The 144,179-nt window shown below is 35.6% G+C and overlaps 8 protein-coding genes and 1 long non-coding RNA gene across 21 annotated transcripts; 4 read left to right on the top strand and 5 right to left on the bottom strand.

Moving 5' to 3' along the window:
• The first annotated feature begins 7,858 nt into the window (after positions 1–7,858).
• LOC145057923 (ATP-dependent 6-phosphofructokinase 4, chloroplastic-like) lies at positions 7,859–10,872 on the top strand. Of its 6 annotated transcripts, XM_079005835.1 has the most exons (11): positions 7,859–8,080; positions 8,189–8,293; positions 8,388–8,540; positions 8,673–8,853; positions 8,956–9,048; positions 9,150–9,190; positions 9,300–9,573; positions 9,652–9,806; positions 9,897–10,249; positions 10,327–10,538; positions 10,618–10,872. In XM_079005835.1, exons 7-9 carry the CDS (start codon positions 9,549–9,551, stop codon positions 10,056–10,058), a joined length of 342 nt encoding a protein of 113 aa, XP_078861961.1. In that variant the 5' UTR covers positions 7,859–8,080; positions 8,189–8,293; positions 8,388–8,540; positions 8,673–8,853; positions 8,956–9,048; positions 9,150–9,190; positions 9,300–9,548; the 3' UTR covers positions 10,059–10,249; positions 10,327–10,538; positions 10,618–10,872. The 6 variants fall into 6 exon arrangements, with proteins under 6 accessions (XP_078861961.1, XP_078861963.1, XP_078861962.1 ...); XM_079005837.1 differs by having other exon boundaries at positions 8,388–8,853; positions 10,335–10,538; XM_079005836.1 differs by having other exon boundaries at positions 8,388–8,853; positions 10,327–10,532.
• A 249-nt stretch (positions 10,873–11,121) lies between these two features.
• Positions 11,122–13,372, top strand: LOC145057924 (uncharacterized). Of its 6 annotated transcripts, none has more exons than XR_013686209.1 (6): positions 11,122–12,142; positions 12,286–12,368; positions 12,431–12,546; positions 12,746–12,850; positions 12,937–12,957; positions 13,085–13,372. It is a non-coding gene; the product is annotated as an uncharacterized LOC145057924 (long non-coding RNA). The 6 variants fall into 6 exon arrangements; XR_013686208.1 differs by having other exon boundaries at positions 12,937–12,969; XR_013686206.1 differs by having other exon boundaries at positions 12,933–12,957.
• LOC145059670 (E3 ubiquitin-protein ligase UPL6-like) lies at positions 11,418–11,986 on the bottom strand. Its single transcript, XM_079007483.1, has 3 exons — positions 11,760–11,986; positions 11,524–11,703; positions 11,418–11,427 (listed from the first exon to the last, which is right to left on the bottom strand). The coding sequence occupies exons 1-3, from the start codon at positions 11,984–11,986 to the stop codon at positions 11,418–11,420; spliced, it is 417 nt and encodes a 138-aa protein (XP_078863609.1).
• A 45,955-nt stretch (positions 13,373–59,327) lies between the features above and the next one.
• LOC145057920 (calcium-dependent protein kinase 7-like) lies at positions 59,328–63,429 on the bottom strand. Its single transcript, XM_079005832.1, has 9 exons — positions 63,126–63,429; positions 62,488–63,052; positions 62,279–62,402; positions 61,861–62,004; positions 61,581–61,733; positions 61,370–61,485; positions 61,119–61,286; positions 60,744–60,971; positions 59,328–59,804 (listed from the first exon to the last, which is right to left on the bottom strand). Exons 2-9 carry the CDS (start codon positions 63,007–63,009, stop codon positions 59,649–59,651), a joined length of 1,611 nt encoding a protein of 536 aa, XP_078861958.1. The 5' UTR covers positions 63,010–63,052; positions 63,126–63,429; the 3' UTR covers positions 59,328–59,648.
• Positions 63,430–67,240: 3,811 nt separating this feature from the next.
• Positions 67,241–71,099, bottom strand: LOC145057918 (pre-mRNA cleavage complex 2 Pcf11-like protein). Of its 2 annotated transcripts, none has more exons than XM_079005830.1 (7): positions 70,283–71,099; positions 70,074–70,175; positions 69,706–69,984; positions 69,561–69,620; positions 69,047–69,466; positions 67,619–68,965; positions 67,241–67,540 (listed from the first exon to the last, which is right to left on the bottom strand). In XM_079005830.1, exons 1-7 carry the CDS (start codon positions 70,673–70,675, stop codon positions 67,526–67,528), a joined length of 2,616 nt encoding a protein of 871 aa, XP_078861956.1. In that variant the 5' UTR covers positions 70,676–71,099; the 3' UTR covers positions 67,241–67,525. The 2 variants fall into 2 exon arrangements, with proteins under 2 accessions (XP_078861956.1, XP_078861957.1); XM_079005831.1 differs by having other exon boundaries at positions 69,047–69,463.
• Positions 71,100–76,428: 5,329 nt separating this feature from the next.
• LOC145059669 (heat stress transcription factor A-3-like) lies at positions 76,429–88,522 on the top strand. The gene is made up of 7 exons (XM_079007482.1): positions 76,429–76,696; positions 77,177–77,439; positions 78,106–78,805; positions 78,910–79,006; positions 79,100–79,151; positions 87,507–87,743; positions 88,421–88,522. The coding sequence occupies exons 1-7, from the start codon at positions 76,618–76,620 to the stop codon at positions 88,520–88,522; spliced, it is 1,530 nt and encodes a 509-aa protein (XP_078863608.1). The 5' UTR covers positions 76,429–76,617.
• On the bottom strand, positions 88,513–95,575 carry LOC145057916 (DNA glycosylase/AP lyase ROS1-like). Its single transcript, XM_079005827.1, has 18 exons — positions 95,382–95,575; positions 93,563–95,133; positions 93,049–93,462; positions 92,890–92,980; positions 91,937–92,807; positions 91,755–91,834; positions 91,593–91,677; positions 91,202–91,293; positions 91,038–91,106; positions 90,821–90,940; positions 90,149–90,694; positions 90,023–90,059; positions 89,888–89,945; positions 89,652–89,791; positions 89,304–89,369; positions 89,068–89,182; positions 88,956–88,994; positions 88,513–88,847 (listed from the first exon to the last, which is right to left on the bottom strand). The coding sequence occupies exons 2-18, from the start codon at positions 94,965–94,967 to the stop codon at positions 88,723–88,725; spliced, it is 4,353 nt and encodes a 1,450-aa protein (XP_078861953.1). The 5' UTR covers positions 94,968–95,133; positions 95,382–95,575; the 3' UTR covers positions 88,513–88,722.
• A 4,376-nt stretch (positions 95,576–99,951) lies between these two features.
• On the bottom strand, positions 99,952–101,316 carry LOC145059668 (uncharacterized). Its single transcript, XM_079007481.1, has 3 exons — positions 101,110–101,316; positions 100,773–101,004; positions 99,952–100,388 (listed from the first exon to the last, which is right to left on the bottom strand). The coding sequence occupies exons 1-3, from the start codon at positions 101,314–101,316 to the stop codon at positions 99,952–99,954; spliced, it is 876 nt and encodes a 291-aa protein (XP_078863607.1).
• A 16,210-nt stretch (positions 101,317–117,526) lies between these two features.
• Positions 117,527–118,780, top strand: LOC145060062 (formyltetrahydrofolate deformylase 1, mitochondrial-like). 2 transcript variants are annotated; one of them, XM_079007790.1, is made up of 6 exons: positions 117,527–117,669; positions 117,750–117,823; positions 117,904–118,063; positions 118,138–118,236; positions 118,313–118,399; positions 118,493–118,780. In XM_079007790.1, exons 1-6 carry the CDS (start codon positions 117,559–117,561, stop codon positions 118,637–118,639), a joined length of 678 nt encoding a protein of 225 aa, XP_078863916.1. In that variant the 5' UTR covers positions 117,527–117,558; the 3' UTR covers positions 118,640–118,780. The 2 variants fall into 2 exon arrangements, with proteins under 2 accessions (XP_078863916.1, XP_078863917.1); XM_079007791.1 differs by having other exon boundaries at positions 118,474–118,526.
• The last annotated feature ends 25,399 nt before the right edge of the window (positions 118,781–144,179 follow it).

The raw sequence follows: 144,179 nt of genomic DNA, 5'->3' as shown, positions 1-144,179 counted from the left end.
TCATGCATTTTTGTTTTCTGTTTATTCTCACCTCTCTTGGATGCCATGGAACAATTTCATAGTTATTGTATCATTATTGGTCCAGGATCTTGTTGCTATCTCACCCATCGAACCGAGACCACTAGCTGCAGCTTGGGATTTCATACTTGGGATCAGATGCTGGTAGCTTAAAGGGGTAAGTGATCATGGCCAGGTAGTTTTCATGAAGAATTATACATACAATACTAATGACTGTAGGATATACTATAACACTGAATGTCTTACCCTTTCGGTCACTACCGCCGAGAGGATCACACTTGATCATGTTAGAACCGTTAGGATGAAGCACTGGTGCTTGTCCCCGAGTAGAATCCATATCCGGCCTCTTTACATCACCATTTCTTTTTGCGATTTCCTTAGGATTTTAGAGAGTCTTTTAGTCCATACTTGGACATTTTCATCATTTTTGTTTATTATATATATTAAAAAAATTAATTACAAGTTTATAAAGGAGCTCACATTACATCTTTATGCTCCACACATGGTCATTTTCACACTTAGACCATTCGGATTATATTACTACCCTTTCGGTTCCACTTACACACTTTTGGGAACCAAATTTTGAGTAAAAGGGTTTTCTTGATTTCGATTGTTAATACATTACCTTCAAGTATGGTGTATCTAGTTAAAAAAAAAACAGCTGCAACTATCTTAGACAGGTGGCCTGTTCAATGATTGAACAAATTTTCCAACATCTTGGTCATCCGGCGTTTAATATTCATTTATTTAGGATTGTATATTTGTATATAGATCGAGTTGTTTCTTTTCGCAAATTTGTGATATTAGAGAGGCTGTTGAGTCGGATACTATGGGAGGTTCGGGCCAACGCTAAGTGAGCTGATTCATACAACGGTGCCCGAGTGATTAAACCTAGCTACACATGAGAGGAGCTGGCAGATGCGAGATCAGAGTGTGCACTTAAAGAAGAGCTCCACCCGAGCCCATCCAGTCGCTTTCTCCCTACTACAAATGTTATTCATTGTATGCATGTTCCATTGAGGCTGTGACTGACCATCCCTCCTTGCTCACCTAGAGGAGTTGTCCTGGTTGTGGTTTATGATCCCATTGTCATCGGATGAAAAAGTTGTGAGATAGCAGCGAGATCAATTCTGACCATGTTGACTAATGATGAACATATTTCCATGGTTCTATCCATTCTTTTTATTTTTAGGGTAGTTCGTCCCAAATTCATTTTAGTCTTGTCTTACTTGGGGACAAGTAAGGTTCAAGCTTGGGGTGATTTGATAGTTTCGTTTTTATTACTTCTTTTCATAGTTTATTTTTAGTTCAAACCATCTCATTTTAGTCAATCTTCATGCATATTTTCTCTTTTTGTCATTTTTCTCCTTCACCGGGTGCTTTCTAGTCTTTTGAGCTTAATTGTAGGATTTACCAAAGACTATTTGTTATTGGAGGCTTAGAAGGATGCGGGACTCATGGAGGCATGTGATTTGCTTGCGGGCTTGAAGTGGTGCGATTGGACTAGGTGCTTGCGTAAAAGAAGAAATCAATTTGGATCTAATTTATGCGCAAAGATGATGATGAGACGGCGCGGAATCGAGCTACAAGAAAATTTGAGGAGTATTGGGTCAATCATTAGAAGGCTTTGGAATGGCAAATGGGTCTTAAAGAGTTATGATTATGGGCTAAAGTTGAAGAAATGAAGATTGGGCTTAAATGCATGTTAAGTGGCCCAAGTTTCACATTCAGCGTGACCCACGCGGTCCGCGTGGGTCCATACGCGGTCCGCGTGAATTGTGTCGAGTTGTTTCCGGGTTTTGACTTGTTGACTCTATTTGTGGAAGTTTGGTGGGTAGCTTTTGGTCTCTTTTTGAATCCAGAAATTGGCTCTCTTTAGCTGGAGATTGGAGGCTCATTTGAGAGAGGGGACTTAAAAAACATACTCCATATTCTCTCTAAGAAGCTTTGGAAGATTTGAAGAATATGTGGAAGATTAGTGTAATTTCCTTTCATCTTGCATCTAAGACAATGTTTGGTATCACTAAACTCTATTGTTTTTCTTTTACCTTGGCCATGCTTGGCTAAACTTTCATTTGGTTGATTAGGGTTTGACCCATGGATGATTATTTGCTTTGAAGACTTATTATTACATTGTGTTTGAAGTTTATGGGAATGTTTTCTAGTTAAACATCTAGTTGTGTTTATTTATCTTTGATCATGAGCTTGGATGAATGAATGCTTGTTTTTGTTGACTAATTTCTTGGTTAAGTAATGGATCTTCAAATTAGTAAGCAACAAATGGTTTATATGTTTGTTTTCATTTCATTTGAACCATGGAAATATTTCCTCCATAATGATAATGTAAGCATTTGATTATCTTTTGGACTTGGTAGTTCTTACAACTTAAAGCTAACTGATTTTCACAAGATTTTATGCTTCATTGATCTTGTGACTTTAGTTAAGGAAATGTGTTAAGAGCTCCTCTAACCATTTTCATTTCTAAGAAGAGTTGAGGCAATTCGTGCTTATGAATTGCTATAGCCAAGTTAAACTAATTCACAAGTGTTATTCCATTAAGTCTAATGATAAGTCAATTATATCATCCATGAGGTGCACCCCAAAATCAACCAATTCCACTTCTTTGAATTTAATCCAATCTTTTACTTGTTTACTTGTCATATTTTCAACCTAGCTAGTTTTTAATTTTTTTCAAGCACTCGAAAGAATTAAACACTCCCCCCATTTTACTTTTATTGTTATTTTACAAGTATTTTTACAAAGAGATTTTTCATAGAGTTATAAATTGAACCAATCTCTGTGGATTCAACCCCTTTACCACTATACACTATTTTAGTGTGTAATATTTAGGGTTATAAATTTTGTTGGCCTCGACAACCACCACCTGACTTCAGAACCCGAGCCCTCTCCAGCACCAGAACTGTCAACAGGTCTGCCCCGCAGAGTCACCATACAAAATAATAGACCATATAAACCATCAGAATAAGCATCATAATATATCGAGGGGTCACAAACTCTACAAGATTCCTGGTTTCATCGCAGCTTTCCTTGACTTGAGTACGGATCCTCTTCTTCTAGTAGTGCAAGCCCATACTACCTTCCACATCTATCCGTAGTTTCCTCAAGGATTGCCTCGAATCTGCCAAGTCACCTTTTATTCATCCAATTAACCCTCTTCAAGACAAGGTTCCGGCACTAGATCTCATCCTAGGTTTTCCTACGACAACCTTCACACCGCTCTTCGCTATTAGCTGCAGAAGGAACTGATGCTAACTTCCTCTAACTAGTTCACGAATACAATTACATATCACCAAAACCAGATAATGGACTCAAACAAGAGCTACAAAAAAGAGTTAAAACCTAACCTTCTAAAATTATTTAGTTCCCATAATATGTAATTTAGCATATTCGCTTACTAGTTAGCTGAAGATAGTGAGAACTCCTACAAAGCACAAAGCAAGCAACATTCAAGCATCAAGTAATCAGAACCAAGCATCACCTAATCAAGCCATCCTATAACTAACTGGTCAGTACTAGTATGTAAGTTTACAAGCTCATACAATAGGCATACAAAGGCATCTCTCATAGCATTCTATCATGCAAATATTGAGCATATCCTTAGCCCTAACTAGTATGTGATTCACAGATTCACAGATCAAATCATATCAGATAACATGTATGGGTATTTTGGGAAAACTTACTTGAGCTCGGTCGATTGCATGCACCACACCCTTTCTTGTCTTAGAAAACTCTTTTCTTAAAAATACATTTATTGTTGAAAAACTTTTCCAAATCCTCAATTTGAGTTCAGACACACCCGAGAGTATGTCCAAATCCCTCATACCAAGACTCTGATACCAACTTGAAACGTCCCAAAAATAAGACCCAAAAATTTTATTTTTGATTTAATAAAACATTAATCCAAACATTGGCATACAACCCCAAAAAGATCAAAGTATGTCAATACATCAAAACATGTCAGAGTAATTCCCAACTTGTGGAAAAAGGTGGTGTGTGCTCTGCAATCATCCCGGGTCTTCCCTTTCGATCATGAAGTACCTAAAACATAAACTAAAAACCATATGCACAAAGCTTAGTGAGTTACCCAAAATACCACATACCATATACAAATAAAAACATAATGTGCCCCGCCTAATGAGTGTAACGGGCCCCACCCACTAAGTATAACGGGCCCCGCCTAAACTCACATAACGGGCCCCGCCCAATGAGTATAACGGGCCCTGCCCAAACTCGCATAGCGGGCCCCGCCCACTTATAAATCTTATAAGCATAACAGATAAAATCATACAGAATAACCATCAAGCCCCGCCCAATAAGCCTACAAGCACACACACACATACAAGAGTCATATAGACATCTAGTATTCTAGCATAACAGATCTTGGGTCGGAATTGATGCCTTAGACCCGCTAAACATGGTGAGGAAACTCACCTCGCACTGCTAAATCACACAGAAAAATCTCTAGTTGTTGGCCCGCTAAAATCCCCATGTTATCAATAACAAAATAACATCCAATTAATAATTGGATCCCGACTCATAGTAAGAGTCCAAATTAGGGTAAAATACCTCTTTACCCTTTTCCTAACTTGGCCCAAGCCCAAGGCCCAATCCATTTGTCCAAAAGCCCAAATTCCAAAATAATCACCCAAAGCCCAAATATTGCCTAATTTTCCAAATTGAGCCCAAACCCCTTTCATGGACCTTCAACCAAAAGACTCCAGTAAAATATCAATAGCCCAACAAGAGAATTATGATGGCTCAACAAGGCCCAAGAAAACAAAAGTACAACATGGTCTAAAACCAAGAAGCCCACATATCTAAAGCCCACTGCTGAGTACGTGGGTCATACTCAGCTCGTACGCTTAGTGTACGCACTTAAGGGCTTTTACGCGCAGCGTACCTGCTTATACGCCCAACATACTCCACCCTTTTATCCGACTATCTCATTCAACTCTTAAACGATTAAGACCTCACTCCAACACTTAGATCTAACTTCCTAAAGGTGGTTTATCATGTAAAGTGGCGAACTTTACGTGCATGCATGGCTTAACGAGGCTTTTAGAGCTCAAAAGAGCTTAACAAATGAGTTAACACATGCATGGGCCACTAATACCATAAAGCTTGCATTTTTATGGACAAAGTGACCTAAAGAACCCTATATCTATCAACAATCACTTCTGGAGTGAATCAAGAGGCTCAACAACCAAACTATGGACTCAAAAAGCACCAAATTGCACCAAACTAGATCTAGCATCGTGGATGAGCAAGATGGAAGCTTTTTAGCTCACAAGGAAAGCAAATGAAGAATAAATCTCAGATCTTTAAGCTCCAAGCACCACTCCAAACCGTTCGCTTATTCTTCTCTTTCACAAAGCACCAACAATCACACTTTAAGGCTCAAACTCTCAAGATCTCACATAGGGTTCAATTTTATGGACAAGAGGGGATGGAGGTTGTCAAAAAATGACCTAGTGAGGCTATCATCAGGTTTTAATAGGGTGAAGCACCTTAAAATTAGAGTTTCATATCCGCTCACGTACGCCCAACATACTTCACGTACACCCAGCGTACGTGGATGAGCTTTGCGATTAAACCTCAGTTAGTATGCCAAGAGTACACTATGGTACGCCCCGCGTACTAACCAAAGCAATCAAGATGTCATGCTTTTAATATGAAGGGCTAAACATGAAACTTACAAATCCAAGTTTTATAGTTTCCCTCTTTCAGGCACAGTTACCAGAGATGTTTGGGTCTACTAAAATCGCCATGGTGGAGTGCTTTGACGAGTGTTATGTTGCACTATCTAAGGTTGTTGCTGTTGTAGCCACCGTAGCCGTTGCGGCTGCTGGGATGACCTTTCGGTATTGGGACTTCAACAATACGAAGCCCCTGCCATTTGATGGAGTTTAGGATCCGATCAAAGCCACGCGGTGGCTGTCTGACATTGAGGGATGTTTCTTCACTTAATCTTGCCCAGCTGACTAGAGGGTCAGGTGCGCTCTGAACCTTCTTAGGTTCAGAGTGAAGGATTAGTGGAAACTTGTTACCAGCTCGTATTCTCCTGAGCAGAGGACTGCAATGACTTGGGAGTAGTTCTCGGAGATGTTCCGCTCTAGATATGTTCTATTGGTGGAGCGTGAGAGGTTAGCCTACGAGTACTTGGATTTGAGACAGGGGACTGAGTCGGTGACAGAGATCCCCAAGATGTTCACGTAGAGGGCCATGTTTTGTCATGAGTTTGCTGCTTCTGAGCAAGCTTAGATGACCCGTTACTTTTGCATGCTCAAGATGGACATCAGGAATTTTGTATCCACTCAGCGTTATGGTTCATTATTGGAGTTGCAGTAGGCCGCCAGGAGGCGTGAGATTGAGAGGGAGCTTCAGATGAGGGAGCAGAGGCTTTGTGACCAGTATGTTTCTATTCATTATTTTTGATGTTATGCTTATGTTTATGCTCCTAATAGGTAAGTTCTCAGTGAACTCTTTTCCAGCCCTTGTATTATATGACTCAGGCGCGATTCGGTCCTTTGTATTTCGATCCTTCAGTAGGGAGCTTGATATGCCTATTGGGGAGTTAGAGTGTCCGTTTGGGGTTTCTGTCGTCACCGAACACGGGGTTTCAACATCTTCAATGTATCAGGATTGTACATTGGATATCTTTGGAGTGCCTTATCTGATTCATCTGATCCCTATCCATATGGGGGATGTGTGCGTGATAGTGGGTATGGACCAGCTGAGTAGGTTTGGTGTCATGTTTGATTGTGAGGACTAACGAGTGGTAGTTCGAACCCCAAGTGGGGAGAACTGGTTATCTATGGAGAGGGCACCTTGATTGGTTCATGGTTTTGCTCAACAGCTAGGCACGACCGTATATTTAGCATGGGTGTGCCGGTTATTTGGCTTATGTGGTTGATATTTAGGTTAGGGAGAAAACTTTAGTTTTAGAGGTATCATTTGTCAAGGAGTTTACTAATGTTTTCCCAGAGGAGTTACCCGATGTGCCTCCTGAGAGTCAGGTTGAGTTTAGTATTGATCTCGTTCCAGGTGTGGCTCTGATTGCCAAGGCGTCGTACCGCTTGGAACCGCCTGAGATGTAGGTGTTGTCATCTCAGCTTTAGGAGCTGTTACGCAAGCAGTTCATCATACCGAGCAGTTCTCCGTAGGGAGCGCTGATACTGTTTATCAAGAAGAAGGATGGTTCACACTGGATGTGCGTTGATTACTGGGAGTTGAACAAGTTAATGGTCCGTTATCCCCTTCCATGGATTTATGACCTCTTTGATTAGTTGCAGGGTGCATCTTGGTTCTCCCAGATAGATCTGAGGTCTGGGTATCATCGGGTGAGAGTGAGATAAGAGGACGTAGAGAAGACAAAATTTCGAATTCGTTATGGGCATTACGAGTTCGTGGTGATGCCATTTGGGCTCATCAATGCGCCTGCTGTGTTTTATGGATTTGATTAATTAGGTATGCAAGACGATGCTTGATTGATCTGTCATTATGTTTATTAATGATATCTTGGTGTATTCACTACTAGAAAACCAGCCTTTAATGACGCGCAAACCATGACACAGTGATCTACGATACGCAAAAGTGTGCGCCCTAAAAATAATGTTATCTCCTCTAAAATTTGAAGAATTTAGGTCATGCATTTTTGCATGCCATAAAATTAGTGTCGAAACGCAAAAAAAAAAAAAAAAAAAAAAAAAAACACGGAGGGCACTTTTTAAAAATAGTGTGTCGTGTGAGCATGTCGCTTTATAATTTTTAAAAAAACGCGTGTTTCCGGACTATTTCTCTTTATTACAAAATTGCAGGGACCATTATCTAGGGCTTTTTCAAGGAGTGCCTCTGTAACATTCGCTACCTCACCTCACCTGCTGTCGGCGACTCATCTCATCTCTTTCCATAGCCGACCTCGGCTCATATCTTTCCACCAACGACCTCGTCTCATCTCTTTTTAGCGGCGACCTCGGGCTCACTTTACCTCACCGAAGACTGCAATGACTGCTCAACGTTACAAGCCCTAGCTACGATTAAGGTATGTTTTGGTTTACAAACCCTACTTTATCTTTATCTCGACACTTCTCAACAACAGTCGTTGACTTGCTCATTGATTTCCTTCAATTCGATGTTTCTCTTAACCTAGGAAGCGTGAATCTGATGGTTTCGAGGTTAAAGATGCGTCGGTTCCTGAAAGTGCCGACGGCGGCGACTGCGAGGAAGTCAAAGTTGGCTGAAACAATTGTGCTAGGTTTTAGCAACAAATTTATGGACATCCATATACATATTGCGATTTCAAAGTCATCTTATGAAATCAACATTCCCTCAATTTCAATTTGATGCAGGTAATACACGACCAACTACAAGTCTTTCTCTCTCTCTCTACTGCTCGACAACCACCCAGGCACCCACCACCCTTCGTCTTCTCTCTGGTTCACCGCCGCCGTCAATAGAGCCCCATTATACATATTGGTCATGCTTTAACTGCTGCTATCCTGGTTAATTTTTTAATGAAATCTTACATTAGGAGATATGCAACAATTCTTGTGTACTTACTATTTTATGTTTCTCAACATCAACTCATGGATACGATGTTTGATGAATTTTCAAATCTCTGGATGAAAATGAAGATTCAAGTTAAAACCAAAGAAGAGCTTGATTCAAAACAGTACATATTTAGACCTCGTGCTTTTGACAATAAAGATGTCATTGAAATGGACGTATCTACCCTCGAAAGTTCGATTGCCAATGAAGCTTTTCTCAGAGTGGAAGGAGTTGGATTCAGAGGAAGTATCTGCTGAAAGTGAAAAGGTAAGCATTCCTCTTGCTAACATTTGTTAATGCAATTGTACTAATGGAAGAAGTTACTTCATTTGTTAATCAACAAATCTTTTGGGTTTGATACTGCTGTAGAGGAAGCTCAAAGAGCAATAAATGTTGCACATGTGGAAGTGGAAAGTGTTGAAAATGGAGTTGGAATAGTCAAACTTATGGGTCGATATAATGGCAAGTATCTATCTTCAATCTCCTCATGAAATAATAAATTGTTAAAAAGTTAATTTTTTTTTCTCTCATTTATTCTTCCAAACTTGTTTGACCTTTTTCAGGATTCATTGCCATGTTTGCCATGTTGGCAAGTCGAGATGTGGTAACTAAATAACAAATTTGTAATATTATTAGTTTTATTAATATGTAAATCAAGAATAAGATAGATATGTTAATAATAATTAATATGTGTTATTGTAATTGTAAAACAGGATTGCTGCTTGATTCCAGAGTCTCCATTCTATCTAGAAGGGCAAGGTGGTCTTTTTGAGTTCATTCAACATAGACTTAAAGAGAATGGGCATGTGGTGATTGTGTTGGCTGAAGGAGCAGGCCAAGAATATGTTTCTGAAAGTGTGAATGCAGTTGAAGAGAGAGATGCATCTGGAAATAAACTGCTTATTGATATTGGTCAATGGTTGATCTAGAAAATTAAAAACCATTTTGCAACAGTCAATAAAATGGCCATAAACATGAAATATATTGGTACACTTGAATATATAAATGACTAAATGAATGGGTAAAGTGGGTGAATGAGATGAAATGACGATTGTACCCCTGCAGATCCAACATACATGATACGGGCTGTTCCAAGCAATGCATATGATAACATCTATTGTACACTTATTGCTCAAAGTGAAATTCATGGGGCCATGGCAGGGTTTTCTGGTTTTACAGTTGGACCTGTCAATAACAGACATGTGTATATTCCAATACAGGTAATTAAGCACTCTTACTCTCTCATATTTACATTAATTATATTATTATTTTTGCCAATTAATATTTATTATTTATAATTATAATTGCAGCGTGTTACCGAGGCTACAAATGCTATTAAGTTGACAGATAGGATGTGGGCTAGACTGTTGGCTTCTACTAATCAACCTACAAATGTTGTTAAGCTGACTTTTCCACATGTACATTGCTTTTGTTCTTTTGTAGGCTTTGTCAGCCTTGCCGTTCTTACTTAACAGGGTCCGGAACCTTCAAGAAGGACCTCTGTAGGCATGCATCTTGGGTTGCAAGAGAATCAAGAAGCACTGGTTTCAAAGACAAAGCCAAGCATATGGGACTGGTGGAGTTTCTGGAGAGGGATTTTGATACTAAAATCAAGGCTCCAGAATCAACAAGTGCTAGTTTGAAAGAAAAAGGCAATCATAAGGTATTCATATTTATAGTGTTTGTATAAAAAAGCTATGATGAATCTTTTTCTTCATTCCTAACTTTGTTCTTGATTAGCACGTTAGGTGATGCAAGAGAAGGCGAATAAGCTGTTTAAAAATATTTCCATTGAGCATGAACAGAGCAAATTGCAGCTTGAGGAACATGAAAAGGAACTGGGAGCACGTGAAGCTCTAAACAAAACTGACAGCAACTTATTAGATCATTGGTGGGTGATGATGACCCAATCCCAGATGTGAGGAAGCCTGCCAAGCGACAGTCTGGTAAAGGTTGGTTTCTCTTCAATTTCTTGATTCTCTTACATATGACAAGGTTAAGGATTACCTTTTCTTTCTATATCATTTGCAGGTATTTTTATGAAGTATAGAAATTCAAGATTCTCATACACAAAAACTAGAAGAAAAACTACTAAATAAAAAAATTCCAAAAATACCCCTGTATCTTATTTTTTGAATTATCCTAACAGTTAATACAAACACTCATTATCTGCAAGGCCGTCTATATATATATATATATATATATATATATATATATATATATATATATATATATATATATATATATATATGCCTGAATATAATAATACAATGGACATGTTGATGAGGTTGCTTACTAGTACTAGAGAGGATTTTTTCTTTCAAAGAGCTGATGGAATAATTTTTAAGAACATGTAATTAAATTAAGCAACATAAATATTGGTACCATATTGTAAGAACATGAAGGGCGACTCAAAGCAACTCCAACTGATTCCAGTAAATTTCCAAGAAGACATGCATAACCAGGGAACTCAGCTGATTTGTCAACATGTAATATTTTTTCATAATTTTGACTACATGTTGCCATTTTATGAAGATAATACTGACATAGCCCCTGTGAAACATAAGTCTAGACATAGAAACAATGACGGATTTCAATATGTGGAAGCCAAATAAAATAGACAGATGAATTGATGAAATGTTTTTACAACTGAATTACCTCCTTTAGGTGAGGAAAAATCTGCCATAGAAAAGGAATTGTTAGAATTTGGGAGGAAAAACTCCATTGAAGGTCAATATCTGGACAAACACAATACCCTTGACCAATATGAGTAACAACTAGGTCAAGAACACGCTCCATTAAAGATACACTTCCAATTCGGCTTTCAGAGTTTAAACTTTCCTACAAAAATTTAAATAGGTAACAAGTAAAAGATAAGGTAAGACTAAAACAGGATGCAGATTTTAAAAAACTAAAGCATATTAACAATTAACATACCTTTCCTGTAATAACAATCTCCCGGAAAACTTATATATGTTTTGTTGCAAACGATAACTGGCTATCTTACAAGACCAAGGAAGCTTGGGATCAATCAAAAATGCAGCTGCTTTCAACAAGATACTTGTTGGTGTATTTGAGTCCAAAGATGTTGATAACAATTGATCCTTTAATTGATGTCTGTTTCAAAACAACATACAATTGGTCTTTAGCAAAGATTCAAATAAAAAAACAACATTCTAGGGCTATTTTGGGTGTTGAGCATGAGGAGGGCATTCACGTCTTTTGCATAGACGAGAGACTGAGAGCGAGTAGATGTCCCACCTTGTAAAAGACGAGAAATAACGCATGAGGCAAACCTATTATGATGTGTAGCCTGAATACAGACATAAGCAAGTTTCTTCACCCTGTAGTTCACCAAAGCATGATCAGAAGAATAGTGGGAGCCACCAAAAATGGACATGCAGATTAATTTTTATCATAGTATGATGGAGAAAGAGGGAATTGATAGTGGAAAAGAGGTGATGGAGGCATATAGAGCTGCACGCATGGAAAGTTAAGATTCAAGTACTGATGACAACTTGTAGCTGATGGGGTCTCTTCAGCCCTCATAAACAGGGTACGTAACTAAGAAGACATTTATTTATTAATTTCACCTCTCAACTCCACTTACTTAACTCATCAGTTATGCTGTTGCTGCGTTATTATTAATATTATTATTATTATTATTATTATTATTATTATTATTATTATTATTATTAGGTTGAAGCTATGCTCCAAAATCTTGAGAAAGAAATTGATGACGTAGATGCAAATATTGGTGATCGTTGGCGAGTGCTTGATAGGTATGCATGTTGTTTACATTTAATTTAGGGTGGACTTGTAACATGATTGGTTTATTACTTAGAGATTATGATGGAAAAGTTACTCATGAGGAAATGGCATCTGCAGCAATATACTTGAAAGATACTTTAGGCAAGGAAGGGGTTCAGGAGCTTATCACCAACCTTTCCAAAGATAAAGGTCACCCTCGTTACTTTACAACTTGTAACAATTTACTCCAAAACAGAATGCACTTGATTCCCAAAGATAAAGTTCCATCCATTTGGCAACCAAACAAAGCTCAAATTCCAATTCCTTCAAAATCCACACCACACCCCTAATAACTTTGTCTTTATACCCAGCAACTTGACTTCTTTTGGTATGTGTATGTGTATGACAGAGGGGAATATTCTTGTTGAAGACATAGTGAAAATGGGCAGTCGAGCAGATGATGCTGACTGATTGATCTCAATTCTCTCAACAACCACATATGAGATGAATAATGGTATTGTATTCATTTGTTTCATTTTAGATGTAACTAACTAGTATATGTATAACTTCCAATACCTTTTTTTTACTTTTTGTAGCCAGCTTGTGAGGCTAGCTTGCTAAGTGAGTGAAATGGTTTATTTTTTAACCCTGATCTATTGTTACTTAGGCCTTGTTTATTTTTTCTTATTCTTGTGGAACCAATGAGCAAATAAAGTATGTTTTTTATCAAGTTGTTGTATTTATTCAGACCCGGCTTAGAGCAATGGTTGCAAGAGATGAGTTCAGAAGAAGAAGAAACAAGGTTGCAACTATAGTTCAGGTACTATGGATGAATTATGTTTGTAAAGTATTTAAGAAAATGATTAGAAACACGGGTGAATTTGTACAAATTAGTTAGCTATTTGCAAGTTGATCTTGAAAAAGCAAAGGGGCAATGGATTGTATTTTTTGTATCTAATTTGTTTGTAAATTTTTGTTACAACTTGTATTGATTTGTTTCATCTTTCTATGGAACGATTATTTGTATGACATTAAATTTATGCAATGAATTCTATTTTTTGTATATGATATTTTATTTTCTATTATGAAACATTAAATACAAATTTAATTTGAAAATAAGTATATCTATAAATAATATTTTTTTAAACATTTAAAATTTTGATACGCAAAAATGTGTGTCATCTTCATTTGTGACATGACCTTTCTTGACAGGGGCTTTCTTGATACGCATTGCGTGTCATTAACACGCGCGTCGTAAGGTTACGACACACGAATGTGTGTCGTGTTCCTTTATTAAAGGGCCTTCCTTGATACGCATTGCGTGTAGTAAACGCACGTCGTAATTGTGCGTCGTAAATGAGTGTCGTAAGTGCGCGTCGTCTCTCTTTATGACAGGGCCTTCCTTGACGTGCATTTGCGCGTCGTCTGAGCCTTTGATGACGCGCAATGAGCGTTGTAAAAGGTTGTTTTTCTAGTAGTGATTCCAAGACTAGAGAGCAGCATGAGGAACACCTTCGAGAGCTTTTGGGGGTTTTGAGGCAAGAACGGCTTTATGCCAAGTTCTCGAAGTGTGAGTTTTGGTTACCAGAGGTTTAGTTCATTGGACACCTCATTAACCAGGATGGGATTTTGGTCGATCTGGCCAAGATCGAGGTTGTGCTACAATCGGAGGTTCCGAAATCTCCCTCAGAGAAAAGGAGTTTCTTAGGTTTGGCATGGTACTATTGTAGATTCATTCAGAGCTTCTCCAAGATTATGGTACCCCTCACTCGTCTGACGAAGAAAAGGGTGGATTTCCGATGGCGCCCTGAGCAACAGTCAACATTTGAGACTCTTCGTCAGAGGTCATGTGATGCCATGATATTGACCCTCCCAAAGGGGATCGAGGATTTTGTGGTATTTTGTGATGAATTCATCACTGGTTTAGGGGCGGTCCTTATGTAGAGAGGACGAGTGATTGCTTATGCTTCACGACAGCTAAAGCCGCATGAGACACGATATCCTACACACGACCTGGAGTTGGGGGCAATGGTGTTTGCCCTCAAGATTTAGAGACATTACCTATATGGGATCTGTTGTACTGTCTACATGGATCACAAGAGTTTGAGATATCTGATGGACCTGTCGAACCTGAGCATGAGGCAGCACAGGTGGCTGGACATGTTCAAGGTATATGACTGCGAGATCTTTTACCATCCGGGTAAAGCGAATGTGGTAGCGGATGCCTTGATCCGCGCAAGTCAGTTGGGTCTTCGGTCGGAAAGATGTGTATGAGGATATCTGTGGATTCTCCACTTTTTGGATTGATCAGAGAGGCCCATGTAGAAGGAGTTCAGAAGGAGAACTGGAAGCAGAAAAGGATCAGGGGTGATTGACAAATTTGTCATGGATAGTCGCGGGTTATTGACCCAGTGTGGTCGGGTTTGGTTTTTAGTTTCAGGCAGGATAAAAAAAATAGTGTTGGAGGAGGCTCATAAGTCTTGTTTTTCTATTCACCCAGGGGCCACCAAGATGTATCAGGATTTGAGATTGAGTTATAGGTTGTCGTGTATGGAGAGGGAGATAGCTTGGTATCTCGAGAGGTGCTTGACCTACAGGATGGTTAAGGCTGAGGATCAGAGGCCGCATGGCAAGTGCAACCTCTGGAGGTTCCCATGTGGAAATGGGAACAGGTCACCATGGATTTTATCATCAAGTTGCTAAGAAGGACAAGGGTTTTGATGCTATATGGGTCATCATCGATCGATTGACCAAGAGTGCCCACTTTTTGGTAATCCGGGAGAGCTCTTTGGCCGAAAAGTTGGTTGATGTGTATGTTTGGGAGATCATTGCTCATCATGGGTCCTGGTATCCATTGTTTCAGACCGTGATGTTCGGTTCAATTCCCATTCTGGCAGAAGTTCCACGAGGAACTGGGCATGAGGTTGCATTTTTGCATTGCATATCATCCACAGATTAATGGCCATAGTGAGAGGACTATACAAATCCTTGAGGATATGTTGTAGGCTTGTCTTATTGATTTTGGTGGGATTTGGGATTCCTACCTACCTCTTGCGGAGTTTTCCAATAACAATAGTTATCACTCCAGCATTGGTGCTCCGTCATTTGAGCTCTTGTGTGGTCGGATATGTCATACCCCGATTTGTTGGGGGTAAGGTTGGTCACAAAGTCATGGGAAGGACCGAAGTAGTCCTTCAAACCATGGAGCTTATTCAACAGATCAGGTAGAGACTGCAGACCACTTACAGTTGGCAGAAGAGCCATGCTGACCAACACCGATCAGAGTTGGAGTTACAGGTCGGTGGTATGGTACTAATGAAAGTATCACCTTGGAAAGGTGTGATACGCTTCAGGAAGAGGAGGAAATTAGGCCCATCGAATATTGGGCCTTTTCGGGTGATTGCCTATGTTGGCAAGGTAGCTTATAGGTTGGATCTACCTGAGGAGCTCATTCAAATTCACAACACTTTCCATGTCTGTCAGTTGTGGAAGTATATGTTGGATAGCAAGGTACTAGTTCTGTTGGATGATATTCAGGTCGATGAGCACCTGAACTATGTTGAGAGACTAGTAGACATTCTAGAAAGGAATATGAAGGTCCTACACAACAAGGAGATGCCTTTAGTAAAGGCACAGTGGATGCACCAGGGAGGCTCCGAGTGGACCCGGGAGCCAGAGGCTGAGATGCGGGAGCATTATCCTGAGTTATTCGCCACATCCGACCTTGAGGATGAAGTCTAGACCAATTGGGGTAGAGTTGTAACATCCCGATGATAAGATACTTCTAATTTTAACCCAATAATTAAATTATATTGCATTTTGGTCCCTAAGTATAAGGAAGTGTGCATTGGAAGCCCTTGTGGCATTTTTGTAATTTGGGTAGTTTGGGAGTATGCCATGCGTACGTGTGTACGCTTAGCGTACTAAGGCACACCATAGTACACAGGACGTACATAGGTACTCAGGGCGTACGTGCCAAGCATGAGAAACCTAATTGGTAGGGTTTGGCTTATATTTAAGCCCTATTATAGCCTCATTTTCCCCTCACCTCATCATCCTCCACCCTCTTGATACATTTTTTTCAACCATAATCCCCCTTGTGAAGAATTTCTAAGCTTGAGTGTGTGTGTTTTGTGATTTTGAAGAAAAATGAAGGAAAAAGAGACCACCTTGAAGGAGTGAAGCTCTCTAGATCCAGGATCACACCACCTTTTGGCACCATTTTGAGGTATCAAGTTCTGAACTTGGTGTAGTTTCTTGTAGATCTTCTTGTGGTCTTAGTTTTAGGTTCTTTTTGTCCCAAATGTGGTGTTTCATGAACAAATCATGTTCTTGACCCATTAAGTTGTCCTTTTAAACCCTTGGAAGGGTCTTGAGTCATAAAAAAGGGTTTCAAATGGTTGATTTTGTTCCATGCATCTTGTAGAATGTCTTAATGGATTAAGAAATTGAGTTAAGCACTTAATAGGCATGCAAATTCATAAATTTGGAAACTTTATGACTCTTGAGTATATTTTAGCCATGGACCTTCTGGGAGTACGCCCCGCGTACCTGGAGTACGCCCATCATACGAGGTCAACCACCCCGATGGTGGTCAACATGTGAGTTCGCCCAGTGTACCTTCGGAGTACACCCCATGTACTCACTATGAGTTGACTCCGTTGGGTTGACTCGGCTGGGTTGACTAAATTGATTTATGGATTTTGACAAGTTTGACCTTGACTTTGACCTAGTTTGACCTTAAGGGTAGTTTGGCTATTTTGGGATTTTAATGGAAATTGGTTATTTGGTTGGAATAGGTGTCGGTTAGAGAGTTGAGATTCAGAGTCGAGATCTGATCAGCTTTTGTCCAGTTTGTGAGGTGAATTTTCCTCGTTTTACTTGCGAGCGGTATCCTAGTATATAGGATGATGTTATGCTTAGTGATATGTAGATATGTCTGACTGTCTGTATACTGTTATTATATGTTATATGGTATATGTGTACATATTTGGTCAGTGGTTGAGGCTTTATTGCTTTGTGCGTAAGCCAACAAGCTAGGGGCATACCAACCCGATGGTTGATTGGGCCTAAGGGTAATCCATCCCGTGGATGACAGGACCTGTTGTAGACTGGCATTCAAACCCGATGGTCGATTAGACCTGGGGGTATTCTAACCCTATGGTTGATTGAACCCGGCATGTGTTGTTGTATATGTTATTTGTTTATATATTGGTAATTTGGGGGAACTCACTAAGCGTTGGTTTATAGTTTTGAGTTATGTTTCAGGTACTTCGGATGACCGTGGGAAGGAGAAGGTGTGACTGTACACATCCTCTTGTTTATGACTAATGATTTTGGGACATTCTGATGTTTGAAATGTTTTGAAAACAATGATTATAAACAAACTAATCTCATTAACAATTTGATTCCAAAGTTCATTTGTGCCATTATATCATTGAGGTAACCCCAATTTATTGAGTCAAAGGCCTTGTTGAAATCTGCTTTGAAAAGCAATATTTCTCTCCTATTAGCCTTGGCTCATGAACAAATCTCATTAACAATGAGAGGCCCCTCAAGAATGTTTCTACCTTCAATAAAAGCAGATTGTACCTCGTCGATAATACTCCCAATCACTTTTTTGACCCTTAAGGCAAGGATCTTTGCCACGATCTTGTAACATGAGCCAATCAAACTAATCGGGCGATAGTCAACAAGACTGATTGGATCATTAACCTTTGCTGCCAAGGTAATAAAAGAAGCATTATAGCCCCTTGAGAACCTGCCCCATTTTTTAAAATATCTTATAAACTCCAGAATATCGTTTTTTAGGATTTCCTAGAACTTTTTGAAGAGCTTGAAAGTGAACCCATCCGGTCCCGGAGCCTTCTCACTACCGCAGGACCAAATGGCATTCTTTATTTCAGCAAGTGAGATTGGGGCCTCCAAAAAATCTGCATCAGTTTGGGAAAGTTTTCTAAATAAATCACTGCAGAACCTTGGTCTTGACACCCATTTTTCATGAAATTTTTTGGAGAAAAATTTCACAGCCTCGTTCTTCATTTCGCCCGGGTTTGAAACCCAACTCCCATCCACCGAGAAACCATGGATCTGGCTCCTCCTTGCCCTACTATTAACATAACCATGAAAAAATCGAGAGTTCTCATCCCTATCGACTACCCACTTGACTCTCGCTTTTTGCCTGAGATCTAGAGAGATAATCCTTTCCAGTTCAGCAATCTTCCTAAAGCCCCAAGTACGCTCCTCAATTTCTAGATCAGAAAGTGGCCTTGATTCCGCAATTGAGTCGATCTCACCCACCCTTTTTTTCGAGTTTATGAGATCCTCATTTTCCTTGTGATATTCAATCGCCCTCCATTTTTTGATTTCCCCCTTCAGGTGTTTGAATTTGCAAATAAGGAAAGAGTCTGCTGCACCGAATTCTTTGAATTCATCCCATGCCTTACGGACAACCTGCTCAAAATCATCTCGCAACATCCATGAATTAAACAGTTTAAATGGTGGGGGTCCGAAATCTTTAGTCTCAGGTTTAAGTATGACAGGGGAGTGATCAAACAGATGCCTAGGAAGGGCAATACATGAGGCCAAGGGAAATTTGTCCATGAATTTTGAGTAGACCAGTATTCTATTGAGTTTACTTAGTTTTGCCCCAGATTGTTGAAAGAAAGTAAATCTGTTCCCTCCCATTTTTAGGTCGTGCAACTCAGCTCTGGACGCAATCGTTTCCACCATATTATAGAAGCTAGGGTCCCACAATGTGAGGAGCCCACCTGATCTTCCCATAGAATTCACACATTCAAATCCAAAGTTTTCGTTTCCCCAACATCTTGATAGGTTTAGCGAGTTCCGAAGGTCCCACAAATGCGTTTCTTGAATCGCCATGAGAGCTAGACTGTGATTCCTCCTTAATCTGTGCACCCAATCAACTTTATGAGTCTCTCCAATCCCACGAATATTTAAAATCATAAGATTCATTGGACAATTGGAATCTCGCCATTTTCCTCCATCACCTCCATAAGGATGGGATCGCCATTTTCAATTTCAGAACCAATAATCTGCCCAATCTCAACCGTTCTCTGGGCTTCATCCATTGCCGAGTGGATTTCGGGGTTTCCCTGTGGTTCCGACAGGTGTTCGGGGGTAGGACTTGAATTATCCAGTCGATTTAGATCAATCGTCCTTTGGTTTGGGGGTGCTTCATCGCTCGGAGACCTGTGGATTCTTCTTCTTTTATCAAACGTACCTCCAGTGTCGTATAATGGTTCCAGGCCATGGTCGTTTACTATCTCAGTTGCAATAGTTGGCCCAACAGGTGTGGTTGGATGACGCTCACAGGGGAATGGCCCAAAGCAGCCCAATGATGCCAAGTTAGCAATTGATCCAAAAGGCCCACCATCCACACTTGTTTTAATTGGACGATTCATCCCAGAAGGGGACATCGACACATTCTCGCGGGGAGCATCTACATTAATTATCTCCTTTTTTCTGCCCAATAGAATTAATAACTGGATGTTGACTTTCCCTATACGACTGTTGGACATCCTGCATACCGGCAGCGGACTCTCCCACCATAGGCGACGCCATAACGACCGTCGCCGGAATATCATTAGCACCTGCGTCCATAGCTATATCCTCCGAATCATTAGCCAGGATTGTCCCCGATATCCCATCAACATCATCGTTACAGGTGTCCTTGATTTCACCTTCTTCCAGCTCATTCTCGTCAAGGTTCAATGATGAGTCTTCATCCACGTAAGACTCACTGACTTTTAATTTATCAGACATACCAGAAGGGAATGGAGACCAGTCAAATTCACTCTCAATCACTCCAACTTTGAGGATGTTACGATCGTATTCCACTAAAACTTCATCATTGATTCTCCTTTTGCTTCCTGTTAAAATACATACGTTCCCTATGGAGAGATCCTGAATACTTGGAAGAATCTCTATTGGAGCTGCCACTTTCCCGAATTCACAGGCAATTTTGGAGAAATTTTCTTCATTCCAAAATTTCGCTGGGAGCCCAACAATTTTTATCCAAGCAATTCTATCAAAGGTCCCCTCCAATGCTTTCCCAAACCTGAACTCTTTGAACCATTCACCCCAGTAATTGTTCTTTGATAAGAAATCTTTAACATCAGGTGTGGATTGGAAGCGGATTCCCACCATTAAACCTCCAAGGTACTTCATCCCATAGGAGTGTTTGCTTCCCAATCTGATATCAAGAGGGACGTTTCTTAGTTTCTCCAGACTGTGTGCTTCACCGACTAAGGTTAAGGGACTGTGCAACCATTCTGCCATGGTTGTTCCGTCTGCAAGGGGCACCGGCTTTTTTGAGAGCCCAGGTGGGGGAGGGGGATTTTGGATCCTTCCAGTCGTCACTTCCACATAGGATCTGCCATCCCGGGCCGCCAGATCAATGTTTCCATGCGTATAGTTATGGATATGCATTGCTTCGATTTTCTGCTTGGAAGGTTCCTTCCTGTCAAACTTCGCTATGTTTACTGTAAGCAATGAACCCCGACATGTCACACCTTGCATCGCCGCTTCTAATTCCGATTCCCGACCGACCTTTTTGAATCTAACGAAAGCAAAATTCTTCCTATTGGCGTCCTTTTTGTTGCCATGTACACGTCTGTAAGTTCTCCGTATCCATCGAAGATTCTCCTTAATGCTGCTTTGCTCACCCCATCAGGAATGTTTGATACGAACATGGTGATGACACCACTATGATCCCATCTTCTGATTCCAGTTTTTCGTCGCCGGCGATACACCTCCGTCCATCCTATTTCTTGACGATTCATCTTCCACTCTGGTCCTTCAAAAATGTGAAATGTGGATATATTTAATACAATTTCAGTGGTTGCATTCCATGTAACCTCTAAAATGGTGGTTTTAGAGGGTTTCATTTTTGGTCTCTATATTTGATGTTAAAAATAAGTCAACAAAAAATAATGTGATTTTTGAAAGTTTATTGGAGTAAAAACGACTTCTAAAATGATGTTTTAAAGATCCATTAGAGTTAGCGTCAGGCCCGGGATACCCCTCAAATTTTTTTCGGTAGTGTAATTTTTGTTTACGTATCCCTCAAAAAAAAAATCGGTATAGTATATATATACGCATCCATCCACTTATAAACACAAAGAAATAGTTGGTCTCTTGGTTAAGACATTGACTTATTCAAGCAAAGGTCTTGAGTTCTATTCCTACTTCTTACATATTCTTTGTTTATTTTTGTTTTATTTTCCCAGTTATTCTATCCCACATCGCTAAACACATGTAAACTCAGTCATTTTTTTCTATTATATAAACTTGTTATGCTCATGCTTTATTTGATATCTACTTTGAGTCTCACATCGATTTAAGCATCAAAATATACTTCAACTTCATGTTTATATAACAAGACTTGAGGTTAGCTAAGGATTTGATTAAGATTTGGGTTTAAAACCGAAACCGAACCTGAGAAACCCAAGTACCCTAGGAAAAAAAATTAGGTTACCCTAAAAATAATTGGGATACCCCTTTACTTTGATCCTGGCTCCGTCACTGGTTAGCGTTGGTATAAAGGAGTAAAAAAATAATTGAAAGTGGTAAAATTGTCTTTTTAGTTTGATGATGGACAACAAGTGTAATTTCTCCAAACCGCATAGATAGTTTCTAATTTTTCAAAAGTTGAACAATATAATCAAACGAATATGAGAAAATTACATAGAATAAAAATGCAATTTACTCGGTTTAACATTAAGGTTTCTATTATATACGTAGGCATGGCATAATTATATGTTTTTATTTATCTGAATATATGTTTTAATTGATAAATGTTTTAAAAGTATTATATTCCATAAAATTATTAAATTACAACATTATATCATGTAAAGATACAAACCTTAAGAGAAAACAACATTAAAAAATATTCAAACAAATCGTAAAAAGAAAAAAAAAACAATATTAAATTACAAAATTGAATTAGACATAAAGTGTTATTTTTTAAACTTAGGATTCAAAATGGTTGTTTATTTTAGAACAAGTTGTTATATTTAATTGGTTTTAACTTATAAAAAATGTTGGTTATACTTGGAAGTTGGAACTAGAAAAAAATCATATAACCTGCTCCAAAGAGGTGTTGCCCTTCAAGCTTTGTTTTGCCCAACCTGCAACAGTTTTCCTGAGTCGGTGAACCATTTGTTCTTACAGTGTTCCACTGCCAAGGAGCTGATGGCGTCCCTTAGAAGAAGGTGGAATAAACTCTTGGTTTAAAATTTGTTCTGCTTTAAAAAAAAACGAAATCATAAAACGAAGTATAATAGAAACGGTAAGTATAAAAGTACTTGAAATCATAAAACGAAGTATATGTTTAAAATTGTTTTAGTTTATATCTTAAACTTTGATTTTAATTTATTATTAAGATGCATGTATTTTTGGTTATAACAATATGCATGCACCTCTGTATTATATATGGTGTACATGAAATCATAAAACGAAGTATACTAGTCAATGTTTGTTTATGTTATAACAATATGCATTCAGTTTCAAAATTATATATCTATCCTTTAGTTTCACGATTTCAATCTTTCTGATTTGACAGAACAAATTACCCATTTAGTATATTTCTCAGTTTCTTCCCACTAAATAGATGTCTATTTATTTGGTTTATTTTGTTTTACGGATTATTATGCTATTATCAGCTTGGAAATCATGTATTATTTCCAAATAATACATAACCTTCATGTTATCATGTACCACCAACATGGCCTTGTGGTGATGATTTAGAATCTAAGCAGATTAAAATGAAGTTGCTTTAGGTTTTAATCTTAAACTAGGTGGAATTAATTAGATGCGCCTTTGGCGCTGTATACGTTGGTTTTTTCTCGTTATTTGAAAGTCTAGCAGATAAGCAACCATATTATATATTTTCTTAAAGGATATTAGATATATGAAACGGATGTTCATATCAGTTATATAGCAAGGAGTACATCAGCAAAAAAAGATGGTTTCTAGGAAGATGAAGGCATTACACAACTACATTAGCAAAAAATGGTTTGTAAGAAAATGCGTTAAACGTAGGAACGCATTAGATGTAGGGATGGATGTAATCGGAGAGTTTCTTGATTTCATTTTCGAAATTTTCATCGTTAAGTGTTTTAAATAACCACTCCATAATTTAAAAAAAAAAAAAAAAAAAAAAAAAAAAAAGATCAGTTAAAGAAAATACAAAAGAAGTGGGAAGTTCACCAGATGAGAGAATGCAGTCACTATTAAAGCCCATGACGTATCATCATCCACAGAAATCGACAAATAATTAAGCATCTGAAATACATAAATAAATAAAAGTCAAGATTATTGTCCGGAAATAATTATATAAGATTGGAGTGTGGAAACTTAAAAACACTCACTCACATTGCATTTTTATTGATGCAAGGCGTCCCACCAACCTCGTATCCATAACAAAAAAAATGTAAAAATCATTTTTAATATATAAGTCTTTGATGAGAAGATAATCAAGATCACCGTGAGGCAGATGAGGGTTTGCTGAATCATTTTTGAAACCTATTTGTAAAAAAAAATTATTAATGAATATTTTGTATAAATATAAATTATGGAAATAAGTGAATAAGTAAATATATATATATATATATATATATATATATATATATATATATATATATATATTAGTACCAAACTGAATAAAAACCATCCCTGGTGCACCAATGAATTTTCTAAGGTGGACTACATCCTCTGATATAACTCCCTATCATTCCCAAAAAATGAAATATATATATATATATATGTTTCTTTTTATTTGCTATAAAAAATGGAAATAATTCCATACCAAGTCTTCTGATATGATGTTGATCTTCCCAAAAGTTCTACAAATTGCATCGAATAAAGATCTTCCACCTACTATCAACAAAAAAATCACTTATAGAGTTTGTTGTAGTAAAAAGGTAAAATAGTCATTTGATGTATACAAGAATGTATCCACACAGACATCATCACCTTCCATCTACCAAAAGTGGGATTTATTTTCTTCTGCAAAACAAAAATATTAGTCTATTATTATAAGATGGATCAAGTGAAGAATGGTTGTTTAATTTAACTTACAAAATGACATGGGGATTAAAAAAATTAACGAATGAATGAAGAAACATAAAGATAAGTATCAACCTATACATTGTCTATGACTTGCATAATATCCAACAGCTTGAAATATTACAAATCATGATTTGATAATAATTATGATGGAATTTGTCGATAAATTTTTAAGATTTTACTTATAATTTTAAGTTTTTATTTTTATCTATTCCAGCTTAAATATAAATGGGGGGTTTTTTAGTAGAAAAAGGAAGAATGGAATCAAATTTTCATCCATCAAAGAATAGAGTTCTGTCCAGAACTCTATCCATCTGCAACCAAACACACCATCATCATGGAATAATCCTATGAAAAGTTGAAGGCAAAAGAAAATTCATAACAGAAAAAAACAAAAGTGATATTAGATTATAGAAACTTATACCACACAGTTTCACAGGATGAATGTCCAGATCTAATCCCTACATTCAAGGAATGTTAACTGAAGTGGTAACAAGATGATTGGAAAGTAGTTAGGCAATCAAGATATGATTTTATTTCTTACCTATTGTGCCTTTAATCTTTCAACAGCATTACCAGCAAGAAAACCACACGTTTCCAACTTCTTTCTAATTTTTCCTGAGTCAATCAAAGAAAATGTTGCATCATTTTCAAAGGAAACAGAGAAATCAAAGACAATATTACCTTGTAAAACAAAAAATAAAATTAATCTAAAAATTAAAAAAAGACTTACAATATCTTGAAGATATTTATGTCAAGGTTGCACACGAGCAAGGACAGGACGAGGAGAAGGTTGCCTGATAATATTTTCAGAGAAAAAAATCATTGCTATGAAAATGTACATGTAGCTGCTGAGGTGGACGTCTCCAACTACCATCGTCCCATGAGAGCACAGATTCCATAGTTGAGGTTTCCATTCCTGAGTTGGCATCTTTAATGCCCTTAATGTTACTTTGCATAGACTGGATAAAGCTATAACCACAATGAAATATAGTATAAATATTGGTTAAACGATAAGATAAAATTTTAAAATATATATATGTTGGATAAAAATAAATACTAACCTTAAAATTTCCAATGGTGTATTCTATATTATGATTTACTTTTTCTTTTGTTTTTAACTTGTTTGATGAAGTTGAAAGCTTGATATGGAGTGTAATAAAAATGAACCCCCAGGCAACAAAAGTGGTCAAATAACTAAAATAACTAAGAACAGACCATGAAGTAGGAAGAAGTTGTCAAAGGCTAATGGATTATGGTCACAGTGACTGTGATCTAAGAAAAATTCGAGTAAATGAAAGGGAAATACGGTCATTTATTCCAGACAAACATTATTTATACACTAAGCAAAAAAAACAGAAATTAAAGAAAAGGTTCACATACCTAAGGTGAGTTGCTACATTTTCCCTAGTAATTTCATATAGCTTCTGCATAATTTAAACAAAAAACAAAAAGAAAAAAACAACTTCTAGTCAAATTTTATATAAACCCACCGTGTAAAATTACCAAAAAGGATTCACTCTCAATCCCAATTACTTAACAGCAACAACAAAATTTTAAACTATGAACATCATTTGAGCAAACAACACCAGGCTTCTTTGGGGGAATAAAAAGGTAATTAGAAATCTAATCATAAATTTATAAACATGATTGATTACAGACGCATAAAATAGTTGGTAGAAAAGAAGGTCAAGGAAATCAACTATTTGCAAGCAGTCATTGCTCGATATTTCTTTAATTATCAGATCTTTTTCAGTGGACTCTAATTTATTCTTTGCTCTAACGTCCTCATGACTCATGTGCTTCATTACTTTCGTGCCTCATTTCAATTGTTTGATCTCAAGTTCCAATCATTTGTTATCATCAACCTTCTTTTGAAGCTCAATAATCTTGTGCTGAAGTTTCTCTTTGCTCTCTATATAAAGGAATCAAAACACATTACTCGAAGATATGATTATCCTCTTTCATAAATTTTTAGAATAAGAAACTTTATTGTAAACCTTACGATCATCATCAAATTTCAACATTCACTCATTTGCTTTCTTCTGATCCAAAATCGCCAATTCATTCTGCAAAATGTGAACACGAGAGAGATAATGTAAAAGAAATAGAAAACTTAACATAAAAAAATACATTCTGGTATAAAAAATATTTACCTGATAAATGCAGTATGCAATTAAAAGAAAGACATAGACTATAAGAGCAAGGAACGCTACCAAGTTTCTTCCAGAAATCACATTAGTACCTGCAAAGTTTAAATTACTAATTTACACCTCAAGATTTGATTTAATTCTTCAATGTTTCTTGATATCACAGACATACCTCCTGAGTTGATCAGTTGTTCATATGAGATAAAATCTTCCAGTAGGATGAATTGTTCCCATGGGAAAAAATGTTTCAGTAACTGGAATTTTGGCTTCAGCAAACCCTTTTCTCGCTTCAGTTGCAGGTGCAGATAAACGATGGTGAAAGTAAAGTTGATTGAGAGGAATACGGGTAGTAAACATGTCAATAGACATTCCTAATCATCTATATGTTGATAAATATTCTCCACTGCAATAGAAACGAATCAATTTATGAGAAAGTTAACTGGAAGACGGGAGAACTTACATATCTGAAAACGAAAACATGCAATAATATCCTGTATCAGATCCCGTTAAACTAACGATCTTAAACACAATGAATCCTAATTAGAATCAGAATCAGAATCATATACTAAAAAACAAATCCTAAATTACGAATCAAAATCAATCAAAAATATTTAGATTACTATGATATATGAATTTACTTACCTTGAGAGCTACAAGTTAAGCCAATAAAAGTGTCGTACTATCGATGAGTTGGAGAAACTCTAAAACATTGTCGTTACTTCCACCATCGTCATCGAAGCTACTTTCAGGAACAATCTGTTAATACAAGGGCTTCATTTTCCTCTTGAAAGTTTCCTGTAAAGAAAAGATTAGTAGTAGAACGTGGTGGTTGAGGAAAACGAAGCCCTTGTATTAACAGAAAAGGAAACTTTTCATTAGCTATATATATTGTATATATAGCTAAATCTAAGTGGGTTTGTGTTGAGGAAAATGAATTTACTTTCCTGTAAACTCGATTCCCTTAAACAGATTCGCCGTCTGTTCCCAGGGTACAACAACCTTAATAGTGTGTACTGCCGGATATTTCACTTGCCTGAAAGAGTCGCCGGAAGCAAGTGTACAGAAAAGGAGGAAAACACAAACCCACTTAGATTTAGCTATATATATATATATATATATATATATATATATATATATATATATATATATGTGTGTGTGTGTGTGTGTGTGTGTGTATGTGTGTGTCCAAAGTTAGTGAAATATAAATATTCATACTAAATTTTCCAACAATCCCCCACATGAATGGATATCGATCTCTGCACATCCAATTTCCAAAAGAAATTTTCAACAGTTGAATCCTGCATATGATAGGTAGGTATTATCCTTTGAACCCTCCCTTAAGATGTTACACTTAATCTCCTAGCAGTTAGTAGATCTCGATGTCTTTGAACTAAGCTGCCATTTATGTAGACGACAATGTAAATCTCACAGGACTCTCCCTGACAACGCCATATCCTCATAGATGTGTTCGTTTTGGTCATGAACACTAACCTGGTTCTACAAGAGTTTTAGGAATTGTGCCCCTATAATTCCCTTTGAAGCGACCCCACTTCTCTCTCACAAAGGTGATTCCAAGAATCATTAAAAACCATATGTTTAGCTTAATTTTGTCACTGCATATAGGAATGGACTAGGAAGTAGTGTTAACTCCCCCCCCCCCCCCCCCCCCACACACACAGTGACCTGCCTCACTCATACAATTAGGTTATCCTTTTGAACCCAAATCTTGGGATCTCTAGTCTTCTGGGTAAGGTTTCCTTTGTATGAATTCATTCATCCATGGGCTTTAGTCCCATTCCTCTTGACGACTTATAAACTACATCTCTACTCAAGCCTTTTGTAAGCGGATCCGCAATCTTATCCTTTGACTTTACCCAATCAACCGTGATAACCCCTATAGATATTAGTTGTCGTATCGTTTTATGTCTACGTCTAATGTTCCTTGATTTTCCATTATACATTGTACATGGAGCTCTACCAATTTTTGATTGGTTATCACAATGTATACATATGGTCGTTACTGGCTTAGGCCATTCAGGAATGTCCTCTACAAATTGACGTAGCCATTCCGCCTCTTCAGCACAAATATCTAAGGTGATAAATTCAGATTCCATCGATAATCTAGATATAACTATTTGCTTGGATGATTTCCATGCTACAGCAGCACCTCCAAGTGTAAACACATATCCACTTGTAGATCTGGAATCTTTTATGTCAGATATCCAATTTGCATATGTGTATCCTTCGATAACCATTGGATGTCTGCCATAATGTAGTCCATATTCTCTTGTGTATCTCACATACCTTAGTAACCTAGTAATACACTTCCAGTGTTCAGAAATGGGTTTACTGGTGTATCTACTTAGTTTGCTCACAGCATATGCTAAGTCGGGTCTAGTACAACTCATTAGATACATCAGACTGCCAATAATTCTTAAATATTCCACTTGATTAACACTATCACCTCTATTTTTACATAGATGTTGACTAGTGTCAATTCGTGTTCTAGCTATGCTAGTATCTCCCTTAGCAAATTTTTCAAGAATCTTATCCACATAGTGTTTTTGCCTTAAAATCAAACCACTTTGGGTTCTTGTGATCTTGACTCCAAGAATCACATCCCGCTAAACCCATATCTTTCATGTCGAACCTGGATTTCAACATATCCTTCGTGGATCTTATTATCTTGTCATCACTACCAATGATAAGCATATCATCAACATATAAACACAAGATGACATAACCATGAGTGGTGTTTTCACATAGATACACTTATCACACTCATTGATTCTAAATCCACTTTCCATCATGACTTGATCAAACTTTTGATGCCATTGTTTTGGAGCTTGTTTTAATACATATAGACACTTAACAAGTTTACAAACCTTGTTCTCCTGTCCCGAGGCAATGAAGCCCTCAGGTTGCTCCATATAAATTTCTTCTTCTAACTCCCCATTTAGGAAAGCAATTTTCACATCCATTTGATGAACTTGCAGGTTTCTAATAGCTGCAATGGAAAGAACTAATCTAATGGATGTTATCCGCGTTATCGTAGAATACATATCAAAGTAATCTAGACCTTCCTTTTGTCTATAACCTTTGATTATTAGTCTTGCCTTGTATTTATCAATACTACTAGAAGGTTTCATCTTTCTCTTAAAAATCCAACGGTAACCTAGTGGTTTGCTACCTGGAGGTAGATCCACTAGTTCCCATGTTTGATTTTGTAAGATAGAATTTACCTCATTTTTTATGGCTTCTTTCCATTGAGGTCCCTCATAATAAGTAACTGCCTCTTGGTAGGTTTTAGGTTCACTTTCCACCACGTAAGTGTAAAAGTCATCACCAAATGATTTTTCAACTCTAGCCCTCTTACTTCTTCTGAGTTCTATCTATTATTCCTCGGATTGAGCTTGTTCTTCCTCTCGAACAACTTCGTTGTTTGGTAAAGATGGGATTTCAACCTCCTTGTTCAAACAAGGAAATACATCTTCAAAGAATAAAGCACTCCTTGATTCCATTATGGTATTCTTGTGTATTTCAGGATTCTTAGAATCATGCACAAGGAAACGATAAGCACTACTACTTTGTGCATACCCAATGAATACACAATCGACTGTTTTAGGACCTAATTTTTGTACCTTAGGCAGTGGTACAACAACTTTAGCTAAGCACCCCCACACTCGTAAGTACTTGTATGATGGATTTCTTCCCATCCAAAGTTCATACGGTGTTCCGTTCTTTTCTTTGTGGGGTATCTTATTTAGAAGATAGTTAGCCGACAAAATAACTTCCCCCCACATTGACTGGTTTACACCTGAACTAATTATCATGGCGTTAAACATTTCTTTCAAGGTACGGTTCTTTCTTTCAGCAATTCCATTGGATTGAGGTGTATAGGGTGATGTGAATTCATGACGAATTCTATTTTTCGCACAAAATTCAGCATATGGAGAAACATATTCCCCACCCCTATCACTTCTAACCACTTTAATTCTCTTCTTGAGTTGATTCTGAACTTCATTTTTGTACAAGATAAACTTGTCTATTGCTTCATCCATACTCTTAAGAAAATATATGTAACAATATTTCGTGTTATCATCGATGAATGTAATGAAGTATTTGTTCCCACCTTGAGTAGGAATTAACTTTAAATCACACATATCAGTGTGAATTAAATCAAGAGGTTCAGTGTTTCTTTTGATTGTTTGGAAAGATAATCTAGTTTGTTTGGCTTCAACACATGTGGGGCATTTGTGATTTGAGTCAATATTAATATTTTGGTATGTAGTCTAGTTTAATTAATCGCTTAATAGAGTTGTAATTTACATGTCCTAAGCGACCATTCCAAACATTTGAACACTCAAGCAAATAAGCAGAACTAGAACTTTCATTATTCATTTTGTTTGTCACCATTACATTCAATTTGAACATGCCATTCAAGGCATATTCTTTTCCCACAAACATACCATTTTTGGACAAAACAAACTTGTCTGACTCAAACACTAGCTTAAAACCAAATTGGTTCAACAAACCACCCGACACTAGATTCTTACGAAGTTCAGGAACATACAAAACATCCCTAAGCTTCACTTCTTTCCCCGAAGTCATTTTTAGAATGACATCACCAACACCTTTGATATCCATGGTAGCTGCATTTCCCATGTAGAGCTTTTCACCATCTTCAACATCCTTGTAAGTGTTGAAAACACTCTTATCATGACACACATGACGAGTAGCACCCGTGTCAATCCACCACTCCTTTGAATTTGTATTCATGACATTCACTTCAGAAACCATAGTCGTGAGATTAGTTATCATGGCCACCAACTCCATGTTATCATTCACCATGTTTGCTTGATGGTTTTCCTGCTTAGGTTGCGGGCACTCCGAAGCCTTGTGACCCAGTTGGCCACAGTTGTAACACTTGAACTTCTTATTGAAAGTTCCTGCCTTGGGGCCTAGGTTTTTGCCCTTTGTTTTCCCTCTGTGAGGTCCCTTGCTTTTTCTCTTGGAAGTTTGACCAGCTTCCACCATATAAACCTTAAAAGATTCAACTTCACTACTTTTCTTCAAGGCCATTCGATTGTCTTCTTCAATGCGAAGACGCACCATCAGTTCCTCCACAGACATCTCCTTTCGTTTATGCTTAAGGTAGTTTTTGAAGTCTATCCAACCGGTTGGAAGCTTTTCAAACATTGATGCAACTTGGAATGACTCATTAAGATTCATCCCTTATGCATTGTTATCATGTATGATGACCTGAAGATCTTGGACTTGACTCATGACAGATTTTGAGTCAACCATGATTCCAAGAACTTAGCAACAACATGCTTCCTTGTTCCAGCATCTTCTGTCTTATACTTCTTTTCCAAAGACTCCCATAGTTCCTTAGCAGTTGCAAATTTACAATAGACATTGTAAAGTGCATCAGTTAGGTCATTCAAAACATAGTTGTGGCATAGAAATTCTGAATGCTTACATGCATCCACTGCATTCACAGATTGAGCATCAGCCTGCCCCACAACAATTACAGGAGCAGTTTCTGTTAGGAACCAAGCCAGGTTCAAAGTGGTCAGGTAGAATAGCATCTTCTGTTTCCACCTCTTGAAGTTCAAACCATAAAATTTTCAGGTCTCTCAGCATGATTAGTCATGATGTTTGGAACTGGTGCATTTGGGTTCACAGCAGGGGTAGCACCAGCAGCAAGAGTTCCAGTGGCAACGAGAGTTCCAGTCATTCTGAAAGAGTCGTAACCACTGTTAAATAGATTATAGGAAAAATTCTATACAAAATCGATTTAGAATAAAAGAACAGAAAAACAAAAGGTTTAGAACAAAGAATAAATATGTTTTAAGACTGTTAATATAAGGGCTTCGTTTTCCTCTTGAAAGTTTCCTGTAAAGAAAAGATTAGTAGCAGAACGTGGTGGCTGAGGCTCGAGTTGGACTCAATTCCCTTAAACAGATTCTCCGTCTGTTCCCAGGGTACAACAATTACAGGAGCAGTTTCTGTTAGGAACCGAGTCAGGTTCAAAGTGGTTAGGTAGAATAGCATCTTTTGCTGCCACCTCTTGAAGTTCAAACCATAAAAATTTTCAAGTCTCTCAGCATGATTAGCCATGATGTTTGGAACCGGTGCATTTGGGTTCACAGCAGGGGTAGCACCAGCAGTAGGAGTTCCAGTGGCAACGAGAGTTCCAGTCATTCTGAAAGAGTCGTAACCACTGTTAAATAGATTACAGGAAAAATTTCATACAAAATCGATTTAGAATAAAAGAACAAAAAAAACAAAAGGTTTAGAACAAAGAATAAATATCTTTAAGACTGTTTTCATGTAAAGAAAATATTAGTAGCAGAACGTGGTGGTTGAGGCTCGAGTTAGACTCGATTCCCTTAAACAGATTCTCCGTCTGTTCCCAGGGTAGCGCGAGCCCAAGTTTTCGGAGTTGCATTCGTGTCCGCAGGTCGCGCCCATGCACAAGTTTGGTGTTTTTGGTCTACAAAATCCAAGATTTGCAACCCCCCCCCCCTGCGTGGGGGGAGGAATTGTAATAAAACCATAGACACAAGCTTGTAAGCCTTTCATGCATTCAAGCTTATAAACCTTGCTGAGTTTGGTCTTTCTACCAATGTGGGACTTATTCCCACATTCATCCATTTTTGCTAAATTTATTCTCAAATACCCTTTTTTGAGTATCGACATCTTATTCGCATATACACCATTTTGGACATATAATATATCGTTTCGAAGTCCTCGTGGAGGAGAACACAAAACCACTTAGAGTTAGTTATATATATAACATATGTATATATTTATATAAGTCCAAAGTTAGTGAAAATATAAATATTTATACTAAATTTTCCAACACAATCGATTCAACTACTTGTGGTCCGGTGGAGCGTTGGTGCTTTGACGCTGGGTCGAAATTGACATCGCGTAGAGACAGAACTCTAAAGCGGTATGGGTAGAGAAAGCTTTAATTAACACTCGAAAGGAATTTGCAGACATGAGATATAAGAAGAACCACACGACATACCTAGAAAAGGAATGGAAACAGCGACAGGGAAAACGTAAAAAGGAAACGGAGACAGCAAGGGAAAATAAGAACGCAATAGGTGAAAAGGAAGGAGGAGTAACGAAAAAAGATTAAAAGAAATTAAAAAACGACAACAAATACTATTCGTCAAAAAGGGTGGTAAGAAGCAAAAGATAAAGACAAGAAAACATAAGAAGTTGGCGTAGCAGAAAGGAAAGTAAAACTTCATTGTCGAAATAACGAAAACTAAAACTTCTATGGCCAAACATGAAAGAGAAAAAAGGTTACCGCAGACAAGCTTTTTAAGAATTTATAGTATATATAATGCTTCTGTATAATGCTTCTGGCCGGTGATCGGCCGGTCAAAAAAAAAACCTCCCGTGGACGCTTAAATTAAAATTGTGCAACAGTTTATTAATTACTTCTCAAACATTGCGGCCAAGATATTATTAGTTGAAGATTTAAGAAGACATTGTCAAGACAATCTTTAATTAATATAGGATGTGTCATTAAAGATATTTAGTGATGCCTACCTATCCTTATAATTAAGTTATACCCATATTAAATAGTAGTAGATTAAAATATTGTTAATTTTATTAAATGTAATACACATGTATGAGGATGAGTAGGAAGAAAAAAAATAAGAGAATAGCTAATAAAATTAATATCAAACATGAATTATAGAATGCGACAACAGTTTTATGCATCAACCAATTAAGTGGCTTAATAAAGTTTTTCAGCTTGATAGAATTGATACAATGATTATTCATACAAACCATAGTTATTAATGTAACTGAAAAGATAGGAACATGCATAATCTATACCCGTCTATGTGGAGTTATTTGCAAAAAGAGAGTCATTTTCAAAAGGGAGATTATAAATCCACGGCTTTTTTTTATGTAATCCACTTACTTTTAAAATTAGTTGACAAATATGCCCACATCTATATTTAGAATGCAATTTAATTTTCATTTTAAGCACAAGCTCGTTAGTATTTAATTTTTGCTTTTAATATTTTGTTTACACATCATTTTAATACTTCACTTTTACGATGTTTTAATTTTTTTTTCTCCACAAAAATTTTAACGATGCAAATATACTTAATTTTTTGTCATCCCTCATTATGATAATCGTATTTATTTATTTTTTATTTTTTATTTTTTTTCATGTGATAGAGAATAAGGTTTAGGATTTGTTGGATTACATGCATATGTTTAGTCATTGTTTTACATGTTCTCAGCAACATTTGTTAGCGACTCTATTTCAATGATATTGCAAGTATAACTCTATAAACATTATTTTATTTATGTTGTTGTATGTTGTTTTGTGCTTATAGTTTAATCATTCTTTTGTTATTATTTCTTACAAGTTGATTGCATGGAAGATGAGCCATAAACATTCTCAATTGACTAGTTGTTCATGTATTTGTTATTTAAATTTAACCGAAAACCAAACCAATTAAACCGAAAACGATCAAACCAAACTTTATTCGGATCGGTTTCGACTGATATTTTGGAAGTCAAAAAAACGAGAAATCCAAGCCGAACAGTTATGCCTTCATCATCTATAATAGGGTGTAATTTAATTTTTTATATTAGTCATATGTCTAATTATTAGTAAATCATTATCCCAAACACGCACGACACACGCGACTTCTTCCTCCTTCGGCGGCAACCATCTTCATTAAACATGTTTGGCGCTAGTGATCATCCATTCTTTTTCCTTGTGTATGTTTCCAGTTTTGCGTCTAATCTCTTCACAACATTTGATTCTTTGTATACGGTTCCCTATTAATTCTAAATATCAAACTTAACAGTGACAAGTATGATTATGTCAATTCCAAATACCAAAACAAATATAATAATTCCTTGATTTTGATTAGGGATGTTATCCATTCAGTTTAATTGGTTATCAGTTTGTTCGGTTCCGTTTGATTGGGTTTTTTTTACTTCCAAATTATTAACCAAAACCAGCTTGAATAAAGTTTGGTTCAATCGTTTTTGGTTTAATTGGTTTGGTTTTTAGTTAAATCTGAATAACAAACATATGAACAACTAGTCATTGAGAATGTTTATGGCTCATCCTTTGTCTCACAAACAAAAAACCTAAGTGTCATAATTAGGGAGGACAAAAATTAAGTACTAATGAATAATGAATAGATGATAAAATTCAGTGAAAAAAAAACTCAGTGAAAATGAAGTATCAAAAATGATTTGTGAACAAAAAAATTAAAAGCGAAAATTAAGTACTAATAATGAACAATGTGCCTAAAATAAAAACTAAATTGCATTCCAAGGGCATAATTGTCAACTAAGTTTAAAAATGGATTATCAAAAAGATGCATGGATTTATCATCTCTCTTTCCAAAAAGGTTTGTAAACGTAAATATATATTGAAATAAGGATCCCTCACAACTTACAACAATGGTCCTTTGTTTTTTATAATATGTTAAAATTTTATCTTTTTTTTTATTTTTTTCTAAATTTTTACTACATCTTATTATACTTATGTAAATATTAATTAAATATATAAAATCATCAATATAAAAATTTAACATTGACCCTTATTTTATGAAATATGTTACTACTACATCTTATTATATTTTTTATTTGTATTTTGTACATTTACTTAATTTAATAATATTTAGCGTAAATATATTATTTAATTTATAACTAAAGCTTATTAGTTTTCAATACCAAATATATCTCATTTATACATTTCCATTAATACAAATATTTAATATTGTAACAATAAGAAATAAGAAAACACATAACTAATATTACATTACTAAACTTCAAAAATCATAGTACAAAATCACACAAGAAATACAAGATCAACTAAACATGAAATTAGAACACAATAAAGCAAAAACATAGACTACTCATTGAATCTTGGTTGAGAATTTGAATAATTTCTTCTATTATGACCTGGCTGGTGGCATAGTGTACATCTATGAGGTTCATCAGGATGAAGAATATTCATCTCATTATGAATTCGATTTGCACGCCTTCGTCCTCAATGAACAGAAAGTTTTGAGTAATCTGCTTCAATCGTCTAGTTTGAATCCGACCAATAATCAGCATGTGGAAGTGGTACAAACCTAAAATTATATTGTTGTTTGTATGTCTTAGTAGTGTACAAATTATTCACAATGGAAAGAGGGTTGCCCCTCTAATTCCGACAAACTCCAAATGCATGTGAACATGGAAATCTCTCCATTTGCCATTTAATTACCACAAGTACACATATGTTGAAAATAATTAACAGTTTGTGTATTTCCTCTGGTTCCATTTATCTGTGACCTTGTGACAATTCTGTAAACACCTTCATTGTAGTGAAACTCAGATAAAACATGACTTTGTACATAAGTGTCACGTTTAAGAAAGAGACGTCGCATACATTTTGGTAGAGGTGTAATACTCTGTTCATTGCAATACCACTATGCTTTCTAAAAAGTTGCGCAACTCTATTGAATGTAAGGTCAATACACACCCTAATTGGCAATTGTCTCGCTCCTTGTAATGCATTGTTCATACGCTCAGAGATATTGGTCATTAAGAAACCCTATCGGTGATTTTCATCATTTAGAAATTATACATACCTTATGTTAAATATATGAAAGAACTAACATGTGAATATTATGGAGTCATGAAAGCACTGAGAATGTATAATTAAGTGGAAACAATTTTGTAAGAATGATGAAGAACCTTGGCTCGTAAGATCAAATTTATAGCATCAAAAAGTAGAATAAATTCAATTAAAGTTTTTAGATATGACAATTCATGCAGCTTTAGTTTTTAAGAGTTTTCAATAAATAAAGACATTTTATTTTGGACAGAGTGTTTGCTTTTACAAATTCAACTATTTGATTGAACAATTCATATATAAATATTAATATTTATTTTTTTATTTATATGATTCTAACAATATTTATATATTAATTGTATCTGTATAATTAAAATAGTATATAATATTCCAAAATTTTGGAATATGAATGAGATCCTTTGTATAGTAAGAACAATTAAATGTTATATATAAAATTTAATAATATATTTAAGCTACATAAATAAGGTAAATGTAGATAAAAAGATAAAATTTTAACATATTATAAAAAATAAAGGACCGTTGTAAGTTGTTGTAAGTTGTGACGGATCCTTTATTTCAATAAATATTTAGGTATTGATTTAGTGGGTCAAGAGCCTCATTTCTACAAACATATTTAAACCAGCTCTATTTCTACGAACCTTTTTGAAAACCGCCCCTTTTTACGAATAACTCAAAGAGATCGTATTCTTTTTCCTCAATCATGTTTTCCTCATAAAGCTATCAAATAATAGAAAGGTTTCGATATTATGTCATTAGCATCTCCAACTAGGGATGAAAGTGGGTCCAAACCCAGACTGGATGGACCCGGACCTGGAAAACCCGGAACCGGTTAACGGGATTTTGTAGAACCGGAAACCGGACCGGTATATAGGAACCGGTTCCGGTTCGGTTCTGGGTATGGTTCCGGGTAAAGTGGGTCTAGAACCGGAAAACCCGGAAACATCAAAGTGGGTAGGTTGGAACCAGATAAAGTGGGTTTAGAACCGGAAAACCTGAAAAAACCTGAATTTTTTGGTAATTACTTACTACTTAGTGGGTTGAACTTTGAAAATTTTCATATTAATATCCCGACTTTGGGGGATTGTAACTCATTGAATATGAAACCAAAATTAACAAAATTATAGTTTAAAATCATGTACAAACTCTAAAATAAACTCTGGAAATAACCGCATGTCAATCCGACTTTAAACGAATGTGATATGCATGTGTTAACATTTTCAGATAATACAAAGTACAAAAACAAATAGCTGAAAAGTTGAAAATTTTCAATTTTGATATCCCGACTTCGGAGGACTGTAAATCATTGAATGTTAAACCAAAAATGACAAAATTATAGTCTAAAATCATGTACAAACTATAAACTACAAGTTGGAAAAAACCATATGTCAATCCGACTTCAAAAAAATTAGATATGCATGTTTTAAAACTTTCAGCGAATACAAAAAAAACTGAAAAATTAAAAACTTCCAGCTTTAATATATCAACTATTGGGTGACTATAAGTCAATGAATATAAAACTGAAAATGGCAAATTTATAGTCTAAAACCATGTACAAACTCTAAACTACATGTTGGAAAAAACCGTATGTCAATCGGAGTTGAAACGAATGAGATATGCATCTTTTAAACGTTTCACAAAAAACGGTTCCGGGCCTAAAAGTGGTTCCGGTTCCAAAAACCGGTTCCGGTTTTTAGATCCGGTTTACCCGGACCCGATGGACCCAAACCCGGATTACCCAGAACCCGGATAAAGCCAATTTTTAAACCTAGAACCGGAACCAGTTCTATATATTCCGATCCGTTTTTCCGATTCTAAATCCCATCCCTATCTCCAACTCGCAGATCAATTGTGGTTCTGATAGTTATAGAGTTCGAACAGAAGGAAGAAAAATGTCGAAGCTACCAACTTTGTCAAAATCAGATAGGAGCCGACTTAAATATTAATTGAGGGTTGCAGCCCTCCCACGCAGCCTCCATGTTGAACCTGATGTTGGCCCATCTTATTTCCAGCCCACATGATATAGGTGCACACGACTTCACCTTCTACATTATGGCAAACCTCATTTGCTTAAGTTATACTTCACTTGTCTATTTAAATTTTAATCATCTTTTAACCACTTCTTTAAGATTATAAAAAATCATATTTATGTATTTACCACATGCATCCATTCAGATTTTACTCGTTTCATGGGATACTTATAGATTTTTATACCATTTTTTATTTCTATTAAATCAACACATATTGCTATAATATGAATTTAAGCAATATACCCGGCTAGTTGTCAAAATAGACCAATGTATCATCGCTTGAATTCTACTCATGGCCTTAATGCATTTGATATGGATATGTATTTTTGTAGGTATTACACATCCCCACCCTTCTCTAGTCGTTGTCGCGTTGACTTCATGTGATAAAGACCATTATTGCACTTACCTGAAGCTTAGTCGTGTTTGACATAAAAATCAGGGAAAAACATCACAACACAATTGATCTCTTCTTTCAGTTGACTAATAGATAAAAGATTGCATTTGAACGAGGATATGTAAAGAACTCCCTTTAGTTTTAATTAATCCTTTGCCAATATAGACATTCTAACACCCTCTATTGGTACATTCTCGCGATTAGTAATAGTAAAAGTTAAAATCGATTGTTTCCCTTGAATGATTTCATTGATATCAAACAATATATATACATGAGTACAATACATGTGGGCCGAGAATACAAAAAAGGGTCGAATACAACAATAAGGCTAAGCTAATACAACATTGTAAAGAATACATGACTAATATGCCCCCGCAGTTTCAGCAAGAGGTTCACGAATGTTTAAACTTGAGCGAAAATCGGAGAATATTGGAAAGGGAAGCCCTTTCATAAATATGTCGGCATACTGCTATCCGGATGGAACATGGAGAACTCGAACTTGACCTGTAGCAACTTTATCAGGAACGAAGTGAATGTCAATCTTTATGTGTTTGGTTCGCTGATGTTGAACCGGGTTTGCCGACATGTAAATCACACTCACATTAACACAATAGATGAGAGTGGCCGAACGGAGCGATAAGTGAAGCTCATGAAGCAAATTGGGTAGCCAAGCCGTTTCAGCAACTACATTGGCTACACTGCACAATTTGGCCTCGACATGCTGGATCAAGATGTCGTATGTTGGCGTTTGGATGACCATGATATAAGGTTATCTCCTAGGAAAATGAGGTAACAAGAGGTGGACCTGCGAGTGACTAGGCATCCCCCCCCCCCCCCCAGTCTGCATTAAAGAAGGCAGTGAGAGCCATAGATGAGGAGGTGTACAACTGGAGACCATGATAAATAGTACCTTTGATGTATCGCAGGATGCGTTTTAGAGCAATGAAATGTCGTTCTCAGGGGTGTGCATATAGAGACATATTTGTTAAACAACGAAGGAGATATATGGTCAAGTGAACGTGAGATGTTGTAATGCCCCCGCAAGGCTACGGTACAATGATTGGTCAGCTACAGGAGTGCCTCCATCTCCCAATTTGGTGGAGGAATCGACAGGAGTGCAGTTGAGGTTGGCATCAGTCGTATGAGCATGCGGAAGTAGCTCATATGCATATTTCTTCTGAGAAAGAAACATGCCAGTCTTGGACCTAGTTACAGAAATGCCCATAAAGTAGTTCAAGTGATGAGATCTGTCATGGCAAATTCTTTGCTAAGGGAGGAGATGAGTTGGCGTAAAAACATAGAACTTGAAGTTGTCAAGATAATGTCATCAACATATAGAAGTTAGTAAGCCAAGTCTTTGTCCTGCTATTAATCAAATAAAGAAGAATCTGACTTGATGTGCTTGAAACCAAGTCGCAAGGCCTGAGAGGCGAAGCGCTGAAACCAGGCTCGGGGAGCCTGCTTGAGGCCATATAAAGACTTTTGAAGTCGACAGACATGGCCCGATTTGGAAGGGTCAACAAAACTGAGGGGTTGGTGCATATAGACAGTCTCGGATAGAAGGCCATGGATAAACGCATTTTTGACATCGAGTTGGTGAATGGGCCATTTTCGGGAGACAGCAAGACTGAGAATCGTCTGTATGGTTGCCGGTTTAACAACTGGAGTAAAAGTTTCTTTGCAATCGATACACGGTTGTTGACTCTTACCATTAGCAACAATTCGTGTCTTGTACCTACTAAGAGAACCATCATCATTAAATTTTTGTTTAAATATCCACATTGAGCGAACAATATTAACCCCTTGAGGACATGGAACAAGTACCCAAGTCCCGTTTTTAATAAAAGCCCCATATTCGTCAAGCATAGAGGATTTCCAGTTTGGATCACGAAGAGCTTGAATGGGAGTTTTGGGTATCGGAGAAAGAGAGGATGTGTGAATATTTAAGCGAGTGATGGGTTTAACGATGCCACTACAAGATCGGGTGTGCATACGGTGGTGCAAAGAGGGTGTTGGGGTGTTGGTGTTTGAGGTGGAAGGATCAGATGTCGTAGTGGGATAGTGGTGGTGTTTTCGGCTGTTAAGGATGTTGTAGAGGTTGCAGCGGAAGAGGGGGAGGGAGGTTGGTTGACTTGCGACGGAGAGGGGGGGTAGGGGAAGGTGGTGATGAAGGTGGTGAGGAGGGGTGAGAAGTCGGAAAAGTGGACATGAGAAACTTGGAGGCAATGTAGTTAAGGGGCTCGTATGTGTTGAGAAAGTCATAAGATGGTAGTGAGTTGGGTGTCATTGAGGCAAAAGGAAAAACATGTTCATCAAAAATAACATGTCTTGAGATGATTAGCTTTTTGGAGTGAAGGTCAAGGCAACGAAATCTATGGTGATTGTCGGGATAACCAAGAAAAACGCAAGGGGTAGATCGAGGAGCGAGTTTGTGAGGTGGGTGCAAATTCAGGTAGCATAAGCATCTAAATATGCGAAGATGATCATATGTTGGTTGCTTTTGGTAAAGTTGGAAGTAAGGGGTATGATTTTGGATGGATTTAGATAGAAGGTAGTTGAGGAGGTGAGTGGCCACATGAAGAGCTTCAACCCAATACATAGGGGAAGGTGAGATTGGAAAAGAAGAGTGCAAATAAGGTTATTGATTGTTTGAAGCATTCGTTCGGATTTGCCATTTTGTTGGGATGTTTTTGGACACAAAAAACATAAGGATGTCGTTTGTGTCAAAAATGGTTCATAGGGCATTGTTATCAAATTCACCCCTGTGATCACATTGAAAAGCTTTAATGTCTTTGTTGAATTGATTTTTGATAAGTTTTTGAAAATGTAAGAATTTGAGATAGTGTCACTTTTATGTTTAAGGGGGTAGACCCATAAGAAATGGGAATAATGATCCAAGAAAATGACATAGTATTTAAGACCACTCAAGCTGGGTAAAGGAGATGTCCAAATGTCGGAATGAATCAAATCAAACGGGGAGTTCACGACTTTATTAGAGTTATAAAACGGAAGATTGACATGTTTGCCTAACTTTGTATTACAAATAACATCAAAAGCAATTTTATTACATGAAATGGAATTATTACAAAGAAAATGATGAAACACTTTGTTCCCGGGATGACCGAGCTGTTGGTGCCACATCGTAGGACTGAAAGAAGCAAACACTTATCGAAGAGACCGAAGGTCGTGAACTAGGTAAAGGTCCTCGGTGTTGTCACTGCGGAGAAGAATCTGGTGCGTCCGAAGGTCCTTAACAGTTAAACCAAACGAATCAAATTCAACATAACAATTGTTACCGGTAGTGAATTTACGAAACAGAAATTAAGTTTTTGATTATATTTGGAGTGACAAGAATATTATGAAGATGGAGTGGGCGATGGGGAATGGTAGTGACGGGTGTGGGCGAACCATCACCTACGAGAATTGATGAAAAAGACATTTTATTAAAAACGTTATGAAGGTTACCTGTCCCTGTGGAGAGGTGATTTGTTGCACCAAAGTCCATGAACCATCCTGAGTTAGTCGGGTTCTGAAGACTCATGGTCTGAAAGGCCTCGAAATAAAAGTCGCTTGATCAGAAGCATTTGTGGGTGTTGTGGCGTGTAAGGCAGCAGGCTGTTGGGCATGTTGTTATTGCTGTCGTGAAGAGCCTGCACCAGAAGAGGCCCAATGTACTAAATTCCTCTGATGTTGGGCCCAAGGAGCTTGCTGGTTGAAGTTGGGCCAGGTAGATGAACATTGGATCCATTGTGTTGGAGGAGCCCACGGAGGTGGAACAGCCCACACTTGCCATGGGGAAAAATTCACCATATGCGACTGACACCTATCATCTCCTCTACCTTGATGTTGTCGTAGATCATCACCCCCACCCTGTCGACGATCATCCTGTTGTCAGCGGTCATTGTGTTGTCGTTGATCCTGATTTTGGCAGTCACCCTGTTGTCGGCGGTCCTGATTTTGGCGTTCACCATGGGTCGAATTAAAGGGAGGACGAGAAGAGTCCCCGAAGCCAGTAAAAAGAATATTTAGGGCTGAAGCATTGTCCCGGTGAACTCCATGTTGTGGTTGAAGCCGGGAGAGACGGAACTCTTCACGAACAAGCATCGAGCGTGCTTTCAGAAACGACGAAAGTGGGTCTTGATGGCAGATGCTTCCAGCTAGTTGATCAAACTTTTCATCGAGACCATTGACCATGTAAGTAACAAGAGTTTTCTCTGGTACTGGTTTATCGATATTAGTGAGGAGATCGGTAATGACCTTGATTTGTTGACAGTAAGCATGGACTGTCATGTCACCGATTGTGATGGTACAGAGTTATTGGTCGAGTTCCATGGCTCGAGCATCTTTGTTATCGTTGAAGAGATCCTCAATGTTATTCCAGATGTCGTATGCAGTCATTCCTTTCTTGAAGATCATTTGAATCAAAGATTTGTGAACAGTACCATACAGCCAAATCTTGACAAGCGAGTCAAGTTTAGACCAATCGGCAAATGGTTCAGTGGGTGAGGGATCAGTGAGATGATGGTTGACACTGAAGGTGGTACAGCAGGCTTCAAAAAGATCCGCCATGAGTCATAGTTCAAATCTTCTAGATCAAGATTAATAGAAACATTGGATTGAATGTTGGTGTTTGCAAAGGGATTTTCCATTGCATCTTTGTTAGTGGTAGTGTTATTGTTCGTCATGATGATACAGGGGAAGATGCTAGGGCCGGCTAGAATGGGAAGAAGAAAGATAAGAAGGAAGGTAGAAGATTGAGAGAGATTTGAGGAGAAATTTGAGGGAAAATATTCTACCGCTCGAATACCATAAAAGTGATTGTTTCCCTTGAATGATTTCATTGATATCAAACTATATATATATATATATATATATATATATATATATATATATATATATATATATATATAGAGAGAGAGAGAGAGAGAGAGAGGTTCAAATGTTTCTCACATCTATTGTGTGCTAGAATGCACCAATAAGAATTGAGTAAACATTAAATGTATATTAAATGATATCCATATTTATAATTCTTTTTTATGGAAATTAATTTAATTCGTCATTAATGTCAATAATAATATTCTTTCAGAATGAATTTGTTGGGTTGAAGATTTGTATAAGTGTTGCGTCATTGGGCTCGGCTATTAGTCCAATTGTTTTGTGCTCCGGTTTGGGCCTGTCCAACCGTGAGCCTGTTAGGTTTACTATATAAGTATATGCTTGCATGCATATTAGGTTAACGATAGAAAACGATCTAGAATACATAGAGAGAATTACGATTGCTTTGCAGATTTCTTTATCGTTCTTGTAAACCTCTAACCCTCTACAGTTGATGTTCTTAATCGAGCTCTTTTGAGGGTTGTTTTATAATCATTCGACACGTTTGATTCATTCTTGAGTTGTTCTTTATTTTGCGTTCTTGCTGTTTAGTATTTATTTACCTGTTTAAGATCTAATCGATCTTCAAGATTAAGTTTTAATCTCATCAATTGGTATCAGAGCAGGAGGCTGTGTAATCGATACACTTCTTTTCTGTGAAAAGGTTTCAATTAGGGTTTTTCCGCAATTACTGATATTTATTGAGCCGTCATCTCATTATTGACGTATCTTGATATTTATTGTTTTGCCCTAATTTGATTTATTACAAGCCTGATCTTTGAACAGGTTATTCGATCATTATGGACGAGTCGCAATCGAATCCCATCAATATTTCAAACAGCATCGGATCAACAACGAAGATTCCCATCCTATACACCCACGATTATGAAGTCTGGGCGCATCACTTTGAAGACTATGTTATAGGATCTGAGGATAATGGATACCTCATCTGGGAAGCAATTATTAATGGACCATTTTCTCACTCTGCAACATCAAGGATTATTAAAACTCAAAAGGAGTATAATGATCTACTGAAGGACGTTAAAGATATTGCGCAAGATGAAAAGGATAAATTCCAGTGTAATATCAAGGCGTTAAGATTGATCAGATTCGCCCTTCAGTCCGACACTTTCAGGTTGGTAAGCTCATGCACGACGGCAAAGGAAGTTTGGGATAGGCTTCGTGAATTGTACTCTACAGACGAGGATCTTGAACACTCTATCCAAACCTTACTCTTATCTGAGTTTGGAGAATTCAGGCAAGGAGCCGAAGAAACTGTGACCCAAACGTTTGATTGCTTCAATCATCTTCTCAGCAAGATGATCAAACATGACATCGAAAGGAAGCTTATCGAGCAGAAGGTTGCGTTTTTGAATGGTCTAAGATCAGAGTGGAGAGTAGTGGTGTCTACAGTTAAAGCCCATGAGCAGTTTAAATCATATTCTTTGGCGAAACTGGTGGGTATTCTCAAGTCTCAGGAGAAAATTGTGCTGCAGGAAAAGAATGTTGTCTCAAGCCTAGGTTCGCCGGCCCTCCTGTCAAAAACTAAAGCTGTGATGGAGGACGAAGACCTCAACTTGGAGGAGTATGACCTCACATCTGAGGATTATGCTATGATGGTGTCTAACCCCAAGAGGTTCATTAAGAAGAGATTCCCCAGCAACAAAAACCGAAACTGGCAGGGGAGTTATAGTTCAGAAAAGGTTAACAATGAACCGAAGGTTGATGAGTCTAAGAAGGAACCAAAGGCGGAAGGTGATTCTGGAGTAAGTTGTTACTACTGTGGAGGGAAAAACCACTATGCTAAGGATTGTGTCCTCAAAAAGATGGCTGAAAAGGACGAGGAAAAGGATGAGGAAGCTTTGCTGCAGAAAAAGCTTGATGAGATGAGGAAGAAGAAATCTACCGCTAACCCTTCCATGAATGCTCTAATTGTGCAGGGTTTGGTTGCTGATGACGAGTTCGGTGGCGTGGAAGTTTGGTCAACCGACTCTGAAGACGATGAAGTGAGGAAGCCTTCTCATGGAAAGGTTTGTGTGGCAAAAGAGGAGAGCGGTGGAGGAAGGTGCTTGATGGTGTCCGAAGTATCTCAGATGAGGGGATACAACACTGATAGTGGAAGCAATGAACCGAAGGAGCAGCAGGATATGTGCTTTACGGCCAAACCGCTCAGCGTGTAGTTCAACGAGCTCGATGAACTGATCAAGAAGGTACAATCGGTTTTTGTTTCATTTAAAGTACCACAATGCTCATATGAAAAAGAACTAAAAAGCTTTAATACTCGAATCTCTCATCTAGATAGTAGTTTAACTCAAACTCGGGTCACCAATTCTAACCTAACTGATCAATTAAGCAGGGTGTCTTCGAAGAGTGAGGAACGGCGCATGTGGATCGAGTTGAAGGAGTCAGAATTAGTTAAAATAAAAGATGAAAACATATATTTACAAAGAGAAAATTTGAAGTTGTTAAAACAGCGAAATGTTTTTTGTTTAATTGCAAAACGTCTTTACACTAATATTACTCAGCTTCACTTGGATTGTGAAATAGGACAAAAGATTCATCGCATGATTTTGCCCTTCCTTGAGTTTAAGGAGGATGAAATTGATGCTGAAGCTTATAATTGTGAGAGTGTGATATCATCTGATGACGTCAATCCGACCTATATGTATGGACTGGACAAAATTGAATCTTTCATTAAATCCAAGGACCATAAGGACATGCTTAAAAACCTTTTGGATGAAAATGATAGACTTAAACTGAGAACCGAAACCATACAAAAATTTGACTCTTTAAACGCCAACTTGAGCTCAGAAAACAAAATTGATGTTGAAAATGCATCTGAGCTTAATGAGGATGACAACATGAGTGAAATTTCTGTAGAGGACACGGTTGACTGCTCAGAATTTGTGAAAAGCGAACCTGAAAACCACAAGAATCTAATTTCAGAAAATTCAGTGGAGTTCACTCGATTGTCCCAACAAAAGTCCCCGATCTTAGCAGAGAAAGTCGTTGTATATCAAAAGGTTAGGACCACTCCAAATCAAGTGTACAAGGTCACAGGAGTAACCGAACATCAGACTGCTGAACTCACAGCAATTGTAAACGAAGACAATGTTGATGGCTGTGATGAGTTCTTCTGGTCAGCTCCAATTGATAATGCAGATGAAACGGTAGGCTTATCTGAAAGGACCTCATGGATAAGTAAAGGTATATACATACCAGAACCCTTGAACAAGCCAGATAATTTCGATGTGCCAAGTACCAGTGGTACGAAAGACATTCCTCAAGAAAATGGAAGTTCGGCAAAAGAAGAAGTTCCCTCTAGTTCCTCAGTTCAAAGTGAAACTTCCACAGTTCAAAGTGAACCAGCCAAAGAGAAACCGAAAATGAAAGTCAATATCCAACATCAACCAAAGCAGATGAGGAATCAGAAACGTCAAAGGAACCAGAGATACAGGAAGAATCTCTCTGAAAGGAAACAATTTTGGCAATCCCAGAATGCATATTTCTCACATCAAGACAAGAATCTAAAGTTTGAGAATAATCCTGTTAAAAAGCACGAGAGCCACAACAACCGAAAGCCAAGGTTCGGTTCGGAAAAGAATACCAACTGAAAGCAAAGGTTCGGTTATGAGGATGACTCCAACCAAAAGCAAAGGTTCGGTACAGAGAACGACTCCAACCGAAAGCAAAGGTTCGGTACAGAGAACGACTCCAACCGAAAGCAAAGGTTCGGTTCTGAAATCAAAAGAGATCAAAACTCTAAGGTTAGTCCCACCAATGATCAAAAGCAAAAGGGTCACCTAGAGTCTCTAGCCAAGAAGTCATCTCAATCTAAGCCCTCTCAATCTCACTCATCTAATTCTTCTAATTCATCTCCATCTCACTCAAAAGTTCATTCTGTTCATTCTCAAAAATCTCATTCGTCAGCTGAACAAAAGGGCAAACAGAAGGTTTCTGCATCCAAACCAGAGTCTAAACCGAACGCACCTAATCCTAATAAAATCAAAGTTTTTACCATCAAAAAGAAAGATGAAACAACACTAATAAAACGAACATATCTTGTTGACATCTCTCTTACTATTCATGTTCCTGTGAAAGGCTCACGTGGACCCAAGAAACTTTGGGTTCCTAAATCTGCTTAATTTTTGCAGGTTATAAGTGACGAGCAGTTTGACGAAGAATGGTACATCGATAGTGGCTGCTCGCGTCACATGACAGGGAGGAAAGAAGAGCTCAGAGAATACATGTCTCTTTCAAATGGTGGCAACGTCAAGTTTGGAAATAACTCCTTCGGCACCATAAAGGGATACGTAATGATTACTAATGGTGATTTTACTATAAGGAAGGTGGCATATGTGGAAGGACTACAACACAACCTCATCAGAGTATCTCAGCTTGTTGGAGGTACATGTCTCAAAGTCTCATTCGACGATGAAGGTTCTGAAATTATTGAGAAGAAGACGAAGAAAGTAATTCTCAAATCAGAGCGTAAGGGTGAAATGTTTCCTCTAAACCTCAAACCCATCAAGGGAAACCCAGCTATATGCCTGTTATCAAAAGCACAATCTGACGAAAGTTGGTTGTGGCACCGAAGACTCTCTCATCTCAACTTTAAAGATATCAACAAACTTGTCACTGGAGGTCATGTTCGAGGTCTTCCATTGCTCAAGTTCGACAGAGATCATCTGTGTGCTGCATGCGAAATGGGGAAGCAGAGTCGCCAAAGTCATCCATCTATAATCAACACTAAAGTTGTTGAACCACTCGAATTACTTCATATTGATTTGTGTGGTCCATCATCTATCGAAAGCATCGGTGGTAGCAAGTATATTCTTGTTATTGTTGATGACTTTTCGCGATTTACATGGGTGTTCTTTCTAAAGCTCAAATCTGAAGCGACCCATAAGCTGAAAGTGTTCATCAAGCAGATTGAAGTACAGCTCAAGAAGGTCGTTCGCAACATCAGGAGCGACAATGGTCTGGAATTCAAAAACAGAGAATTTGAAGAATTTCTGGCAGAAAAGGGAATAAGTCACAACTTCTCAGCTCCCTACACACCTCAACAGAACGGAATTGTCGAAAGACGAAACTGATCTTTGTGTGAAGCTGCCCGAACAATGCTAAGTTTCGCTTCCTTACCTCTTTATTTTTGGGCTGATGCTATTTCTGCTGCTTGTTTTACACAGAACAGGTCATATCTCAACAAGCGATTCACGCTCACACCTTATGAGATTCTCAACAACAGGAAGCCCAATGTGAAATTTTTCCACGTGTTCGGCTCACGGTGTTTCATCTTTAACTCTAAAGAACACCGCAACAAGTTTGATGTCAAAGCCGACGAGGGAATCTTTCTGGGCTACTCTCTCACCTCCAAAGCATACAGAGTTCTAAACAAGCGTTCGAGAAAAATCGAAGAGACTTATTACGTGACTTTCGACGATAGCTATGTCAAAAAGCTACAGGCCAAAGAAGACACAGCTGGGGAAATCTTTCCTCAAACTGGCCAAGTCACAGTCTCGATCGCTAATTTATTCGAGAAGTTTATAGAGCTATTTGACGAACCATAGAAAGCTACTCTCTCAGAAGCAGGCGCAGCAGACAACAAGGTAGACCATATGAAGCAAATTGTCGAAGAAGCTGCCAGAAGAATGAACGAAGGAGGATCGAATTCTGACGAACCTCCATCAAACGATGCTTCAGTCGAGGGGGAGCCAAGTTCACAAGTGGAGGGGGAGCCAAGCTCTCCAACTGCTCCCGAAAGTACTTCTCCAACCGAAAGTACTTCTCCAACCGAAAGTGCTTCACCATCCGAAGGTGCATCAACGCCTGAATACCAAGCACCACAAGAAACCTCTGAACCTCAAGTTTCTCAAAGCATTCCAGAAAGCTCATCTATCGAGGGGGAGCAAGCTGATATGTCATTCGACTACGAAACCAATCCGAACCAGAAGAAATGATCAATGCTGAACTGGACCCAACCTTTGATCCAAACTACCCTCCTCTTACCAAATGGACCAGAGATCATCCTATCTCTCAAGTTGTTGGTGATGTTTCTGAAAAGGTTCTTACCCGATCACAACTCAAGGCAAAACAGACGTCCTTATTTTCCAAAGTTGAATTTTGCATGTTTAACTCATTCGTATCAAAAGTTGAACCGAAGACAGTTAACACTGCTCTCGATCACTCCGATTGGGTTCAAGCGATGCAAGACGAACTGAACGAATTTGAAAGGAACAAGGTCTGGCGCCTCATTCCAACTCCTCCAGATGCCTCGGTTGTTGGTCTCAAATGGGTCTTTAGGAATAAAATGGACAAGGAAGGGAACGTTATAAGGAACAAAGCTCGTCTGGTAGTAAAAGAATATTGTCAGGAGGAAGGGATTGATTATGAAGAGACTTTCGCTCCTGTAGCTAGGCTGGAATCTGTAAGAATATTTCTTGCTTATGCTGCCCACAAAAACTTTGAAGTTTTCCAAATGGACGTCAAGTGTGCCTTTCTTAATGGAGAACTCGAAGAAACAGTGTATGTGGAGCAACCTCCTGGGTTCGTGAACGAAAAATATCCAAATCATTGCTACATTCTGGATAAAGCTGTGTATGGACTCAAACAAGCTCCGAGAGCCTGGTATGAAACACTAACTAAATTCTTAAAGATGTCCAAATTCAAACAAGGTTCTGTTGACCCAACCTTCTTTCGCAAAAAGGAAGGTAACCACCTTATGATCGTTCAAATTTATGTCGATGATATCATCTTTGGCTCAACGAATCCCAGCCTAACAACTGAATTCAGAAAGTTGATGGAGACTAAATTTGAAATGAGCTCAATGGGTCCTATTAACTTTTTCCTTGGCTTAAATATTAGACAGGGACCCGAAGGCATCTTTATCAATCAGGAAGCTTACACGAAGACTCTTCTAGCAAAGTTTGGTATGATGGGAGATTCCAAAGTCAAAGTCCCAATGGCATTCAGCACCAAGCTAACTCCATCTCTAGACAAACCGGCTGTTGATATCACGCTCTATCGTCAAATGATAGGCTCACTGATGTATCTTACTGCTAGCAGGCCTGACATCATGTTTTCTGTGTGTTACTGTGCTAGATTTCAGGCAAACCCACGCGAACCTCACATGCTTGCAGTGAAGAACATTCTACGTTATCTCAAGCGAACTGCCTCCTTAGGTCTATGGTATCCTTCCAACTCAGGCTTCTTTGTTCAAGCCTACTCAGATGCAGACCTTGGAGGATGTGGACTCGACAGAAAAAGCACCACTGGCAGCTGTCAATTCCTTGACGGGAAGTTGGTTAGCTAGCAATCAAAGAAACAAACGTGCGTGTCGTTGTCTACTGCCGAAGCTGAATACATAGCCGCTGCATCCTGCACCTCCCAAGTGATTTGGATCCAAAGTCAACTTCGAGACTATGGACTCAATATGAAGAAGATCCCACTATATTGTGACTCTGAAAGTGCAATTAGGATCTGTCATAACCCAGTGCAACACTCTAAAACCAAACACATAGCACTGAGGTATCACTTTATCAAAGATCATGTGGAAGATGGAAAAGTTGAAGTACACTTTGTTCGAACCACTGATCAACTGGCTGACGTCTTTACCAAAGCTCTTCCTGAAGCATCATTCAACAGAATTTTACAAGGGCTAGGTATGATGGAATCAGAGTCAGTACCTCAAACTACCTCTCAACCTCCAACGTAAGAAGCGAAATTGACCGAACGTTCAGGTTCGGTTAAATCATCTGACTCGCTCATCACTACAAAGGTAGATTTCTTGGTTGTATATTTCATGTACAAAGTTGTTTCTCTTATTGTCAAAAGTATTTTCTTATTGCAAGCCTAAATTCCTTGGTTTTCTAAAATTTTCCAAAACTGAAACCTACCGAAGGTTCGGGTTCGGTTTCTCAAAATTTTCCAAAACCGAAACCTACCGAAGGTTCGGGTTCGGTTTTTCAAAATTTTCTTTAACCGAAACCAACCGAACACTCGGGTTCGGTTTCCAAAATTTTCTTAAACCGAAACCAACTGAACGCTCGGGTTCGGTTTTTCAAATTTTTCTCAACCGAAACCAACCGAACGTTCGGGTTCGGTTACCAAATTTTTCCAAAGTTTTTTTTCTCTTTATTAGTCTTATTTTTTTCTTGCTTAATTTTTTTTATTTTTTCTTTTTAATTTTTTTATATATATATCAAAACTCCAAAAATATTTTCTTATTTTTTTGTGTTCGTTCGTTTATGGGCATATAATTGTTGGATTACTTAAATGTCCCTAGAAGCATGCTGTTGTATGTGTCCCAAGCCTCATAAGATTCTGAATAATAACCTTACTGACTTGGTATAAACAAACCTTGTCTTCCCAATTAGGCTATCACATTTATTCTAATCGTGAGCTACCTCACTCTCTTCTCACATGAGATAAGAGTTTTCTGCTTGGTCCTTATTTTCGCAGCAGAGGTACTTTAATTTCTTACACCATCTCCATTACAATTCTCCATTGCATTCGTTTCATCAACGTAACCCTTGAGACTCTCAGAAATTACCACTGAGGTTTATGGTTACACAACAACTGTGTTTATGATCTCAGTATCGTGCCACTACGAGCTGAGTGAAACCCAAAATTCAACACCAAATCTGAATTGACGGTGAACAATAAAATTGCTCAAGTTTTCACCAAAGAATTGACGGATGTATCTTACTGAAATCTCAAATTTTTATTTTTGTGTGATTCCTATGAAATTGTTAAACACCATAACATTTCTTCCCTTAGGATCCAGTTTTTAATTTTTTTTTGAGATTTTATATTTTCCAAGCCAATTTAAAATTAATTCCTACCTACTTGTTCAACAGACTACACCGGTCTCACAAGTACTTTGTTCACTTTCTTTCTTATTTCAAGATTAGAATTGCTGAATCAAAGCGAAAGCCACCCTTAAGTAGCCTAATTAAAAGAAGCCTTTCAACATTTATTAATAAGTGTTTGATCATCATTCAACGGGAAACCACATTAACACTTTAAGGTCTCTCTTGATCTTGAAGGAAGAGATTCGTGCCCGGGATCATTTGTTTCGTGTCATTATTGACATCACATTTATTCCTAAAAAGAGTTGCTTTATATCTTTTCTTTTTTACACTCTTAGCACGAAAATCTGTGATTTTCCAAAATTCCGGTACTAATAATTACAGGCTGTATTATTGCTTTGGTGGTTAATTAGCGAGTTGTGGTCAAAAAATCATCCACGTGGGAAATTAATTCAAAAGATGTCATTTCAAAGATAAGATGAAGGGTTGCTGACTCAGGCGGGAGATCAAAGGATTAAAATTCAAACGACGGTTAAAAAGGGACGCGTGCGAATTTGAAACGCCCATTCTTTTACTGACATAATGGACGCGTGTGCGAATTTCAAGCGGTTCCTCTCTGGCACTTAAAGGCGCGTGTGGATTTGAAACGGTTTCTTCTGAAATGGCGCTTGTTGGGCGGCGTGTTCCTAGGAATCTGGCACTCTCTCTCCTACGTGATCATCGCATGCCTTAACTGTCACGCATCTGTCATTCTGGAAAACCTTTTCGTATTTCCATAGAAGATTTGAAACGATTTTTCTCTCTCCTTTCACCCACTATAAAAGGCAGTCTCCACTCCCATTTACCTCTTTACTGCATCCGGATTTCCAAGAGAGCAAAAATTCCCTAAAGCTTTACTGTTCATCTTCTTCTTCCTACCTTCAACAATGGCAGAATCATCTTCAGTCGATGCCACCTCTCACATCCTTCCCATTCGCCTTCACCAGTGTTTGGTGATTGACCTAAACCCTCTGGCGTATGATTCTTATATGTCGCCGATCATCGAGTGCCTGAAGTACTCACAAATCGCTCCTGCACTTTCTAGGGTTGAGTCTGTGCCCATGGAGCTCTTATCGCAGGTGTATGCGACTGCACATTACGATAAAGCAGTCGAGAGGGTGTTCTTCGAGGTTTCTGATCACAAGACCTCCATTTCTAAACAACGATTTGGCACACTGCTAGGGTTGGCTGCTGACCCTTCAAGAATTAATCCGGAGACGATTCCGATTGGGCATCTTTACAACATGTTTTATAATATGGGGTACACGGAGGCGCTCACCTCCGTCGCGAAGTTCAAAAAATCCTGCTTGCCGCCACAGTGGAACGGCATGTTTACAGTCCTCTTCAAGGGCTTATCTGAACGGAGCTCAGGATCCGATGGTTCTAGTCGACTGTTCTTGTCGATTATGTATGGCGTTTACAACGGAGTCAATCTTGACTATGGGTCTATTCTCTGGCAACAACTCATCCAGAGCCTCTCTTCCTCTTCACGACACTCTGAGGTCCCGGTTCTGGACTCTCATCACAAAATGGGCGATGGCTAAATTTGATGTCCCCACTGCTGCCGGTGCATCGATGTCTTTGATTGGTACTTTTCATACCACGAAGATCATCATCTCTGATGCATCCAAGTTTTCTTTCATTGGCTCCATTCCGGAGACAATGTACGGCGATGTTCCATCTGACAGCAGGATCATCCGGACCGTTAAGGAGTTCAAGGCGTCTGGACCTAGGCAACTAACACAGGAAATGCTCAAGTCTATCCATGATGCTGACAAGCCTGTTAATAGGGGCAAAAAGGCAGATAAAGGGAAGCAAGTGACCAAAGCTGCTAAAGGTCCTTCTCCCAGGAAGAGGAAACCAACCAAAGTCGCACAATCCCCGCAGCCGAAGAGAAGGAAGACTCAACCGAAGCGAAAGCTTGTCATCGCTTCCTCTTCGAGTGACTCAGAAGGCGAGAGTTCGGGTTCGGACGGCTCTCAAAGAGGCGAAACCCCTCCAAGAGGCAACACCCCACCCCGATCACCTACCCCAGACATGGAAATTCATGTCTCACCCGTTCCCTCTCCTACTCAAACCATCCCTACTTCCATTCCCACCATAAACCCCACTACCACCATTCCTAAAACCTCTTTCCCTATACCACCACCCATTTTCACAGATACAACTACAACAACTGCAAAGGTTACAACCAACGTATCTGATACGGGGGTTCATACCGATGCAACCGAAACACCACCTGTAACTGAACCACCTCAAACCGAAACCCAACAACCACCCGAACCTACCCATACTCAACCACCACCCGAAACTACCCCCACCAACACTCAACCTGAACCAACACAAACCACCACACCCCCAGCTTCCCCACCCCCAACATCTCCAGATCATGCCTCTGATGGAGATAATCATTTCCTTGGAGGGGAAAATATGACCTACGATTCGGTCTACTTTAGTCCGTTTCAGGTTCAAAGCGACGACGAGGACGATGCTCCAGTAACAAAGAAGCATCTTAAGGAGCTTAACGAGAAGGTTGACTTGCTTCTAGCTTCATCCTCCAACACTCAGTCCTCTCTCTCTGAAGCCGCTCTTCAGAAGATTGTTGATGCCTTCTCCAGGGCTCAGCATGATTCTGTCGCTTCAGCCACTGCCGCCATTGACGCCTCCACAAAAGCTTGTGAGGCGGCGACCGCAAAAGTCAATAAACTATTCACTGACGCCTCTTCCCTGTTGAAGTCCTTACAGGAGAGCGTTGATTCTACAAAGACAACATTGGAACCAATCGTTCAACAATTGATCACGTTCGTCTCAACGGAGCTACAGTCGTTCGCTACCCTTCGCCAATCCATCAGCAACGACAACTCGGCCCTTCGTGCCTCCATTGACGAGCGCCTCGCTAAACTTCACGAGGATCTCGCTGCCGAAAACTCGTTAATGGACGTTCTGGCAAGTAAAACCACCGCCCTCAAGGTCAAGAGCACTCAGCTTTCAAACTATCAGCAACAGATTGAAGCTCTTCGATCCGAACGGGAGGTTATAAAAACTTGTGTTTCAGATGTACACGCTGCCCTATCCAACATCCTGGAAGCACACGATCCGATTCTCAATCATTCGGTGAGGCGAACCCTTGCTGAAAAACTTTCTCCAGCCCTGGACCTTCTCAGCAAAATTGAAGGGCTACCTAGTTTCGTGTCCAATCCGAAACAAGGGGGAGAAGTGAAGTTCGGATCGAAACCACCTCCTTCCTCAAAAGCTGCTCACACAACCGAACCACCTCCGACTGGTCAAACTTCGGGTTCGGGTGTGAAGGATAAAGGAAAGAACATAGCTGAGGAAGAAGATGAAGATGATAAAGAAACCATTGCTGACTTGCTTAAACGCAAAAACAGTCGCAATGTGGAAAATGATAATGTTCGTGTGGCGCGAGAAGCTGAAGAAGCCGAACGCAAGAAGAAAGAAGCCCACGATCTCCTCGAGAGCAGGAAGACTCTTTTCCCTGCTTGGACTCGGGAGAGAATGATAAAGGAGGCCATAGATACTCCTAGCATCCTATGGCTCGAACCGGTGATCTCCTTCGACTGCAATAATTCTGTCGATTCGCAGTTCGATATGCCCTTGACTCGAAAGGCGTTTATCTTCCACGCCTTCTCCAACATTTTTGAAGTCCCCCATCCTAATCCTGAGGTCGATAGGGAGCTAATCGAATTCTATCTGAAGGCTGCTCAACCACAGTACCAAACATGGAGCGCTCAAAAGATCGTTAATGTTCGGGTCCTGAAGTCGTATACCGAAGGGAGATTCATCAATGTTCGGTTCAGGGTGATCAGAGGGTCTGCAAGAACCGAACATCTTATATCCTTAGCAGATCTATCGAACCTCAACCCTCATGATTGGATCGTTTTGCATAACATCCTTTTGACGAATGAAGCTGAATATGGTCCAATTATAGACCATCTCAAAAGGATGATAGTTTGTTACATCATGGAGGTCGCCTTGATGGATCAGGAGATAGCCACAGTCTTCAAGAAGAAACCGAAGATATCTCCTGTTGGATCGGCCAGTGATCTCAATCAAGTGAAGATGGGCAAGATCGACCCGAGGCGTAATTCGGTCATGTTCACTAGAGCAGAAGGACAGAAATGTCTCTTTGCTTTAGCGGATAAACATCTTTATACCAATGCTTGTCTTGAGCATGTGTTGTCGATCATCCGTCGGTGTAAAGAGAATGCAGCAGACGATGTCAAATACTTCAACGATATGATCCAATGGTACATCAGATTCAGACAGACGATACTTGCTCTTATCTCTCGTCTGTTTCAGACTGTAAAGAAGAAGGTACCTGCCGCTGCTGCCGGCCCAAGTAACAAGTGAAGATCTCGCTCCAATTGACGCAAAGGGGGAGATTGTTGGGTTGAAGATTTGTATAAGTGTTGCGTCATTGGGCTCGGCTATTAGTCCAATTGTTTTGTGCTCCGGTTTGGGCCTGTCCAACCGTGAGCCTATTAGGTTTACTATATAAGTATATGCTTGCATGCATATTAGGTTAACGACAGAAAACGATCTAGAATACATAGAGAGAATTACGATTGCTTTGCAGATTTCTTTATCGTTCTTGTAAACCTCTAACCCTCTACAGTTGATGTTCTTAATCGAGCTCTTCTAAGGGTTGTTTTATAATCATTCGACACGTTTGATTCATTCTTGAGTTGTTCTTTATTTTGCGTTCTTGCTGTTTAGTATTTATTTACCTGTTTAAGATCTAATCGATCTTCAAGATTAAGTTTTAATCTCATCAGAATTTATATATAAAATAATGAGAGTGTATTCTAGGAAAACGAGAGTATATTCTACTAGAATACACCCTCATTCTTCATATTCCATACAACTTTATTGTATTTTAAGTGAGTGAGTCCTGAAATAGTGTTATTGATGACATAAAAACCTAAATACGAATTCATTCTGAAAAAATATTATTGCTGACATTAATGATGAATTAATTAATTTCCATAAAGAGAATATTATAATTATGGATATCATTTAATATACATACAATTATGAAAACTATTTAATATCTATCATTATTTAATTAAATAATAATATAATTTTACTAAATTGCTATTGGTGCATTCTAGCACACAATAAATGCAAAAAACACTTTAACCTAGCGCTATATATATATATATATATATATATATATATATATATATATATATATATATATATATATATATATATATACAGAGAGAGAGAGAGAGAGAATGGAGTACAATACATGTGGGCCGAGAATACAAAAAAGGGTCGAGTACAACAATAGGGCTAAGCTAATACAACAATGTGAAGAATACATACATGACTAATAATAGTATCATGATAATGTTTCAACATTGCTGCAACATGTCACGATTGCTAGCTTTGTCTTTGGTTATCTTTGCATGTTTGACATTATTTCTGATTTCTTTCTCCATAGTTGTAGTGATCCATCCTTGGATCATGGCTTCACACCTCCTCCATAGCATCATGTTTGGTGTTCCCGTTTATACACAATCGTTTAGCCTTTGTAACTCTTCAATATCAAGAGATTAATATAGTATTCTTTCAAAGTGATTTTTTCCCAATTTGGGTTTTTCCGCTATAAATCTTGTGTTCACCACATTATTGTTTACGTACGTTTTGACTATAACGGTAATTAATGCACAAAACCTAGATTTTAATGTAATCTCAGAACTCTCAAAAGCTGCTCATTTTCTTCATGGAACTTGTTCTAGGTTTCTCTCAACACATACCTATTTTCTTAAATATTTCAACAATTTTAAACCTCAAAGCCACACTTATTCCAGTAAACTGATATCTTAACCAGAAGATTAACATGTCAAGTGAGATCATTTCATGACAAATCCATCATCCTAGACACAAATCAAGCAAACCCAAATCATGTGGTAAAGAAAGAGCAGAACAGTTGACTTGAAGAGTAGAACAAATATACAGATTTTCAACTTTCAACTGTTAGATACATGCCAACAATAGGAAACTCTCAAAAAGGCAGCTATTGACCTATATTGGGCCTAGCTAATTACACCATGTTTACAACTCCATCTCATACATTTGCTTTCGTATCCATCCTAATTCTACTCAAAAAGAAATCGAACAAAAGGATCTATGAAGATAGAGATGTTAACACTTAAAACAGTCTCACACCCCTCCCAGCTCTCTACCCTAATAATACACAAATGGAAAATTTCCCATTTTGGTTTTTGTTTTTTTTTTTTTTTTTTTTTTTTAATTTCAACGGCCCTCGCCCGATACCTTTAATGAACCATCCTTCATCAACTTCAAACTAAGACTGTTGAATCGTTCTCGGGAATATTGTCTTGATGCTTTTCTCCAATCTGTGCCAGCTGTCATCATTGCAACAAACTCCTCGTAACTTATGCACCCATCCTGACAAATAAATCCAGTCACAATTAATTAATTAATCAAGACACTAAGTACCTAATTAGATAAGTTATATATGGATGTTTATTTTTCAGCTTAATCGCAAAAAGGACAAAAATGGGAGGGTGTTATTGACTACATAAAATAACCACTGATTTGTCAAAATGGACTATACGAAATTACTTTTTCTTGCGAAATTATAACTATTTTTTTCAAAATAATGTCATTTCGTAACAAACAAAAAAATCGCTAGAAAATAATTTTTGTGAAAGTTATATGTATCAGGGACCATTAACAAAACAATTTCACAAATTGCAAAATCAATTTTACCAAAGAAAAAAGTAAGTTATTGTGCGAATAATGTGGTGAAAGGTGGTCATTTTATTAATAGCACCCTTCCATTTTGGTCATTTTTGCGATTAACCTTTTATATTTAAGGGAAAAGCTTAGAAAAAATCCAACGTGTTATCTCTCGATGCTTTTTCTTAAAAAAAAAACATTATTTTCAGCTATTAGAACCATTTATGTTATGGCCAAGGAGAATTAATTTAGGTTCAAATGTTTTCACTAACTATTTTGTGCATGTATGCTTGATTCTGGACCAATCATTTTAGTTATTTTAAGAAAGTAATTAATGCATATTAAATGTTGAAGATGTAATTAATATACATTATATCTTCAACATGTAATATGCATTAATTATTTTCTTAAAATAACAACATTTAATATGCATTAATTACTTTCTTAAAATAACTAAAATGATTGGTCCAGAATCAAGTATACATGCATACAATAAATAGTGAAAACAAAATAACCTAACCCACATAAAATAGTCTTAATCAAGGAAAATATACGTAATGTTTAGGGAGATGTTGAGTTTTTCTGGGTTACGTATTATTTTCTCAAAATATTTTTTAAATATCGTTTATACAGACAACATTGTACCTTATCAGTGTCAACATCATGCATAATCGCGTTTATTACATCATTGTTGACGTCACCTTCATCACTTAACGCGTGACGCAGCTCGTCAACCTCTATATAACCATCATTGTTTTTATCAAAGAAGTTAAAGGCTTTATGTAAATGCTCATCATTTGCCATTTTCTTTAAATGAACATTAGCAGCTATGAATTCCCCAAAGTTGAGAGTCCCATCTCTATCAACATCAGCCTACAAAATCATATGTCATATTATCATAAAAGTATATATTATTAGTTAATCAAAAAAATGAGAATGTCATATTCAACATTCGTAAAAAAAAAAAAAAAAAAGTAATATTTTGTTTTGAAATATGATTTTGAGATTGATTGGACTTACAGACTCCATTAATGTTTGAAGTTCTGCATCTGTAATTTGATGACCAAGTTTCTGTAAACCGATTTTTAGTTCTTCAATATTTATCTTGCCTTTGTTTCCTGTATCCATCATACGAAATTCCTCCTTTATTCCGGCCACCTCCTCCACTGATAAATGCTCCGCCACCACCTATACATGTAGTCGATTAAATCAGGGTTTTCTAAATTAGGGTTTCAGATCGATTCAAACCTCAATAAATAAACAATACGTACCCTCAAAGCTCTTTTCTTGAGTTTGTTCATCACTGAGAACTGTTTAAGCCTGGATTTAACAGCATCACCCAATGGAACATTCGGAGCTTTCTTTGTATTCAATAACCATGGGTGATCTGAAATTGAAATACGAAAGTAAATTAGGCAGCATGTAAGATAAGAAAAGGTATTTTCCAACAAATTAGTACTACCTATATTAACGTAACATTACCAAGAACTTGTTGAGCTGTAAGTCGGCGTTTTTGATCGGGGTCAAGCATTTTCTTCACAAGATCCTTTGCGTTATCGGAAACTTTAGGCCATGGATCTCGTTTGAAATTGATTACTGAGCGAATAATTGCTTGTGCTACTCCTTGTTCAGTTTCTATAAAAAGAAGATGGAAGTTTGAATAAAGTCGATTTTCATGGTGATGATTGAAATAAAGAAGAATATATATATATATATATATATATATATATATATATATATATATATATATATATATATATACCTGCCCAAAAAGGTGGAACGCCGCAAAGTAAAATGTACAAGATGACTCCGGAGCTCCAGACGTCAACTTCTGGGCCATAATTGCGTTTTAGAACTTCTGGAGCCATGTAATAAGGACTTCCCACTATCTCGTTGAAGACTTCCCCTGGATAATAGATAATCCATTGTTGAATTGTTTTTTTATGAACAAAAAATAAACATGTCGTATATTTTGGGTTTAGAAAATGAAAAGTTGGAGCTTTGTATAGCTTCAACTAGCATTCTAGATGATTAATGAGAAGACGTCGAGCTAGAAAGGGCATGTTAAATGGTTTTGGGTTTATAAAATGATTGAAATTTTAGGTTTTTGGATTGTTTTGTTCATCTCTAAATGTAGATAAAATCTACACAAATAATATGTTAAATTCAATATCACATACCTGGTTTAAAGAAAACCGAAAGCCCAAAATCAATGGCTTTTAAAGGAGCTGTTTCCTTCTTGTTTCCAAACAGAAAATTCTCTGGTTTAAGATCACGATGCATAACTCCATGACTATGACACATCTGTGATCAATTCAAACGATCCAATCATCAACAAACAATCAAACAACAAAACCCAAAAACAAAATCGATCAAATCAAATCCAAACCTGAACAATTTCCACGATCCTCCTCATAATCGAAGCAGCAGCTCGTTCAGTATAACGTCCTCTTGCCACAATCCGATCAAACAATTCGCCACCTTCACACAACTCCATGACAATATGAACTGCATCATTATCCTCATAAGTATCTCTCATGGTGACAATGTTCGGATGTTTAGGCAAATGCTTCATGATTTCAACTTCTCTCCTCACATCATCGATATCAACTGTTGTTCTAAGCTTCCTTTTTGATATCGATTTGCAGGCTAATCGTTCCCCAGTTCCCAGATCCGTACACAAATAGGTTACCCCAAATTCGCCTCTTCCAAGCTCTCGACCTAGATTGTAGCGCTGTGTAATGTCGTGACCTGTGGGATCTTTTAATACGAAGAAAATGGTTTCATTGTTTTGAGATGCAGATGGGTTGTGATAATCGACTGAGAAAGGATTCGGTTTGTGATTTCCCCTCCTCTTCTTCTTCCTCTCCTTTCGGCGAGCAGAATTACCAGTAACACAGCAATTTCCCATGATTCAAACTGATCTAATCTTTCCAATTACTTTCGGAAGAATTCTGATTCAAAAAACAATCAATCCATTGACTGGAATCAAAAATATACGAAATGAGAGAGATAATGTGAAGATACCTGTGCGAGAATTTGTGAAAAATAGTAAAATACCATTCGTTTTGGGAGATGAATGGGTGAAAATTAGAGGGGTGGTGTTGAAAAGTCAAGAGATTTGAATGAATGGTGATGAAAGAAAGGTTTGTTTTGTTGAATTGTTGGGGGTGTTGTGTTGTGTTATTCAATCGGCCATGGATGAAGCATGAGATGAGATGATGATATGAATGAGAGAGAAGGAGAGTCAAAAAGCTCTTTAACAGACTTTTCTTTCTCCCTCCAAATTCCCTCTCGATTTCTCTTGGTTTCTCCTGTCTCTCTCCCTGTCCTCTTGTTATCAAAAAATGCTCCTTTCAAATGATGGTATTTGCCTTTTATACCAAATATATCAACCAATTATTTATTTCAACAAATTAATTTTCAAAAGATAAAAAAGTATTCTTGGTGCAATTAAATCCTAACAAAGTTCGTTTATCATAGAACATTAACAAATTTTTTTGTTAGTTTAGTTAAACAAACAAAACATGAACAATGATGTTGTTTGTTTATTTAGTTTTATGAATATTCGTTTATACTAGATTATTGTATTACATTATATATATCTTCCTATCTAATCTAATAAAATAATAGTTTTATTCTCCTCTTGATATGTGTTATATTATTAAGCATCCTAATTAATGTATATTTTAATTTTCTTTTGTCATGTGTTATCATATTATATCTCCTAATTAATACATGACATTTGTAAACCTATTGATTCTCCATTTTAAATTTTAAATTATAAATTTCTCATTCTAATTATATTAAATTAATAACATTAGAATAAAAATTAAAATAAACTTAATACAAATTATAAAGTGATATAATTTCACATATTTATTTAAATTAATGATTAAAATTTATATAACTAAAAAAATCATTTAATTAATAATTTATTTAAAATAACTGATTAATAATTTTTAGTTTTTATTTTAAAAGTTTAATTAATTGTATAACCGTGGTTTCCACGGGTTATAAACTAGTAATATTATATAGTGAGGATGAAAATATAGCTTCTAAAAATGGTTCAAGTTTTTGAAGTTTTTAAATATGGTAAACATATTAAAAAGTAACACTAACCAAAATATTAAAAATGTTGAACATCTATTTTTAAAGATCTTGATGCGAATGATTACGCTCATTTTTATGTTTTGTGTATGTTTTGTTTATTATCTTAATGAATATAAATGAATAGGCAAAACAATAAAATATGTTTTTTTATCTGTTTTTGTTTGTTCGGTTGAACTTAAACGAACGAAAATGAGCAATTTTTTGTTTATATTAAGTTCAATTCGTTTAGAACCATATCCCATACTAAGGTGTATTTGATTTTTTTTTCTAAAGTTATCTTATTTCACTCTATTGTGCACATAATCCACTTTATATACAAGTAATCTTATAAAACAAATGTAAATAAGTTTAGATCAACTTTTATATGGTGTAAAATGTTTCATATATTGCAGTAGTTTTAATCGTGTGGCTCATGTTATAGCTTCTCATCTACTCTAATAAATGAAGTTTCATTTTGCCACATGTCAATATCTCGTAAGTTTTGACACTTGTCATTTTGTGGTATTTTTGAAAATTTAAAAATTAAAAAGTCATATAATACTTATAGATATATATGTAAAGTATTAATTGTAATAAATGTGATTGTAAATTGTAATAAACATGTTTTTTTTATTTTGAATATTTATTTTAAAAAATATTAAAGGTTTACATTTTAATTTTTTATATTTTAGAATCAACCCGTGTAATATATTGGTTTCACACCTAGTTTTAAATATTGTAACATTTATGACTACGATAAAATATATTGAACCCTCAATATGCCAGAGTACCTACATCAACATGTCTACTCCATTTTTCACAACCTGTTATTAGGCTACGAGGTATAGTCACACACAACCTACTCAAAAAGTGATGTTACATCAGCGCCACATCACCTCCACTACAAACTCACTACCAACCCACTAACCCTTGAAAATGATTATCACTCCACATTATTATTATTATTATTATTATTATTTTGACAATATTAGATTAAATTAAAAAAAGTAATTCAAATAAAACAAACATTAAAAACACTAAATTAAAACACATTGCATTAATTTTAAAACACACAAAATCAAATCCTAAAATATTTGAAAAACAACAAAAAAAATCCTAAATTACTTATTTTTCCTAAAATACTTTAAAAAAAAATCCTAAATTACTTATTTATCTTAAATTACTTAAAAAAAAAACACACATACAACATAACAACTAAAACGTAAATATTAGAACCTAATCTTCATACTTAGCACGGACACGTTGTTGGATTTTGAGAAATGTCGCGAGATTTTCGGGGTCGAGATCTGGTAGGGGCTTCGAGTTTATTATTTGAAGATCGGTAAGAGCGATTTTTTGGCGACGAGATTTCTCCGTGGATTTGTATTTTCTTTCTAGAAAACTTAAAGTTTTATCTATAGATTCCACAAGCCCATCGTCGCTAGTTGTGGTTGCTTTCCCGCTTGAAGACGCCGCCCGTTTTGCTTTGTCCATTCTCGGTGGTCGACAGAGTTAGACTTCGGATGGACCCTCTCTCTCGGCAACATCGATGTCATCATTGAGATCTAGCCTAAAACCCGCGGCAACATCGATGTCGTCATTGAGGTCTAGCCTAAAACCCGCGTCCAATTCAGAAGTTTTTGTTCTTTTGTTGGGGTCGGTGGTCGAGTCTGAATGTGATGTTTTTGGATTAAGGACTCATTTTGGACCTTGACAGCAAACTTCCCACGCTTTTTGGTGACCAAATGGTTTACCGTTGTTGGTGACTTTGAATTGGTAGCACACGGTTGATAAAATGTTGAAATCGTTCGAACCACTTTTATGCATATTTTTTAGATTTTCAAATATGTTATTAAACTTTGTGCAAATTGCGCGAAGATCACGCCATGTTCCGTTGACTGTGTCGTACGACCGATCCATTTTCCTTCCAAGAAGCGCATGAAAGTGATCTAAAACACGATTCCAAAAATATTCTCCAGATTGCGCGTTGCCTCTTCTCGAGTCACAGGATATGAAAATTCAAGTTTTTGCTAAAGCTTCTTCATCTTCTTCGTTCCAAGCCGTTGCTTTCTTTTTCCCTTTTCCTTTTGGTTGCCTTCTTCGAGATGATTATGGTGTTTCTTGGACAAATTCATTGTCGTTGTCGAGGTTCACTGTTTGGGATTGAGATAATGGAACTTGAGATGATTGTGTTTGGAATTGTGAAGAAGCTTGTTGTTGAAAACTTTAGAATTGGAGAATGAATTGTTGTTGTGGTCGTTGTTGTTTGAAGAATTGTGGGTTGTAGGGAATGTTAGTGAATAAAGGTTGTTGTTGGATTGGAGAATTCAACAATTACATATATGTTTGATAATCACTTGGAGTGTTTGGGATGTTTGGGCGTGTTTGGAGTGGGTGGAGTATTTTGATTGGGATCCTTTTTTTTTTGAAGAAAAGTGAAAGAAAGTAGGAGTATTTTTTTGGATTTAGAAATGTAAAATGAAGAGTGAAAGTGTAATATATATATATATATATATATATATATATATATATATATATATATATATATAAGGTGGTGTTATTAAATTTAAAACTTAATTTAATTTTTTTTTTTATATAAACTCCAAACGGTCAAAAACATAGTCGTTACACTCTCTCTCTCTCGTTTTAATTGGTCGTCTTCGTCCGTGATAAGTACCACGCCACAAGACACCTACGCGTGCCTGGGGCGATGCTCACGCGTAGGTGGCCTTGCAACATAAGCCCCACGCGTAGCCACCATAACTCGATACCGTATAGCCTTAGGTTTTACACCGTTTACTCAAATTAAGACAAATGCTCATTTGCTTAGAGACAAGTGATCATTTTGTTATTTTTTTATTTTATTATTTTCTTGTCTCGTAGCGTCTTCCAAAGAAAAAGAAAACATGATTAACTAACTACAACATCATACAACATGTGAAATATAATTCAAAAAAAAAACTTTGTTTAATGTTTGCTGTTTAATGCCGCTTTTGGCTTTTCAATCAAGAGTATTTTGTGTTTAATTCGGAACTCAAGAAAGTAAAAAATTTGCAAAGTATAAACTTCAGCCATTCATTCTACTATCATGGGTTTACTAATATTGTCCTTATGACCCAAAAAGTAAAATAATTTAATGTCACATAAACATATACAATGCAGGTTATACTTATAGCATTATACAAATCAACATCCAAAAAAAAAGTCAAAAACGGTATGTGACATCTAATAATTCTCTTCCATTCAAGAATCATCAGCCAGAAAACAACAGTAACTTTCAACAGAACAAGTAACCTTGATATAGAAAAATGAACCTGGTTTCCCTCTTTTACCCTTCATACACTCTTTTCCTGAAAAAAGTCAAAAGCAAGATAACTGAGTCAACTCAAGCATTCAGACAAATTGAACAAAGTCAAACAAACACTTACCACTTTCACATCATTGGCTAACCCCAAATCAGAAAGCGAATTCACTGATACACAATTTTCATGCACAATTACACCCCGGGTCCCACCATTGCCAATATTTAAATAAGCAGCTCTTTTAAACATCCATTTATTCCTTTCTTGATTATAAAAATCATCAAAAATTTCTCCACACAAAACACACACAATTTGGGTTTCATCTGCAGTAACCATCTGTTCACCATCAATCAAGAATGTTTCTTGTGTAGTTGACCCAGGGTCAAAGTCAAAATCAGACTCCCCGTTGACCCAATTTTCAGCTTTCAAAAACCATCTCCTTGATGATTTGGTATTTGGAGTGTTGGATTCTGAATTTTTTAACACATGCCACTCCATATGATTATCGAAAGGTTCTTGAACTTTGAATCTTAATCCACAAATCCCACATTGATGTGGAAGATCATCAATTAGCTCACTAATCACACAGGGATTAAACTCCCTAATCACATCAGGCTTAAACTCTAATCCTACAACACTCTTGTTATTAATAACAACACTCTTTGAGGAAACTTTTGGAGTAAGTTTTGGAGTTTGAGTAGCAATGACATCATCACTTTTGTTATTATTATTGTTGTTGTTATTAATATTGTTGTTTTTGTTGTTGTTGTCTTCTGATGCAGAGATTAAACCCTTTGAGAGCAATGTACTCAAAAGACTTGAGACATTTGATTCAGGATTTGGAAGAGTTGTACTCTGTGTTGATGGAGTAGTACCAAGAAGAGATGAAGAAAGTGATGTGCTTTCATGGGAGGATGGGATTTTGAGAGATGATGACATGGATTGAGTAGTAGTTTTTTTGCCAAAAATGCTGCTAACAGCAGCTAATAAACTACTTGTGGATGATAATCCTGGTATATCTGCAACTACAGGTTTTTGCTGACGTGGCACTGGTAAGGGTTTAGGGGGTTGTGGTTGTGGTTGAAACTGAACAGAAGGTTCTGATACGGGTTCTTGATGAGGTGGCGGAAATGGAGTGCGTTTCATTGGGTGTAAATTTTGAAGTTTTGATTTTTGAGAATCTTGACTTATTTGCCCCTGAGATCGAGCTGCTTTAAGAGATTGCAAAGAGATTCTGGATAAAGAATCAAGACTTGTTGACACTGACACCCCACTTGAAGAGGAAGGGAAAACTTTAGAACCATGTAATAAGTTTCTAGAAGCACCTACAAAGGAATTTTCGTCTGTCGAAAATGACCCTTTTGCCCTTAGTGAAGTAGAAGGTAAAGGTATCCGCTGTTCTGCAGATGGTAGATCAGGTGAAGATTCTTTCTCATGCATCCGTTGTGATTTCTGAAGACGATTATCAAAACCCTAGAAAGAAAAGAAAAAAAATACGTTTCAATGTATTTATGTAAGGAAAAGAATAAGGGTAATTCCGTCTTTTTGACTTACCGGTCTATCGGGGTCGAAATACAGTCTAGGATCTCTCTTTGAACTATTGGAAGATGTAAGAATAGGATTCACTGTTCTTGAGCTCACATCATCCCACAAATACTCTTCTTCCTCTGAATTCTTCCAACTCCTACTCACTTCACCACTTCCTTTTATAAGATTGTTGATGGGTTGTGATTTCACATCAGGAATTGAAGATTTATGGAGTGAATAATTTGATGATAATGTATGTCCATTTCTTTCAAGCCTGGATATTGTATCTGTAGTATTGCTCACAGATCCATACCATGTCTTTTCAAGTCCTTGTTCTCCTACTCTTCCATTGGATTTTCCAAAACTACCCTCAGAAGGGCTTGATATATCAGAACCAAATTCATAATTCTCGTTTGTAAGATCACTCTCTGGATCTCTTTGTGCCTGCTGACATGGCAAAGCATAGATAGAACATTTTTTGTCAAATTAACAAATTTATAAAGAATTTAAATGGTTAGTAATAGTATGATTAGTATCATACATGCAATTTTAGGCGAGGATCAGCACGAGTTGTGGATATGTCACTGGCTGCAACTTTTGGCTTCATGAAAGTTGAAAGTTAATTAGTGATGATGACAAAAATGATTTAGATGAGGTTAAAAATGTAAACTTTAATGTTTCTTTACCCTGTTTGACTGTTGGAGTTTTTGTCTTGCCTCCAAATACTTGGGATTTACATGAATACTGCGAGCAGGGCGTTGTGGTTGTGGCTCAGGTCTAGATGTGGTCAACCCTGAAGAGGAAACATTTCCATTCCCATTCCCATTCCCAACTGTTGAAAAACCAAGTTCTTTTTCTATTGATTGGAGTGATTGAGGTGGAAATACTCCTTTCCATGTCCCAAAAAGATGTCGCATTCCAGAATGTAATGCAGAATCAACCTGTCTATATGCCTTGCAAAATACCTAAAAGATTGAAGAAGTAAAGAAAGTGAATTGATTTATCAGAGGGGCATAGTTAAGAGCACATTGGAACTCAAGAATGAAGATCTAACCTCAGGGAGTTTGGTGGAAAAGTGTCTGATGTAATCTCGCCCAATATTCTTCACGATACTGTCTAGAAGATATAGCGATGGCAACTTTTGATCACTCGGAACCTAAAAAGGTGAAAAATCGTTTTTTGTTTTAGTGACAGTGGTTATAACTTATAACTTATAATTATAATCAGCTAGTTCTACACAAACATAGTAACAGGAATCATCACCTCGATAATGTTATTGCAGATAGTAGCAGCAATAGCTTTGGCAGCCTGGGCGTTTTCTCCGGCGATGATAGTCAAGTTCGTTATGATTGGTTTCGAATTGAAAGTCAGCTCCGCTAGAGCTGTCCTATACTGACTCACAAGCTCTTGATGCTGTTGCTGTTTTATCTGAGATAGCGATTGTGGCTGATACGACTCGGAGTCTCCATCTCTCTCCACCGCCGGCCGGAACCCCACTGACGGCCGTTGAACTATAGGTCTATTATTACCGTTGGGATTATTATTACTGCGAAGAATCGTTGGCTCTTCCGTTACCAATCGAGGTTTCTTCAGTGTAGCAGGGTTTCTTGATGATCTATCGAATGATCTGCCGCGAGAAGTGTTGTCCATCTCCATTTTTAACACCCCGCCAAATCAATTTTACAAAAATCAAAATTAATCTAATCTACAATTAGCATGTTGAAGAGGAAGTTTAACTTCCTGTAGAAATTTCATTCGATTCGTTACAACATACAATAAACATTAAAAAGGTAAGCAAATCGAAAACCCTAACCCTAGCTAGAGGCAATTACAAATGCGTAAATCGAGAAAAGGAAAAAGGAAAACAAAATCAAAAACGCGACACGAAGAACCGATTGCAGGGTGTTGGAATTTATATGTTCTGCGAGAAAGTGATGGATTTTGTTGGAGATTTAGATGAAGAGATTCGAAAGGCGTCACGTATTCAGATCAAGAGCTGTCGTTAGCACTCGCTCTATTTGTTCTATGTTCAGAATTTCACTGGAGTCTCTCTTTCATGTGCGTGTGTGTGTGGTGTGTGTAGAGTGTAGACCGTTGGTAAATGGTCAAAAACGAAAAGCCTGAATTGGGTGGGATTAAAGTCCATTTAAGCCTGATATCAGTGGGCTTAAAGTCCATTAATAATGGGCCATGCTTTTTTATTCCTATAAAATCTGATCCATTTAATCATTCGTTCTTCAATGAGCATTTTCACATAGAGAAAAAAAAAAGCTTTAAATTATGTAAAAATAGAGTGTTTTTTAAAATGTTTTTAAGAGTATTTCATCAATAAATATGCAAATAAGAAAAGATATCGCTGTATGGCATTTTGTTATAACATTAAAATAGTCATTCATGATGTTATGACATATTATGGTAGGTATGGTTAGGGTGTTATAATATTAAATAGTTTTAATGTAATAATTTATTTTTATTTTTTTCGAATTTCTTTTATTTATAATTATAAAAACAAATATAATTTTATTAAACTTAATATTTAAATAAAACATAATATTTAAATTTAAAAAAAAAAAAAAAAAAAAACATTACAAGATGGAAAAAAATACATTTTTTCCTAAATAAATTATTCTTCATCGTTGTTACCATTGTAGATGTAATCCGTCAAGTCTTCTCGAAATTCATGTGTTTTTGTGGGTCTTGGATATCAACTCTTCTATGTAAATATTAATGTGTATATGGTTAAAATTGCACGTGTCTAGATTGTTAGCATATAATTTGCAATATTTCGTCTTTTATCTTCAATTACCATGTCATGCATTATGATACATGCATACATAATATCTCATCGAGTTTCCATCTCATATGTCGTAGCTCATTGGTGTAATATTTGTACATTATATTGATAAACACATCATCATCTTCATCGTAGAAATGGTCAAACATATCCATAATTTTTTTTGAGGAAAATATTGAAATTGTATTAAATATAGAGAAAGAAAAGAATGATGTGAATAAAAGTGAGATAGATGGTATGTATTTATAGCATGGTTGTAGAAATTAGGATTAACCGGCAATTAATCGTGGATTAATCGTTTGGCGTTCTCCAACCGTCGATGACTAGGATATTAATCGAAAATTTAGGGTTAATCGGGTTTGGCGGGATTAATCGGTCTTGGCGGGAATAATCGGTCAACAAAAGTCAATAAAAGTAAAAAAAATCAAAAAAAGTCAAAATTTAAAAAAAAAAAAACAAAAACAAAAAAACAAAAAAATCAACCTTTTTTTTACTCCAAAAATTTTTAAATTTCAAATATTATACCAAAATGTTCATATTTTTCGTATTTTCAAATATTCAAATTACAAATTTTCTTATTTTCTAATTTTGAAGTACTTGTTTTTTTAAGTTATATTAATATTTTATTAATTTTAATATTTTATTAATAATCTATGGTCTCCGATTAATTCTCGCCAAAACCGATAAATCCCTTAACCCGATTTTTTTTAGGTCGGGTATATGATGTGAATAAAAGTGAGATAGTCGGTATGTATTTATAGCATGGTTGTAGAAATTAGGATTAATCGGCAATTAATCGTGGATTAATCGTTTGGCATTCTCCAACCGTCGATGACTAGGGTATTAATCGAAAATTTAGGGTTAATCGGGTTTGGCGGGATTAATCGGTCTTGGCGGGAATAATCGGTCAACAAAAGTCAATAAAAGTAAAAAAAAAAATCAAAAAAAGTCAAAATTTAAAAAAACAAAAAAACAAAAAAACAAAAAAATCAACCTTTTTTTTACTCCAAAAATTTTAAAATTTCAAATATTATACCAAAATGTTCATATTTTTCGTATTTTCAAATATTCAAATTACAAATTTTCTTATTTTCTAATTTTGAAGTACTTGTTTTTCTTAAGTTATATTAATATTTTATTAATTTTAATATTTTATTAATAATCTATAGTCTCCGATTAATTCCCGCCAAAACCGATAAATCCCTTAACATCAGTCGGTCGTTGAGCTACCGTCGAACGATTTTTACAATCTTGATTTATAGTTAAAAATAAGAATAATAATAATAATTTATTTCAAAATTGATCGTTAGTGGTCAAAGTAAGAGATGATTGGTTGATATGAGGCGTTGCACACCGTTGGCATTATGGTGTCATTTTAGGTTATGGTGTCATTTTAGGTGATCCACGTCGACATTAACGTCGTTGTTTAGTCTCATACTCGACACTCTAAGAAATATGTACCTTGTGTATTGAGACATTTTACGCTCAATTTCGCGACCTAATAAGACGTTTTTCCACAACTTAAAACGACTTATTTTTCAATCCACTTGTTAATTTCATAGATGTCATCGGGATCGGGAACAATATATCTTTTGGACGTTTTTAGCTATTTTTTTGCTGTTTTTTAAAAAGTAGTAATAAGGTTAATCTATTTTATCTTTTTCTCTAAACAATAATATAAATTTTTATTCATACAAAACTCATTAATAGAAACCATTAAGATAATGTGATTCAAAGATATAGTATTTATATTGAATCATAATAATTCAAATTTTATCTCGTAACTTGCATTAATAGATTATCACCACTACAAAATTTCAACTTCGAACATTCTAATAATAAATATCTAGTTTAATTCAAAATAACAACAATATTTTATAATAAAAGAACTATTGTTCATACTATTCAATTTTCAACATATTACAACTTAATAAATCATATAAGAGCCTATGAACCAAACAAGCATGTAACATTTTGAATAACATTAATCTTTTAATATTTTAATCATGTGATTTTATTCATGCGCAACGTGTGTATATTCATCTAGTATTCAAATAAACGAAGATGACATAAAGATTAGTTATTAAAAACTTTACATATCTCTAATCAACCGAATATTCATATCAATGTATAATGTACTATTTGTCTTTTTTTTTTAGGTCTAATTTGAAATCAAATTCAACGTTTCTATAACAAAAACAACCCTAATGTTTATGGCTTTCTCTATATCTTTCTTGTTAAAGATTTGCATCAATGGTTAATTCTTCATGATCATTTTAGGTGTTATTTATGTGTACAAATACTCTTCTAAACGTTAAGTTAGTAGCAAATGTGACTTTTTGTAAGAACAAGTGACGTGTTTTATAACTAAATCACTCTACAAATTCTTGTAAAACATCAAATTTATATAATTGAATAGTTTAGAATCTTGGGTAAATATACAAGATGTTCTTTCTTGCTGTATATAATTAAATAAAAAGATCGGATTTTTTAAATGATGGCATACAACAACTTTAAGCAAACAAGGTGCAAGTGAATTGATATGATACGCTTCTATAATCAAACAACATAAAGAGCTATTAAAATTAGCATCGATGTATCGATGTTAGAACATGATAATAGCCATGTCGAAAACACCCGATACCCGAATTATCCCCCCCCCCCCCCCCCCCCCCCCCCCCCGTTTTTTTCGGGTATCGAGTTAATTTTTTTGGTATTCGGGTAACCCGATTTTTTTTAGGTCGGGTATAGGGTACGTTTGTTGGGTTTCGGGTATACCCGAATTTAGGGGTGAGCGCGGTGCGGTTATTAGCCAAAACCTCACCACTAACCGCAAATACGGTTAATCTAATTTCAAAACCGCATGATGCGGTTTATTTTTGCGGTGCGGTTTTGTTTTTTTCTGTGTTGCGGTTATTAACCGCATGAATTTGATGCAGTTATTTTGTGTGGTCTTTAACCATAGTTTAAAGCTCAATCATTTTAAGAATTCAAACATATTACTTGTAATAAAATATATAAAAAAAAAAAAAAATCATAAGATATAAGGCAATTAACTATTTAACTTAAATCACAAACAACTAATATCTTAAAAACGTCAAATCAATAGTAATTAACAATAAATATCTTAAAATTGTCTAATTTCATCTTTTTTTCAAAGTGAAACATAAGAAAAAACCAACATTTTTGTCTTCTAGTAATGTATACGTCTTCAATTCATGAAACTTGTCTTATTTTTAATATTTAACAAATTAATAATTGATAAAAAAAATTGTATATAATATATGCGGTGCGGTGCGGTTTTTTTTTTGCGGTTTTTGGAAACTAATAACCGCACCGCACCACAAATTTGCGGTTTTTGAAAAACAAAAAACCTCACCATCGGTTTTTATTGCGGTTGTGGTTTTTCGGTTGCAGTTAATTTTAGTTGCGGTGCGGTTTTTGCTCACCCCTACCCGAATTATTTTAAAAATTCAATTTATTTTTCTTTCATAGAGCTTGTACTCTGTAGCATGTATTTGATCACGCTTAAACTAACTATCATTATTATAAAACATGAATCTCTTTTATTATGATAGTATCACACCAATAATATTAAAAGCAATTGTTTATATGTCATCATGTTCTTTAAAACTTAATTGTTTTTAGTACAAACAAACCCATTATTTTGACGAAACTTCAGAACATGGCAAAACTTATGGCTATAATTATCCTAAATATTTTAAACTTTTAAATTAAGATAAGTACTTTTTCATCTTATTATATCAGATTAAGCTGTTAAAAGATTACTTGATATCTCAAGTATTACCGACTAAAAAATCTCAATGTTCAAAGTTTGAGGAACTTCGTTTATGTCTCGTTTATTTATATAAACAAGACTAACAGAGCACGACATATTTATTTCATTAAATTTATTTTCAAGTGTCATTAAAAAATAATTATATATTTCAGGTAATACCTGAATTACCCAAACCGACCCACTACCCGAATTTAATTTGAGTCGGGTGATGGGTATTTTTTTTAACATGAAAAACCCGAATTACCCAAAACCCGAAAAAATTATTCAATGAACACCCTACATGATAACTATTTAAGTTGTTTTTCATATCATTTATCATTTAATTTAATTGCATTCAAGAGACAAACAAACAATTTTTTGGTTAACATTGTAACCAGAACTCAAAATATTGTCATATTAAATATAATTAGAAGATAACTAAATTGACAAAAAAACCTAATTACTATTTATAATTAGATAATATTAACCGCAAAATTTTAGCATAAGCCTGTTAATAATATAAACCTAGTAAAGATTAACTATTACTTAGTGTGATTTATTAAGAAAAAAACAATGCAAAAGTAAAAAAAAATTATTATTTATTATTTCATTGCAGAGAATCCTGTATTAAAAACGAAAATATATTTAAAAAAATAACGAATAAATAAATACACCGACCAAAGCCCATGGCCGGGCCCATCCAAGAGTACACCAGATTTCTCCCGACTCCCAAAATCCAATTGGCTAATTTAAAGCCTTAAATTCCAAGTAACAAAACGACGCCATATTAAAAACTGTCGTCAACCGTTAGAAAAAAATCCACCTGCAACAAAAAATATCTGCCGACCCTTCCTCTCCGAAACTTCTCCGGACGAACATGAACAGTATCATTCCTCCACCGCCTTTCTCAAGATATTTATCAAACACCTTGTCTGCACTACATGCCTATATATACATGGCTCAATTCTACTATCACTCCTCAGTCATCACCCACCATTTTCATCGTCGTCTTCTTCATTTCAACCGATGGATCATCGTCCCTATAAACGCTCACTTTCATCTCCTTCGTATCTTCGCCCACATGGGTCTCATCCGTTACGATTCGGTTCGTCTTATTTTTCATTAATTCTCTCTTTTTCTGGTTAAAAGTTTATTTCTGATTGCTTTTTAATTGAAATCGATAACAAAAGTTTTCTGTCAAAGGCTTTTGGTGAGTAGTAATGTTTCTTATTTTCATGAAGCTACTCGCTTTTCTTGCAATTTTCAATTTCTCACAAGCATTGTTTTACCTCTACTACTAGCTAATGCTTCAATTTGACCAATTATGCATTTTTTTACCTCTGCTATTTGCTAATGGTTAAACCGATGATGATTCTACTTTGCATAAATTAGTATAGAAACTGTAATTTCTTTGAGTGATTGGTCCTTTTTCTTATGTTCGTTGAATGCTGAAAAAGTTCTCAATGAAACTACTCTGTTTTCTGGTATTTTTATATACAGAGTTCGAAAAATTCCATCTCATATTTTGATTTGTTCTGATTGATATATTGCTGTCTAATCACTTTTTGTTGACAATTGACCACAGAAAATGCTGTCGTAGAGATTGACGAAGGGGATGTTCATCATCTCCCCCAACCTCTCGATTGTTTAATCGGGACACCAATTCCGCCATTTTTGTCAAAGACCTATGATTTGGTGGATGACCCGAGATTAAACCAGGTCATCTCATGGAGCGATAATGGTGCAAGCTTCATTGTGTGGGACCCAGTGGAGTTCGCAAGGGTAATCTTGCCAAGAAATTTCAAGCACAACAATCTTTCAAGCTTTGTGAGACAACTTAACACATATGTGGGTATATATTTGCTTTAAACACTAAACCCCTAATTATGGGGTTCACTATGTTAGTCCGTATGTACATTCTGAGCTTTTTCTACTTCATATCTTTCACCTTTTTTTTTTCCTTCAGATTTTCATGTTTTTCTTTTGTTTTAGACATCTCTAGCATAGTTCTTTTTTGTATATCATCTTTTGTCTTTTCACCCCTGTAAATTTCTCATTGTAATCTGATACTTGACATAAATAATGAAGGTGTTTTGTTTCTTGATATCGATTCTCACTTATAGTTTTTTATGCTTATATCAAGTTAAATTATTCATTGCGTTATATTAATGAGATTCACTGTTTTTTTATGCTTATATCAAGTTAAATTACTCATTGCGTTATATTAATGAGATTCACTGTTTTTTTATGCTTATATCAAGTTAAATTATTCATTGCGTTATATTAATGAGATTCACTGTTTATATGGTGGATATTCCTGCAAGAAGGATTATATTGTTGCAGATAGATTTTCAGTGTCTGGACTCTGGTAAAACGTTAAAAAAACGCTAATTTTTGCTTTTTTGTAACAGTTATTGTTCTATTATGCCAATAATCTATATCTTGTTCATGCTTTTGTTTAATCTTTTTCATCTTCACTACTAATTTTTTTTGTGAATAATCAATCGAGTTCAGGGTTTTCGCAAGATTGATACAGACAGGTGGGAATTCGCGTGTGAAAGCTTCTTAAAAGGAAAAAGGCATCTCTTGAAGAACATCAAGAGGCGCAAATCACAACAGACTGAAGAATGGAATTCGAATTCCAATTCCATTGAAAACGAGGTGGAAAGATTACAGAAAGAGAAGATGGAAATGATGCAAGAGGTAATCAACCTACAACAACAGCAACGTGGGACACATGAATATATGGAATCAGTGAATGAAAAGCTTCAAGCTGCTGAAAACAGACAAAAGCTTATGATTTCATCTTTGGCTAAAGCTTTCAAGATTCCAACACTATTAAGGAATCACATTTCTTCTCAAAGAAGGGTTCGTAAGTTTGTGAAGCATCAATCCCATGATCAGGATCTTGGATTTGATCCAATTCCGGTTGATGACAATGTTCGGAATCCCGATTCCGATTCCGGTTTAAAAAGTATTGATTTACATGAACTCGGTCAACCCAAAGATTTGACTAGAGAGAGCAATGTTGTTCTTGATGTTAAACAGGAAGATATTTGGAGCTTGGATTTTGAAACGATTGCTGGAATTACTCATTCCAATGACTGGAATGATGTTGGAATTCCTCATTCCGATGAATTGGCGGAGTTTGGTGGTGGAGATTTTTCTGATTTCTGGGATTTAGCAGCTTCTGGTGGTGAACATGGTGAAACTAGTAAAAACCAATACGGGTTTTGAATCATAGGAGTTTTGAAACTGATAAAAATGATTATTATTATTATTATCCAATAATTTAATTTAAATTTGCATATTTTGCAGTTTACTTATATTTATTACTGAAAGCACATGCTTTGTTTTTATTTTTGTTGCATGTTTCTTCACATATTGAAGTGATTTTTATTTGGGGAGGTGATGTGTTTTATAAATAAGTTTATTGGGTTAAAAAGGTTAAATTTTTTTTTTTATACTGTGTGAATATAATCTTACTGTTTTGTTGTTCTTTTTCCAGGTGGCTCATGAAGATGCAGTCTAGGATTTGTGGGTTCATTGAATTCAGCCAGGTAAGTTTGTCAGATGGATTTGTTTCAAAGGGGGTAACAAGACTTTTAATAAAAACTTATTTTTAACATGAGGTGATAAGCTTATCTCTTAAAAGAACTCTAGATTTAAGAACAAAAGATTGACCTTTTAGATTTTTTGTACAATATTAACAAAATCTGTTTTATGAAGATTTCATTTAAATATTTCAATAAATAATTTTTGTAAAGTATTTACAAAATCTATATACTATATAGTTTATTCACTAGAGATCTTAACGTCACTCATATGTCATAATGATACATCGTCGTGCTTCTAGATGCGGTCTTTTTTATCAACGATATTATATTAAGTGACTAGCAAGAAGGAGGCAACAAATAAAGCAAATTACAATAACATGTTAGCTAAGGTCGAGTTGTGCAACAAACCAAAACAGTTCATCTTAAAATAAAAGTCCATTTCAAAAAAAAAGAAAGGGATTGAGAAACTATGCCAAAACATAACTGTTTGTCTAGGTTTAGATGTTCCAGTGAGAAGATTGTTTTGAAATTTTCAAGCTATCCAAACAATAGCAACAACTAGAAAATAAAATCAAGTCCATCACAAATCCAAAAAAAAAAGGATTGAGAAACTATGCCAAAAAATAACTGTTTGTCTAGGTTTAGATGTTCCAATTAGAAGATTGTTTTGAAATTTTCAAGCTATCCAAACAATAGAAACAACTAGGGATGAGCATCGATCTAGACTAGGGCCGAAAACCAAAAATCGGGATATGATTTAGTGGGAAACGGAGAATCAGAAACCGGAACGAATAACCCGGTTCGTTCAGTTTTATAAGTAAGTGCGCTCTTTAGGGATGTGTTCAGTTTCGGGTCCGGCCAGAACGGACCGAGAACTAAAGAACTGATAACTGATTTTAAAGGGAAATGGAGAACTGAGAACCAGACCGAACACCTCAGTTTCGGATCTAGTTTGGCTCATGTTCTAATTTTTCCGATTCGGTGGTCCGGTTCAGCAAGTCAAATGCTCATCCCTAGTAACAACCACATTGTCAAATCATTTGTGTTACATCTCATTTAACTTCAATTTGTCTACCCATTTAATACTATTCAAAACCGTGGCCAAGTTTAAGTGGTTTGAGTTGAACTACCGAGCAATAAGTCTTCAAATATCCATAACAGATAACATCTAGGAAAATGTAGCTCACCCGTCTTTGTAGCATAAACACGAAGGGGATAAAGAATATATTCCAAGTTAATACCCTAATCATCGAGATTCACAAAAGTAGGCATGCGATCAATATCTACCGGCTACATCATTATATTCAGTTTGAAAAGGAGCAAATTGTTCGAAGGCAACGTTCTAGAATCCAAGAAGTATTTTGTCAAAGCAACTGAAAACACACCTGAAGACTACAATAACCAGTCCAATTTGTCATGATTTTTAGAAAAATCAAACCTCTATAAAGCTACAACCAAGCCTTCCATTACTCTTCTTCGGCACCACCTATTGGCGATCTTCTCAATAAATCTTTCCATGTGACAATCAAGAACAAAAACCTTATGAAATTGTTGGTAAAACAGATTGTTCCCACTCTAAATATCAAAAAACTATATTCTAGTATTTCTCTCATTTCCCACCCCGATCATACAAAATTCAGTAAGATCCAAACCTTATCTTGAATATTTTTTGCATATCGCGAACTATGGTATCCCAAGGACTTCTTTGAACATTCGCAATCGTCTCAGACTCACCGTGTATTACCTTTGTGACACTAATCCAAAGTGAGTCGCCATATTGAAATGAACTACACCTACATTTAAACAACAAATAGTGGTTAAGGGATGGGGATTGCATATCTAAGACCACCCTTATTTTTACTAGCCAAAGACTTGCCAACTAATTCAAGAGAACTTTCACTCTCCACGAGCATCTCTCCAAAAGAACCGTGCTTGAAGGGATTCCAATAAATCCAACACCATAGTCGACACTTTATAAATGTACATGTAGTATGTCCCCAAGCTACCTAAAACGATCGCCATTGATAACTTGATTTTCAATATTTATTTTAGCAAGCATTTGATTTTAGTTTTAGCGCATTTTTTTATATTTCTTTTTTGCATTAAATGGATATATTTATTGTTTTTGATATGTTTACTCGTTTAAGCTAATTATGTGTAGATTTATTCGAGCAAGATGGTATTTGGAGCATCATTAAAGCCCCATCTAAGACCTTGCAACCATGATTGAAGTCTCGTAGCAAAATCTGTAATCGAGAATAAAAACAAAGCGATATAAATAAATTTTCAGATTTTGACAACACGACACTATCTTTTTCAAGCAATCAAACGGAGGGGCAAATGTTTTCCGATTGAGCTGAAACTTTACATGTGTCTTCCCTATTAGTGTATCCCACATCCGTGCAACACATATTTATAGGTGGCTATATATTGTGGAGCCTCCCCTCTCTATATGAGAGCTCTTTTGGAGAGACAATATTTGGCTGCACATATATTTACATTCCCAACTCGTTGATCTTCCATCTGTCCGCAAACGAGTAGATTCGGACGACGTTTGGTCCATTGTTTGGCCTCGTGAACAGCATGACAGATTGGCTAGTTTCAACTATGGCAACCCAATACAAAGAGCCAAACTTCCATATTTTTCATCAGCCTAGTTGTAATATGGCAGCCCATTTTGGCTTGTGTTGGTTGGGAAAAAAACATAACAAGGTAGTTAAAAAAAGGGCATTACATTACATCAAACATACAAAATCACATACATGCAGTAGGTTAGGAGGATGCCAACACCTTCTTGGCGTCTGTCATTTCTTTTCTCCCTTTTTGGAACAATTAATATTATTATGTTATCATAATTTTTAGTTATTTATCTTTTAGATTAGATTAGGTTAAATTTCATATTAATACTTTGATTGTAAATGGAGTTTTTGAAGCAACAATAAGTGACGGTTTCAAAAAGCTTTTGTTATCCTCATTTTGCAAATGATATTGATATGTTTTTCAATCATTTTATTATTATTATTATTATTATACTTTTTATTTCCAATTTTGGGTGAACGAATACAACAATTAATTGATTAAGAGTAATTATGTGTGGGGTTTGATGGTATTCTATGAAAGCATTTTCTATTTGAACATTTATATCATTCTTGTGTTTTTAATCATGAGTTTAAATGTATTAATGATAATTAGTTACTTAATGTAGAGTCGAATATATTCTGATGTAACGAAGTCTTAGGTACAGTCGAAGTCTTGTTAGTGCATCCATATTGAAGGTTTTCACAACTTCGATTTTATATGTATCAGGCACTTATGTTGTATCGCTTTGAGAGTCGAAGTCCTGATATATTTTTTATCTAGTTGAGTACACTATAAATAGTGTAGGTGCTTAAGTCATTTGTAATTTTTGTAACTTTGAGCTTTCTTTTCTCTCAAATGTACTTATGCATCCTAAAATAGTGTAGGTGCTTAGGCCACCTTACCTACCCTGGCCACCACTCGAAAATGTCTAATAAATCGGTGGCCCAACTTGCTCCGTTTCCTGAAGCGTATAACACCCTTCCAGAATGATACATTCAGCAGAACCATATCCTCAACCAGAAACTCCAACTCAGACCGTCGCCTATCAGCATAACTCTTCTGTCGGCTCTGTGCTGTTTGTAACCTCTGACTGATCTGTTGAATAAGTTTTGTCATATGGAGCCCCAACTCCTCATGACATTTCTGCAAAAACTGAGAAGTGAATCGTACATCACGATCGGATACGATGGAAACCGATACACCGTGGCGAGCAACGATCTTCTGTAGATACACGTCAACCAATTTCTCGACTGAAGAACTCTCCCAAATAGCAAGAAAATGGGCACTATTGGTCAGGCAATCAACAATAACCCATATGGAATCAAATCCCTTGGTCTTCCTTGGAAATTTGGTGATGAAATCCATGGTAATCTGCTCTCATTTCCAGATGGGAACCTCCAAGGGCTGCAACTTGTCATACAGTCTCTAGTGCTCTGCTTTGACCATCTGACAAGTTAAGCATCTCTCAACATACCAAGCTATCTCTCGCTTCATTCATGACCGCCAATAGCTAAGTCTCAAGTCTTGATACATCTTCGTGGCTCCAGGGTGAATCGAGAACTTGGACTTGTACGCCTCCTCTAACAACGTTTGTCGGACCCCACTAGAAACTGAGACCCAAACCCGTCCACACTGGGTCATAAGCCCTCGACTATCGGTGACAAATCTATCAATATGGCCACCGATCTGCTCCTTCATCCAATTCTCTTGAAAAATACAGTCCAAAAAGTTCATTTTAATTCATTAATAAAAACCATAAGTATCAAAAAGACAAATCCTGTATCTCAAAAAATATCTTAACATTTGTCAATGTATCAAAATCATATGTCAAAACATCATCGTGGATCCTCTCAGGCTAAAAGTTGTGGTGTGTGCCATGCAGTCATCCCGAGCTCTTCCCCTTACTAGCGGAAGTACCTGAAACCAAAACTAAAAATTGTAAGTACGAAGTTTAGTGAGTCTCCCCAAACTACCACACACCATACACATAATCATATAATAACATATATTGGGCCTTGCCCGCTACATCGGGCCTCGCTCGGCATCAGACCGAAATTCGGTATACATATAACATATCATCAAGCATATAACATAAGCACATAACATAAACACATAAACATTCCTCGGGCTTGCCCCGACATCAGACTGAAGCCCGAAACATATAAACATAACATATAAGCTAAACATTCGTCGGGCTTGCCCCGTCATCGGACCGAAGCCCGAAACACATAAACAAAGACATGCAAGAATCACGAAGACATCGAGCATACAAACATTCCTCGGGCTTTCCCTGACATCGGACCGAAGTCTAGAAACATATAACCTACATCAGGATAACCCCGACATCGGAACTAAGTCCGAAATATGCTAACATACATAAACGGGCCGATATTGGTGCCTTCGACCCGTTCTTACTTGAGGAAAACTTACCTCACAAAGCTGGTTGTTGAATCTCTCGGTAAGGAATCTCTATTGGCTGCTCCCGCGACTCCTCGGCTATCATTACCAAATAACACTTAGTCAAAATCCAAACAATTCTTCTTAGGGTAAAATGACTATTTTACCCCTGATCTAAATGGACCCATGACCTAGGCCCGAATCCATAACATGAAGGCCCAAATCCATCAAGCCCACTAATGGCCCACTTATGGCCCAATTTTCTAGATTGGGCCCAACTTCCCAAATGGGCCTTCCTTCAAATCCAATATACAATAAAGTCCATTATCAGCCCAAAAGAATAATCCATTAAGGCCCATAAATCAACTAGTCCAAGGAATGGCCCAAAAAGGCCTACAGTCGCAATGAAAACGTTGGGCGTTCCCGCTTGGTTCATATCACGAGCCCCAGTGGGAACACAATGCATTCCGAGGACCTACGCAGGGTGTTTGCGTCCAACTTTCAAAAACGGGCCATTAAGCACTTAATGCTTAAGCCATGTTATCCAATCACATATCCAACCTATCTAGGACCTCTAGAGTCATAAATTCACAGACTTGGTGACTTTGAATGTCCCCATGATTCCAAATCTCAAGAAATAGCAATCAACTTCCATAAATGTGGTCCTAAATCTTGCATGAACCTATTAAGACCTCAAAGATCGAAACTTTACTGATGTGGGGACACCATTAGCATCAAAGGTGGCAATCCTAGGCTTATAAACGAATTTGAGTCATGAAGATCCATTCTTGGGGACTAAAAAGGTCCAAAACATCATTACACTAGATCTAAGCATAATCGAGGAAAATCGTGAACTTTATACCTTCAAAGAGTACCAAATGATGATGTTATCCCAGATTTATGAGCTCAAGATACCCAAGTTCCTCTTCACTAGCTTCTCCTTCATTCTTCCAAGCTTATAAGCTCCAAAACAAACTTCACAAGGCCAAACACACATAAGAATGAGAAAATGAGTCTATCTAGGGTTTTTCTGAGGTTGAGAGGTTGGTAAGGAGGCCAGGGTTTGGGTCATAATGTTGTTTATATAGGTCCCAAACCCTAAAATTTGGGTTTGCATTCAGTACGGGAACGCAACACGTTCCTCAGGGGAACGCCCCGCGTTCGGGCTTCGCCTCCAAAATCCAAAGTTGGCATAAATGGTCCTTCCTTCTTCCAAATTCCATAATAACAAGGCCTAAAAGCAGCAAATCAATATATAAGGGACCAAAAATGTAATTAATACCTGGATTGGGTGTTACATCTCCATTCTGATTCCCTCGACCTAAGCTTCCTTGATCATGTCCAAAAGTGGTGAAACAATGGTCATCCTCAAAGAAAGTCCTCGAACGGGAGTACTATCTCATGTTCATATATCGGCTTCCCTAGATGATAAATAATCTCACAATATATGTTTTGACGTTTTGTTCGAATATATATATATCGTGTTTTTAACATTTTGTTCAAATATTTTTTGAATGTTTTTTTATATATTTTAATAGTCTATATTTATTCCAAAATCATATTTTTAAATGTTCTTTTTATAGACATATTTCTTTTATATTTGAACTTATTTTAACAAAATAAGTAGTTATTAAAATCTTTAAAAAAATTCAACTAAATGCGTTTAAAAAAAATTGGTTTTCAACCGAATAAATATCTTGATTTTTTTTTAAATTTATTCTTCTTTATGCACACATGTAACTCGAAAATGAACAAAATGTCAAAACAATCATTAAATAACATATTCAAACAAAACATCAAAATAAAATGAAAAGAAAATTTTAAAAGCATAAAGATAATTAAAATATCAAAATATAACAATGTATTTAAACAAAACGTAAAAAACAAAATCAATAAAGCCCGATGCAAATAAGATTATGTAAAATAATTAAAATAATTAAAAAAAATATATTACTTAATATATATATATATATATATATATATATATATATTAATCTACTTGAAAAAAGAAAAAATTAAATTAACTATTAGTCTACTCGGTATGGGCAACACCATAAGGCGTTATGCTGATTTGGTAGCTCCCATAACGACGCCATAGCACCGAAAGACCGCCCCCCTCTCATGTTATGTGATGTTATGTTAAAAAATGTTACCATGACCACGGGAAGTAACGTGAGAATCAACCAATCAAAAGCCATTATCTCACTATCTCTCTAACTCTCTTTGTATCTCTTAACATGTTATAACATTTGCACACCATTTCCTATATAAATCAAATGGTGTTAAAGATGACATGACATATGAGTTGGTAAATTTTGGGTTTGATAATATGTCTTAACATGTTGCTCACACCCACCAACCTTAAGTATCAATAAGTAACATTTACAAACTACCAATAAATGATTAGTTAATTATTAGTATTGACTTTTGTAAACTACAAAACACTGTATGATAAGTGAAAAAAAAAAACAATCATTAATGATAGTAATAGTAGTAGCCTTAAAATTTTAGGAAGAAAATAAATAATTTATATGGTCGAAAGAGGTCAAGAAATTGTGTCAATCGGGTCATATGACGACACAATATATATGACGGTGTAGCAAAAACCAACATTATAATACACATGAATAAGTCGGGCATACTGTGTTTGCCCTTATTTTTTCTTGACATTTTAGGAAAATCATAAGAAGTTTCAATTAATAGCAAAAATGTCACCGCCTAAAATCTAGATTAGTATTTTTATTTTAATTTTTTAATAATCCCAACCATTATTTTAGTGAAACAAATGGTTAGGATTTGTGCTCGTTGATTTTCGAGTCCTCACTCTATCCTTATATATATATATATATATATATATATATATATATATATATATATATATATATATATATATATATATATATATATATATATATATATATACTCAATGAAGTTCTTATCTTAATCTAATACTAGGTTCTCATCACCTATAAATACAATGGGAGAGACGTGAAACCGAGGAGACATTCTATACACTCAAAACACCTAAAACTCTTCTTCTCTTCTTCCTTGATTATTTACCTTTGCACATAATGACTTTATCATCGGACTGTATTCTCAGGTTTCAACCCGATAATACGGCTAACAATATTATGAGGCTGAAATTAAAGTCGGTGTCTAGTCACAAACTACCCGATGATCAAGGTACCCATCATAAACAAATATAGAAATGATATAAAAGAAAAGGAAGATGTACAAAATATTCTTAAAAATTAAATTGTTATGCACACATGACTTCATTTGATAGAGATCCAGAAACTGAAGGACCAAAATGACATAAAATCAACAATTTTGGATCAAAATATAACAGTAACTAGTTTAGGTACCAAAATTGTAGTTTAGTTAAAGTATAGGATTGAACCGGATAGCAACACAACTTTTGGTCAAAAAGAAGAGGGAGTCCAAATATCTAATAGCGGAAAGGCGGGAAATATACCAAAACACATATCCCGGATTCACCATTACATACCATTTCCACTTGGTTACCCCGAGGCATCCGTCGCCGTCAATATCATTTCCACTCTCCGCCGCATCAACTCTCTGCGTCTGTACATCACCGGCATGTCGATTTCAGTAAAGGTATGTTACATATCTGATGTACTTACTTTGTTACATTAATGAATATATCTACATGCGAGTTGTTATTATCAAACTTATATACCGATAGATTTCTTTGTTATCGGACTGTGCAAAGTCACGTACAAGGTAAAAGGATGTTATAATTGCATGATATCACAAGTAGATCGATCATATAGGTTTATTGTATATACGTTTGTGTAATTTTTGATGACTTAACCTATTATTAACAGTAATTGTTCGATTTGAATCAAATATGCGCTTGTTTTCTGCTGATTCTGTACATCTTGAATGTCTGTGATTCTGTATTCAATCAGCATGTAGGACGAACTCACGAACCATACATATCAAATGGATAGAAAAATTTTCATGTTTGTATGCAGTAGATGGAGCACTGCTGATTGGTTCTCCAATTATGGCATGGTAGGACACTTAATGTATAATCGACACTGGTAGATGTTTTTTAGAAGAGAATTTGGAATATGAACTCATACACTACTTATCAAACTGCATATCTATGCTTGATAGGCTTGACATGGTTGTTGACAATGACTGATTCTCTCAAATAGATAAGTACTAGTCTTTCTGATATCTGCTTATCAGCTTCCCCTGTATGTCAATTTTATGCAACTCTTTTAAGTTTTTTTTTTTTTTTTTTTTTTTTTTATATGTACTAATAGTCACCATCTGATTCTTTAGTGTTCTATTTTGGAATTTGTGTTTTGCAAGTTAACCAATCTCATATCAGTATAGCTCTAGAACAAACAGCTGATTCAGAGTAAAAACTCTTAATATCTCTAGAACAAAGCTAAAACAATACAATATCACAATTTATCTTTGGGTTAATACAAATTAACTGCTGTCTCTATGAAATCCTAAGCTATGAATCAAGCCACTCTGGCCATCAACAGCAGACATTGCCTTTTCACCAAAGCTATATGTCTGCTGTTGCTCTTTATACACGCCATTTATATCTCTAACTCTAATTTGCATTTGCATTTGCATCAGTCTTGGTCTTTGCTCTCTTGCTAGCTGGAAAGTGTAGCCTGGCCATAAGTGGGCGGGGGGCCCTTGTCTTTTGGTCAAATCCCCTCACACAAACAAATCCTGAAATACATCATTAAAAGTTAAAACCAAGACTTAAGAAAAATGATTAGTGTAACATAACATTATTGTAACTTATAAAGATCTATTATCTATATGATATCTACATACCTCTCCAGAAGCAGTATTGAATATCTTCTGTTGTAAGGCCTGTCAGATAAAAAAAAATACTTCTTGTGAGTTTGGTATTCTTTTTAAATTATTCAAACTTTTTTCATTCTACCTTTGAATATTGTTGGTATAGAAGTACCAAAGTACACTGTTCTTCTTGGTAAATTCCATAACCAAGATCTCGGGACATCAATTGGATTAAGGCTTGAGTCATGGTCTGCAAACACCTGGCATTCCAATAGAATTTGTTTGTTTCAAACATCACAATAACATTAGGAAAGAAACAAATAAAAGAAAAAGAAAAATGCTTTGATATGCAGAAAGAGTTCATGTTACGCAAAGTCATACCTCATTGACTTGAAAATATGTCCCATTGAGTGGAAAGCTCCCTCTCATTGCAGTTCTACATGGTATCTGTACATGATTTGTATTTTTTAAATTGAGAGTTATGAGCAGGACAATGTATTTGAATTTACATTTTGATTTGAACGATTCCCATTATGTGTATTGTGCAATTATTTCAAATACAGATGAAGAAAGCACATACATTTCCTTGAGGCTACTCTTTATCTATCTTATAATTGTAAATTTAGTTGTTTGGTTTTGGGTTAAATGCAAGAAATACGAATATAATTCTATTTATTTGTTTATTATAGCATCTTTCTTTCATTTTTTTTTTTATATCTACTAACTCACCAATAGTGTCCCTCTAACAGTTTGGTTATTTGCTTCTCGTGTGCTGTTGCAGAAAAAACATGTTTCTTCATTGCATAATGTCCCAGATTCTTGGGAGGAACATTGTCCCGCTGGCGGTTGAATCGAATCTGCAGTTTCACCTATTGGTATAATATAAACAAACAAATAATTCAATCAGCATTTCACTTTCACAAAACCATTTATTTAATTTTCTCATTTTCATTTCATCTACTCACCAGGTGTCCAAATTGCAAGAAGGTATGAGCAAGGATCATCAGGCTCTCGTGTATCCAGCTGTAATTCATGAGACATTTATTAAGAAGCATAAATCAAATCAAGAGCATTTCATATTCTTCATAAGGTACACTTACCCCTTCCAAAAGAGGATGTGAATCTGGAAGCTCATATCTGCAAAATTGATATCAAAAAGCCATTAGAATTCACAAAATCACACAACTGCTAAAAATAACATAAATCATCTTTTCACAATTACTTACACTTGGTGTTCTGTTCTTAGTTGGCTGACATTTTTAAGCTTAGGTACAGGGATTGCTGCAGCTTCTGATGTTAAGGCAACTAGTGCTTTTGACAGGTCACCTTCTCCAAGTTCCATGTGTCTTTCCATGTAAGTCTGCAAATTCTGAGTAAACTCTTCCATGTTTAGTTTAATCATAGGAATTTCTTCACCATCTTCTTCACAAAAATCCTCTATATCAAGTTCTTGTTGTATCTGTTCTGGCTCTGGTGTTGTGGGAACCTCAATTATAGGCTCTGGTGATAATGGCACCTCCACTATAGGCCCTGATGTTGATGGTGCTTCAATTATTGTCCCTGGTGTTGATGATTCTTCAACAACAGGGTTACAATTTTGGACTTCAGATAGTTTTTGATGTTCTTCATTAGGTTGATTGCAATTTTGGAGTTCAGATAGCTGTTGTAGTTGTTCATTAGGTTGATCTGACATTCCAATTAGTTTTTGACCAGTTTTGTTTTCTGTTATACTTGCTACACTCCCCTCTGGTGCTGGTAACCCTAGCCTTGCACTGTAGTTAAAAATTATAATTAAAACTTTGACTTTGACTGTGGAGGAAAAGACATAAATGTCCTTCTCATTGTCATTGTTGAAAATAGGCTTAAAAGGTATGAATTTTAGTTTATGTGTGTCTGACCTTGCGAATGCACTTGCAAAATGTCTACATTCTCCTCTCATTGGACATGCATTGCAATTAGGTTTGCTCTTTGTACAGAAAACCTTTCCAAATGTAATCATTTGATAATGTAATTCATACCTGTGAATAAATAGAGAGTTTTAATTAATTAAATTTTTAATGTTTATATGCATAGTATTAGTTATTAAATATTAATGCATGAAAAAAGTTGACATACAAAGTTTTCTGGTCAAGCTTGCATAGTCGTGGCCATAGGTACTGCTGAATCGTCTCCAAAACTGGATACCTGTGTAGAAATTTAAGTATTAGTTTTTTTTTAAAAAAAAATGGGAGTTTTTTGAATTTCAATAAACAGTTTTACAAAAGGTTTAGTGCTCTTACAATTCTAAAAGATGCAACTGAAGAGACTCGGGAAGTGGTTGCAGGGGTACCCACCCGAGTCTTACAGCTATACGCCCCACATTTGTGTCAACCTAGTTCAAAGCATTCAATCATTCATGTCAAAATATTTGATTATGAATATTACAAAACAAGTCCCTGTGCTTTTTATTTTTACCGTATTTAGTCCAAACTTGAAAAGTTTCTTAATTTTAGTCCTTATTTCAACGTTTCATATTTAGATTTGGTCTCTGGAATCTTGAAATAAGGACCAAATGGAAAAGTGTTTTAGTTTTGGACTAAACATGGTAAAAATCAAAAAGCATAGGGACCATTTTCGTAATTTACTCTTACTAAAAATGATGAAGTATAATATCTCAAGTATAATTCTTACAGGGAAGGCAAGATGGTGAAGTGTTAGAAGTCGAACACACTCTACACTTTTCAATCCTAAGCCTCTAAAGCTTAACAAATACTCCCTGAAATCATAAAAAGAATATTAGTTACTATTTCAAATAACATTAATTGTAAAAAAAAAAAATTCTAATGGGCTTACTTTGCTTTATCAGGGGGAACATCTCTTAACCATTCAAGGTCAACACTTCCATGGTCTTGTACAATCCGGTCAAGCAAGGCCTGTATCAATGCAGATATTTACATGGTATGCCATTTATATTTAAATAATATCAATATGTTTATTTAATATAAAAATGACATTCAATTATTCATATTTCATACCTTAATTCTTGTTGCAAGTACATTGTTCATACCCCTTTCTTTTATGGCATCAGCAATATCACTGACATCTGCATTCATTAATGCCTCATAGTCCAATGAATCCATTGTGTAAGGAGTTCTCTCTTTCTTTTCTTTGACTTCAGCTTGCAATCTTAATTTATCCCACTCAACTTTAACCTGTTTCTTTCCAGCTCTCACTTTATCAATTACAGATCTACCCTTATCAACTGTTTGACTACTCCCACCTGAATTAAATTCAACCACCTTATCAAACACTTGTCGCACCTCATTGGTTTTGTGGGATTCTTGGGAACTTATTGTTTCGACCGTTTTACCCCTAGCCTGACTCGCAGATTCTGCAGATAATCCACTTTCTTCACTTCCACACTCCTTAGGCAAAAGGGTATTTTCGGAACCGTTGCAACAAGGTGATGTGCTGGATCCTTGCATGTGAAGTAACTCAACAAAAGAAGTGTATTCATTAAGACCAGTAGCTTGACATCTGTCCTTTTGTTGCTCTTCATTAGGTGGACACCTGTTCTTTTGTTGTTCTTCAGTGGTTTGACTTTGACTTTGACTATGAGCAATTGATGATTGCACAGAGCTTGGAGATGTATCTGTAGAATTCTGTGAGGAAATTATATCTTCAACTCCACATTCTGAATTTTCATTAAAGTCAACTGTATACGCGACATTTTTAGAAACTTCATTGCTGTATACAACTTCTCTTTTTTCATTATCCTTCAACATCATGGTTTCTTCTTCATCTAAAGGCTCTTCAACAGACACAACTGAATTCTCTTCATGAAGAGGTTCACTGCTGCTTTTTGACTTTGAGGGGTATCGTGATACAAGAGACATAAATGCCGAACTGCAAATGCAAGTGAAAATATTAACTTTTTTGTTTAATAAAAAAATACAAAAATTGTTTTTTTATTTTATTTTAGTTTTACCTTGATAAATGATCTGATACATTCTGTGTAAGAAAAACCCCAATCACAGAATCCAAAACAGATCCTTTCCACCGAGAGAATCGTCTGTCCCCTGCAAAACTTACATTTTCAGTATTGATAAATTTTCAAACGATATTTTTGTGAAAAGACGATTCTAACCTTGGACAAGATGCATGCGAGCTATGAACGAATCTGCTCTTCCACTAAACACTCTTCGTTCTTCTTCCCACCACTTTGCTTTATCCTCATCCGTTCCATCGATTCCTTGACTATTTATATCTTCCAATAATAGCCTCCAAACTCTACTTGTTTCATCATCAAGGTCAACTTTAGGCCTTGGCTTTCTTCTTCTAATCGGATTAAACAACCCATCATATGGAACTACACTCCCATGTCCTTCAAAAGGAACAATAGCGTTCACATTCACATTCACATCCACATTCTTTTCATTGTTTCTTGACAAGTAAGGAACAATCGCCACCCTGTTCTTTTCCTCCATCAATCCATTAATATCCATCCGCTCAAATTGCTTAACAAGTTCATCAAAATTCCATCTTAAATTTGGTTGACACCCTGCAATATATTGAATATGTCACACAAGAATTTTAAAAGTTTAAAGCATACACATTTTTTATTTTCGATTAAAATTTAGTATATATAATATATAAAATACCTAAGTTGTTTGTGAAGCTTATTTGGTCTTGATACGAAGAAGCCACCACCATAGTGGTTGTTGTTTTCTTTGCACGTTTCTTGGTTGCTTTACTCACTTGGATTTCTGCTTCATATATTGCTTCTCCTTTAAATCCAGTCGATGCTTGCATGTATCTGTAAGATTGCTGATCATAACTTACTTTTATACCATTTTCCCACACAGATATCATGGAAGTCTTACGCTTTCTGATTCTCTTTTTCTTGTGAATCACAGGTAAGCTCTCTGGTTTGTTATTGTTATTGCTACTGTTATTGTTATAGTCTGTGTACACTGATAGATATGCCTCCAAAGAATCAGGAAAAGGCGACACTCCAATTCCATTTCCATTTTCAATCTGTTGCTTTGATCCCTGTGCACTTGTGCTGCAGTTTGATTCATTCGGACTTGACACATTAGTAATCACTCCTTTCTCATGAGTTTCTTGCAAGAAATTTATCCTACATTTTGCTGTTTTGTAACTTTGATTCCCATTGCCATTGACATCGTTAATGGATCTTGATCTCCCCTGTTGGGTTTCAGTTTTACTTGGGGTGATAGGGATAGTGCTTGTAGAACATGTTTTCTCAACCGTTGGATCAACCTCATCAAAGTTGATTTTTCTTTTACATGATTTTTCAGTTTTTTCTTCTTCTTCATCTTTGGTCAGATCTATGATTCCCTCAACAACAGGTGTTTTTGTTTTTGTTTTTGTTGGTGTTGATTTTGGTGTCGATTTTTCAAGTGGTTTTCTCCTGACGTATTTTCTCTTTCCGGTTGAAGAACCATCGGGCTTTGGAGTAGCGGGCTTTTTTGCACTTCTGGGCTTACGCTCTTTTATCACCTTCGGTCTGTGCTTTCTCCTTCGTTGCTTCGGTTGTTGTGGCGTTTCATTCAAATTGATTTGTTCACTCAATCCCTTTTCTTGATTCGATTCCACAATTGTTGAAATTTCAGCTTCCTGTGATTGTGCGATAATCACCTCCGCCACCGGTTCTGTTACGACGGTTTCCGGTGGTGGCGCGTTTAGATCGGATAAGAAATTATGAAGCTTTGCCGATCCATTGGCATCTGCGAGCGCAAGTAGATCTATACAAGGAATACTATGCCATGGTTCCACGTCATCAATGGAAAACCTAATATTATTACCATTATCACAAATTCCACCATTGATCTCGAAATTTTGACCCAGATTATTCTCCCAGCAGCTGAAATTCTTGTTCGCTTGTGAATCTTCAAACAACGCTTCATCAAACGGAGTTTGTAGCCAGTGTTTTGAGATCGTGTTTTCCGATCGGCTTGGCTTTGCTGGTGTCGCCGGAGCATAAACGCCGTCAGCTGGGTAAATTTGGTGAGAAGATGAACCTTCCCCCTCTTTATTATCCATTTTCGGAAAAAATAAAGAAAAAAGCACAATTTTTTTTTCTTATTCTCGCCTACCCTAAAACTCTACCGATTCTTATTTCAACAAATTGCAGCAAAAAAAGGAACAAAAAAAAAATCAGATTTTACAGTGTTTCCGCTTCGCCATCAGTCCGCCTTCAAACGCTATTCTGCAGAATAAATCAATTCGTCAAAATTGATAATTTATCGGGAAAATTTATGCTAATTATATTATATATCCCAAATAATCATCAGATCTTCCGGTATACAGAAAATGGAGGTTGTGAAAACACGAGCAAATAATTATATAAACCAAAAAACGTAGAAAACGGAAAGTTTGTGTTAAATCGGATGTTGTGGTAGATTACTAGGCGTCTTTCATCGCCGGAAAACATGAATATAATGAAAAGTGACTAACCTCGCTGACGGGAGTAATCGGAGATGTAGATTTTGTGGCCGGAGATCTAATTCAGTCGGTGGTCGGCGAGAAAAGTTAATTGGAAAGCAGTGGTTCAGTCCATAGAAAGAGAGAAAGAGGGTGGAGAGAGAGAGAAGCGAACAGAATCAGAGTTTTTTATTCATTGCTTCTTGTTCTCAGTTAGTAATTTGATACCCCTTTAGTTTACGTAAAGTTGTGCATGGCATGGGTTCGCGGGAGATAAGCTGTAATTCGAAATTTATAACGGTTTCGAATTACACACGTGTAATATTCTAACATATTAAAAACAAAACATAGATAATGAGATGGTAGTTAGAAAAGGTGTGTCCTATTCAAACATAGGACCCACATAAACTGACATACACAATCTAAAAGGTCATTCATATTATATAAGGATTAAATGCAAGAAATAATATATTTTTATTTTTGTCGTGTAATATCATATTTATTTTATATAATATATATATTTTATTTTTTATCGTAACTACTATATTTTATCAATCTATTTTTATTTAGAAATCATATATTTTAAAAACATATTCATCCTAATGATAAATAATTATGAAATTTAAACTATAATGACATGATACGTGTTAATATTTTTTATTATATGTTATTTTTTCACATTGTTTTAGAACTTTGTACTTTCAAATTGTGTTGTTTTATTTTTTTCTTAGTTATTTCATTTTCATGTTATATCAAGTGGAACTAAGCAATGAAACTTTCTATTTGTACGGATAAACCGATTGTCTATTTTTGAACACACAATAGAATCATTTATTTATTTTTTATCATGTTAAATCAAGATGGTCTTATGATTACATGAAGACATCATGACCTATTTGAACATACGACAAAGGTGTCTCAACATTTTTACAAGAGAAAATTCGGTAAATGACCAAAAAAGGGTCATATGAAAATAATAACTATGAAAAAACTGATTTCGGAATCTGACCATAGGATCCGCAGAACATTCTCTACGGATCGAGTAAGCCCTTTGAGGAAATGGAACACCTCTGCGGATCTTGGGTTAATTCTTTTTTTTTTTGTTTTTCCGTTTTTTTTAAAAATTTTTGTTTTCATTTATTAATATTATTTTTTTTAATCATATAAGGTATTATGTGATTATTATGTAAAAAAATTGACAAAAAAAGGATAAAAATAAAAAACTTATGTTTCATATCAGTCCACAGAACTGTTTGGGAATCTACAGAACTGTTATCAGCGGATCAGTGTACATCTCTGTGGATTAGCGTACACTTCTCATATCGATTAAATATTGTATCAACTCACCATAGTATTGAAAAATATAGAATTGGCCTCCAATGCACCAACTTCTACGAATGCAACATCGTCGTTTGATGCACCACGTCCATGGACGACAAGAGAGGTGATGGTTATAATATGATGTTGGTTGTACATTTTTGAAGGTGTAACAACAATGGTGAATATCAGGCACAAGTAGATATTCTTGGTAAGTGGATGAAGTTAAAGAACGGAATCGCATGGTTAAATTGATGGTATCATCATCTTAAAAATAGTAGTAATTATTATTACTCAAATGAGGAAGTGATGTGTGTAAAACGAACTAGTTGTAATCCTACTTATAAAATTTAAATTAATCACACAAAAGGCAGTAGACCTGTCTATTGGTGGTATAGTTCTAGTAAGCAGGGTATCGAACTTAGGGAACGCCAATTTAAACTAATTACTAAAATTATATAATAGCAACTAACAAATAATAAAAGAGAGTTTTCTCTAGTTTTACAAGACTAGAAACTTACTAACTAATACTTAAACTAATTAACTAAAAACTAGATAAGCAAAGATTCGACTAAATTCAATAATGAAGGAGACTTCTGTTTAGGTTCAATTCAATTGATCCCATGGTTGATTTTATGGTAATAGTGCAATGGATTAATTCTTCTATTGGCTACCGATTCAGGTGATTAGGTTGACATTTGTTACACTAATCTTTAGAAAACAAACTAACTCAAACAGTGGCCAATTGTCTAAATTAATTTAATTCCCCAGGTTATGTATTCGGGTTAATTAAGACTTGTAATGATTAACTAATTTGACCTTTTAGTTAACCTCTTTTTGATGGTTCATCACACAAGCTCACACGTAAATTTACCTATTTTCTTATTAATTCTTGTTTCACATTCGCTAATCCTAATCATATAATAAAGTGTTCACATAAATTATACGAGATAAAAAATTAAGAGATGTTCATGCAACTTAATTATCTTTCTATTAACAGAAAAATAGTTGTCATTCACACATAAGGTTTTTTAACAAGCTTAAATTAACAAAATCACCAATATTAAACTAATCCTACCATAAATCAAACCATAGTCTCAACTAGGGATGAGATTTAGAACCGGAAAACCGGAACCAGAACCGGAATCGGACCGGAACCGGAACCGTTAGAACCGGAATATAGAATCGGTAACCGGTTCCGGTTCCGGGTTTAAAAATTGACTTTATCAGGGTTCGGGGTAATCCGGGTTTGGGTCCATCGGGTCCGGGTAAACTGGGTCTAAAAACCGAAACCGGTGTTTGGAACCGGAACCACTTTTAGGGTTAGAACTGGTTTTTTGTGAAACATTTAAAAGATGCATATCTCATTTGTTTCAACTCCGATTGGCATACGGTTTTTTTCCAACATGTAGTTTAGAGTTTGTACATGATTTTAGACTATAAATTTGCTATTTTTAGTTTTATATTCATTGACTTACAGTCCTCCAAAGTCGAGAGATCAAAGCTGAAAGTTTTTAGTTTTTCAGTTTTTTTGTATTCGGTGAAAGTTTTAAAACATGAATATCTAATTCGTTTGAAGTCGGATTGACATGTGGGTTTTTCCAACTTCTAGTTTACAGTTTCTACATGAGTTTAGACTATAATTTTGTCATTTTTGGTTTAACATTCAACGATTTACAGTCCTCCGAAGTCGGGATATCAAAACTGAAAATTTTCAACTTTTCACCTATTTGTTTTGTAATTTGCATTATGTGAAAATGTTAGCACATGCATATTTTATTCGTTTAAAGTTGGATTGACATGCAGTTTTTTTAGAGTGTATTTTAGAGTTTGTACATGATTTTAGACTATAATTTTGTTAATTTTGGTTTCATATTCAATGAGTTACAGTACCCGAAAGTCGGTATATCAATTTGAAAATTTTCAAAGTTCAACCCAATAAGTAATAAGTAATTACCAAAAAATTCTGGTTTTTCCAGGTTTTTTGGTTCTAAACCCACTTTATCCGGTTCCAACCTACCCATTTTGATGTTTCCGGGTTTTCCGGTTCTAGACCCACTTTACCCGGAACCATACCCGGAACCGAACCGGAACCAATTCTTATATACTGGTCCGGTTTCTAGTTCTATAAAATCACATTAACCGGTTCCGGGTCCATCCGGTCCGGGTTTGGACCCACTTTCATCCCTAGTCTCAACATTGTCTCCCCAAACAGAAGTTAAAAGGTTTTAGCTCATGATTGAGGCAATTGAAAGCATAAAAACGAAATATATGTCTATACATGATGAAAAACAATAGATTGAATGAAGAATAATGAAAATTGCCTCTAATCTCCTTCGGAATCAGATTTAGGGTTGGATATTCGTTCTCTAGATATTCTTTGACTTTAATTCGCAACTTTTCTCCCCAAGGGTTCTCTCCCTTCCGTTGTATTGATCTGAAAAGCCGTATTTATAAATTCGACCCGACTCGCTGAGTCCACGACCGACTCGTCGAGTCCATCACTTAATCCCCGTGTATGACAAGTTAAGGATTCCTCAGCTTCGCAAATCTTCGTAGCGACTCGTCGAGTCGATTCTAGACTCGTCGTAGCGACCGGTATTTTGAATAATAAACATACTTTAAGTAGGTTACAAAACATACTTTAGAAAACACAAACATACAACCTTCATAATAAACACACTTTGAAATAAACTTCATTCATTCAAATCGAACCACGGAAACTTTGATCTGTTTTAGTATTTCGGCCATGGGTTTTCTGTTGCTTGTGTCCTTAGGTTTATTGTCGTTTGCATCCATTGGTTATCTGGCTTTTGTTGTTATTGGTACTCGGTGCAACCCTGCCATTGGTTCTGTGGCTCTTCCTGCGGTTGGTATTCGGTTCCTTGCGTCCATTGGTTTTGTGGCTCCTACTGCCATTGACGTTCGGTCTGTTGTGTCTATTAGTTGTCTGGCTGTTGCCGCCATTGATGCTCGGTCTGTTGTGTCCATTGGTTGTCTGGATGTTGTTGCGATGTTTGGTCTGTTGTGTCCATTGGTTGTCTGGCTGCTGTTGCCATTGCTGTTTGGTATGTTGCGTCTATTGGTTCTCTGGCTCATGCTGCCATTGGTTTTCGGTCGCTTGTGTCGGTTCCTTTTCTGTCGCTTTTGTCGGTTCCTTTTCTGTCGCTTTTGTCCCACTTCCTGACGTCCCAATATGTTTTTTTACTTTTACTTTGGTTCTTTGGAACGATTTCCTTACATGTCGTTGCATTATGAGTTGTGCTATGACATCTACTACACTTTCTTATTTTTGGTTCTTCACCTTGAGAGGGAATACGATTGGTGTTTTTGGTCTACTGGTTCGATGTATTTCCATCACATGAGGGTTAACAACCATAAGGTCATCCGGAACCTCCCAATCACTAAGTTCTGAAAGAAGGTATACGGTCTGCTCGTACGTTCTTCGATATGTTTTAATTTTACAAGCATCTATAGCCATATGCCCACACTGATCATTTTTCAAGTGCGTTAAAACCATTATCACATGACCACATGGCAAACCGGTTAGTTGCCAATATTTGCAAGAACAAGTCTTTTCCCTTAAATTCACTATACCGCCACTTTTGAAGTCATACACTTGATATGTTGTATTGTCAACACCGGATACCGACCATCCTTGAATCCCCTCTATATTTTTTAACCATATCTTCAGCCCACTTTGTAAGTATTGTTGTACTTTTTCTGTTAAAACAAACATATATTATTATACTAGGTGTGAGACCCGTGTATTACACGGGTTGATTTAAAAAAATTAAAAATTAAACTAAAGTGTTAATAGAAAATATTTTTTAATGTACAACTTTAAAATAAGAAAGGAAGAAACGTATTTATTGTAATTTAATATAATATATATGATAGTTAATACTTTACATATATAAGTATATGACTTTAATTTTAAAAATTGAAACAAATCAAAAATTGACAAGTGGATAATATTTATTTCAAAAATATCACAAAATGACAAGTGTCAAAACTCATGAGAGATTGACATGTGGCAAAAAAACCTTCATTTATTAAGAAGGATATGACATTTATCATATAATTTAAAATTAAACATAATCATACCTGCAGCCATCCACCGTTTGGAAAACCATTTTTGCATAAGTGCACTAAAGAACTCAAGAAGTGGTAATATAGGCAACTTCCGTGCTTTATTTGATACAACATTCATGGATTCCACACTATTTGAGGTCATATAATCATACCTCATGGTAGGGCAATACGCTCTGGTCAATTTCTCACGTGCAATTTGATTGAGATATGTCGCTACATCATCTCTTATATTACGAAGTCTCCTCTAATAGAATTCAAACTCAGTTGTTTTGTAAGCTCTTACCAGTTTCCAAAACAAAATTGCTGTTTTTTTACTTTTTCCAAAGGTGTGAACTATGTTTACTATTACATGAAAACCATACAATCCATGTTGAGCATTTGGAAAAACATTTTGAATACTTACAACAATTGCGGGTGCCTTATCTGTGCCCCTTGTCAGACCTTCCACATCACCAATGCATTCATGTACTTTTTTAAGAAACCATGTCCAAGAATTTGTAGTCTCTTTTAGGTAAATTCCATACCTAATAAGCAAGATCTGATTGTTGCCATCCATGTCTACTGCATGCAAGATGGTGCCTTTGTACTATCCCTTTAAATGAGCACCATCCATAATAATAATTTTTCTATAACACTCTTTAAAAGCACGTATCTGCAACAACAATATAAAAACCATTAATATATTAACAATATAATCTGTTTATAAACATTTAAGAAAATAACAAATATATTTAAAAATATATTACCGCACATCCAATAGCGAAAAAACAATACTCAAAACGATCCTCCGAATCAGTTTTTATGTAGGCTACAGTATCAGGATTATGTTTTTTTAGATTGTGAAAATAAACTGGAGTTTGGAGAAACTTTCTTTGGGGGTCCCCATCATCAATCCCAAAGCAAATTCTCCAGCATGCCACGCTTGTGAATAAATCATATTTATTTGTAGCAAATCATTCATATCTCTATATATATCATTAGACTTCCAAACTCTCAAACTTCCTTGACCCATAATGTCATGTATTATGGTTCCCATATATAGCTAGGTTATAATGTGGATAGACAACTATTGTACGGATATGTGGACAATGCTATTTTATGAGAATTATTAAGATAATAGGTTGTTTAGTAATATGAATACGTTTAATCTCACACAAATATTGTTATTTTCATGCATTCTCACTAGTTATTCTTTTTTATTCTCAAAAACCGTTTTTTGCTTATTTTCATTCTTATAAAATACGATTCAATAAACATTTTAACAAAATTCTGATAGAATGAGAATAATTAAAAAAAATCTATAATAACTGTATAGACAATTTAATTAGTGAGAATGCATGATAATGACAACACTTATATAATATTGAACGTATTCATATTATCAAACAACATATTTTCTATGTCATTCTAATAAAATAATACTCTCCATACATTCACACAATAGATGTTCATATATATATATATATATATATATATATATATATATATATATGAGTTCTATGGAAAACAAATATAAGAAAAAAAGGATTTCCAAAGAAAAGTACACATTAAAAAAAGAAAAAAAGCATAAAGGTATTTTCTAACCATAATTAAGCCCTACCTGTAAAATATAGGAAAGATAAAAGAAAATACTAATTTAATAAATATTTTTAAAATTATAAATATTTTTTTCAATAACCTTATTTCGGTTAAAAACTCTTTATAGATATTTAAATTAAAAAAATAACTGTAATAGGTCAACCACTAAGATTCTCCAACGGTCATGCATGTGTGATTGTGAAAAAAGTTTAATTACTTCCCCTTTATCAGAGTTTGTATTAAATTTATGCAGTCATATATATTTAAAATATTACATAAATAAATGTGAAGTTATTGGGATTTGGGAACCGCTCATCATCATGTAATTTCGGAGGACATGAGGGGTAGAATGGTACTTTTACCATTGAAATGCCTTAATAATTATTTATGGACTAGATAAGGGGTAAAATGATACTTTTGTAAGAAGGATGCGGACAAACGGCGTGTCATGCGATATCACTATTCACATTTCACTGGGACTAATCACGTGAGCGGTGAGTCTATCAACACGTGCCAAGGGCTTACTTGGCACACTGCACATGTTAAATCGGTTGGTAAGCATTTTAACAGCGTCTACGGCTCCTTTTCATCACATAAAACGTTTAACGGAGGAACGTTAGGTTCTGCAAGTTATGTTTTCTTCCTAATAATATTTGATTTGTGGTATAAAATCTGATAAAGAAATAAGTGATGGCTAAATGTTTAGAATATTTTATTTCAATACACTAACAATCGTAATCTGTTTTTTATCCATCTACAACAATTAATGTTTTAAAATGTTGTATTATATAATTTTATAAAACATAAATTATTGTTTATGAAAAAAATTATTATGTACAAATATATTTTATTGTTAATATATAACTTAACGATTATTAATGTGTAAAATGTGTATATTTGAAAAGGAATATTTCTAAATACATGTCGCCTTTTGTGTGATAAATTAAATAAATAGTGTTTTATTTTGTTGGACAGGGTTATTATCATATTTCACCTTTTTTGAAACTTAATATGGACTATATCCTTATTAAGCAACGGTTTTTCCTTTATTTATTTGTTTGTTTATTGTGACCTATTGCAATGAACTATTTTTGTTTCATTTGTATGTTATTGTACATTATTAGTAGATAATTAGGCGTACATATCTCTTATTAGTATCTTAGTTGCATTACAATTATAATTTCCTTAGAAATATTGAACCTTAACGTGTTTGTATTTAAATGTAGAAAGGAAAGTTTCATTATTTTAAGAAAATTAACAATTAAATCTAAAAATAATTTTTTTGAATAGAAAAACACAAAAAGCCAACAAATTTATTAACTTTAGCTATTTTGACATGTTCAATAGGTCATCAGAGTAAAATGTTAATTTTCTCACAGTATTTTTTTTTAATACAAATTTCCTTAAAATTTGTATATAATTTATAAACATGTTTATATATATATTTTTTAAAGTGTATATATATATATATATATATATATATATATATATATATATATATATATATATATATATATATAAAGGTAGGTTCAAATGTTTTTCATATCTATTCTGTGCTAGAATTTATCAATATGAATTTTGTATTAATTATATGTATATTAAATGTTATCCATACTTATAACCTATTTTTTATAGAAACCAATTAAATTTGTCATTAATGCAAACAATAATATTCTTTCAGAATAAATTCATATCTAGATGAATGAAAGTGTATTACAGCAGAATCAGAGTGTATTTTAGTAGAATACACTCTCGTTCTTCATATTCTATACAAATTTATTGTATTTTAAATGAGTGAGCCCTGAAACAAAATATAAACTCATATATAAAAACCTAGATGTGAATTCATTCTGAAAGAATGTTATTGCTAACATTAATGATGAATTTAATTAGTTTCCATAAAAAGAGAACTACAATTATGAATATCATTTAATATACATATAATTATGGAAATCATTTAATATGTATATTTATTTAAATAAATAATTATTTAGTTTACTAAATTCCTATTGGTGCATTCTAGCACACAATAAATGTAAGAAACAAAATAACCTAGTAGTAACTATTGTATGCTAGAATGCACAGATCTGGACCATTGGATAAAATATATTCAAAGGTCATGATCTGAGGGTCTATGATAGCAGAATAGGATAACATGTACCATATAATCACACAAATTTGACCATAAGAGCATTTTAGTCAATTAACCTATATATATTAAAAAAAGGAAAATTTTGGATTTTTAGGGATAATTAATTCCTTTATTTTTAAAAATCTGAATAGTTTAAATTAATTTAAAATTAAAAGTCCGATTTTATTCTGTCAGAATGATAGGATGTTAACCATAAACTAGTAAATATATTTTTCGATTTTATTATGTCAGGATGACAGAATGCCAACCATAAACTAATAAATACATTCTGAAATAATACACAAAATCGATTCTTGAACTAATAATATACCAAATAATTACATTGTATGATTGTGATTCATTGAATAATAACAAACATTCTGAAAGAATAACAAATATAATTCTTAAAATATAACAACATTCTTAAACAATATGTGTGATCATTCTTTAATTCATTCTTCAAGCCTTTCCCATCAGGTCTTCAAGCCATTCTTCAAGCCATTTCAATCAGAAAATCATTGCCAAGTAATTTGTAGTGATACACTTGTAACAATTGCACATTAAACATACAAATAATTAACTACAATTCTATCAGAATACAACAATAATATTCTTACAGAATAAACTATTCTTGCAGAATGATTTTGAATATTCTTAAAGAATTTGTATTATTAAGAATATACAACTCTAGTTAAAATGCCTCCTGCTTCATCTTCAGCATCTTTAGCTTCAACCTCTATCTCCAACTCATAACCACTGTAATTAAAATGAAAAAGAAACCAACATTCTATTTCTAATTCATATATTTTTAACTCCATAAAAAGGAAGACATGGATGGCTTACCCATCAGTAAGATCCATTCACAGTGTGATCAGGTGCAATTTCCTATAATATAATAAAATATCAACTTAATTTATACCATTTGAAATAAAAGAACAACTTAATCAAGTCGAATGACTATTCTCAACTTCATAATTTATTCTAATAGAATGTAATCCTAAAACTGCAATGAAAAAAAGATGGGGTCTTATAGGCATTTCATCGAACAGTTAGAAGGCAGAAAAATTATGCAAAAGTTTTGACCAAATTTACATGGTACTTTGTTGCTGGAATACCAAAGAGTTTTGCTACATTATCATAAAAATAATCTACTTATTATGCTAACATATTGAAATAGATACAAACATTGTATAGCTAAGGACCTAAGGTACATTAAAAAAACCCAAAAAATTATGTTATCATTAAACCCCAAAAGACAATTGAATCGAAACATAAGGGGAAACAATTAAAAACCTGATTCATAGTCTCGCGTATGAAAAAAAGACAGTTGCACATTATGAGAAATAAACGGAGTCAACGATTGACAAGTATCAATGGGGATAAATACAAGGGCCGATTAGCACCACAAATATCAATGCCATCGTCGCCACTGGCTTGAGATGGAGCCTGCTTCAATCAAAGGATTTCATGAATAAGAATCGATGAGAATAGCTCATGTAAGGAATTGGTCGATCTGATTTCAAGATAACCGGCCCATGAATGAAGTAGGAGGCATCAATGTACGACGACATCAATTAATTATGGAGCCGACGGTGGAGAGACAGGAGGAAGAAGCGGCAACATGCGTTTTTCGATAATGATGAACTTGTTCGACCACACACATACACACACGAATGAAGTGAGGGAATAAGAACAACTGTAAATAAAAAGGGAGATAAATAAGGTTCAAAGTCAATTTGACTAGCATGATTATAGGGAGTATTTATGGAATTTAAAAATCAAATTACTAAATCACCCTTATTTATTTATTTTATTTTTTCCTAAATTCCTATTGGTGCATTCATGCACACAATAGTTGCTAGAAACATTTGAACCTAGCTCTCTCTCTCTCTCTCTCTCTATATATATATATATATATATATATATATATATATATATATATAGGGTTAGATTATTTTGTTTTCACTATCTATTGTGTGCATGTATGACTGATTCTGGATCAATCATTTTAGTTATTTTAAGAAAGTAATTAATGCATATTACATGTTGAAGATATAATGAATATTAATAACATCTTCAACATTTAATATACATTAATTACTTTCTTAAAATAACTAAAATAATTGGTCTAGAATCAGTCACACATGCACACAATAGATAGTGAAAACATTTGAACCTAACTCTCTCTCTCTCTCTCTCTCTCTATATATATATATATATATATATATATATATATATATATATATATATATATATATATATAAACGTATTTTTTGTGTACGCCTTTGAAAAAAAGACAGTTGCACATTATGAGAAATAAACGGAGTCAACGATTGACAAGTATGAATGGAGATAAATACAAGGGCCGATTAGCACCACAAATATCAACGCCACCGTCGCCATTGGCTTGAGATGGAGCCTGCTTCAATGAAAGGATTTCATGAATAAGAATCGATGAGAATAGCTCATGTAAGGAATTGGTCAATCTGATTTTAAGATAACCGGCCCATGATTGAAGTAGGAGGCATCGGTGTATGGTGACATCAATTGATTACGGAGCCGACAGTGGAGAGACAGGAGGAAGAAGCAGCAACATGCGTTTTTCGATGATGATGAACGTGTTCGACCACACACATACACACACGAATGAAGTGAGGGAATAAGAACAACTGTAAATAAAAAGGGAGATAAATTAGGTTAAAAGTCAATTTGACTAGCATGATTATAAGGAGTATTCATGGATTTTTTTTTGGAATCGGCGGAATTTATTAAAAGTCAATTTTTTTTTATGGAATTTAAAAATCAAATTACTAAATCACCCTTATTTATTTATTTTATTTTTTCCTAAATTCCTATTGGTGCATTCATGCACACAATAGTTGTTAGAAACATTTGAACCTAGCTCTCTCTCTCTCTCTCTCTCTCTCTCTATATATATATATATATATATATATATATATATATATATATATATATAGGGTGAAGTTCAATAGAGAACCATAATTAATCAAAGAACTAAGGAACCAATCTTTTTTTCAACTTTTAGAACTTATTTTTTATAAAAAAAAAACTAAAAATAGAGAAATTCATAAGTTTTTATCATTTTTTCCAATAATATCAAATTCGAAAAAAAAATTTCGTCAAATTCACAATGTGAATATTTGAAAATTAACAATGTGAATCTAAATTCACACGGTGAATCCGAAAAATATATTTAACATTCGTAACGTTATATTATGAATTTAGATATTTTTAGTTTTTTTTTTTTTTATAAAAAATAAGCTTTAGAACTTGAATTTTTTTTTGTTTTCTTGGAAAACCAATAATTATGGTTCTCTATTGAACTTTTCCATATATATATATATATATATATATATATATATATATATATATATATATATATATATATAGTTTTTTATTTGATAAAAAATAAGTTTTAGAACTTGAATTTTTTTTTGGTTCTTTGGAGAACCAATAATTATGGTTCTCTATTGAACTTTTCCATATATATATATATATATATATATATATATATATATATATATATATATATATATGTATGTATGTATTTTTTTGAAGTGTTTTTTTATGTCTTTATCTCTTTTTAATGCTTGTAATTTGTAACTCTTTCTAACGTCTTACTAGTTTTTTTGTTTTAATGAATCCGTCGTTCAAAAATAATTGTTTTTAGATTTTTTCATTTATTTTAAATATATAAACATATTTTTTTTTGTGTATTCATATGAGTTTTTAAGTATTTTTACATACTTTTATGTATTTATGTATTTTTTTTAAGTACTTCTAAGATTTTTTTTAATATTTATATGTATTTTTTTTAAAGTATTCTATGTATTTTGATATATATATATATATATATATATATATATATATATATATATATATATATATATATATATATATATATATACTTCTAGTTTCATTGTAAGCTGAATAATAGTCCTTGTAAACAAAAAAAAAAAGCACTAGTGTATTTTAAACAAACATTTTTCAAAGATGATCAATAATAATCAACGCCAATTTTACAGATATATTCTTCTTTTGTTTTTCTTGAATTCAATTTATGGATGAACAAAGTTTACAAATATCTTTGCTATTAACGACAAATATATCCCAAAACTTTATTCATCTACAAACTGAATTCAAGATTTTTTTTTTGAAGTTTTCTATTGTTTTTTTTCCTTCACTTACAAGGTATATTACAATGAAACTTGAAATAAAAAAAAATACAAAAATACATAAAAAAAAAACAATGCCAAAATACTTAAAGAATACATATAAATATATAAAAAAAAATACTTTTATACATTTAAAACACATAAAAATATGAAAAAACGATATACTAAACTTCAAAAAATATCTAAATACATGAAAATATACCAAAATACATAAAAGAATTTAAAAATTAATATAAATACATAAAAATACGTTTACACATTTAAAATACATAAATACATAAAAATATATAAAAATACTTAAACAATAGATATAAATATGTAAAAAAAATACTTAAAAATATATAAATACGTGAAAAATATACCAAAATACTTAAAAATTCAGATAAATACATAAAGAAATACATTTATACATTTTAAAGTATATAAGAAACGTAAAAAAAACTTTATAAAAGAACTTTAAAAACTTAAAAAATATATATGAAAATACATAAAATACATAAAAAAATATATTTACACATTATTACATTATATACAAATTTTGAGCAAATATGTAAAAAAAGCCCCATTTTTTAAAGAAAATTAACGATTTGGTCCCATGAGCTGTTGAACAGGTAAAAATGGACTAAAGTGAAGAAATTTGCTGGTTTTTTGGGCTTTTCTATTAAAAAAAATTAGGACTTAATCGGTATCTTTACCAAAATAATAAGTCTTTTCTGGAGATTTCTCTACTCAAGATATCAATAATAATGTTAGGTTGATTTGTATTATGGTATCATTACTTTAAGTATCCTACACCTTTCTTTATCTTTCTAACGTCGATGCAATAACAACTATCATCTTATTCCTTGTCCTCCAAGCACCAAGGCCATCCCATCCTCCTCTTCATCACATACAACTGCTTCCTTCTACACAACTTCAGGCCATGGCTACCCTATTCTTTTCCCATGCAACGATCTTTTTGAACCTACCTAATGACCATCTACACTAAAATACTTATGTCACATGGATCGCCTAATTATAATTCTCTTGATTTGTCCGGTATGTCGACAAAGAGAATCACTTTTCGCCTTGCTTGCAAGAGTATAAGCAACTTGTAGTATTTTTGACACATATAGAACTCTTTCAATTCATGAGAGAAAGTGCTTTATTAGCGATTTTCATGTTCTAGTGCAAGACACAAGGTGGATCACGAGCATAGCGGTCCTCGTGCATGGTAGCATATGGTCTTAAACATGTTCTTCGTGCATGGACCAATCATTTTCCATTTATTTATCCTCTTTAGGTTTTTGTAGCAATAAATCGGAAAAGCTCTCTCTTCACTTATCATCGCGGGTCTTATACTATTTATCTTTTCCTATATGTTAATGACATCATCTTGACTGCTTCCTCTTCTTCTCTCATCACTCTCTTATCCTCTGAATTTCACATGATTGGACTCAGGCCTTTGTTGTTCTTTCTTGGCATTATTGCTTCTTGTAATGCTTCGGCTTCCAGGCTCTTCCTTTCATGTGTTGACATGTCTACATGCAACCCATATAATGAAAGGTCTAGTATGCTCAAGAACCATATTAAAGTGATATTGCTAATTAACATATGATACTAAGGGGTTACACTAACAACAACTTGATACAATTGATTATTTATTAGAAATTGATTTTAATAAATATTCAATAAAACTCTTATAATTAAATTGGAAATTATTAATTTCATGGAAATAATAGTTTTCATTAGCAAGTAATATTACATAATTCATATGATATGAATTAATGAGGTGTGTACAATTTTTTGGACTAGTTGGAACCCTTTTGTCTTTTACCCTAAAGACAAAGTTTATATTTTATAAACTTAGAGTTTATAAAATTTAAACAATTCCTTTCTTTTTATACACATGGTCGAAATCATGATGTAAAGAAAAGAGTCATGGGCTTTTCATTAGTTTATTCAAAAGAAATTAAGCATGGGAGACATGTTTATGACATAGGGACATATGTGCTTAAAGTGTTAAAGTGTTAAGACCTATTGGTTAATACTTTCACTTTATGCATATAAATAAGAGGCTTGCATTCTTGAAATGTGGCTCATTCTTTCCTTCCTCTTATAACCGTAACATGCTTAGAGCATGTTACTCTCTCCCTTTAGTTCTTCATTTCTTCAAGAACACTTGCCTTTTCATGCCTTCTTTAAGTTCATATTGGTTATGAACTTAAAGCCTAAGGGTTTAAGAGTTTATGGACTAGCATATACATCAAGTTGAGTCATTGTTGGTGTCTCAAAGGTTCCACATTCTTCATAAACTTTCAAGCCACCCAAGAGGACCCAAAGAACTACAAAGGTTGTTATTTCTTTATCTTTTCTATGGTTGGTGTTTTAATCTTTCTATAACTTGCAAAAAGATCCTTGGTGGATATAAAATGTTTATGTTATTTCAAAAATTAAAGTCTTCCGTTGCCATATTTTCTAGTTTATGAAACTATTTTTGAACTAAACCCCAACAATTGGTATCAGAGCCACCTTGCAAGTTTGGTTAAATTTTTTGATTTTTGGAAATCTTAGTTTTTGGAGAATATGGATAACTTGTTTTTCTATAAAAATTAAGTTCATACATGTTTTCTCTGACAATTTTATAATTGTTATTTTTTTTATGTGACAATAGTTTCATGCATCTTTTGTCATTTAAAGTTGTCTTAGAAAAACAAATGTTGTTTTATGTGTATGTTGATGTATATGATGCGTATAAACTAGCAAATGACCATTATGATTGTTGTGTTGTTGTGTTTGTTGTTTTATAAAATGGTTGTAATAATTTATTTATTTATATGATATGTAATAATTAAATAGATTAGTTTTTTTGGTTAATTTTTTAAAGTAATAGATTAGTTTTTAAAAATAATTTTTTTGTACAAAAATGTAACAAGAAATGAAGTCGGAACCATTTTTTAAAGACAAAAAGAAAAATTTCAAGTTCAACATGTGCTGGGCAGAAAGGTGACACTTTCTGAAAAGTGTCATGAATGCTTTATATGTGATGAACAGCAAGATGATACTTTCTGAAAAGTGTCATGAAAGCTGCAGTTTTTCCTTTAAAGAAGTCTTTCAAAACTTTTGCAAACAATGGGTGTTTACTCAAGTGGTAGCTTCTACAAAAACACTACAATAATATTTTTGGTCCCCTTGAATGCCCCTTTAGGAATGAATTTGATATTTTTTGTGTTGGCTCACAAAATGTCATTAGTTGGCTATGTTTATATATATATATATATATATATATATATATATATATATATATATATATATATATATATATATATATATATATATCTTTTTATGCATGTTTGTGTTGTTTATTTAATGCAACTATTATGTGTGGTTGATAAATTTGTTTTTCACATTCTAAAATAATTTTGGACAAAATAAAAATCACATGGAGTTTGGGTTTTCAAAATTGGACACAAGATGTAACAAATTATTATTTTAAAATAAAACCCGGTTTTATAAAATCGTTAATAACGGTAAATTTTGAAATACTCCATTATAAGTTTTAAAATGGTGATTTTTGTAACTTATACAAAATCCTAATATATAAGTAATAAAATGAAGTTTTATTAAAGATATAAAAGGTTCAAATGCACTCAAAATTAATATCGGTTATTAAAATTGAATTGCGTTAAAATATATAAAAACTAGTTTTTATATAGAACCTTTAAAAGTAATTTTTTGTTGAAAAATTGATACCATGGTTTATTATATGCATGTAATAACCATGATATCATATGTTTTTAAACTAAAATTATAAAACATAAAAGACCCTTTTTACAAATCTCAAATCTATACAATCTTTTGAAAAACAATCGCACATCTCTTGTATGCACTAATGAGATAAATGATACCTAACCGCTTAATGTTGTCTTTTGATAGTCGGGGTGTGTTCGCGATTTCTATAACCAAGTTATAGGCCGATTACACAAGTTTTTCAAATTGGACGATTTGATCAGAAATCTCTTGTGATAAATGATACCTAAGCAAGAGAGTTTCGAGGCACAGATGAGATCAAACATGTCTAATTAAATTTTATATTAGCGATCCCATAAATATATGAATTATATAGTGAGATATAATTGATAATCGATATCTACCGGGTTAAATTCAAATAGATTAGATAAAGGATACCTAATCATTTATATGTTTTGCAATTTGGATCCTAGACTTTGATAATTAATGTTTTTGGAAACTAAAACGGTATTAATTATTAAAGATTAAATATTGAAAATACTAAATGAATTTTGTAGTTAAATAATTCATTCTCATTATCAAGAATTGTCATTTTCTTTAATGACTTAATGAAACAATAACATTCAATAAATACAACTTCAATGAATGAGTTTATGTCTTAAGAGACAATCTCGTGGGAGATATGAAATTGTATACACTTAAAGGTCCTAGTCCTAAATTATTTGTTTTGAGCAATGAACTTGAACATGATACCTAGTAAAGACATCACCGTGATGCTAAAGATGCTTCTAACATCAAGCTAGGAATAGTTATTCATGAATTCTAGGAAGTCTTGGATAATTTAAACATATATCTGATGGTATAACAGGTCAAACAATATTCCAATAAATACAAAGATATATTATTTAAAGCAAGTTTAAACATTGGAATAATGTATGGCTATCCATGTTAGTTGCAATGGATTTTTTGGGCTCAATATATTAGGAATTTGTTCTCCAGGTCAAACAATATTCCAATAAATGCAATGGATTTTTTGGGCTTAATAATGTAAGGCTATCCATGTTACTCTTCCACAGTCGAACTCCCCTTCTTCAAATTTACGAATTGGTTCTCCAGCTGCAGTATGTTTTGAGCATAACAATATGTTCGTTTGAAATGCACCTGGAACTTTATCCATGTTAGTTGCAATGGATTTTTTGGGCTTAATATATTTCCCAATGTGTTCCACCAGCAAACAGATGAGCCCTTAAATATTTTTCACCGTGTAGATGGTTTTCAACTTTCCTGTGCATCGCAGGTACTGAAAGACTGCTCCATCTAAAAAATCAAGTCCATAACTTCTAACAGTTCTTCTTTTACGGTAAAGAATGAGGGTTTTCATTTATAAATTCCTTATACTTGCATATGTTCCTATCAACCCCTTCATCTGGGTCGTTCTTCCTAATTACTTATGGTTCAACTTGACTCACGACTCTTCTATAGCTTCCTTCCTCCAATTGACCTTCATTCAGTTTGGGCTGAACAACAGGAATAAAGGGTTCTATTATGTTCTCTCTGATGAATTGTCTCATTTACTCCTTCTATTCAAATAACAGGGCTTTAATCATTGTCACCGTAACAGGTTTGGCTTCCGATGCTGCTTTAGGTGCATGCTTGATCGCATGGGGCTCAGGCTGGTAGTTTTTGTTATCAATTCCTAATCCACTACGTGTCCTTACTATTGGATATAGTGTCTAAGTCCATAACTATACTTGGTATGTACTTGACCCGACCCGGCATGGTCCATTTGGGTTGCACTTCACCCGAACAATTTATGGACAATCTTTTGAGAATAGTATAAGTTATGATTTATTAATATATTATAAGTTCTAATATATTAATATAAAATCATATTATTTAATTAGTGTTGATCTATAATTAATCTAGAATTAATTTAGAGATCAAAAGTATGACTAATTAAATATTGGCTCTTGTGTTTATATATTGTGGGCTAATGCTTATTTGGAATGGGCTAGGCTTGCATGGAAAGTCCATGGATACTCCATGGAGCTTTAATCCATGGATCTCATGGAAATGAAAAGACATTGGTATTAGGGTTTACATGGATGTAACCCTAATCCACCACACTATATAAAGGAGGCTTTAGTTCTTGAAATCACACTAGTGGTGGTGAGTATACTAAGAGGGCCGATTTCAAGAAAGGTTATGACTATTCTCTCAAGTTTCCAAGTTTGTGGTGATTTGTGACTTCCATTTGAGGTATCCACACTATTGGTGCTAGGCTCTCAAACTCCAAGCAATCAACTACAACTACAAGGTAAGTAATTCTACTAGTTTTATTTGATTCAAGTACCCCATGCCATGCTAGTTAGGATAAGAACCTTGGAAAAATAATTATTTGCATGTATCTTAGTCAAACATAGATCCAAGGTTTTTAGGGTTGCATGTACACCATAGGAGTGTTAGAATGCTCAAAATCCATCACTTACCATGAATTCGGTATACCAAAGTAGTCGTTTGGGACGAGAAATTTAAGATAGAGAAGGCTTAGACGTGTAATTCTCCTTATCACTCCGAAAAGTTATATGCTAGTTCTAATACCGTAATTAAATGTTTTGGAACCTGAGCACATAAAATTTCCTAATTATAGGTCGACAATAAACCTTAGATCTAATCAAATAATGGAATTTTAAATAGTCAAACTAAGGCATGCTATACTCCAAACCATTTTGTAACACCCTGTTCCGAATCGTTTCCTAATTCGGAGCTACGACCCAAAGACCGGTCATCACAAGGCGTAGTGCCTTTGGGAAAGAGATGTAGACCCATTTCGGTGTGGTTAATGTAATTTAGATGATTCGGGAGCTTGGTTTGTGTTTTGGAGCTAATGGGTATATCGGTAAAGTGTCAGTTCATGCTTTTTATGAATTTTGTATTTTAGTTCGGGGTGTTTTAAGGCAAGGAGGATCCCATAGAAGTGTAACACTCGGTTTCAAATTTGCTCCATTTCCTGGGGCTGCGGCCCAGTCATCAGTTGTCATGAGGCTTACGGCTTCGAGAAAGGAAGGAGTTAGCCCATTTCGGATGTAGTGGCCATGATATAAGTGATCCAAGTATTGAACTATGTCTTCGGAGCCAAAGGTATTATTGTAATTGGGTATCTCGGTATTTTATAGATTTTGGGTTTTGTTCGGGAGGTTTTAAGGCTTGGGTGTGTTGTTAGGAGCGTAGGGATTCTCGCCACCTTTTCGTGGATATAAGGTTCGTTGGAAACGAACCTAGGATGAGGGAGTTATGATATTTTGAAACTATTGGCAGAGTTGGTCCTTGGTAGAAAAAGCTTGCATTTCAGCCCATCTATGCAAAGTGGCATGCGCGTGAGTACGCCCAACATAGGAATGGAAAAGTGGAACGCGGGCTTGGGAGTTTTACGCCCAATGTACATGAAGTACGCCCAACGTACGTAAAGGATCCCCAAAACCCTAATTTTAAGGGTTGGCTCACTATTTAAGCACCTTAAGTCCAAGTTGTACGCTTCTCTTTCATGTTCCAGTGTCTTAAACCCTAAATTTCGAGTTATATCTTCATCCAAGAGGGTTGTGTGCCTTGTATGTGCATTTTTGGTGGATTTTAGTATATTTCAAGAAGTGGTGGCTTGGTGCAAGGTGGTGGTTCAAGGAAAGGCTTGTTGATCTGGACTCTTTGCTGCATTTTCAGCTCATTGAAGGTAAAAATTTCCTAGCTTGATTATTAGAAGTCGAGATCTATGATTTCATGGTTTTTGGTCCCATTTTGACCTCATGAGCATGATCCACTACAAGAAAAAAGACCTTTAATGACGCGCTTTTTACGACACGCGATAATTAACGATACGCAAAAGGACGTGCCCTTAAAATAGTGTCATCTCTCCAAAAAATTTAAGGATTTACGTCACGCTTTATTGCGTGCCCTTAATTTGGTGTCTCAAGAAAAAAAATTAAAAACACGGAGGACGCTTTATCTTAAACGCGCATCGTCTGTACCTGTCGCTTTATAATTTTAATGAAACGCGCTTTTAGTAGACAAGGGGGGAAATGAAATCCCCAAAATTTTGAAAACCCGCCTTTTTTTTTCTATCTTCTATCTATCTTTCATCTTCAACCTAACAAGGACGAGCATTGCACTCTTGATTTCCCTAACTCTTTCTCATTTTCTGATTCAAACTTGAAAGAATCGAAAAAAAAAATCTATCAATTTTGAAGCCTAAAAAAATCTAACAAGGACGAGTATCCATCGATCCGACTTCCAAAAATAGAGGGCATTGATTCCACGTCTTTCGGGGTTGGGAGGAAGGAAAAACTGTTGGTCCCGTGTGATCTAATTGGTAGAGGGCATCGATTCCCTAACTCTTTCTCATTTTCTCCACCATCGCTGCTTTCGCTAATATCCACTCCGACCTCTTATGAACGCAAATGGTAAAGATCTGCTTCGATTTCCCGATTGGTCTTCATCGACGGTGGTGGTGAGTCGGAGGTGCCATGTTGATGTGATTATTACAATCGATTGCAGAAAATGAGAAGATTTAGGGTTTTTTCTTGGTCCAGTGGAATACTTTCAGGTTTCGTCTTGACTCCTTTTATTTTATTTTCTTTCTTTTCCTTTCCTTCTGCCATCTGCTTCCTTTCCCCACCTCTTCTTTCTTATTTGGATTCTCCAGGCGATATGCTACTGTGGCGATTCAGTCGGTGGCGGGTCAACCTCAATTTCATAACATTTTAAGGGATTGCTGTTGGTATTCATCGACGGTCGTGGTGGGTCGGAGGTGCCATGGTGATGTGAAGAAATAGAGAAAAAGGAATATAGTCATCACTTGCTGATACCGACGACGATCCGTTTTCTGCATTAGCCAGATTGAATGACTTCAAAGGAGGTTCGTATTGCTTTTGTATGTTTTTTTTATCCTAATTAATGAATGGATTTTTTCCCCTATATACGTTGGGCATCTTTTTTTTTTTTTTATCCCAATCAATGAATGGATTTTTTCCCCTGTATGTTGGTTTTACAAGTGCAAGTATATTAATCTACTAATAATCCCAACTTGACATGAAGTTGATAAGTAACAAGTAAGAATAAATTGTGTTTCAGTGAGTTTGTGTTCGACCCAATTAAATGGCAGCGGAAGCAAATGAACGAGGACTTACTTGACCTATCAAAGATGTTCAATGCAGTTAAATCGCTTGTTCGAGTGCCTTCTGTAGACCCCAAATATAAAATTGCTCTTCTTGCTTCTAAGCAGGTTCTTCTTCTTCTTTCTAGAAAGGATTGTTAGTGAAAACCAAAAATAGTATTACATTAGTAAGGAGGTTGCTGGTGCAGGACCATTGTCTTGTTGATCTACTGCATGCTTGGCAAGATGGAAAACTTCCGGTTCAGATAAGCTCTGTAATCAGGTAAAGCATGGAACTTTTTTTTTTTATTTGTTATCTTTGACCAGTAAATGATGTGTATAATATGTCTGTATTTTGAACAGCAATCATGATAGGGTGGGGAATACCCATGTGATGCGGTTCCTTGAAAGACATGAGATTCCATATCATTATCTGTCCAAGTCAAAGGAGAAGAATGTAGAAGATGAGATATTGGGGTTGGTTGAAGATACAGATTTCTTGGTCCTTGCTAGATACATGCAGGTAAATGTTTTTCTAGTAGTAGTATAGCAGCAGGATTGGGAAAAAGGTCTTATTTGTTTATTTACCCAGGACAGGTGTTGTCTGGAAACTTTTTGAAAAGATATGGGAAGGATGTGATCAACATACATCATGGCTTATTGCCATCATTCAAGGGAGGAAATCCATCTAGGCAGGCAGGTTCTGTGTTCCAATTTCCAAATTCTGTTTTAAGCTTTTTATGTTTTTATGTTTTTTACTAGAGAATGACAGGCTTTTGAAGCTGGGGTCAAATTGATTGGTGCCACAACCCATTTTGTCACGGAGGAGCTTGATGGGGGCCCAATCATTGAGCAGATGGTAATCAAAGAGTTTTAAGTTTCTCAGTATCAGTAGTATGCAGTATATATATGCTAAGGTGAAAAGTCAAATAGTTTCTGTTTGGGTTTGCAGGTTGAGAGAGTCTCGCACAAGGATAATTTGCTGAGTTTTATTCAGAAATATGAGAATCTTGAAAAACAATGCCTTATGAAGGCAATCAAGTCATATTGTGAGTTACGCGTTCTACCTTATCAACACAACAGGACTGTTGTATTTTGAGTAAGCTCAAAATGATGCTGATCAAAACTACAGAGTCCATTATATTCCTTGTGTTGCAAAGTTTTTGTATTTCATTTTAATTATTCATTCTAATTTAAGTTGTTCTTGTTCCAATCCAATAATAAGATAAATTAAGAGTCATTGTGTGTTCATAATACTAAGATATATGTGCATTCTCAGTTCTCCTTAAATTCATTGTTGTTGGAGTTTTCTTCTCTGTCAAACTTTGTGTTTTCTAGTGTGATACTTGTTTAAATAGGGAAACTGTTGTTGATTTTGATTGATATAGGGGGTGTTTGGCTAAGTTTATTAAAACAACTTATTAGCTTATTAGAGGTTCAACACCGCTATATATAAGTTAAAAAAAGTGTTTGGATAAGAAATAACTTATTCTGATGGAAACCTCTAATAAGTAGTCATTTTTTCATAAGTTACCCCATACTTATTAGCTTATAACCTAATAAGTTATAAGCTAATAAGCAATAAGTTTTTTTTTTTTTTTTTTTTTTTTTTTTTTTTTTTTTTTTTATAGCCAAACACCCCCATAATATATAATATACAAGTGGAAGGATACTTGAAGTCTTCTTATAAAAGATAACAATAGTAGTTTTGATTTCCATGGTCATCAACTTTAATGGAGTCATGGGATGGACCTGCTTCACTGTCCTGTATGTTTTTAAGTTTTGAGTTTGTGTTCACTTTTATCTGTTACTTGAAAACCACACCCTCAAGAACATACATTTATTAGTATGTTTAATTAGAAAAAGAGGGTTTGAAAGTGTCAAAAGATATGGATTAGCTATCCATTTTCTACCCACTTCAATCTTTTTTAATGTGTGATTATGTTTTGTTTTTAATTTCTTGGATGTGATTTATTGTAAAAGATTTTTTTAACTGTGTAATTTTGTTGCAGTTTTATACACAACAGTACCAAGGCCATCGGCTACTTTTGACATGTTCCCTTCTTGGCCTATGAGAGTTCATCAAACCCCAAGAGTAAGTCTTTTTTCCCTTATAATAATACCCGCTTCCCTGTTTGAATACGATTGGAAAGAAATACTCTATTTATAGTAAAATGGTTCCATGTACAGGTAGGTACTTGCTGATATGGTTCTTTTTGCTCAACCTCCAAATCTGGTCTCATGTAAGCAGTAGGAAATAATCGTGAAGAAAATTTGATTTTAACAGTTTTGGACCAAACTGCCCCTCCATACTATTTTTATAGTTAAAAATTTTGATTTTAACAGTTTTGGGCCAAAATGCCCCTGCATACTGTTTTTATAGTTATTTTTTATTTTCAACAGTTTTGGTTTTCTCTTACATGGCTGTTTCTTTTTCACTTAACCTGGACATAATGAAATAATTGGTTAAGACACTAATTACCTATTTGCCCTTCTTCTTTTTTCCTCCCAATCCTCTCACGTTAAAGAATATTGTCAAATTTTATTCTTTAGAATGTAAGGTAAAAATGGTCATTTGGTCTAGGATATTGTCAAATTTTGTTCTTTAGAATATTGTCATGGGTTTGATCAACTGGTATTGGCTCTTTAGTCTTTCTTTTTATATCTTTTTGTGAAATCAGCTTATGATATGAGCTCTGGGTTCGATAGTGCCTTTTTCATGAGATTGTCAAAAGTTGAATAAAATAAAAAAAATAAACAAGGGTAATATTGTAATAGGGAGGGTCTTAATACATAATAGGGAGGGTCTTAATACATAAAGTGACCAACCTCTCACTTAGCACGACAAGTCATTTTGATTTTATTAAGTAAAAAAGAAACAACCTTATCAATCTACATGCATAGAAGACCCTGCTGTCCCATAATTTTTAACAATTTGTATTATCATTATTTGATTTTAATAATAATTTGTTTTGTTTTATTGTTGAGGTTATAGACTGATAGCCTTACTTTTCATGTCATTATTATTTATTTCTTTTTTTTTTTGTAGTTTCTTGCAGAAACTTTGGATGTTGTTCAAGACATTGATTGGGTCATTTCTCTTGGAAATGCTTTTGCAAAGCAGTATGAGCTTTATACATATGATGATGAGCATTCTGCACTACTTCACATGTATGAACTCATTATCATTATCATTACATTTTTTTAATTAAATTATCTTATTGAGAGTATTCTTCTCCTACAAATGTCTTGGTATACTTCTCTGTTGCTAGGTAACCTTCTCAACAACAACATTCTACTTAAGCAGGTGAGTAATCAAGATTAAGGGGGACTTGTAATCATGTTTGACATTCCTTTCCAGTAAGAAACAGAGTTGTATGATTATTTGTTAGTTTTATAGGAATGTATAACCCATGTTAGCAATGTATTATATTTGTTTAATATTTGAATGATTCTTTGTATGACATTACAATTTGTGCAATTTATTTTATTTTTTGAGTATGAAATTTTATTTTATATTATGCAATGGATTGTATTTTTTGTATATGGTATTTTATTTCTATTATGAGAAATTAAATGCAAATTTAATTTAAAAATTAATAAATATATAAATTTATTTTTTTTAAACATTTAAAATTACGATACGCAAACATGTGTGTCATCTTCATTTATGACATGGCCTTTCTTGACAGGGGCTTTCTTGATACGCATTGCGTGTCATTAACACGCGCGTCGTAAGGTTACGACACGCGAATGCGTGTCATCTGCCTTTATGACAGGGCCTTCCTTGATACGCATTGCGTGTCGTAAACGCGCGTCGTAAATGAGCGTCGTAAATGCGTGTCGTCTATAGACGACGCGCAAAACCGCGTCGTTTCTCTTTATGACAGGTCCTTCCTTGACACGCATTTGCGCGTCGTCTGAGCCTTTTATGACGCGCAATGAGCGTCGTAAAAGGCTGTTTTTCTTGTAGTGATCTAGTGGTTGGAGACCACTTTCGAAGCTTTGAGTTGCCACTCTTGGCTGATTTAAGGTTATAAGTTCATATAAATGCTTTCTTGATGCTTAGATATGGTCCATGCATGTTCTTGTTGGGTTATAATTGATTAAAATGGTTATTGGGCCCCATTAAGTCATGTAGATGCATAAAGGTGTCAAATTTATGTAGTAGGAGCTTAGATGGAAGGTATTCTAAGGTTATGATGGAAGGACTCAACATATTATGTCATGAAATAAGTCTTGGAAAGTTTGAGGTTTACGCTCAGCGAAAAAGCAAGTACGCCCTGCGTACCATTGTGTACGCCCAACGTAAATGGCCCATTATCGTTTTGGGCTTGGTTGTCACCTTTGGACCTTGGGCCTTGGACTTTGAGATTCGGACTTCTGAATGGAGGAATTGTTTTAGGAATTGGGCTTCTTTTTGGTCTAGGTTATGGGTTTTCCTTATTTGGATTGGTGGGCCCAATAGGCTTGAGCCTTGTGAAAGCTTCGGGTTTTCCGAGATTTTTGTTATTGGACTAGGAATTTTTGTGCTTTTGGGTAAGGCTACATGGGGTTGGGCCCAATTTGGAAATTTGGACCGTTAATGGGCTTTTATGGATCTTGCAGTTTTGGGCTTATTTGGTTTCGGTCTTGAGCCTTGGTTTGGTTTATGTTGGGCCATGGGTAAAATGGTCATTTTACCCCAAGTATAGATGGTGGACCTTGGAGTGGAACCCAATTGCTAATCAGGTGTCATTTTGATCTATTATATCGAAGGTGTCGTCAGGGCAGCAACTAGGGATTTCTTTCAATGAGCTTCCGCACTCGAGGTGAGCTTCCTTACCGGGTTTAGTGGGCTGAAGGCACCAAGGGCGGCCATATTTACATTATGTTGTTAGTATGCTAATTATCTCCGTGACTCTTGCATGTGCTGTGTTTATATTTTTTTTCGGATCCAGGTCCGATGTCGGGAGGGGCCTGATGGATTGTATGCTATGTATCTCTGATTATTTGCGTATGCTATTATGTGGTAGTGGTAGTGGTGAAATATGTTGGATTAGTGTCTAAGTTCATAACTATTTTGGTATGTACTTGACCCGATGGTGCATGGTTCTTTTGGGTTGCCTTCACCAAAGCAACTTGATAGGATAAATTATGGAGAGAAAGGATTAAGTATGATTTATTAATATATTATGAGAATAATATATTAAAGGAGAAATCATATTATTTAATTAATATTAGTCAATAATTAATTGGTAATTAGTTTTGTGACTAAAAGAGATTAATTAAACTTAAGGGACTGGAATTGTAATTATAAGATAATTGCAATTTGGGCAATGGATTGTCTTAAATCATGGGGTGGACGAATTCTAATGGGAAACCCATAAGGAAATCGTCCAAGGGCTTGATTAAAGGAGTCCATGGGTTGCTTAGGGCTTAAGTAACCAAATTAGGGTTTCCTTGTTAGATAACCCTAATTGCCTCACTATATATAGACCCCTTAAGGACCAAAAACGTGGATAAGCAACCGTCATGTCTTCAAATGTTGGAACCGGTATTCGAAAAATAGCATCATACGGTTCTGGTTTTTGCCGGTTCTACTGGTTCCGGTTATATCGGTTCCGGTTCCTACCGGTTCCCGGTTCCAAAAATCCACAAAAATAACGTCCCGATCCCGGCCCGACCAGTTCCATCGGGTCCCGGTTCCAGTGCTGGTTCCGGTTCCGGTTCCGGCCGGTTCCCCGGTCCATATGTTCATCCCTACTATGGTCTTCTCAAATCCCGTGGAACAAGCTTTCCACATGAAGATGATATTCCACAATTCGATCGAGGAACAAGAAATCATGCTTCACTTCCTCCACCTCCTCCAATTATTCTCCCTAACCCACAAGTTCAAAGGCTTGAAAAGTTCAAGATCACTCAAGCCCTTTTGGCAAGTAAACATAAAGAAGGAAAGCCGGTGTGTGCACACGTCCTAGGGATGAAGTCATACATTGATAGGTTAAGAATGTTGGGATCCGTTGTCTGTGAGGAATTGGCTGTTGATTGGGTTCTTCAGTCACTTCCTAACTCATATAGTGAGTTCGTAAGAGAGTACTATATGATGAACCGCGACGTGACCCTTATAGATCTCACCTATATGCTTATTGCTGCTGAATCAGCAATGGTTTGGCGCAATAGAAAAACAAAGTTGATTGGTGAATCTGCCTTCAAGACCTCTATGGATATAGACAATGACAACGAAAGACATGCTATGATCAAAAGGTTTGATCATAAGAGAAAGGCAATGTCTGAAGTAGTTCCATGTCATGTTCCAAAAGAGTCGATTTGCTTTTATTGCCAAGAGAAGGGGCATTGGAGACGAAGCTGCCCTATTTACCTAAGAGATCTAAGAGATGGGAGAGTCGAAACGTATGGATCTAATATAGGTAAAATCCATTAACTAACTCTTTTAAGCTTCTATTCTAGATTCTTAATACATAATGTGATAAGATTGCAATTGATGTTTTGTAGGATCGAAGAAAAGAAAGGAAACTTAAGGGAAGAAGTGAGCAGAATCTAACCGTGAAGGAATGGATTTCAATCGCATTTCTCGAAGATTAGATTCTTGAGCTACTACTTAGAGTTAGAATTAGATTGCTAAGAAAGATGTATTAGCATAGTTTTTCAATGAATTGCATTGTAAGGACAAATTTTTCCGCAATAAAATAAATTTTGATTTTATAATATTTATTTATCCTTGCAATTGCGTATTTGAAAAAATGATGTTTGAATATTAGCAATAATGGATTTGGTTCTTATTATGTTATTTATGGAAAGTCGAGAATTTACCAAATAGGGAGAGTTTCTCATCGCCCAAAGTTTCAATTGGACAGAAATTTGGAATCATGCAACTTGGTTGCACGATGAATGAGAAATCTCATATTTGATAATTAGACTAATTAATTGACAAAGTGTCAAGTGAAGGACTAGGAGATCGAGCACACAAAGTTGTGTGTCGGTCAAGTTCACCATAAGAGTAACAATGATATTCGTCATGATTTACTAAAGGTTTAGTAAATATGATTATACTTACAAGATTAAGTGTAATTATGAATTGATTGAAAAAGTTTAAATCAATAGTAGAACAAATAAGAAGAATCAAGTAGGCAGAAAGATAAAGGTTTCTCCATTCTAAGAAGAAGGGAGAGTACCTTTTATGCTTTATGATGGGTCTTAATGATTAAGAACCATATCTCAATTGATCCTCTAAGTGAGTCTTAGTACAATTGTATGTTTAAGAAGAGAAATCTAGAATTGAAGAAATGGTTAAATCAAGAAGTCAATCATACTTCGTTCCAAAACAAGTCTTAGAGTTAAGATTGTGACATTGAGTAAAAAGTATTAAAGGTTTATAACATTAATCAAATGTGGAAAGTTGTGATGTCTTGGATAAGACAAAGACCAACTAGAACCAATTTATGAAGAGTCTTGATAAAAGCTACACTAACTCTTGAATATTTGTTTGTCAAGAAATGTTTATTGACAAAAGGATCTTATATGTCAAGGAGTCAGTGAGAGTCTTAATGGTCTTGAAAACTTTCAAGAACAAATCAAATAGACCTTATCAATCATCACTAGCACACGAGTTGAGGTTTACAACCTATCGTGTTGACATCATTTTGTTTCTATGCCGCTCCAATTGAGTTAATTATGCATATGAGTTCTATGAGTTCTCATTTGAATGCATAAAAGGCAAGGACCTCGATCAATGGAAAGTACATTGATAAGAAAAGGTGAGCTGCTTAACTACTTGGAAGACATGGTGGGCAACTGTGCTACCATAAATGCAAGAAATCGAGATCAAGAAAGTTCGATCCATATGAGTTTGAATTTGTCGTAAACTTTGATTTTGACAAATTCACATGGATAGGAACAAATACACCGTTAAATCTAAGTGTCATAAGATTTCCTCATTCATGAAAATGATTGTGAGGAAATGCTTTCACTAAGAAAGATTTGAAGAAGATAGTGATTATAAAATTGCATTCTCGAATTCAATTATGGTTACGGTATCCCTTTCCATAATTTGAATTTTGAGGTTTGGCAATTGTTTACACACACATATGAACTATCTAAGGAAAAGGTGTATAAGTTCAAGAAGCCTTGATAAAAGATTATCAAAGCACTAAGTATTAGAAACATGAACTTAAGAAATTCAATAAGCATTGTTTTTCTGAAAGTTAAGCTGTTTCTGAATACATGTCAAAGTTAGTGGGAGCATAAGTGTTATGTTTTATAGTAATCATCATGATAGTGGGAGCATAAAAGTTATGATTGTATGATTATTATGGAACGTATTGCAAGTTGGGAATATTAATTATAGAAAACAAGAGCTTTACCTTGCAAAGTCGTAAGGGTTGTAAAGTTGTTTTGCTATAATTAAGGGAGAGAATATTATGCTTCATTTCAAATCTAAAGGATTAGGTTGAGAAATGTTAATAAATTTAGTCAAAGGTATATAGTGTGTTCTTAAAATTTCGATTATGATTACGGCATTCCTCTTCACAATTCGAATTTTGAAAACATAGCAAATAAAACATTATGCGTCGTGTCCCATACGCTTCGGGTATAGGATCGATTGCAAATGCTTTAATGTTTGACCATTCTAAAATTTTCCAATGTCGAGCGCATTTAGAGGGAAAAGGGACCAGAATTGGTTTTGACTAAAATAATTAAGCAACTATCAAAGGACAATCCAAAGTTCGACGAGGATTGGTTGCTTGTGAGCAGTTGGAAGTATAGTATTAGAAAATATGAAAATGTTTCCATATTGGATGGACCATATTGACTTTATTATGAATAGATAAGATTCTATTAAGAATGAGTTGTCATATGGAAAATATGGAAACGTGTCCATATTGGGAATTGAATATTGAAAAATCTATGTCTAGATTAGAAACTTTTATGCAAAAGGATGTTCAAAGGAATGTACTTTAAGTGAGAGACATCATATCTAAGGAATTGTCTTGTAACAATCTCCGATAGAGAACTTTGTAATATCATTGGCAATAGTCTTTGTGGCTTTGGTGCAGTGACATTACGAACGGATCATTGCATAGATGTTAGAATCTAGCATATTCTATAAGTGGCAAGTATTTGATATTCTTACACTTATGAAAAAGGATTTGGAGTTGTGAAATGAGAATGGTTGGAAATGTGTTCAATTTGATCTATTTCACAAAAGTAAGAACCATAGGTAAACATTGTGTGCATGCTAAGAAGCATGGGACAAGTGTTGTAATTCAAGTAAGAAGTTGATTACCCGAAACGACAAATAATGAGTAATCGATATGGTGATAAATAAAAGGAGTTTTATTTATGCTCAAAGGGTTGAGGCTATATGGGATTAGTATTATTCTTGTGTTTCACTTTGCATGTTTTGACTTCCTGAATAATTTAATTGGTTAAGAACAGTCAAATTATTCGAACGAGCCACAGTCGTTCATATGTTGGAAGTAGGTATGAATGAAGACTATTGTGAATTGGTGTGTGGATTGTCTAAAAGAGTATTAGACATAAGCAAATGTTTGCTGCAACATTCATGAGTGCTTATGAATATGATTTGAGCATTGGATTAAACCCACGCTCACTTGGATCACTCCATGAAATTGTATCACGAGTGATTGGTGAGACGATAACATCTTATAATCTTGAAACCGAGATGTGTGAGTTGTATCTTGCAAATCGGTTGCACATTGATAATATGTAAACGCACTAGTAACTTGGTGTTATAAAACATATTGTTGTGTGTAATTTGGTGAGTGAGTGCAAGCAAGCATTGTATCAAAGTTTATCCGTTCCTTTTATCCAAAGTAGGATAGAAGCGATATCTTTGGGACCCTCGATGATTTAGTGATGACAAACGTAAATGCTCGGCCGGGCTAGGGCTAATTTGATTTGTTCAATTAGTCAGTCGTCATAAATCGGGAATCGAGATATAGTACAAATAGAATGATTTGAAATCATATCTCATATGATATCTAGAATGGAGGAATATATGATCCCTTATCTAAGGACACGCGTATCTGATAGGATCAGAGTTGACAGCGGCTTTGGAAAGCTACGATTGCAGATCAAGATCTGAAGTCATACGCATAATAGTTATTAGACTTATCCAAGTGGGAGATTGTTGGATTAGTTTCTAAGTCCATAACTATTTTGGTATGTACTTGACCCGATGGTGCATAGTCCTTTTGGGTTGCCTTCACCAAAGCAACTTGATAGGATGAATTATGGAGAGAAAGGATTAAATATGATTTATTAATATATTATGAGAATAATATATTAAAGGAGAAATCATATGATTTAATTAATATTAGTCAATAATTAATTGGTAATTAGTTTTGTGACTAAAAGAGATTAATTAAACTTAAGGGACTGGAATTGTAATTATAAGATAATTGCAATTTGGGCCATGCATTGTCTTAAATCAAGGGGTGGACGAATTCTAATGAGAAACCCATAAGGAAATCGTCCAAGGGCTTGATTAAAGGAGTCCATGGGTTGCTCAGGGCTTAAGTAACCAAATTAAGGTTTCCTTGTTAGATAACCCTAATTGCCTCACTATATATAGACCCCTTAAGGACCAAAAACGTGGATAAGCAACCTTCTAGGGTTTCACATGTTTTTGGGCAGCCTCTAACCTCTCTCCTCTTCATCCTCTTGCTTATGGTGTTTGTAAACCATTAGAGGAGTGACACTTGTGACTCTAAGCCTTCCAAAGTCAATACAAGGAGATTTGGGATTGTTATTACTACATAACAATCAAGGTAACATCTTAAACCTATTCTTATGTTAATATGATTACTTGTATGCTAGAATTAGGGTTTATAGTCTTGGATAACTTGCATGTACAATAGAGAAACCTAGATCCAAGCATTAGGGTTTGTATGAGCACATAGGATGTCTTATGACTAAAACCCATCAAAATAGACCCTGTATCCAGTTGAAATAGACTGAAGGGGAGGCCACCACCCATATATGCTCGACATTATATGGTTGAAATAGGCCGAAGGGGAGGCCAACACCCAAATATGCTCGGCAGTATCCGGTTGAAATAGACCGAAGGGGAGGCCAGCATCCAGATATACTCGACAGTATCCGGGCGGGGCCCGATGCTGAACGGGGTTCGATGACGGGTGGGGCCCACTATATGTTTTTTTGTATGCTCTTGTATGGTATGTGGTATTTGGGTAACTCATTAAGCTTTGTGCTTACAGTTTTCAGTTTATGTTTCAGGTACTCTAGTTTTCAAATGAAGAGCTCGGGACGATCACAGTGCATACACCAGTGTTTTCCACGATTAGTGATCTTTGGGATTGAACTCTGATGATTGTTTTATTTGAAATTCTTTTCAATGTTTAGAACAAAGCTACAATAGTGTTTTGATTATAATAAAAATGAAAATTTTAACCTTGGATTTTGGATCGTTACAAGTTGGTAGCAGAGCCTTGGTTTGAGGGATTCAGGCATACTCTTGGGTGTGCCTGAACTCATACCGAGGATTGGTGAAAGGTTTTTATAAAATAACATTTAATTAAAAAGGAATTTTTTTATCAAGAAAGGGGCGTGATGCGTGCAATCGGCTAAGCTCAAGTAAGTGGTTCCCAAAATACCAATACATGTTATTTATGATATATGCTATGATTATGAGGATTGCATGCTAGATTAGGGCTAAGGATCCACTCAATATTATATGATAGGAGAGATGCCTTTATATGCCTGATTGTATGATCTTTAGAATTACATGCTAGTATTGATTCCAGATATGTGGATATAATGGATTGATTAGAGTATGTTGGCTAGATATTTTTCCGTTGTTTGAATGTTGCTTGCTTTGTGCTTTGTGGGAATCTTAGTGTGAATTGACTGCTAAGTGAATATGCTAAATCACATGTAGCACATGTTAAATAATCTTAGAGTGATGGATTTGACCCTATTATGCAACTCTCGTTTGAGTCCAACCGTTCTAGGGTTGAGTATTTTACTTGAAGGATTATCTGATCTCTGTTACATGTGACTGTATTCATAAGGAAGCTAGTTGACATTGGTAGGAGTCCTTTAGCAGCTGAGGACTGGGTAAGTTCGGGAACCTAGGAGAGCCTAGGATATGCTTCGGTGGGTTTAGTGATATGGTTTAGCGAGTTTTGGTGCATCAGTTGAGTAAGTGACTTAGAGGATTCGAGATGATTGTGTTGGATTAGTGTCTAAGTCCATAACTATTTTGGTATGTACCTGACCCGATGGTGCATAGTCCTTTTGGGTTGCCTTCACCAAAGCAACTTGATAGGATGAATTATGGAGAGAAAGGATTAAATATGATTTATTAATATATTATGAGAATAATATATTAAAGGAGAAATCATATTATTTAATTAATATTAGTCAATAATTAATTGGTAATTAGTTTTGTGACTAAAAGAGATTAATTAAACTTAAGGGACTGGAATTGTAATTATAAGATAATTGCAATTTGGGCCATGAATTGTCTTAAATCAAGGGGTGGACAAATTCTAATGGGAAACCCATAAGGAAATCGTCCAAGGGCTTGATTAAAGGAGTCCATGGGTTGCTTAGGGCTTAAGTAACCAAATTCGGGTTTCCTTGTTAGATAACCCTAATTGCCTCACTATATATGGACCCCTTAAGGACCAAAAACGTGGATAAGCTTCTTTCTAGGGTTTCACACGAGTTTTGGTAGCCTCCATACTCTCTCCTCTTCATCCTCTTGCTTATGATGTTTGTAAACCATTAGAGGAGTGACACTTGTGACTCTAAGCTTTCTAAAGTCAATACAAGGAGATTTGGGATTGTTATTGCTACATAACAATCAAGGTAACATCTTAAACCTATTCTCATGTTAATACGATTACTTGAATGCTAGAATTAGGGTTTATAGTCTTGGATAACTTGCATGTACAATAGAGAAACCTAGATCCAAGCATTAGGGTTTGTATGAGCACATAGGATGTCTTATGACTAAAACCCATCAGATTGCTGAGGAAAGTATGGATAGGTGTGGAAGGGAGTATTGGGCCCGTACTACTAAATGCACATGATCCATACTCGAATCGGTGAGAGTCTTGGAGAATCTAAAAAGCTTAAGGGAAGAGAATTCTTGGTTATGTTCTGATCGTGGGTATAGTCGCTTTTCAGGTTGGAGATGAGCACACATGGGGAATGTTCAGGGTTTGGTCCCGGCTCAGGTGGTGGGCCAGTTAGTGGAGGGACTGCAAGGGTTTTGAGTTCGCATTGGATTGAGGAGATGGAAAGTGTTTTCCGCACTAGTCCCTACCCTATAGGAGCCAAGGTTCGGTTCGTGTTGGATCTTTTGTATCAGGCGACAAGGAGTTGCTGGGAATTGATTGTGCGATCTATTATACTTTATGAATTGGAGACTATGTCTTGGGAGGAGTTTGTGACCCGGTTAAGGGCAGAGGTTGCTCCAGATATTGGAGTTCAGTCGTTGGTGAGTGAGCCAGTGAGTGTGTCAGGGTGCCAGACCCTGAATGATATGACTTCCAGAGCCCGAGGGCGGGAGATCGATTCGGAGTATCTAGGGAAGAGAGGGTTATACTAGGTGCATACAGTGGAGGGTCCAGGGAAGAGACCCAAGGCTTCAGACCATCGATTGTGGGGCCAGCAGGGCCAGGGTTAGTGTAGAATGTGGGGGGAAACGACACAATAGTGTTTGTCGTTCCAGGGATATGGGTTGCTACAAGTGTGGCAGTGTTGATCATCAGCAGGGATTGTCCTCAAGGGGCAAGCCCATTATGTGTTCTCTGCAACCAAGTGGGCCACAAGTGGTCCTTCTGTCCGAAGAGGAGGGGAGGAGCAGTGAGAGCACATGCTCCAACTATTTTGTGAATTTCTGATGGTCGTGAGGGTAGGACAGGAGCCCCAGTAGAGAGGATTCAGGCTCTGCAGTGTCAGACAGGAGAGGTCAGGATTCCAACGGTCGATGTTGTGGGTATGTATCTTTTGATTCTTATTTATTCTATTTGTATTTTGGGGTTGTTATCTTGTATCGGTTTGGGGTAAGTATATCTTTGGTTTTGTTCCTATGCTTGTGTTTGGGTTATATTTTCGAAGGATGTTATATGCCAATTGCATGCCGTGAATTATTAATGGTTAGTGAAGGGTTGTTCTACTTTTAGCGGGCTTGGAGTGTCTAGTGTTATCTTGGTATATGGTCGAGATTGGTTCAGAGGCGTTATGTGGAAGGTTTGCGGTCAGGGTTCATCGGGTTGGTTGTCCAGCATCATCGAGATTCGGTGATTCATCCATTGTGCTTGGGTTGGCTTTTGGAAGCACCAATGGAAGACGTCTATTACATAAGTTTTGATCTGAGCATCAGTTGATTGGACTTCAAGATTTGAGTGCAGTATCATTTCAAGGCATCTAGAGTTATCAACATTATTGGGATTCAGAAAGTGTTCATCCAATCTTCAGGGTCTTTTAAGTTTGGCTAGTAATGGATCGCTAGCACCGGTAAGCGCAGGTTGTCAGCCGTTTGATTATCAGAGAGTAAGAAGGATTGGGGATCCTTAAATTCTTATGTGTCGTGAAAGACTTAATCGGATCTAAGTGGGGGAGAATCGCTCAAGTATTCAGGATCAAAAGCAGATGTGAAACTAAGATGAGTTTCACATCCCCGTCAGGAAGGAAGGCGGTCGAGTAGCCGTCTAGATTGAGGATTGTGTGAGTTGGGAGTTCGGAAAACTTTCCAACATTTGGTTCGTGTCTCTTTTTGGTATCAGATAGCAGGCTTTAGGGACCCATGTTGCGGTTCCAATCATGGTTCAAGTTCGGTTGGAGAGCTGGTCAAGCGCGTGTTCAAATCTGGGTGGCTTTCGGATACATATGTTAGTGGTAAGGCAGTGGGAGGCGGATGTGGCAGCATGAAAATGTTGTAAGATTGTGGGGTAGCCGTAGCATTCACTAGCTAGCAGTTAGCGTGGAAGTGTTGTAAGACTGCGAGGTAGCCGTAACGTTCACTAATGGTCAGTTAGTGTGGGAGTGTTATAAGACTGCGGGGTGGCTGTAGCATTCACCGGTCTGTTGGGTTTTGAGCAATCTAACACTTCCTAACTGTGCATGCAACCCTAATAAACCTTGTATCTATGTTTGTCTAAATACATGCAAAATAATAATTTTCCAAGGTTCATAACCTATCTAACATGGCATGGGGTACTTATAAACATATAAGTATTAGATGAGATTACATACCTTTTTGATGACTTTGATTCTTAAGGAGTTTGAGGGCCAAGCACCAATAGTGTGAATGCCTCAAATGGAATCACAAATCACCAAAAACTCATGGAAAACTTTGAGAGAGTGTATACACACTTATAAAGTCGGCCACACACTAACACACATACTCTAGTAACACTAGTCACACTAGTGGCCATTTCATGCAACATAAGCATGCTTATATAGTGTACATGATTAGGGTGAAACCCTAATAACCCATGACCTTTCCTTTTCCAAGGATCCATGGGTTAAAAGCTCCATGGATCATCCATGGACTTCCATACAAGCCTAACCCATTAACAAATGAGTGTTAGCCCACACCATATAAAACCAATCGCCCACAATCTAATTAGCCTTCCTTTAAATCTCTAAATTAATTCATAATTAATTTAAGACTAAGACTAATTAAATAACATGACTTCATATTAATATGTTATAACTTATAATATATTAATAAACATATGTGTATAACTCTCATAAGATTATCCATAAATAGTTCGGGTGAAGTGCAACCCAAATGGACCATGCCGGGTCGGGTCAAATATATACCAAATAAGTTATGGACTTAGACACCTTATCCAACAGACTCCCACTTGGATAAGTCTAATAACTATATTTGCGTATGTTACTTCAGGAACCAACTAGCAATCGTAGCTCTCGAAAACTCTATTGAACTATGAAGCGCCATTTTAGATAAGTGATCATAAAATCCTCTGTTCTCATGATATCAGCCGGACAAATACATGGAACAACTTCGTACTTATTGTCCAACAGTTTGTTTCCCGATTTTCGATTTGTTTGACAAAGAACTTAATCAAACACATCAATTTAGTTCTGACCGGCCGGTACATAGGTCACAACAAAATCATCGAGGGGCCCATATATCGCTTCTATTTCTAGAAGGAACAGATAAACTTCGACTCATATGCTTGTTCTACTACTTGTTGAATTGTACACAAAGGCACGTTTTATAACATCAAGTTACTGATGCGTTTACGTGCAATCAATGCACAACCAACTCATAGGTAACAACTCATATCTCTAGGTTTGAAGATTTATATGATATTACCGTCTCACAATCACTTGAGATAAATTCCATGAAGTGATACAAGTGAGCGTGAGTTTATTCCAATACTCATAACTTATGAGCACTCATGAATGTTGTAGCAACCATTGCTATGACTAAACCCATTTAGCCATTTACAAACTCGATTCATGACAATCTTGATTCATACCTACTTCCAACATATGAACGACTGTGGAGTGTTTAAATAACTTAGTCATTCGAAAGAATAACCTAGCTATTTTGGAAGTCAAAACATGCAAAGTGAAACACAATAATAATCGAATCCAATATGGTCCCAGAACCCTTTTGAATATAAATATAACCACCTTTTATTTATCACCATATTGATTACACATTATTCATTGTATAATGTTTCAAACAATCAACTTAAGACTTGAATAAAAAACAACAGTCGTCCCATGCTCCTAGCATGTACACTTTGTTTTTCTAAACAATAGTTATGCCATACTCCAAGTATGCACACTATGTTTGTCTATGATCCTTACATTGTGATGTAGATCAATTGAACATGATTCCATTGATACTCATTTCACAATCCCAAATCCTTATTGTAAATGTGAGAATCCCCGATTCCTATCATTTACCAAAAATATGTTAGATTTTAAACTTTTATGCAATGTTCCTCTTGTAATGATTATGCACAAAGTCACCAAAACCTTGTTACCAGTCATTACAGAGTATTCCAAAGGAGATCAACTGCTATGGAACGGAAGTCTCATATTCAAAGTACATTGCTTTGAACATCCTTCTTGCATTAAGGTTTTCTAATCTTACATAGATTGAATAACTTCCACCTATGGAGACATTTCCATAGTCCCATTTTGACTATCACTTCCAAACAAGAGTTATTTCTTTTCAGAATATGTCAATATGGTCCTTTCCGACAACTTACATCATACTTCCAACTTTCCCTAAGCAACCAATCTTTGGCGAACCTCAGATTGTCCTCGACAATTGCTTAATCACTTTAGTTATATCCAGTTCTAGAATTTTCCCTTCTCAATGCCTTAAGCATTTGGAAAATTTAGAAAAGATGAATATTATAGCACATGCAATCGATCCTATATCCGAAGCATATGGGACACGATTCATGATGTTTTACATAAAGACATGATACTAGACAAGTCTTTTGCTACAATTTTTTTTATTTGCCATGTTTTCAAAATTTAACTTTGAAGAGGGATGCCGTAATCATAATCGAATTTTGAAAACGCAATATATATATAATTTCCTTAAGTCGAACCATTCAGACATAAAATTCATATATATATATATATATATATATATATATATATATATATATATATATATATATATTCTTGACTAAAGACGATTAAAATCTCAATCTAAGCTTTTAGAATTGAAATGAAGTATAATTTCCTCTCCCTTAATTATAGCAAAACAACTTTTCAACCCCTGTAACTTCACGAATTGAAACTTTGTTTTCTATAACTAACATTGCTAACTTGCAACACTAAACGTAATAATCATGCTCCCACTAACATGATGATTATCAGCATAACACTTATGCTCCCACTAGCTCTGACATATTTCCAGAAATCTGCCGGACTTCTGAAATTTAGATTCATACACCCTTTCTTAGATAGCTCACATGTGTGTCTAAGCAATTTCAAGAACTATGAAAAGGGATGCCGTAATCATAGTCTCAATTTCTTAGACCTTTTCCATTTCTCACAAGTCCATGTTAGTGTGCCGGTTAACCACACACGCTCCACTAACGACTTTTGAAAATGCAAATAACACAATTGATATCTACGTAAAATCTACTTAGTGAAAGCGTTTCCTCACCATCATTTTCATGAATCAGAGAGAAACCTTATGACACTTAGATTTTATAGTGTATGAGTTCCTATCCATGTGAATTTGTCAAAACCATAATCACAAGATAAGGCTAGTGACAAATTCAGCCTTACATGAATTAAACTTGTTCAATCTTAGTTTCTTGTCACCTTGGTAGCACAAGGCCCACCAATGCTTCCAAGTTGAACTCTGATAACTCACATGCAAATTCAACTTATTTGAAGTAGGTACAGAAACAAGAATTATGTCAACCCGATAGGTTGCAAACCTTAAGTCGTGTGCTAGTGATAAATTACAGGTTTTACTCTTGATTAAATCTTGAAACTCTTTCAGGATCTTTAAGGCTCCCACTGTCCCCTTGACATATAAGTTTCCCCAGTCAAGAACCATTCCTTGACAAAACAAATATTCAAGGGATAGTGCGGATTCTTATCAAGACTAACACTTCACACAATTGGTCTTAGTTGGTCTTTGTCTCATCCAAGACATCACAACTTACCAATCTCAAATGTACAAGGGTAGAAACATTCTACACTACATTTGATAAGTGTTTTAAACCTTACTTTATGTCACTCAATGTTACAATCTTGGAGTATGACTCTAAGAATTGTTTTGGAACGAAGTATGACTCATCTTTTTGATTTTAACCAATGCAACAATTCATGACCTCTCTTCTTAGCCATAACAATGCACTAAGACGTCCTTAGAGTATGAATTTGTGATATGGTTTCATAATCATTAAGATGATCATGAAATATGATACTAAAGTACTCTCCCATCCTTTCAGATTTGAGAAACTTTTATCTTTCTGCCTAATTTGATTCTTCTCATTTGTTTTGTCATACATTGTAACCTTTCCAATGTTACAGAATTATACTTAACCTTATAAGTATAATCATATTTACTAATCTTTAGTAAATCATGACAAATCAATCTTTGTGGTGGACCTTGACCAGCGCACACCCAGTGTACCTAATTCCTTAGTCCTTCAATTGACTCACATATACATGTGATCAAAGAATTAGTCTTAATTTTCAAAGATGAAAATTCTCATTCATCATACAATACAACTTGTATGATTCCAAGTTTCTGTCCAATTGAAACTTGGGTGACGAAAACTTTCTTCATTCGGTAAATTCAGATACTACCACAAATGAAGGAATCAAATCCACTTTCCAATATTGCTATTACTGGAAACATATAAGCAACAATTTTCCACAGATGCCATTGTAAGGATATTTTTAAAATAAATAAAATTAAAACCCTTTTTTCTTTTATTTTAAAACTTTGCGGAAAAACTTATCCTTACAATCCACATGAAAACCTTGTTGTTATCTATTCATAAGCAATATATTATAACTCTTAAGAAGCAGCTCAAAATTCTGATCACCGAACCATGCGATCGAAACCCACCTTTGCAATCAGAATCAACATATACTTACTTTAAGCTTCCTATCTTTTCTTTGATTCTTAAAACATCAACATGTGACCCATTCACATTATGTAATAAGAATTTCCAAATAGGAACTTAATAGAATTAGACAGTGGACTTTACCCGAAGTAGAGTCAAACCTCTTGACTTGATCAACCTTATGACCTTTCAGGTGAATAGGGCAGCTTCGCAACCAATGCCCCTTCCTTTGGCAACAAAACATATAGACCCTTTGGTAATGGCACATGGGACTATCTCAGACTTAGCCTTTCTCTTTACCATTTGGTCAACCGAGTTGACTATAGCCGATCCCTTTCCATTGGGAAGAGAAATTTTTTTCTAGATATCCAATGCTACCATTGTCAATGTCCATGTAAGACTTGGGAAGTTGTTCTTTTAATCAAATTTGCTTTACTGGTGTTCCAAATCATTGCTGATTCCACAACACCATGCAAATAGATAACATCATTAGGGGTCATGTCATAGTCTGTCTCATAGTAGTCCCAAAGAGACCCACTATGTTACTAAGAAAGTGATTGAACATCCAACTTTCACGAGACTTTGACACCCAACTCTTCCGGCTTGTCAATATGTGACTTTATCTCCAAGATGTGAGCACACATAGACTATGCTTTCCAATAGGGATTGAGTGACTTTAAACTTTTCAAGAACTTGTGGGTGAGGGAGAATAATTGGAGGAGGTAGAGGAAGTGAAGCATGATGTTGAGGGACACCATCTTCAAGAGATTTGGGAAGATCATAGTTGTCTGAACCAGACATCTATAATGGGAGAAAATCAAGTTAGTTGATTCAAAATCCTTAATATAACACCCAATATAAAATATTAAGGCTAGGACCCAACACAATATTTTATAATTTGGAAGAGGGATGCCGTAATCCAAGCTATAAAATATTTGAAGGTAAGCGAATGACGATTTACCAATTTCCACCATGAAAAACGAAATAATTTATTAGGTTTTAATTGGATTTGAAATTCCTAGATCTTTTGAGATTCATTGAACTTTTCAATGGCATGTTTCAATCTCGAGTGTGCCCTCTCAAATTTTGTGACTGGGTTGCCGAGGATCACAAAACAAGGTGTGAATAACCATACCAATTCACTTGGTACCCTTAATTTTATCACCCAATCAATGTGCCGGTTAACCACACACGCTCCATTGATCTATGACAAACATTAAGTCACCCTTCGTGATCCTTACTAGTCCAAGTTAGTGTGCCGGTTAACCACACACGCTCCACCAACGACTTGGTAAGGTACAAAGTGTGAATTCCATGGGCTAGCACCAAATTCACATTTTTCCTAAAGTAACTAAGATTGGGAATTAAATAAAACATTTAGTTACTTTATAATAATCATTATACTTTTAATGAGAATTTAAAGTCATTGTCCTACCCGTTCGGCTAACGACCCTCCACCAGTCAAGCAAGCGGTGGGTAAGAGTGGACACCCATTAAGTCGCCATTTTATAGGCAACAACCTTATACCTACCTTATAGACCGGCTTCGTGAATGAGGCCTACTAACGGTAAAACGACTTGTTCTTATACATATATATATATAATAATTAACCATTAATCTTATAATAGTATAAGGGTAGAATTTTAACTTTTAAAACTTCTAGGGTATGGAATTAAAGTTTGTGTGAGACTTTACAAATTCCAAAACTTGAGGGCAAGTTTTGAACAATTCATAAACTTTTGGATATTCATAACTTATGAGTTTTAATTAAGTGCTTAATACTTTTAATGAAGAGTCTCTTGGAAAACCATAACTTGAGGACAAGTTATGGAGTCCATAAAACATTTATGGGAAAAACTCTTCAAGAAAATGTAACCTACAACTTCTTAAAAAACATTTAAATGAAAAAACTCTTGGAATTCCATAACTTGAGGACAAATTAAGAATTCCATTAAAACACATTAAGATCAAGAATTAACCAACAAACAATTTGCAAATAATTCCTATGATCTAACAAAACTCATATGAACATGAACATCCACATCAACAATTTCAAGAAACATATGAACACATATAAACTTGAAATTTTGATTATAACTTTGAAATTGGTCCACCATCATCATTACCACATCAAAAACAGGTTTTATGAGTCCAAAACAGTTTAAGGTAATGATTCTAGACCAATTCCAGCACCAAAACTCGAAGATATGCTGTCTGGGGGTCCAACTTGTCGAGTGCATGAACCAACTCGCCGAGTTGGATGAGTTTTGCCTTGGACTCGTCGAGTCCCTTCATGGACTCGGCGAGTCAGCTGTGCAGACAGCATAAAATCTTCGACTTTCAGCAATTTGCATCAAGTATTCAAGAAAACAAGCCTAGGGTTTGATACCACTGTTGGGTTTTGAGCAATCTAACACTTCCTAAGTGTGCATGCAACCCTAATAAACCTTGGATCTATGTTTGTCTAAATACATGCAAAATAATAATTTTCCAAGGTTCATAACCTATCTAACATGGCATGGGGTACTTATAAACATAAAAGTATTAGATGAGATTACATACCTTTTTGATGACTTTGATTCTTAAGGAGTTTGAGGGCCAAGAACCAATAGTGTGAATGCCTCAAATGGAATCACAAATCACCACAAACTCATGGAAAACTTTGAGAGAGTGTATACAGACTTATAAAGTCGGCCACACACTAACACACATACTCTAGTAACACTAGTCACACTAGTGGCCATTTCATGCAACATAAGCATGCTTATATAGTGTACATGATTAGGGTGAAACCCTAATAACCCATGACCTTTCCTTTTCCAAGGATCCATGGGTTAAAAGCTCCATGGATCATCCATGGACTTCCATACAAGCCTAACCCATTAACAAATGAGTGTTAGTCCACACCATATAAAACCAATAGCCCACAATCTAATTAACCTTCCTTTAAATCTCTAAATTAATTCATAATTAATTTAAGACTAAGACTAATTAAATAACATGACTTCATATTAATATATTATAACTTATAATATATTAATAAACATATGTGTATAACTCTCATAAGATTATCCATAAATAGTTCGGGTGAAGTGCAACCCAAATGGACCATGCCGGGTCGGGTCAAGTATATACCAAATAAGTTATGGACTTAGACACCTTATCCAACATGGTCTTGGTTCAACGGCGAGATTTCAGCGAATATTTGACCTGCCCACAGATTTATTCAGACAGTTTAGGCCAACGCGGATCTGTTCGCAGGCTATGGAAGGGCCACAACGTGTTTGGAATCAAGGATGGATAGATCGTGGCAGGTTGGGTATGGTGTAAGACCATAGTTGGTTCTGTAGCTTTCAACTTATCATCGGGCCTGGTGCTGAGAGGGTTCGGGTAGCTATTGTCGGCCGAAGTTTTCTTTTGGAATTTGCGTGGGGTGACTGTGAGGGTGTTCTTTGGCTCAACAGTCGGGCGGGAATCCAATATTCCAGATAGTTGGCATATAAGTTGGACCAGGGAGGTCTCGGTTCATTTGAAAGTATATAAGAGGCAGCAAAATGTTTCCGACAAAAATAGTGATTTAAGGATTCATGTGTATGTAGTATCTTGTTGGTCGAAAGTGCTAAGTTACTTGTAGTTGGATTAAATAGTCTCAGAGTAATTGATTTGACCTTGTCGCATAGCTCTCATTTGAGTCTAACTGTTACAGGGATGAATCTTCTACTCGAAGGATTATTTGAGCCTTCTGCCAAGTATAAGGATTACGCAACTGGTTATGGTTAGCAACTTTTTTTTCGTAGGTCGCATCAAGGTAATCAGGGTTGGAAGCATTATGGTCGGCAAGTTGTTCGGTGAGGTTTTGACATGGTAATATTTCAGCACGAGTGGTCTTTTTGGGAGGCAGACCATTATAGATTTCAGACTTCAGATGAGCAGAAGTGGTCTTGTGGGAGTTTAAGGTTTGCTTTCTTCGAGATGGAATTTCGGTTTGGGTTTCGGTTATCTCGGCAAGGTTGTCTTATGCGCCAAATCTTCGGTTGCGTTCCTCAGAGATTGTTTGCTTTGATATGGGTTTTAGTAAGGAACGATTTCGAGGACGAAATCTAATTTAAGTGGGGGAGAGTTGTGACACTCGGTTTCAGATTTGCTTCGTTGCCTGAGGTTGCGGCCAAGTCATCAGTTGTCATGAGGCTTAGGGCTTTGAGAAAGGAAGGATTTAGCCCATTTCGGATGTAGTTGCCATGGTATAAGTGATCCAAGTATTCGAGTATGTCTTCGGAGCCAAGGGTATGATTATAATTGGGTATCTTGGTATTTTATAGATTTTGGGTTTCGTTTGGGAGGTTTAAAGGCTTGGGTGTGTTGTTAGGAGTGTAGGGCTTCTCGCCGCCTTTTCATTGATATAATGTTTATTAGAAACAAATCTAGAACAAGGGAGTTATGATATTTTGAAGTTATTGGAAGAGTTGGTCCTTGGTAGAAAAAGCATGAATTTCAACCCATGCATGCAAAGGTGGCGTGCGCGTGAGTATAACCAGCGTAGGTTGGGGTACGCCCAACGTAGGGATGGAAAAGTGGAATGCGGGCTTGGGAGCTGTACGCCCAAAGTACGTACTCGAGGTGAGCTTCTGCACTCGAGGTGAGTTTCCTTACCGAGTTTAGTGGGTCGACGGCACCAAGGCCGGGCCATGTTTACATTATGTTGTTAGTATGCTAGTTGTCTTCGTGAATCTTGCATGTGTTGTGTTTATATGTTTTTTCGGGTCAAGGCTTGATGCCGGGCGAGGCCTGATGGATATCTGTATGCTATGTATCTCTGTGATTATTTGCGTATGCTATTATGTGGTAGTGGTAGGGGTGAAATAGACTCAGTATCCGGTTGAAATAACCTAAGGGGAGGCCAGCACCCATATATGCTCGGCAGTATCTGGTTGAAATAGACCAAAAGGGAGACCAACACCCAGATATGCTCGGCGGTATTCAGTTGTAATAGACCGAAGTGGAGGCCAACACCCAGATATGCTCGACAGTATCCTGGCGGGGTCCGATGACGGGCGGGGCCCACTATATGTTTATTGTATTCTCTTGTATGGTATGTGGTATTTCGGGAACTCACTAAGCTTTGTGCTTACGATTTTCATTTTATGTTTCAGGTACTCCAGTTTTCAAATGAAGAGCTCGGGACGATCGTAGTGCATACACCCGTGTATTCTAGGTTATAAAAATAGAAACTAAGGCTCTGATACCACTGATGGGTATTCTAGGTTTTAAAAAATTACATATGAGCTGAAAAACACTTAAACCCTTAAGTTCACATGAAACCTATAAATGATCTATGTTTTATCTACTGATAGCAATAAACTAAGAATATCAAGAAACCTTAGGGAAACCCTACTGTAATTGAAATTTACATAGGAATAGGGATACATACCTTTGATTATTTTAAAATAATCAAATCAAATCCTTCTTGAATTTACTTGGAAAGCAAGACCTAGAAACTTGAATGCATCTAATGGCTTGTACCCAAAACCCTAACAACTAGAAGACTTTAGGAGAGATGAGAAGTAGAGCAAATTTTCGACTCTATGGGAGTAAAGAGGAGTGCACAAAAAATACGTACCCTAAGGGTCCTATTTATAGCTAATAAGGAAGCATTAAATAACCGTAATTGAATATTATAATAATATCTTAAATTATGTAATTATCCAACTCCTTATTTATCTATAAGGAACCATTATAGAAAACATAACAAGCTTCCCAAAAACCGTCCCCCTCTTGGGAAGGTTCTGCAACCTCTCTTGTTCAACTATTGAACAATTACATCTTAGCCCATGCACTTTCAACTGTTTCTAATTAACACGAAATTAATTCTATTTGTCTGATTAATTCTTAATAAATAATTATCATTTTAAATTAATAAATTAATCATATAATATATTAATAAATAATTTATCTCAATTTTTAATTTAATTTATTAATCATATATTAAATTACCAAATCGGCCTCTCTCCAAAAGTCCTTCTATTCAGTTACTCGTTATGAGGGCAACCCAAAAATGACTTCGCTTTTAATTCAAACATATATCAGTTTAGTTATTGGCTTAGACACCTTAATCAAATACTTGTGACCCTTAAAATCGAAATCAAACAATCAAGAGTTATCGAAATAAATAAAAAAAGGCATAACAAGCTTTTAAATAGCAAAATTCAATACAAAAGTAACCAAAAATTTATTAACATTGGGAAAGTCTTACATTAACCTTAAATATTGCTTCAGGTGATCAAGGAAGATGTGTGATTGTGGTGGTTATGCAATGGTGAAGGCACGATAGAGATGAATCCCGGATGGAGGTGAAGGTGTGATGGTTGTGGATGTTACATTGTGACAACGACAATGAGTAGAGAGAGAGGGGGAGAGAGAGAGTGTGTGTGTGTGTTTGAAGGCGATGAGTTTGTGGGAGATATAAAGAAAGAAAATAAGTGGTGATAATGACATTATGCGGTGGTTGCAGTCCTGTATGGTTTTAGGGTGAGGGTGAGATATGAATCTTCTTGATGAGGGAGAAAGCATCAACAGTGGGGAAACAAATGATAGAGAAGCAAACGACGGTGAGTGGTAATTGGCGTGCAAGTAGTCGTGGTAATGGGCGGTGACAATGGTTGTGATGAAGGCGACAACGACTTGGTGGATCTTAAAGGGGGAGATGAATAGTAAGGTCTGGTAGCGGTTATAGCGATGAACGGTGGTGATGACAGCAAGATTTAAGGTTGCAAAAAATGGATGCGTTGTGAGGGTTTTTGTGGTGGAGGTGAAAGATGATTGGGTGAGGGAGATGATGAAGCTGAAGAAGTAACAAGAGGTCACAAAATGGACATATGTAAGTATTTGTGTAAGCATTCAATTAGAAACGAGAGATTGTGAAGGAAAGGTATTGACCAAAATTGCCAACCTCCATAAATTAGTGTGACAAAATCATAAAGTATTCAAAATACACTATTCATAACGTGTATATATATATATATATATATATATATATATATATATATA

Source organism: Lactuca serriola, chromosome 6 (assembly GCF_051521515.1).
Source record: "Lactuca serriola cultivar US96UC23 chromosome 6, Lser_US96UC23_V15, whole genome shotgun sequence".
NCBI classification, from domain to species: Eukaryota; Viridiplantae; Streptophyta; class Magnoliopsida; order Asterales; family Asteraceae; genus Lactuca; species Lactuca serriola.
This window is presented reverse-complemented; position numbering and strand designations above follow the sequence as displayed.

What these genes read in the sequence shown, in the direction of transcription:
- LOC145059669 (XM_079007482.1), top strand. Translation starts at nt 76,618, where the DNA reads ATGGATCATCGTCCCTATAAACGCTCACTTTCATCTCCTTCGTATCTT. An exon ending in TTTATTTGGGGAGGTGATGT is followed by an intron (nt 79,007 to 79,099) that starts GTTTTATAAATA and finishes TTCTTTTTCCAG; the next exon opens with GTGGCTCATGAAGATGCAGT. An exon ending in GCATGTCGATTTCAGTAAAG is followed by an intron (nt 87,744 to 88,420) that starts GTATGTTACATA and finishes ATGTACTAATAG; the next exon opens with TCACCATCTGATTCTTTAGT.
- LOC145060062 (XM_079007790.1), top strand. Translation starts at nt 117,559, where the DNA reads ATGAACGAGGACTTACTTGACCTATCAAAGATGTTCAATGCAGTTAAA. An exon ending in GAGGAAATCCATCTAGGCAG is followed by an intron (nt 118,237 to 118,312) that starts GCAGGTTCTGTG and finishes AGAGAATGACAG; the next exon opens with GCTTTTGAAGCTGGGGTCAA. An exon ending in GCCCAATCATTGAGCAGATG is followed by an intron (nt 118,400 to 118,492) that starts GTAATCAAAGAG and finishes TTGGGTTTGCAG; the next exon opens with GTTGAGAGAGTCTCGCACAA.
- LOC145059670 (XM_079007483.1), bottom strand. Translation starts at nt 11,986, where the DNA reads ATGTCCATTTTTGGTGGCTCCCACTATTCTTCTGATCATGCTTTGGTG. An exon ending in ACCCAAAATAGCCCTAGAAT is followed by an intron (nt 11,704 to 11,759) that starts GTTGTTTTTTTA and finishes GTTTTGAAACAG; the next exon opens with ACATCAATTAAAGGATCAAT.
- LOC145057918 (XM_079005830.1), bottom strand. Translation starts at nt 70,675, where the DNA reads ATGGAGATGGACAACACTTCTCGCGGCAGATCATTCGATAGATCATCA. An exon ending in ATCCTCGCCTAAAATTGCAT is followed by an intron (nt 69,467 to 69,560) that starts GTATGATACTAA and finishes TTGCCATGTCAG; the next exon opens with CAGGCACAAAGAGATCCAGA. An exon ending in ATTTCGACCCCGATAGACCG is followed by an intron (nt 68,966 to 69,046) that starts GTAAGTCAAAAA and finishes TTTTCTTTCTAG; the next exon opens with GGTTTTGATAATCGTCTTCA.
- LOC145059668 (XM_079007481.1), bottom strand. Translation starts at nt 101,316, where the DNA reads ATGGATGGCAACAATCAGATCTTGCTTATTAGGTATGGAATTTACCTA. An exon ending in ATGGATTGTATGGTTTTCAT is followed by an intron (nt 101,005 to 101,109) that starts GTAATAGTAAAC and finishes GAATTCTATTAG; the next exon opens with AGGAGACTTCGTAATATAAG. An exon ending in CAAACGGTGGATGGCTGCAG is followed by an intron (nt 100,389 to 100,772) that starts GTATGATTATGT and finishes TTGTTTTAACAG; the next exon opens with AAAAAGTACAACAATACTTA.
- LOC145057916 (XM_079005827.1), bottom strand. Translation starts at nt 94,967, where the DNA reads ATGGATAATAAAGAGGGGGAAGGTTCATCTTCTCACCAAATTTACCCA. An exon ending in TACTTGCAACAAGAATTAAG is followed by an intron (nt 91,835 to 91,936) that starts GTATGAAATATG and finishes GCATTGATACAG; the next exon opens with GCCTTGCTTGACCGGATTGT. An exon ending in CAGTTGCATCTTTTAGAATT is followed by an intron (nt 91,107 to 91,201) that starts GTAAGAGCACTA and finishes ATTTCTACACAG; the next exon opens with GTATCCAGTTTTGGAGACGA.
- LOC145057920 (XM_079005832.1), bottom strand. Translation starts at nt 63,009, where the DNA reads ATGGGAAATTGCTGTGTTACTGGTAATTCTGCTCGCCGAAAGGAGAGG. An exon ending in TTCGGTTTTCTTTAAACCAG is followed by an intron (nt 62,005 to 62,278) that starts GTATGTGATATT and finishes TCTATTATCCAG; the next exon opens with GGGAAGTCTTCAACGAGATA. An exon ending in TACAGCTCAACAAGTTCTTG is followed by an intron (nt 61,486 to 61,580) that starts GTAATGTTACGT and finishes TTTCAATTTCAG; the next exon opens with ATCACCCATGGTTATTGAAT.
- LOC145057923 (XM_079005835.1), top strand. Translation starts at nt 9,549, where the DNA reads ATGGCCATAAACATGAAATATATTG. An exon ending in CATAAACATGAAATATATTG is followed by an intron (nt 9,574 to 9,651) that starts GTACACTTGAAT and finishes GTACCCCTGCAG; the next exon opens with ATCCAACATACATGATACGG. An exon ending in ATGTGTATATTCCAATACAG is followed by an intron (nt 9,807 to 9,896) that starts GTAATTAAGCAC and finishes TTATAATTGCAG; the next exon opens with CGTGTTACCGAGGCTACAAA.